General features: G+C 45.5%; 2 protein-coding genes across 2 annotated transcripts; both read left to right on the forward strand.

Moving 5' to 3' along the window:
• The first annotated feature begins 18,176 nt into the window (after window positions 1-18,176).
• Window positions 18,177-53,656, forward strand: LOC144680404 (b(0,+)-type amino acid transporter 1). The gene is made up of 6 exons (XM_078541373.1): window positions 18,177-18,875; window positions 34,747-34,880; window positions 36,623-36,752; window positions 44,670-44,794; window positions 46,347-46,434; window positions 52,997-53,656. Exons 1-6 carry the CDS (start codon window positions 18,177-18,179, stop codon window positions 53,228-53,230), a joined length of 1,410 nt encoding a protein of 469 aa, XP_078397499.1. The 3' UTR covers window positions 53,231-53,656.
• Window positions 53,657-59,426: 5,770 nt separating this feature from the next.
• LOC144680501 (rho-related GTP-binding protein RhoB-like) lies at window positions 59,427-60,182 on the forward strand. Its single transcript, XM_078541543.1, has one exon. The coding sequence runs from the start codon at window positions 59,428-59,430 to the stop codon at window positions 60,121-60,123; it is 696 nt and encodes a 231-aa protein (XP_078397669.1). The 5' UTR covers window position 59,427; the 3' UTR covers window positions 60,124-60,182.
• Window positions 60,183-144,179: the final 83,997 nt, after the last annotated feature.

The raw sequence follows: 144,179 nt of genomic DNA on the forward strand, positions 1-144,179 counted from the left end.
AACAAAACTGCCCCCAGACCTGTAGACGATGCACCTTCTACTACGATGGTCAGTAATTCTGGGTTATAAATGTGCCAAGATTTCAGAAGTGATTAAAAGTTGTTTAATCCTTTCGAAATCATTTTTCTGATTCACATTTCAGCGCCACTGTTGACCCTGTCTCAACAGTTGCCTCAAGGGCTTATTGACTCTGCTAAATTTGGTAGGAATTTGCCTACTTGGTTGACCATCCTGAGGAATCTTTGAAGCTCAGTGATGTTCCTGGGTTGCTGAAATTCTCTAATTACTTTTGCTTTTTGTGGATCAACTGTGATTCCAGCGGCTTGTACTACGTGACCTAGAAACTTAGGTTTGGCAAACTCACATCCTTCGTTCAATGTTAGGCCTACATCCTGAAAGACTCTCAGGACTGCTCTGACCCTGCAATCACACTCTTCTCTCATGGATCCATGCATAAGTATGTCATCCTTATGGCATATTACTCCTTCCATGCCTTCTAGAGTGCGAGACGTTGTTCTCTGGGCAGTTTCTGGAGTGGACGCTATTTTAAAGGACAATCAATTGAAACAATAACAATCGAATGGTGTTATGAATGTGGTCAACAATCTGGATTCTTTGACCAAAGGCAACTACCAAAATCATCTTTTCACATCCAATTTGGTAAATAAAGTACTCTTGTCTAGTTTGGCAAGGATCTCATCCACTGAGGCCATTGGGTGGATCTCACCTTCCACTGATTTATTTCGTTGAGTTAAATCCATGCAGATTCTTATAGAGCCGTTTGGCTTTGGGGCTGTAACCATTCCTGAACACAATTTTGTTGGTATAGTGACTGGTGAGATAATCCCTTGTTGCTGCATCTTTTCAATTTCACCCTTGACTTTGCCCAAGAGTGGGTGAGGGAAATTCCTCGGTGGTGAAGAGGCAAATTAGTTTAGCATCAGCATGTAGGATGATATGGTACTTGGTCTTTAACTTCCCTAGCCCTGTAAACAATTTTGGAAATTCATTTCGAAATGTACTGCTGTAGTTCTCATCAGCAACTTCATAGATTAATTTCAGTTTTAGGCATGCCTTTCTTCTTAACAGAAAGCATGAGTTGGCCTTTCACTTTTAAAGTTGTCCCACCAGGACCTTGTAATTTGGTAGATGAGGGTTGCAATATAATTTGTTTGAGCCATTTGACTTCATCTGATAAAACAGGAACCCCTGCTCCTTTGTCTGGTTTAAACTCTGTGGAGTGGATATCCACTTTGCATTTAATACTCCAATACTTGTTTTCATTATCATTTACCTCTCCCATGTAGGTTAGTTCCTTTGCTTGTGGTTCTTCCACTTTTGGTTTGTGGCTATATTTTAAAATTTTCTCCCTCTTTTTACAGGTTGTCAGTATTTTCAAGTGACAAACAGTTTTGAAGTGGCCCATTTTTCCACAGTTGTGGCACCCCACTCCCCTGCTGGACATTCTTCTCACTTGGGTTGGTTTTTTTTATGCATGGAGTGTGGGCATCGCTGGCTCAGCCAGCATTTATTGCCCATCCCCAACTGCCCTTGTTCAGAGGGCATTTATCAACCACATTGCTGTGGGCCTGGAGACAAATGTTGGCCAGACCAGGTAAGGACAGCAGATTTCCTTCTATGTTAACTATTTACTCTACGTGTAAACCTCATTGACATGGTGGTAATGCTGTTGCAGTGTGTAGCGTTTTGGACAACCTACCTTCTAAGGGATATGGATGCAGCAGATGTTCCATCTGCCGGCCCAAACAACTGCTAAGGCCCCTCATGCCCCCCATATCAAGGTATGGCAGTTCCATGCCTATTCACCCACTATACACTATATAGAACCAATGTACCCATAGTGATAGTAGGATGTGTAAAAAAAAGCTTTAAAAAAGCAGTTATTTATTGATGACTTTCCACTTTCAAAAATAAACTCCCTTTTATTATAGCCCAATAAAAGTATCAATCATCCAGACTCTTTAAATTATCAATAACTGAAACTGTAAGCACTTGAAACCTCTCTATATTATGTAAATAAGCATTGTGAAATTGACAGCATAGATCAGAGAGCCAGAGCTGTCAACCAAGCAATATTTTCCCTGGGGCTCAGGTGTTTCGACAGGCCAATGGAGTTCTGGACTTTCAGCCAAGCTTCATCATGCATTCATGGCAACCCACAGGGGTTACTTGGGAGCATACCTTGGAGTGAGGTATATGAGGGACCATTGGGGGCAGGTGGAGGGCATGAGATGACATGGATGGGGCATGGGAAGCGTGTGGGAGTATGAGGGGTGAGGCTGGAGGGCCTTTCTGCTTTCATTTTAACTGGGATGAGGTCCCACAGCACCAAGACAGGCCTTTCAAACAGCCTGCCTCCGCACCCAGCAGCCCCTGTGTGGCTGCCTATAAACTATCTCCTGGGTCAGCTGGCCCGGCTGCAGCCCACGCCTGCACCCACCCTCTGGGATTGAAAACCCTGTCCTTGTGGGTACTTTCTCCCAAGGCACGCAGCCCAAGCCAACTCCCCAACTCCTGCTACTTGCCTCGAGGATGAAAATCCAGCCCTGCCACTCCATTTTTCAATCTAATTTGAAAGGAATTAGTTTAACGTTTGGAATTTGACAAATTGTGCGTTAGTATCAAATTGAATCAATTTTCGGAGGGATCAAAAATGAAAAAAACTTTTATCCCATCGACGTTGGTGATCATTGAGGAACAAATGTGAGGGAAGATCTATAGAAATTGACTCTTGCCTATGTGCAAATCTTGGGATAACAACAAATATCCTCTGTCATCGTTATTATTTTATGATGTATGTCTTTAAACCCACCCCACCACCTCCCCACTCCATGACCCACTTCCATGCTGCACTTCCATGTTAAAATCATTCCGAATAATTGAAGAAATTTGTGTTCGTAGAAGCCAGAATGCTCATAACTCAAACATCACCGCAGTTTGTAACCAAGGTTAAATTCTTCCATTTTCATACCTGAATACTATGTGGACAGACATTTCATTTCCAGAACAAAGCACCTGTCATTACATCCCTGGCGCTGCAGCAAGTGTGAAGCTCTGATAACTGTTCACATCAGAAATGACCAGTCATATAGGTTTGATTGGCTGCGTTTGTAGCATTCTTGTCTCCGGGCCAAAAGATTGTAGGCTTGAACACCTAAATGAAACTTTAATTCATAAGGGGAAATTTTCAACAGCCGCCTGCCTATTTCTCACCCGAAAAGTAGGTGAAGCCTGGTATAGGCCTTGCGCACTCAATTGCCCGTCTGAAAAAACTTTCAATTTGTCTGTAACTGGCTGCTTAGAATTCCCATCCAGAACAGTCAGGAAACTGTTCGACTATCCGTTGTTTTTGGAAGGCTGTTTGCAACCTCCAAGGAGAAATGGGCGCTGACAGGGACCACTGGAGGTCCCTCCACAAAGGTAAGCATTTAAAAAGATTTTGAGTCCCACTAAAATCTCCCCACTCATCCGACTCTTGCCTCATCGGTCATCTGCTCCCTCTCCTCCTCCTCCTCCTAATGAGCCTTACCTGTCAACCGGCTATTTGGAATATCTAGCTGATTTTACCCTGGAGAGAAACTTCAGCAGGCCTCTATTTGGTGCTGAGAAAAGGCAATGAGGCCTGAACCTGTGGGTAGTTTGGGCATCCCAGTTGCTGTAGGTAAGTAACTTCGACATTTTAATAGTCTACCCATCCAGTTTCTGGAGAGCGGGTAAGGTTATAATGACTTCCCTGAAGTCCTAATGCTCCTTCAGTGTATGCATTTTGGCCGCTGCACCAGATCTAAATCTGTTACCTCTACCTCCCTTCTTTATTCTCTTGGATCCTCTGAGGCCCTATTCTCCTGTTTCCCTTGTTATCATCGAGACATGAGCACTCTTATTTCTCTGCTCTCATATATGATGTCACCCTAATTGGCGCCCCAAACCAAAGGCACTGACAGGTGACTTGGTGGACCCTCCGGAGATTGGCAAGAGAGGCACAGAAAGGATTTAAGCCTGGTAACGTGATAGGAGAGTATTGTTAGGCAAATCCACTTAATTGTAGCCAAATTATTACATCATTTGAAATGGAAGTATAAGACACACTCTGTTACAAATCATCAGCATAATGCAGCAAATTGAATAAGAGAACAGCAAAATGCTATACGTTCCTGTTATGGTGGCTTTCATTGCTAATCACAGTATGGATGTAGGTTAGGGCCTAACTGATTGTCATGCATTTCAACTAAAAGTCTATCCTATATCAATGTGAGAAACCTCATTCAACAGACCTTTTGGGCTTCGGTATAGAGCGCACAATATTTAGGTTTGACGATGGCATAAATGTCGGAGGTTTGACGAAATAGTATGGAGGACGGTAAAAGACAGGTGGTAGATACAGCTGAATGTGGATAAGTGTGAGAAGAAGCCAAAGAATGGGGGTATACACTCAGTGGAAATCCAATGAAGGGTACGGATGATAAGAGAGGCCTATAGGTCCAATACATGATTCACTGAAAGTGCAATCGCAGATGGATAAAGCCATAAAAAGCCAACTGAATTTGGGGTTTTATAATGACATGGATTACAAGAGTCAAGGTATAATGATGATTTTATACAAAACATTGACTAAACTACAGTTAAAGTTTTCAGCTTTGAACACCCATTTATAGAAAGGGAGAGAAGCCATTGCAAGTGATTCTCTAGTATAATGAGATAGAAAAGAATGGAACCAGGTGAGAGCGGGCTTACCCAGCTGGGCAGCAGTGCAGAGGCATTGAAGGTGATCGTGTGGTTAATCAGGCAAGAGGCTGCAGACAGGTTGAGAAGGATGAGAAGGGAAAGTTTACCTTTGTCACAGTCACATAGGATATCATTTGTGACTTTCTTAGGAGCTGTTTCGGTACTGTGACATGGGCTTAAAATGAGGGGACTGAAATGTTAATTATAGAGATGCGTTCCACGCATGGAAGCAGGCCTGAATTAAAAATACACTGTAATTTTTCCCTCTGTTACTGTAACATTAGGTTTTGTTTCAGGATTACTTTGCATCATCTAAAAGCATTCAGTAGTAGGTAGCTTGGAAAGCCTAGAAGTCCCTGGATCTGCTAGGTCTCAGGATTAAAAGGATTTACTCTGATACCATTATGCACGAACATATTTATGTTTTCCATTGTATTGCAATGTGTATTGTACCGTGTGCCATTGATGACATGAAGCACACTCTATGTTGTTGACATAATGGGCGGAATCGCCCCTGCCTGCCAGCGGCAGGGTTTGTGGTAGGCGGGGGTGGACAATACGTTGGGACCTGAAAAATTGGTTTCCTGATGGTGTGAAATGATGGCGGGAGCTTGAAGTCCCGAACGTCATGGCGGGATAATGGCGGGTCACCATTCCTGTCAGAAGCCATCGGGGAGCCGTTTTGCATCTCATGGTTGGGATTCAAATGGACACCCAACCGGAAACTCCACCCCCACCCCAGTCCAATCGACTGTCCCGCCAGTGGGACTTCATGTCCGGACCAACATAGTATGCACAAGTCGGGGCTCACCTGGATGCACACCAGGAACAGCAAGTGGACCCTGGAGTAGATGTTGCTGCAGGTGGAGCCTCGCGATGTTGGGGCTGGGACCTGCAGGTGGAGCCTTGCACAGTCAGTGGAGCCTCGACTAAGTAGAGCACCCAGCGGCAGGTGTACGGCTGCAGCAGGTAATGATGTATGACGAGGGCTTTTATGGGGGGGTCGGGGGGCAGGAAGAAGATGGGGAGGAGAGGCAGAAAGAGGTGGGGCAGATTTGGATGTCAAAATTGGGGGGCAAAGGTGGAAGTCTTGCGGGAGTCCTGGATTGGTGCAGTGAGGAAATGGATCGGGAACAAAGGAAGGGCAGTGAGAGAGAATGGGACCGTGATTGGGGGGGTGCAGATGGACAAGGGGATTGTGAGTGGGGGAGGGAGGGTTCAGACCTCTGGTATCAATTGAAGAATCCTGGGAGGGAAAAGTGAGGGAATTGGTGATTTTATGGAATAGTTACAGTTAAAGGGGGCAATGGTGTATGGTCGTGAGGATCCTGCAATAACAGGTGTAGGGGCAGTTAGAGTTGTTGGAGGGGAGACAAAAGGACACAAGGATCTTTATGGTGAGAAGGACAAAGGTTGGCATTGGAATAGTGACTGGGGAGGGCTCTTTGGGGAGGGAGGGAATGTAGACATTCACTGTAATGGGCCAAAACGTGATGGGGGTGAGGGGGTGGTGTTCAAGGGTGACTGTGGGAAGGTTGACAGTGACACTGGGGGGATTGTTAGTCATGGCATGGTGGGTAAAAGCCTCAAAGGACACATGCACCATGGCTGCTTCAGTCTTACCCAGTGCTTCAAGGTCTGGATATGGAAATACTGGATGGATATAGAGTCATCGGTTGGGTGGAGCTGCAGACCAGCTCAACTGGACAACTAAAGTGGAACCCCAACATGTAGTTCTGACAAGGCAAAGGCGATTGGATCAAAAAGGCTGTGAGGGGCAAGGGAGTAGTGTGCGTGGGAGGCTCCTCGCATACAGCTCGCAAGGGCTATGGCAAAGGTCAATGCCTCCCCCTGCACGCATGATTCTGGAGACATAGACCAGGCAGGGTCATCCCCTTGAATATAGGGGGTGTGCACAGGCATTAAAGCAGACTGATGCAATGAAGGGGCAGCAAAGCTCCTTAAAAGTGCACCTGTACATACATTAACAAGTGTGCATCAACGGCGAACAATGATAGTAGACCCATGCCACTATTGTGAGATCAGTACTTCTTAATTTTACGTTTCCTGCCACTGCGTCTAGGTGCTCCCCCGACAACCACAGCAGAGGTGGAGGCAGCCTGCTCACCACTATGCCCTGTTGTCTTTGATGACTTTGGTGGGCATCCTCTGGAGCCTCAAGGGCTGGAGGGCCCCGGCTTAGTTTGGGTCTCCTGCTCTGGGACAGGTGCTCCCTCAGCTCCCAGATGCTGGAGCTGTTGGGTCCCAGGCAATGGGGAATCGGAATGGCCAGGCACCCTCAAAGAATCCTGAGTGGAGGTCCCAGGAGTGTCCGTCTGATGCTCCTCCTCCCTTTGGATGCCCGAGGGCCCCTCGCCAACTCCCTGGGGGAAAGGGGCACCTGGAGGGAAGTCAAGGTGCCCTGTCCTCCTCTTGCGTAGCCACTGCAAAAGCTCGCTCATTGCTATAGCGATGGAGTGCAGGTCTGTGCGCATCTCCGGTAGAAACTGGGTGTTCTGCTGGATCAGGTTCTGCATGGCGTCTGCCACCCTTGTTACGGCACAGTGGATGGTAAATGCTGAGCTGCTCAAATCCCAGAGGGAAACTTGAAACAGCTGCCACAACTGTTTTGTAATTTGTACTTTTATTTCGAGATGCATGCCTTGAATTCAGCAGTAATAAGTCCTCCAAGTCTTAGAGGTTTCTTACAAAACTAAATTAAATATTTATTAATAGCAGAAAAGATTTTAAACACACACATAAGTCTACAAATTACTTCTATAATAACTCCTAATTTCCCTAATTAATCTGGCTCCCAGTAACACCTCTGTTAAGGCATCAGTAAAACAAGATGGATTTCAACAGACCCAGGCAAAGTACATAATACCCTGGACAGGGATATTTTGGAGGACCAAAAGCTAGACAGTTGGGATTTTGGAAGGCCAGTTATAATTGAATTGGGGGATAGTATTTTTCAGAGACAGATACAGAAGGAGGGTGTGGGTGGGGAGTGATACAAGGAAGTGATCAGAGATGAGTTTATCAGCGGTTGATGCAATGGCAGTAGCAAAACCAAGCGAGATGGCAAGGTAAGAGGGATGGTTATGGATATAATTTGAGGAGTTTACGTGGAGGGAGCGATTCGGGGAGGATAAGAGGACTCAGAGGAAAGTGAGTATGATGAGTTGAGATGGAATTGAAATCACCAAGGATGAGAAGTTATTTTGTGTAGAGGCTGAAGAAGGAAAGCAATGAAGGTATCTCAGTGAGAAAGTTCAGTATTGAATGAATACCTTTCATTAATCCACACACCTCAGTGTCCAGAATATACATTTGTGTTGGCTCAAATTAGTGCCAGTCTTAGTGGGTAACAAAGAGCCTATGATCTAAAGCAATGGCCTGAGTGTAATAGCCAGACATGCCATATCTTTGCAAATTGATCGTGAAAGGCCGTTGGCAGAACCGTCCCAGACTTGCTGTAAGTGCGATAGTGGGCAGTTAAAAGGATGTTTTAATAGCCGGCCGTGATGCGGGTATTCACGTTGTATCATCTCAATCCCGCCACATTATTTATGCATTCCCGGGAAACATGCCATTCCGATGGCCGGCAGGCTCTCATTCACCCGCCCGGCATCACTTCGCTGCTTAATCACGCCGGGCACTATATTTAAAGTCCAGCTGTGCGCACACATCTCAGTACTTCCAGGGCATGACTATTGCAGAGAAGATGCCCCGAAAGGCAGAAAGGCTGCAGCCCCCAGGTTTAGTGATGCATCACTGGAACTCCTTTTGGATGCCTTGGAGGCCCGCCACGATGCCTTCTACCCCCAGCTCTGGCCACAGGATGGGCAGCGGCATTACCAACCAGGCTTGGGAGGCGGTGGTCAGCGCAAATGCCCTGCAAAAGAGGACAGCCACCCAATGCCACCACAGGATGAATGGTCTCACCCGTTCCGCCAGGGTAAGTCACTGTTCTCATCACTCTCAACTCACACACTCACAAACCCATCACACATCCACAGGGATCTCACACCTCAAGGGACAACACCACTAACTCTCACATACACCCTCACATCTCCATAAGCTCATATGCTCTTGAGTTCACATCCTCATTCTTGTCTATGCCTCAGTTCACTACACAAACATTCCATGCAGTGCCATGTGTCCTGCTCACACTCTCTCCATCTGTTTTCATGCAGGAGAATCTTTCGCACATCAGCAGGGAGAGGTCCCAGACCGGGGGGGGGGGGTGGAGCGACCCACATTAGGCCCCTCACTCTCTTTGAGGAGTGTGCCATCGTGCTGGCTGGTGAGGATGTGGACCCTGCCTGTGGCGACGGTGAGGATCCTGCACCACATCATCCCTCCCTCACAGTATCTGTGAGTGCTCCCTCTACTGTTTTCGGCTCTGCTGCCACGCACTATTTACCACTACTTTAGTTCACAGGGAGCTCTGCCAAGGGACCAATACCCTCAGCCAGCCAGTCCCTCAGATCCATCCACGTCCTCATCTGCAGGCTAGAGGACTCCTCCTCCAGTGAAGAGGTGGAAATAAGCAGCCTGGAAGACCCGTCACTGCAGGGGGAACAGCCACCCACGAGTGATTCTGGAGGGAAAAGTGTTTGTGTGGCAGGGCCTTTCGGAGCCTGATGCAAGCACTTTCCCATGCACACGGATCCTTCACATATCATACTCATCTCAATGTCCTGAGCATTTACAATGCTGCCTGCTGGGTTTGCCTTCAGTTGTCCATCTGAGCTGACTTGCATCTCTGCACACCCACTGATCACACTCCCATGCAACACCTGATCTCGCCCACCACGACTCTCGTTTCACTTTCGATTTGGACAGCGTGGTCTGGATTCGCTTTTTCGTCAGCTCCCCCATCTTTTCCCCTCCCCCAGTCACCCATTTCCTCTCCCCATCACAGTTGACCAGCCCCGGCATCACCTTCCACCTCCCCTCCATGACCTACCGGCCACAATATTTTCCTTTGGGGATGTCCAGGCGAACGTGCACGTTCCCTTCCTTCCTGAAAATTCCACCCCCATTCACAGTCTCCTCACCGACCTCCTCCTTCCCACCCCCAGGGCCTGTGTCTGCCTCCGGGTCCACACCAACCACCCTCACTGTCCCTTCTATTGCCACCTTCAAACCCTCACCCTCCCACCCCCACCCTTCCACCTCACTCTGCCCTTGGTCATTCTCACCCCTCCTCCAGACCACTCCCACCTATGGTAATCTGAGGTGTAATACACCTTTAAGAGAATGTTAGCAGATTGACCATGTTACTGTAAGACCCCATAGCTGTGTAGCATGGGCTTTCATGTTAATGTTAGTCTAGTGTTGGGTCTGGTTGGAGAAGCACACATCATGTTAGTGCTCTGTTGTTTGTGTGAGTAAATAGCATGAGCTTCATTTCATATTGGTCTCTGCATCTGCAGTATATTGTAACCAACTCACCTGCCAACAGATAAGTGTGCAATCAGTTCGTGAGCAAAGAAATCCTGCAGTAGAACATAACACCACCCTCAGTTCACTCCCGAGGAGGCAGATATGGATCTATCCGACCCCATCTGTGCACATTCACCTGCACTTCCCCTCGCCCGCACCCCTTCCCGCCCGGAACCCCTTCCCCCTTGGCACCCCTTCTCGCCCGGAACCCCTTCCCACCTTGGCACCTCTTCCCCCCAGAACTCTTTCCCTCACCCCCTAAGTCCTCCCACCCCCCAGACTCTCCCCTCGCTTACTCCCTCCGCCTCCTGACTCCTTTATACAGCCTTAACCCTTCCTTCAGCCTCATTTCTTTCTCCAGCCTCACTTCTTCCTCCGGCTTTACTCCTACACCCTTCCTGACTCCTTCCTCCACTCTTACATCTTCCTCAACCCTTACTCCCTGCCCTTTCCACACCCCTTCCTCTTCCTGGACACCTTCCACCCCCACCCCCACCCCCCCTCAGCACACCTTCCCTTGCACCTTCCACCTCCTTTACAACTACCTCCCCAGTTGTTCTCCCTCCCTACCCCTCCCAACCTCCCCCGATCCTGACACCTTCATTCCCCCCCTCCCAATCTCATCCCCCCCAACACCTTTTCTTCTCCTAGCCGATCCTAGCCTTTCCTCTCCCATCCCCTCGGCCATCACCCATTGTGAGCATCAACAGTGACTTTCCAACTTCTGTGAGCTGCTTCACAGCAGAGCCATGTCCATGAGTATCCATCCAGCATGCCACGGACGTTCCCCCAGTGTGCCGTTGGTGTTGGGCTCCAGCATCTTCTGCTCCTTGGATGTCCGCGATGTGAGCAAGGCCCTGGCAGGTAAGTCCTGACTTCTGCACGTCTCACTTGTCAAGATGCGTTCTACACCGGCGTGCTTTCCTCCCCGACATGGACGGGCGATCCAGCAGGGCGAAACGATTCTGGCGGGCTGGCCGAATAACGCTATGCTGATGTATTACAATGGGGTTACCCGATGTCCGACGGCAGAGAATGTGGCCTGCCGACGGCGGGCTGAGCGGACAATCGCGAACTGGTTTCATGCCGTCGTGAAACCGATCGCACCATATTGTCTGCTCATACCACCCGAACGCGCATGACACCGGCGGGCAGGGAAAATCCGGGCCTCTATCTCTGAGCTTTGCACACGATCCTGCAATAGGACTTTCAAATGTCACAATTCTTTTTCTAACCATACACATGCTCCTGTGAAAGAGGCCAAGGATTTTCCTCAGTGTACCGGGACAGTGGCTCAGGCAGTTGTGGAGCAGGTAGCTCTTTGCTGGGCTGTGTATGAAAGTGACGTGAAATTAACCTGGTGATGAACCTGACTTGTGGGCTGCTTCATCCAAACAGTGCAGTATTCAATGGCTGTGGATATTTTTCATTTAATTTTTGTCTTGTTCTATCAAGAATTTTGCTGCTTTTCCCCCCCTTACATTTTCTTTCTCTCTCGCTCTGTTTGTTGCTGTGCAGTATGATGTAACCTTACCTTATGGTGGTAAAGATGGAATAGGAATACTATAATAGGAATGTATGGTGATCCTCATGCCCCCCGCCCCAGGTCTATGCAGCCTGTCCACCACCTCAGTCAAGTGTCACCATTACATGGTCACCAATACCCAGCACACAAACCATGCTAATGCCGTGCTGCCAAGCATGGAATCAACTGTAAATGAAGGAAACTTGCACTTAGGGTATAGCACTGGTGTCCAGCCCGGTCTCAGTCAAGGTACAAAGACAAACAAAAACTGGTCATTTAGATGATGCAACTTCCAGTGTCTTGTGGTTAGTGTTGCTTTACCATACCTAGTGATCATATCTGCATGAGTTTTAAACATCGCAAAATTTCAGACAGACTTTATTCACTTTCTCTGAATTGTTAATGGACCGGATTTTACATCCCCTGACTGTATTTGGAGGCGGGGAAGGCCTATAAAACACAGTTCATGGCCTTCCCACCACCTTTCCGCCCACCCCTGACCTGACTCCCATTTTACGTTGAGTGGTGTAGGCATCAGATGGCTGGCCTGCCCAATCAATGGCAACCTAAGGGCTTCATTCCGCCTCTGTTGTTATATGGCCCAGGGGAAGGCACAAACCAGGTGGGTAGTCTGGCTGCTTCCGCTGCACATGGACTGCTGGTCTGGCAAGAAGGAGGGGATCTCCTTTGGTGAGGACCCCTGTGCCCATCGAAGGCACCACCCCCGCTCCCTCCAAGGTCATACCATCCCTTTTAACCCTCCCCGTGGCCTTTCAAACCTGGCCCCCTCAACTCTCTTGACCCCCTCGCTGGGGTCTGCTGGCCTCCCCCTGCCGATACTCTGGACCTACCTATCAGTCCTGGCTCCATAATCTCCCCTTTGCCGGGACTGCCTGTAATCCTAACAGTGTGCACCGCTTGAACCTGGGACTACAGAGCTACTGGCCAGTCAGATTGGCCGGCAGATCTCTACAACAGGACTTTCCCCCTTGATGGGGGCAGAAGTTTGCACTTTCAACAATTAATATTGTTTCCAGCATAGAATAACTGCAGGGCAGCTAGATTTTGGGTGGGCCATGCCAACTTTTCAGCGGGTGTTACAGGGAGCGGGGAATTCGATGCCCCATAGAATCTGGTGATATTTCACCAGGGAAGGTCAGTGAAAGGTTTGCAAGGCCTGTGGTGTGCATATTTCCAAGATTATTTAGCAAGATGCAAACACCTAATACTTTTTTAGACTGAGAACCAGCCCTTACAGGAGAAGCTATTTATGCAAATAACGGTATTTTGCACTCAGCCGGCTTTCCAGCTCCGTTGACTTCTGTTTTTCCAGGTCAGTGTAACCTCCACTGGACCATTAAACCGAGCGGCGATTAATGTTTCCTTGTAGAGCATTTCAGTTTGCCTAGGCTTACATATTACTATGATATTTCTTCTGGAGAGCAATTAGTTGAGGTAATGACTTAATATTTGACAGGAGCTTACAAGAAGATACGGGGCAGAATTTTATGTCCTACGGGCGGACGTGCACCTGACCCAATTGGGCGTAAAATCGTGTGAGATGACGTCGGGCTAGCGTCCTAATGTCATCGCGCACGCGTGCAATATTTCGCTCAGTGGGTGCGCGTAAAAGTTGGAAGCGCGCTTACAATCACTATCTTAAAAATGAGGGGCTGACATAATCTGACTTACAGTTGCTATGGTACTGCTTTTGTTTTTCTAATTAATACCAGTGAATGAAGACCAACAAAATCATTTAAAACCCCATTTAATAACTGCGGAAAAAACCTGCAGCAAACCCACCGTTAGTAGTCTAATTTCTTTTGCAAATATTTTGAGACATGAGACTCCACTGTTTATTGAACTGTTGAGCCTAAGCAGCAGTTCTCAAATCACTGGCTTCTCCTCCACAATCACTTTTAAATTTGGATAGGGCAGCGATAGAGAATGATAGACAATTTGGACTATATCATTTGTCCATGTGGTCTGCAATTCCTCCCCCTCCTCGTACGAGATGGAATCGCCATTGGTGATTCTTTCACCACCTGCTGCATTTCAAATGGCGGGAATGGGGCGCCTGGATTTCCCTCTTGTCGTTCCCAGGATGAGCCTAATATGGAATGTGATGGTAGACCCTAGAAAGCAGGGGAAGCTGTTCTGAGATCTTCTCCATTGAATGAGTGATGTTTGTAATAGCCTCCTCTTCCTGCATTACTGACATTATTTCATAATCTTGGCTGAAGTGTCAAAAAGCAGCTCCTGTCCAGAACTTTGGCAAATTTCTGCACCTTTAACCTCATGGCTGCCTTTTCTGCTCTTGCAGCTGCTGGGACTTCATGCCCCAAGTAATGGCAGACTCCCCACGGCCATACCAGTAGTGTGAGGAGAATTGAGCACTAAATGTATTTATAGTAACATACTCGTTTACCTAAAGAGAAACAGTCACTTTAAAAACAATTAACTGGGTGAAGCTATTTGAGACATTTAAACATGATATGGTTTGCATAAATGCAAGTTTATTATAACTCTTCATTTTTCAGGCTATCCATTTGATTGGCTGCCAGGTAGAAGGTGGCATTACAGCGGCCCTGCCATTAAGATTGGTATCGTCTCTACTCCCCTGGCCTTCCAGGTTCTTTCCCTCCCAGCATCCCCATTGATATTGGAGATATAGGGTGGAGTTTTCTGACCTTAGTCTCTGCCGAAACAGTGGGACCATTAGCTGGCCAGAAACTCGTTGACAGCTGATGTGAGATTTGCTGAGCAAAAGAGCTGCCAGTCCCTGATGGGATTGCAACTCTCAGCACTTCATGCCCCCAGGGTCTTGATCTGTGGAAGGTCCACCATTGGCCTGTTAATAGCCTGATTGGCTCTTAATTCGGTGAGCCACCCACAAAGGTGGCAATGGAGATCTCTCGCTTGCTTTCCAGGTAGCAGCTGAGACCCCTGTCACTTCCATAAAACTACCCCCCATAAACTTTAAAGCAGTCAGGTCTGCTAATGGCACACGTGCAGGCTGTTGTTGGCTGTTCATCTGGTATCTATTGGTACCCGGGGTGATGTTGCTTCTCTGGAGAATGTTGTTGTGTGGTGAGTGCTGTTGCTGTGGTAATTGTTGCATCTGCTCCATTGCATTTGTTGGGGAATGGTTTACCTCTGGAACTAATGGTTGTTCAGTTCCTTGCTCAGTTGGCAAAGTCAAATTTCCCTCATGAGTAGTCTGCTGTGAAGTTGATTCACCAGTTGCACATATATGTCTGCAGTTACAGTGTCAGATCTGGTCATTCACTTTCACCGTGTATGATCAAGGTGACCACTTCTTTACACAGGTGACAAGTTGCCAAGCGGGCTGACATTTGGTGAGTGCTTTGAATGTTTGCACTCTGACCTGCTCTCCGACTCTCCAGTCTGACAACGATATAACAGCTTTATTTGGTTTTCTATTGTTTCACTTTGACCTTGTCACTCATTCCTGTTACTACTTCTGGCTTCAGTAGTTCTTTATCTGTTGCAAAAGTAGTTTGGGTGTGGCATGACATTAGTCCCCGAAGCAGACTAGTTTCCGTTCCTTCAGTCGTCTACTTCTCCATTCTAAGATTGCTCTGTACACACCTATGCTGGATCTAATCAATTTTTTCGATGATCCCATTGGCGATTTTCACCGCTGCCTCAGGCTTTCCATTTGACTGGGGATATTGTTGAGATGATGTGTAGTGCTGAATTTTCCAATCATTCGTGAAGTGCCTGATTCTTCACTTGTGAACTGAGGGCCATTTTTGCTCATGGCAATGTGGAGAATGCCAAAACGACTGAAGTGTATTTTCAGGCATTCCCCAATCTCACTGCTAGTCGTTGATGTCAGCTGGGTTAACTCCCAGTGGTCTGAATAGTAGTCGACAGTGATGGGATAGCCAGTTCCAAAGAGAGTGAAGAGGTATGCCCCAAGCTTCATCCATGGTCTGTCTGGGATGTCATGAGCTATGAGCAGCTCTTTAGTTGGCTCAGCTTGATGTTCCTTACAAGCACTGCACTGACTGATGTGGTCCTTCATTTCTTTGCTCATGCTTGACCAGTGGAGCACTTCTTTAGCCTTCCTCAGACTAGACCCAATTCCTTGAAGGCTTGCATGGATGCCCTTCAGCATTTCTTTCCATTCTCCTTAGGGATGATGGCTCTAGATCCTTTGTACAAGATGCCACCTTGGGCAATCCTTGTATGCCCAATACTCTCTTATAGCAACAGGTGTGTCCTTTATGGTTTCAGGCCATCCATTCATCACAACTTCCTGTAGCACTTGAAGAGTTACATCTCGTGCAATTTGCTTGATCTGAGCAAGACCCTTGTCTGTCAGATGTCTCTGCTAAGTTGATGATTTCCAGAGCATGTCATGCTGTTGTTTTTAGTTGAATCTGGAAGATTTCACACTCTGTATTAGCATCATCAACCTCATTCATTGGGAGTGCTGCTCTTGACAGCGTGTCGGCAATCTACACCTGCTTCCCTTGCTCATACTTGGCTTCCAATCTCTACAAACAAAGTAATATCCTTTGCAAAGGCTTTGGAACAGGTAGAAGCAGTTTGAGAAAGATAATTTGAAGTGGCTTCTGGTCACTGTTTCTCTCCGAAATAGATACTGGCTGAAATGCTCACAAGCAAAGGCAATAACCAGGCACTCTTTCTCAATTTGTGGGTGGAGTTGTTCCATTTGCATTAATGCTTGATGCAAACACAACTGGTTGTCCTTGCTGCATGAGGGTTGAAATGATGACTGCAGAAGGACAGCATCAAGTTAATGGGTATAGACCGATTTGTCTGAATCACATTTGCCTGACATCCCTCCTGCAACCACCTTTATCAGTTTGCTTTTCTCCTTTCCAGCAAGACTCGTGTGCAAAGTGGTTCAGCTTCTTGCAATTAGGGCACAGCTTTTCCCATGCTGGATATGATTTATTTCCTTTCTTGTGGTGCCCTCCACAGCATTTACATCCAGTACTCCGGCCTTGACCTTTCTGCTGGCCCTTCTGTAAACCCCTTCCTTTCACTCATTGTCTTGTGCTTGGAAGGCTTGGACCCTCACTCAGTTCAATGCAAAACCCCAATCAATTCTCTGATCAAAACGCTTCAGTTGATGATTAGCCACCACAGAGTTTCTGGTAATAAAAGTAGCAAAAGTAACCATGAACCTGTCAGGCTGTAAAAACACAGCTGGTTTATGAATACCCTAGAATTAAAATGCTAGCAGCTGCTGTACATTTTACCACAGCTGACGGTGGTGGAAATTCTTCATAAAATGGAGCTGCAGTGTACTGTGCGAGACTCAGAGACATTGCTGCAATACCAGCAGGTCTGGCTGTAAACACAGAGGTCCAGGAGAACAGAAAGGCAGGCGCATGGCCAAAATTTCTTAAGATGTATATGTATTCTCCGCCAGATTCTTTTATGACAGTCCCAAGTTCTACATATGCGACAGCAGCTATTGTGCATACCAGCCCACTGGCTGTCCATATCAAGAGGCTGGCTCCAGGACTCCCAATGTATCGTAACACCCATTCGGGGGATTTGTTGATGCCAGAGCCAATCGTTGTCCCTACCATCAAACAAACAGCACTAATTAATCCTACTTCACGTTTTAAATGTAGTTCTCCTGTAGTTGTTTCCACATCCAAAGTTGAGTTAACAACGACGCAACTTGTTCCTTTCCTCCTTTTTTCACCTACAGCGATACACAATATCCATGTTGAAATCTTTCAGTACATCTTTCAGTGTACATTTCTTGATCAGCATTTTGAAAACGTTAACTTATCTGTTAATTACCACTCCTAAATCTCCAGATAAGTAGCTGGCATGCAAAGCAACATGCAAAGATAAAGCTTATCTTTGTGTAGCCTTTAATGACTGCATTTCCACCGCACTATGGTTGAATCTTAACTGTCCTTTGAAGTAGACTAGCAAGCAGAAGAACCACCATCACCTTCTCAGGCCAGTAAGGGATTGGTAATAAATGCTAGTCTTGCCAGTAGCATCCACATCTCTAGAATGAAAAAAGAACACAACTTGGTTTAGAATACAGATGACTCTGTAAGGGCTGCGCACAGCCACAAGTAGAGCAAGGTCTCTTTTATATTGATGTGTCAGATAACTGAACAACCCCAGCCTCTACAGCACAAAGCGCATTTTGTGTGTTTTCTACTATTTCACTGCAATAGTTATAATACCATAAACTTTAGGACTAATGCCTTATCTTTGCATTTTGCTTTGCATGCCAGCTACTTATCTGAAGATTTAAGAGTGATAATTAACAGACAAGTTAATGTTTGCAAAACGCTGATCAGGAAATGCAGACTTAGATCTTTGCATGTACTGAAAGATTTCAACACGGATATTGTGTAGCGCTGTAGGTGAAAAAAGGAGGAAAGGAACAAGCTGCATCGTTGTTAACTCAACTTTGGATATGGCAACAACTACAGGAGAACTACATTTAAAACGTGAAGTAGGATTAATTAGTGCTGTTTGTTTGATTGTGGGGACAATGATTGGCTCTGGCATCTTCATGTCTCCGGAATTGGTGTTACGATACATTGGGAGTCCTGGAGCCAGCCTCTTGATATGGACAGCCAGTGGGCTGGTATGCACAATAGCTGCTGTCGCATATGTAGAACTTGGGACTGTCATAAAAGAATCTGGCGGAGAATACATATACATCTTAAGAAATTTTGGTCCTGCGCCTGCCTTTCTGTTCTCCTGGACCTCTGTGTTTATAGCTAGACCCGCTGGTATTGCAGCAATGTCTCTGAGTCTCGCACAGTACGTTGCAGCTCCATTTTATGAAGACTGTCCACCACCGTCAGCTGTGGTAAAATGTACAGCAGCTGCTAGCATTTTAATTCTAAGTATCATAAATGGTCTTAATGTGAAACTAGCAATTCGTATTCAAAATATCTTCGCTTTTGCCAAAATACTGTCGCTACTTATCATTGTGACTGGTGGGATAGTGTTGATCTTCAAGGGATACACACGTAGTTTTCAGAATGCCTTTCAAGGCACAATAGGAACAATTGGCTCAGTGGGAATGGCATTCCAACAGGGGATGTGGTCCTATGATGGATGGAATAACTTAAACTGTGTGACTGAAGAAATCAGGCGTCCTGAGGTAAGTGCAAACCAAATAGTTTTTTGCTGATGCTAGATGCTTAGAAGAAACCTACTTCATTACAGTACCAGTTACTATTAGCATCATAGGGCAGAATTTTCTGTTTGACGTGAAGGGTTGGGGGGGTGGGAGGGGGTGGATGGACACCCCTCATGTCAGCGCGTCCCAACGTCACTGCACACCCGCCCAGCGAAATATTGTGTCACCGCGCGCCATCGCGATATTTCGCTGGACAGGTGTGCGATGAAGTTCGACGCGCGCCCGCCATTAATTAACGGGCTAGTTAAGGCCCTTAATTCGTCAATTGACAGCGATTTTTAGGTGCCCGTGCAACCTTCGGGTCGGCGCACGGGCACAACGGGCAGGTGGGTAAGAGACTTTTCTATGAACCTCATCCACTGGCGGGATAAGATGTCGACAGGTCCCTTAAGGTAGCAGGACAGGTACATAAGGTGTTTAAGAAGGCAAATGCCACATTTGCCTTTATTAGCTGAGGCATAGAATATAGGAGCAGGGAGGTAATGTTCCAAGTGCAGAAAACACTGCCTAGGCCACAGCTATAATTCCGCATGCAGTTCTGAAATGCGCTTCATGGGAGGGATGTGATTGGAATGGAGAGAGCGCAGAGGTCGTTGACCAAGATGCTGGCTGGCCTGGAGAGTTTGACTTATGAGGAGAGATAGCATAGACTGGGGTTATTTCCCCTGGAGCAGAGGAGATTGAGGGGAGACATGATTGAGGTGTATAAACTTATGAGGGGCATAGATAGGGTCGACAGAAAGGAACTTTTCCCCTTGGCGGAGGGATGAGTAACCAGGTGGCATTGATTTAAGGTAAGGGGCATGAGGTTTACAGGGGATGTGATGAGCAACTTTTGCACATAGAGTGTGTTGGGAATGTGGAATGCACTGCCTGAAAGGGTGGTGGACGCAGAAACCCTCCTAACATGTAATAAGTATTTGGATGTGCAGCTGCGATGCCACAGCATACAAGACCATGGGCCTAGTGATGGGAAATGGGATTAGGAGACTTAGGAACGTATTTGACCCGCGCATCCTGGAAGGGCCGAAGGGCCTTTTTCAATGATCCACACCTCTGACTCTATCACTCTGTGACCGAGCAATGTTACAACAATAACAAATTAAACAATCATCAGTGCTATGGATGTTGGGAGGACAGAGCGGATCTCACTGTTGGCCTCAAATACCTGGCCGTTCCACCCCAGCCTCAACGACACCAGTTGACCAGGGTGCATGGCGCCTCTCAAGCTCCAGGGCCTCCTGTTCGAAGTGGCTTAACATCAGGAGGTGAGCCTGCCTGTCTCTAGTCCTCGAACGCTCAGACCCATTATGAGCATTCTTCTCCTGAGAAAGAGAGAACACCATTCATTGCGGCTATTTGCACATGGACTCTGCACGCACACACCACACTTCAGCCACAGTGGCCCATATCAGGCCTCCAGTGCCTCCTCACCCCGCTACTGCTGATCACTCACACAAAGATAGTACGCCTGCTCCCAACCCTCCCAACGGCCACATTGGACACATGCTGCGTCCATCACTTTAGGAACCACACGGTGTTTGCTCCCAGAGCAAGGAGGTGCAACTATGTGCAGCGTCGAGGGCAGCAGATGGTTCTTGGCCACGACACCTTGAGGCTCCCCTTCCACAATCTCATCACCGTGAATAGGACTTGTGTTGGAGTTCTGAGTATGCGCCTAGCTGCATCTCCTTCAGGTCGCCCCCGGACTAGTCATGTGCGACTAAGAGTAACACATGGTGCAGGGGAGAACTCACCTCCTCATGAACCACTCAGGCTGACCTAAGCATGGGCACTATCTGCTTGCCCACCCAGTATAGGAAAAATGGCCAATATGATTCAGTGCAGTCACGACAGTAAGACTTTGGGGGTGGGGGGGTCTCAAAGGCTAAGGCCACCTGCTGGGTTAAATACCCAATGCCAACATGGTACTCACCCTTCTAGAGCGCAACAAATTGTTGAAGCGCTTACGGCACTGGATCCAGTTGCACCGCACCACGCCGCGGGAGCTCACCACCTCGGTCACCTCCTCCCAGGCACTTTTGGTCATGTGGGGGGGGGCCTCCTCCTCCCATCCTGGGGGACCAACACCTCCTGTCGTGCTGCCACCTCCTGGAGGAGGGCTGCAAGGCAGTCATCAGAAAAGCGAGGGGTGCACTGGCCCCCCCGCTGCCCTACCCTGCAGCCTGGCCTGCTCCTGTGGCAGACCCTGCAGCCTGGCCCTGCTCCTGTGGCAGACCCTGCAGCCTGCCCTGCTCCTGGGGCAGACCCTGAGGCCTGGCCCTGCTCCTGGGGCAGACCCTGCAGCCTGCCCTGCTCCTGGGGCAGACCCTGAGGCCTGGCCCTGCTCCTGGGGCAGACCCTGCAGCCTGCCCTGCTCCTGGGGCAGACCCTGCAGCCTGCCCTGCTCCTGGGGCAGACCCTGAGGCCTGGCCTGCTCCTGGGGCAGACCCTGAGGCCTGGCCCTGCTCCTGGGGCAGATCCTGAGGCCTGGCCTGCTCCTGGGACAGACCCTGAGGCCTGGCCTGCTCCTCTGCCCTTCCCTCCAGCCTGGCCTGCTCAGCCGACCCCCTGCGGTGTGACCTGGAACTGGCCATTGTGAGCAGCCTACAGGAGGTTGCCAGGCCTTCCTTTAAACAGACTGCCGGGTCGCCATTGTACCCGGCGGCCTGTGCACGCCCGCCGCTGCCCGCACATTCCCGCTATTCATGGGAGTTGGCAAATACTCTGGGCGGGCCTTAAATGGCTCACCCACATAAAATGGTGGCACGGACCCGATTGCGGGCACCAATCGGGTCAGCACCCGCCCGCGCCTGCTCCAGCTCTGCCCGCCCAACAGGCAGAAAATTCTGCCCATAAAGTCCAATCTCCCGTTTATGCTGAGCACCTGGTGTGGTACAGCCCGGGTATAAATCCATGCAAACAATTGAATGTTGCTACTCTTTGTAACCCTGCCTTCCAATCGGGTAGCTGCAGTAGTCATTGTGTGGCTTTTATTTAGTTAAGCCAATTTAGACAGTTTCTTTCTACTAAAAAGGCAGATAAATTTGAACTTTTTCAAACATATTGAGAGGATTCAGAGAATATGGGCAGGACTTAATGCTGCCAAGGGAGGGGGGAAAGAGGCAGGAGGTTGAATAGTGCACAAAGCACAGTGTCAAGTCCTCCGTGTTGGGATGGGAGCGCTGAATTATCCGGGCGGGGGGGGAGGGGGAGGAAGCAGGACAACAATGCCAACGGCATGTGGCGGGAAGGTAATTTTAATGGTTTAATATGCAATGAATACATATAAAATCAAAACTTTGTGGTTCAGTGCTACATTTATGATTAAGTTGGAGGTGCATGGGAATCATGGGCCTTCACTTTCACGGCCAGTTAAAGCTGGCAGGGAGCAGGTGAGGTCATCGTCAAGGTGAAAGCTAGACCAGTTAGAGCTGCCTGTCACTAATCTGGAAATTTTTTGGAAGAGGGGAAAGGAGGCTTTTATGTTTTTGGTTATCAGGTTCGCTTTGTCTGATGAACGCTAGCTGTGCCTTTGATATTAACTCATTAGTTGGCGCTTGGAACAATGTAGGCAGAGAGACGATTAACTGAACAAACACTGGTGGTTTATTGGAACTAAGAACAGAGCACTAACGCCATGTGTGCTTCTTCAATCACCTCCGGCTCTAGACTTACAGTTACCCAAGAAGCCCAGGCTTCTTGTGCAGTGATTGGTCAATACAGTCAGATGGTCAACTAACCACATTCTCATAAAGGTACATAGCACTCCACTTTACCACAAAGGCTGAGAGATATTGCAGGTAAGGTCGACTGTGACTGAGGGGAGGTTGAGGATCAATGAGGTAAGACCAGGGTGACCTCCCTGAAGACAAGGGTGAGCACTATTCTGACACAGGCACAAGGTTTTTGTTGAAGCCTAGGTCACCATTAGAGGACCTTGCCAAGGTTCTGCCCTCTGTTGAACCTCTGCAGGCAAAATGGGTCTTCTAGTGCTCCTGGAGTCTCAGATGGAGGGGGAATGATGCAGAAGAAGTATCAAACTGGGTATATTTGAAGAGCGGCCAGAAGGCCAACAAGGATCACCACCTGTAACAGGACAAGAGGCTGAGGGTGGTCAGGAAGGAGACAACCAAGACCATGTCCAATGCAGAACAATGGTGCGTTCCAGAGTCTACTGCTCCCGTCTCAACCACCTGCTGATGTCATAGAGGCGATGCCAACGATGTTTGAGGATGTCAAAGGAGGTAGTCACTGACCTGCACACTCTCCTAGAGGATGACTTGCGTCCCCTTCGACTGTGAAGGAACCAAATGCAATGGCTTTTAAAGTTACTACAGAATTAAACTTCTTCACCAGCAGTTCCTTCCAGGGCTCCACAGGAGACATGCAGCACCTCACAGGGAGCCCCACATTGCTCCATGAAAGAGCTGATGAATGCCCTCTTTAAACAGGCCAGGGAGTTTGCGCACTTCGGAATGGATCGAGAGAGCCAGCTTGAAAGATCTGTGGGCTTCAGGGCCAGCCTCCCGCAAGTACAGGGGATTATCAACCCCTCACATCAGAGCTCCCTGGGACCAACCTGCAATCTTTATCAACAGGGAAGGGTTTTACCCCATTCATATGCAATTCGTCTGCGAGCACAGATGATGGATCCTCCTGCTTTGTGCCCGGCTCCCAGGGAGCTCTTGTGACGCTTTCATTCTTCAACAGTTTCAAGTACCACAACAAATTGTGGCCCCCCATTTGCCAGCAAGGATGGATTCTGGGTGACAGGGGTTATCTGCTTAAGAATGATGATGCCATTGAAAAAACCCTTGAACTCCAGGCAAGGAGTGCTGCAATGAATCCCATGGGTTCCACAAGAGATAAAATAGAGCAGAACACTGGATTGCTGAAAACGAGGTTCTGCTATCTGGACCGCTCCAGTGGAGCCCCATGGGGTCAAAGGGTCTCAAGGATTATAGTCGTCTTCTGTGTGCTGCACAGCCTCATGCCACAGAGGGGGGGTAAGGCCTTGCCAACCGTGGACACAGAGGAGCCACACTCCTCATCCGATGAGGAGGATGGGTCAGAGCAGGTAGGCCTGCATGTTGGGTTTTTTTTTAAATTATTCATTCACAGGATGTGGGCCTCGCTGGCTGAGCCAGCATTTATTGGTTCCAGCAGCAGAAGCCAGGGCAATGGAGAGATGCAGAATGGAGACCCGTGAGTCCCTCGCACTCAACAGGTTCCAGCAAGCGTGATGCCTTTGAGAAGCCATCAGTTCTAGGAGTTATGCCAATAGCGCCTCTGCATCTCCACCCAATTTCAACTCACCACCTTTGCCACCCAAATCACAGCGATGCCAATACTCCCCCTTTTCCCCACACAGGCTTGCAACTTATTATGCAAATAATCGCGCTGTTAATCAGCAAGACCAGCCACTACACTAATATAGGTTGCAATATAATGTTTGAACACCTGTGGCACCATCATGCATCTACATGCTCTTTATTACGTTTTTGAACACAATGAGGTGGCGTGACCCTGACACCCGCAGTTGAGGTGGGGGCAAGCTGCTGAGTGTGATACCCCATTGTCTGAGATGACCTTGGTGTCCATCCTCTGGGTGCCCGAGGCCTGGAGGAGCCTGGCATGCTGAGGCGTTCCTGCACTGATGCGGATGCATCCTCTTTAGCCGTGGCTACTGGAGGCACTGGGGTCACTCGAAAAGGGGACTGAGAAGTGGCTACTCAACCTTGGGCTGCCCTGAGAGGAGCCTCCAGAAGAGGCAGCCTTGAGCCACTCCTCCATCTTGGACGTGTGGCAGCACCTCCCTGATTACCAGAGGAGGAGGGACACATGGGGAGAGGTCCAACATCTCGTATCCCTCTTGAGTGGCCACTGATGTATACAGTCCAAGACCAGAGGGATGGCATGTAATTCCGAGCACATATCCGGGGGCCACTGAGTGGCCTGCTGAAACTAGCTTGCCAACTTCTCCATGGAGGAAGCTCTGTGTTCATGCGCCTGAGACATGGGAGAACTCATGGCCTGGATGGACTCCTCCATGTAAGTACATGGCTGCATATACCCCCTGGCAGCTCCACCAGATGTTCCCCAGCCTGTTGCTGCATCTCCAGAAGGTTTTATGTGCCCATGACCAGAGCTTGGGGCTCATCATGGGCCTGACCTCCAACTTGCAGCCCCCTTGACTGTCACAGCCTCCATCAGCTATTCTGATGTGTCTGTGATCTGCTCACCAGATTGTGACACTAATCATGGCCGCATACCCACCGACATGACTGTAACTGTGCTGGCGGAGGGTGCAGGGGAAAGATGTGACAGTGCAGCCACTGAGGCTTCAACGTCCTCCTCCTCGGAGGTTGACTGCAGGGTCCCGGGATATGGAATAGGTATTCCCGTTGGAGTGTGAGAACCTGCATTAGTGAACACAAAAAAAATGAGGTTCACGTTATTCACAATCCCTCTTCCCATCCGTCTCGAACGCAGGTCTCCTTTCTGCCCAGTGCTTAGCGCCGGACTATAGGCTTTCTCACTTTCTGCACAACAGCTTCACCATCTGTGAATGCCTGGCCACCCTGCTCTCCAGCCAATTCCCTGCCTCCTCCTCTTTAGCTGTGAGCATCTTTACGTTGGGCACTCCTCCGTCCATCTTTGCATGTTCTCTGGCAGTGTGTGCCATTTTCTCCTGCAGACTGAAATGGAGAATGAGTTTGAGTTCAATTAGCACCTAACCCCCCCCTTATCAGCATGCATTTCTCTACCAGATAATGGGGCCTCCTGGGTAACCTATCCACTCTCCCAATTTCACAGCGCTTGAACTACGATGGAAATATGACCTTGCAAATTTTGGCTCACATCCATCCAAGTCTCATGATGCATCTGCTGCTGTGCCGTACACTGTATTCGCCTGCTCCTTCCCCTTGCTGAGACACATTTTTTTGCTGCCCTCATGATAGTCACATTGATCTAATGCCACCATGCTACTTATCCTGGCAGTGGATGGGAGGCTGTTGACCCTCTTCCTGTGTTTGATCCATGTATACCCCATTAGACCCCACAGCTGCTAACCTCCACTGCAATCTCCTTCCAGGCTTACTTGGTCAGGTAGGATGGTCTCCTGCTGCAGTTTTTGGAGAAGAGAACCTCCTGCCATTCCTGGATGGCTTGGAGAAGAAGCTGCAGGGAGACATCGCTGAACTGTGGGGCCACACATTGTCTGCTTTGAGTCATGTGCCGTCCTTGTCTGAAGGCCACGATGATGACCCTGGGGTCCTACAGACTCTGCAAAACAGGTACTGTTATCTTGTCAGCAATGGAGGCAACACGGATGCTGCTTAAAAACAGTGCCTGGACCTCAGAACCTGCCAGGTTTGGCGACTTATCTTTTACTCATTCACGGGATGTGGGCTTCACTGGCTGGGCCAGCATTTATTGCCCATCCCTAGTTGCCCTTGAGAAGGTGGTGGTGAGTTGCCTTCTTGAACTTCTGCAGTCCATGTGGTGTAGGTACACCCACAGTGCTGTTGGGAAGGGAGTTCCAGGATTGTCCCAGTGACAGTGAAGGAACAGTGATATATTTCCAAGTCAGGATGGTGAGTGACTTGAAGGGGAACTTCCAGGCGGTGGTGTTCCCATCTATCTGCTGCCTTTGTCCGGCTAGCTGGTTGTGGACGTGGGTTTGGAAGGTACTGTCTAAGGAACCTTGGTGAATTCCTATAGTGCATCTTGTAGATGGTACACACTGTTGCTTCTGTGTGTTGGTGGTGGAGGGAGTGAATGTTTGTGGATGTGGTGCCAATAAAGTGGGCTGCTTTGTCCTGGATGGTGTCAAGCTTTTTGAGTGTTGTGGGAGCTGCACTCATCCAGGCAAGTGGGGAGTATTCCATCACACTCCTGACTTGTGCCTTGTAGATGGTGGACAGGCTTTGGGGAGTCACTCGTCGCAGGATTCCTAGCTTCTGACCTACTCTTGTAGCCACAGTATTTATATGGCTAGTCCAGTTCAGTTTCTGGTCAATGGTAACGCCCAGGATATTGATAGTGGGGTAATTCAGTGATGGTAATGCCATTGAACATCAAGGGGTGATGCTTGGATTCTCTCTTGTTAGTGATAGTCATTGCTTGACACTTGTGTGGCATGAATGTTGCTTGTCACTTGTCAGCCCAAGCCTGGTTATTGTCCAAGTCTTGCTGCATTTGGACATGGACTGCTTCAGTATCTGAGGAGTCGTGAATGGTGCTGAACATTGTGCAATCATCAGCGAACATCCCCACTTCTGATTGAAGGAAGGTCATTGAAGAAGCAGTGAAGATGGTTGGGCCTAGGACACCACTACCCTGAGGAACTCTTGCAATGATGTCCTGCAGCTGAGGTAACCTACCCCCAACAACCACAACCACCTTCCTTTGTGCTAGGTATATCTCCAACCAGTGGAAAGTTTTCCCCCTGATTCCCATTGATTCCAGTTTTGCTAGGGCTCCTTGATGCCACACTCGATCAAATGCTGCCTTGATGTCAAGGGCAGTCACTCTCACCTCATCTCAGGAGTTCAGCTCATTTGTCCATGTTTGAACCAAGGCTGTAATGAGGTCAGGAGCTGAGTGACCCTGGCAGAACCCAAACTGGGCATCAGTGAGCAGGTTATTGCTAAGCAAGTGCTGCTTGATAGTACTGTTGATGACCCCTTCCATTTCTTTACTGATGATCGAGAGTAGACTGATGGGGCAGTAATTGGCTGGGTTGGATTTGTCCTGCTTTGAGTACACAGGACATACCTGGGCAATTTTCCACATAGCCGGGTAGATGCCAGTGTTGTAGTTGTACTGGAGCAGCTTGGCCAGGGACACGGCAAGTTCAGGCGCACGAGTCTTCAGTACAATTGCCAGAATATTATCAGGGCCCATAGCATTTGCAGTATCTGGCAGTGGCACAGGACATAACCAGGGATGGTGATGATGGTGTCTGGGACATTATCTGTAGGATATGATTGGGTGAGGATGGCTATGTCAGGTTGTTGCTTGACTAGTCTGTGAGAAAGCCCTCCCAATTTTTGCACAAGCCCCCAGATATTAGGGAGGAGGGCTTTGCAGGATCAACAGGGCTGAGTTTGCCATTGTCATTTCCGACACCTAGGGTCGATGCCAGGTGGTCTGTGCGATTTCATTCCTTTTTTGAGGCTTTGTAGCAGTTTGATACAACTGAGTGACTTGCTAGGCCATTTCAGAGGCAACCATAGTGCTGTGGGTCTGAAGTCACATCTAGGCCAGACCAGGTAAGGACAGCAGATTTTCTTCCCTAAAAGCCACTAGTGAACCAGATGGGTTTTTACAACAACTGACAATGGTTTCACGGTCATCATTATACTTTTAATTCCAGATTTTTATTGACTTTAAATTCCACCATCTGCTGTGGTAGGATTCAAACCCAGGTCCCCAGAGCATTACTTTGAGTCTCTGGATTATTAGTCCTGCGACAATACCACTACACCATCACCTCCCCTAAATGTCAGGGCACAGGAGCGCATTGAGAAAAGAACCATAAGTATTTTATCAATGTTTTATCCACCTGCTCATTCGACAGGCAGGCTTAAATTTGGGGCAGGTGTAAATGGAAGTTATTGTCAAACAATGGAAGAAAGATGTTGTCAATGCTGCCTCCTTTCTCACATGCAGAATTAGGTTGTAAAAGAATTCTAACCCATAGACATGTCGGTCCTGTCCCTACTTCTCTATTCTCCTGAACACCTGAGTTTTTTGTTAGCTGCTAACACTGGGGCGTATTGCAACACCATTATATGAAGCACCTAGCATCTTCATGATGAGAAAAATGTATAGCTGTAGCCAGACCTTAGTTAAGTTATCATAAACTATCTGTCATGGTTGGGGATTCTGTAGCTATTTTTTTCACATAAAAGACTTGGTGATCAATGATTTTAATATGTATTTTGGGCAGAGCTTGTTTAAAAATGAGTAGTTTCTCTAGATTGACCAAACAATAGCCCATTCATTCATAAGACATTCAGCACCTCGGTGTTGACAAATTTCTTGAGTTTTTTTTAAGAGAAACCTAAGGGAATTTTAAACCCTAAGAGCAAGTGGGTTGAGGTCAGGTAGGGAGATAAAATCGAAGCACAAACCAGCTCCAATGCGCCCTCTTCTGGGTTTAATGGAGCTGTGTTGATCAGGATAGGTGGACTGGCAATTAACACAGATGTTAACATCGTAGCAATGAGGTAATTTTCAATTGACTTAATCAGTTTTTTTGAATTTAACAGGCAGGATTTTTCGCGGAGCGGGTGGGCACCTGCCTGGCCCCTCTCAAGTGTAAAATGACACGCGATGACATCGGGCAAACGTCAAGACGTTATTACGCACTCGTGCGATATTTCGGTCAGCGGGCCTGCGCGGGACTCAGCAGCGCATCCGCCAACAATTAAAAGGCCTATTAAGTCCATTAACAATGTAATTAAATTAAATTTTTCGCTCTCTGTCCAACCTAACGGTTGACGGGCAGGCGAAAAGGCCAAGCGGCCTTTGCACTTTTTAAGGAAACCTCGTCCACAGGCGGGATGAGCTTTCCAACAGCAATTAAAATAAAAATATGAATTTTAACATTTCATTAAGAACATGTCCCTGTTCATGTGACTGAGGGGGCATATTTTTAACAGTTTAAAATGGTTTATTTTTAATTTTTAAAATCTTCATCTCCCTGAGGCACAGAGCTTCTCCAGCGCGCACCAGTGTACATGTGTGAAGTTGCGTGCTTGCCATCCTCCTCCCCCTCCACAGGCAGCGCTGAGCGCTGCAGCACACGTTTCACGCTGGGCGGGCCTTAATTGGCCTGCCAGTGTGGCATTGCGGTCCGGCCCCAATCGCAGGTGGCGGGCAGCTTCCCCCCTCCTCCCCCACCCCCGCCGAGCCTGCCCGACGAGGGAGAAGTCCTGGCCAATGTCTTCAGCACGGGCTTCCGGGGCTTGGGAAACTTGCTAGTGAAAAGGAAGCAAGATTGAGCTGCAGTTCATGGAAGTACTTAAAGTTCAGGTAACCTAATCTCAATAATGGCCCAATAATGTTTACAGCTGCTTTGTCAGTTCCCTCTGACGAACATTTTGCAGAGAGTTCTTGTCAGCATAGAGGTTTCTGAGGAGTGTGGAGACTTTCAAGCAGGCACCAGCGGGATGTGAACTACCACGGATATTTTCAGTGCTACAGTGGACAATCCCCATGTGTGGCAGCGACAACACGCTGTGGTGGGATCAGCAGGTGCACAGGAGGAAGATGAACAGGAGGCAGTTGCAAAACAGCAGAGAGAAGAAAACAGAAGGGGTGAGTTTGCAGGAGGCTCCACCCATAGGAGAGGGTTTACGGACAGAGCCTCAGTTTCCTTGGCCTATCTGAAGAGCTGTGCTTCCGCAGACTGAGATTGATGCGGCAGCTGGTCACCTATGTCTGTAGCCTCCTTCAGGAAGAGCTGCTCCCTGCTGAATCTATTGGCCATGCATTACCCATCGCTGCCAAAATCACCAGCACCACCATTCTCAATTTCTTTTCCTCTTGCTCTTTCCAGTGTGGAAATGGAGAAGTATCATTGGGTCCCTCAGCTGGCTGTCTATAAATGCATAAAACAGGTGATGGATGAATTGTTTGCTGGAGTTGAGAGTTACAGAATACCACTGTTGATGAAGTCCAAGATCCCAGATGCTTTGCTAACCACACTCTCAATATGTCCTGCCACCTTTGAAGATCAATACTCATGCACCCCAGGTCCCTCTGTGCCCACACACTCTTTAGAACTGTGTCATTAAGCAAATATGGCCTCTCCCTATCCCTTCTGCCAATTCTTCGCCTCACACCTCACTGCATAACTTCCATCTGCCACTGGTCTCCCCATTCTGCTAGCCAATCTGTGCCCTGTTGCAGTCAATTTGTGTCACTCTTACTGAAGCCAGACCTCTAAGTTTGTTATCCAGCAAATTTTAAAATTTTGCTCTGTATTCCACTATCAAAGCCATTTATATATATAAGGAAGTATTTTCTAGCCAGTGTCTGGGCCCTATGTGGTGTTGGGAGCATAGTAGGTGCCTGGAGGTGGCCTTTCAGTGGCTGACCCTGGATCTTTGAGGCCCCCTCCCCACAGTTGCATACCTGTCTCATGACAGCTGCAGCTATAGGTCGCTCTGTGGGGGAACTCCCCTTCCACAATGGTGGTTCAGCAGCTGTGGCCATTTTTAATTTTACAAATGTTAAAAGTGTTGAGGGGGTGTCTCAAGATGGCACCCTCTCTCTCCTTTACCTGCAATGGTAGACTGCAGCATTTTCGGTACCTAAGGGCCTCCCTCCTATTGGTCCTCTAGCTTTGAGAGCCCGCCTGCCATCCTTAGTTGGACAGCTAGTGCATCCTGTGGCCATTAATAGACCAATCCAGCAAAAATCAATGTTGGGCTACTGCGCCCGACATAGTGTGGGGTCGGGGCCCACATTTAATCCTGACATTGGGGTCCTGACCCAAAACAGAAAATCCTGCCCATAATCTCCATGCCACACCCAATTCACTGTAAACCCCTACCCCCATCCAGCCAAGCCCAGTAGCTTGAATCCTGCCTTGGGGCCCTGAAGTCAATCAGGCAGGCAGTAGGTGGCTGCAAGTGGACTCTACTCTTTGTTCCTGACAGCGCGATAGTGGGACCTGGGAGTAAAACAATAAAACTCCCTTGTAATCTGGACCAGAGTTGCATGGTTAATAAATGCATATTCTTTTAATGTATTTAAAGGTGGATCAAGTTAACATTATCTGAAATCTTGTTTGGTTCAGTTCAGAAACATGCAGTATACTTCATATGATGAAGCTCATTTGGCAAAGTCAGTTCGACTTATGTTTATGTCCTGTTCACTTCCCTTACCTTTATTTCACTGGTCCCAAGTTGGAACTGTTGCAAAGTGCACCTTCTCCAATGTAAATAGCAAGGAGGTTCCTGGGAAGGAGGAAGCAGGTGAGTTCTTGGAGAACTTCACAACTCACACCACCTACTGCTTCTTCCTGGGACCACCATGGAGAAAGTGCTGGTAGTATCTGTTGTAATATGCTTGAAAAGATATCATCGTGATATCACTGGAAGGGAAATATGTCATGTGATCCAGTATTAATTTCATTTTTGCTTTGAGCAGAGTGCTCACACACAGCTCTGATGTCTTCAGGCTTTGTACCTGTGTATAACTGTGCTCATGTGCCTAGTCTTAATAAATGAACCCACGATGTGTTCACCAAATTCCTTATGAGTGATTGGTGCCTTGTATCTTGTACAGTAAATAAGCCCAAGATTTTAAATCATTATAATATGACAGTACCCAGCAAACTGGTAACACACCTGAGTACAGCTCTGCTTATTGCATCGGATGTTTACCTTAAGAGTGCCTCTAAATTTTTGTTGTTGCTGAATTCTCCCAGACAGAGGCCTCCTATCCTTCCATTCCAGCCTGCATTTACCTTCTTCTGCAGGACTCTGTATTTGCCAAGTTCTACAAGGGGGGGAATCTTCTGTTGCTTTAACCACCCGACTACCTCTTCCGATGCTGCAACAATGATCAAACTGTAACACATTGGGATTCTGTGAAAGGCCGATAGCTGGCTCATTCCATGAGAGGAGATGGGGTAGGGCTGGAGGATGCTAGATATTGTAGGAGGATGTAAATATGATAGGGATAAAGACTTGGGCGGAGATGTAGAGTAAAGGGTTAGCATCATAAGCATACATGATGTTGGTGCAATTGTGATGGCAGATCACATGGCTGAGAAGTAAGAAAGATCTGGAAGGAGGAGGACCTCCAAAAGGAGAAGACCAAATGTGTAAACACTTGCTGTAAATAAAGGATAATGGTTTTGAAAAACTACAGACTTGAACAGCATTCTTTGGGAGAATAGGCAATCACCAAAATCCTCGGTAACAACTACACAGTGTAACAGATATAAAGAGAGGCAAGTTTAATTTTGGGGGATTTGGAATTGGAAGTCAATGTAGATCATGAGCTCAGGAGTAATGGGTGACATGAAGAGATACATATATGCCAAAGTTCAAAGTAGCTGGGAGGATCAGGGGCTGGCTGAGAAGACATTGGAATAGTTAAGTCTGGGGATGACATAGGCATGGATAAGGGTTTAAGCAGTTGATAGGCTGAGGTAGGTGTTGCAGGGTTAGAAATAGGTGATGTTCGTGATGGAGAGGACATGGCTTCAGAAACTTAGTTGAATATGATGGTGAGGTTGCCAGCAGGGTATCTCAACCTGAGATAGTAGAAGGGTTGGGGGTTGTGGGAGCTGGGGGGCGGTGATGAATTCGCTGTTGAGGCAGGGGCCAAGGATAATAGTCTTCCCAATGTTGAACTGGAAGAAATTAGGGCTCATTTAGGACTGGATGTCAGACAAGAGATATCAGACAGAGACGTGGTGGACTGCAGGTAGAGCTGTATAACATCTGTATATTGTGGAAGCCTATCTTATTCCTATAGATGATATTGTCAGAGGGCAACACATAGATGTGAAATAGGAGGTGCCAAAGATAAGTGGTTGGGGGATTTCAGAGGTAAGGTTTGGGGACCAGAAGAGATGTCATTCTGGAAATGCTCTGACTATTATTAGATAAATAAAAGGGAAGCTAAGAGAATGTGGTCCGATCAAGCTGGGGAGATGTTTAAGGCAGATAATGTTGTCAGCTGTGTTAAATGCTGCAAAGAGGTTGAGCAGGATGAGAAACATAATGAACTATAGTAACAGAGAACGGCATTCGTGACTTTAATCAGGGTCATCCTGCAGGAGTGACAGGAACTTAAGGAGATTCAAACTTGTAATTGCAACATAAATGGGCAACAATTTAGGAAGCGCCAAGACATAAATATAAAAAAGAATTGAAAGTGGGGCATATGCAAGGGCAAAGGTGTTGAGTGTATTTCATTTGAGGAGCATAATGATCGTTGTTTTGGAAGGGGAGGACAATGTCTGAGGAATGGGAACTATTTCCAATGTCAGGAAGGAAAACTAGGTGATCAGCAGTGTTGTGGGAATAGAGTCAAGGGAAGAGAAAATGGGACTCTTGGAAGAAATGAGCTTACTTGGGCAATGGCAAAGAAAGTAAAGAGAAACATGGTTCAATGCTAGGACAGTGCGTTAAGGAAAGAATGAGGAAGGCTTGGTTCAATGGAGAAGTAGCAGAGGCTGCTAAATGGGTGGCCTCTATTTTGAGAAAAAGAAGTCTACGAGCTCCTGTCACTTGACATTCAAGGTATTTGTGATGGGGCAGTGGAGGCAGGTTTAAGGAGGAGATTGGTGTTGGGAAAAAGAAGTCAGGGGTTATCTTTGCATTCTTCAAAGGTGAGAAAAAGCTGAATGATGGAAATATGGAAAGCAAAGTGGCCTGCCATAATTTACAGCAACTTCTATTCATTTTTCCAGGTGTGAACCTGAACAATGAGTATTGAAATATAGAAGGAATTATTGTTCAAGATGTGTCCTTGCCTAGAACTAAGTTTGCAAGATAACAGGGCCACCAGCGTGATGGAGCATCAAGATGTCCTGCAGTGATTTTCCATCGATAGAAATTAATGGATGAGAAATTGTGGTTATTGACGCTAATTATAGTGTCACTACAGGCTGAACTAACTGAGCACAGGCAAGGATGGAAACTGAAAACCACCTCCCGGACCCTTAACTATACGCTTCAACATTACATCAGGTGGTGCATGGGAGCTTTTGAGTTTACTTTGCATTTTTATTTTTGAAAATGTTGATCAATCTAAACCTATAATAGAGAATGCACTGAATTTCTTGTTTCAGGTGAACCTGCCTCGAGCTTTATTGATTTCAATTCCACTGGTGACATTGCTGTATGTGGTAGTAAATGTCAGCTACCTGGCAGCCATGAATCCATCTGAGATGATGTCATCTGGTACTGTGGCTGTAGCATGGGGGTAAGTTACTTACACCAACACAAATTGTGATTTTATTTGTATATTTATGCAAAGAATGTCTTTGGCAAATGAATTCTCCACAGTGGCGATCTTTATTCAGCAAATCCTATAGATCCAAAGACACTTGCAGCCCAGAAGGATGCCATCATATTTGTGCTGGCTGTTTGTTGAAATAATCCGAAACTAATGCTACTATCTTGGTAACAACTCACCCCAACACCCCCAAACCCCCCGCCCCCCACCCCGCCCACCCCCCCCCCCCCATAGAATTGTGTCTCCTTCAGCTTCAAATGTTTATTCATTTTCCCCTTAAAAGATATGATCTCTGCTTCAATTACTGCTTATTGCAAAACACTCGATGCTCTTGCAACCCTCTGTGTAAAGAAATTTCTCCTAACCTCTCTTGTCAACCCCTTGAGTGATCATAATAAGTCGATGACCTCTTGTTGCTGACTCCCAACATGAGTAGATAGTTTTTCACTATTCACTTGTGCAAACCCCATTCGGTCGGTTTACTGTACTGGTGAGCTTGAAAAGGAACAGGCTTGGAGACATTCCTATGTTGCAGTTTCCAGTTTTAAGACAGATGTTCAGATGTTGATGCCTTTGCTGCTGTTGCTGTTTCTTCTGTGTTGTTTTCAGGCTAATTAATTTCACCCTGGTGCTTGGAGTAAGTAAGATTGGTTATCTGAAGACAGTTTCAATCAGATGACCACAATCTCAGTGCTTCTATTGTCCAGCCAGAGTGACTTGAAGTGCTGCACAAGGGGGGATGAATGGTAGTCATTCACACCTGCTTATGATTTATTTCTCTGCAGCTCTCTTTGTTAAGTTTCAGGTCTACAGACACTGAGTCTAGGAGTCTATAGATGTTGTCTTTTGGTTATGTCCACAAAAAATGGAAGGTGTGAATTCCGCAAATGGTTTTGTCTTGGTATGTCTATTCAAAGGAGACACTCCATCCATAGTCATTCAGTTTGGAACTTTTTGGAGACTTGAGATACTTCTGAACCTTTGTACAAATTGCAAAAGTCACCTGACCCTCAGCAGCCACCTTGGCAGACTTTTAATGTTCATTTTTAAAGGAAAAGACAATTCCAGAAAATTCTACAGCCCATTTTTAAAGTTATGAATATGACATGCCCATTCTGGACGATATTCAAGGAGAATGTAAAATGTGCTGAAAATGAGCTATTGTCATTCTACACTACTGCCCAAGACAAATTTCACTTCCTGTGACTCTTGTTACCTATAAGCTGCATTATCAACACACATTCCTGCAAAAGGCTATTATAATTGCATTGCATTGAAGCCCTATCTATGTGATAGGACCTCAGTTTATCTAGATAAATGAGACCTCAACCTGAATTAGGAACAAAAACAGAAATACCTGGAAAAACTCAGCAGGTCTGGCAGCATCGGCAGAGAAGAGCAAAGTTGACGTTTCGAGTCCTCATGACCCTTCAACTGAATTAGGAAGTATCTGGGCTCCTAAATGAAAGGTTCGCTAAAATTGTGGCAGAAAGGGAGTGGGGCTGCAAACTGGATGACTTTAATTTTAACTCCATTATCATCCCATTACCTGCTGAATGGAGGGAATTAAAATAGCCCTCCCAATTTTTTAGTAATGTTATAACAGAGCAATATTTTAGTAATAGTACAATTAACATCAGTCCAAATGAGAATGGTGAAGAATGGCTATTGTTTTTCATAACTTTTTTCTAAATCTTTTCTATTTTCAGAAACAAAGTGCTGGGCAGTTGGGCATGGATTATTCCGTTGTCGGTTGTACTTTCCACATTTGGGTCTGTAAATGGTAGTTTCTTCACTGGAGGTCGCAGTTGCTACGTAGCAGCCAGAGAAGGTTCATTGGTAAGGACATGGAACTGTTACTGTGCCTCATACATAAAACATCAGTTTGGCAATGATGAAAAGTGCGCATCTCACACTTTTAACAAAGAGAGATAGGAAAGTGGAATAAAGCGACTCTGCCTGGTGTCTTGAAGGGAAAAGCTTCTGAGAGTGAGGGGTAGTGGGCTGCATGAGATAGCCCAGCTTGCTTGTTAATACCTGCCAGAGTGATGGGAAACTGGAGGACAGTGTTCAAACTTAATGCAAAGCTCAGTGTAAACATTTTGTTTATACAGGAAGCAATGTCAACTAAGAACATATAAAAGCATGAGACAAGATGTAACCATTAATTCTATCAAGGTTATCTCTTCCACAGAACAAGTTAAATCTTTTCTATCGGGAACTCCATTGTAAGTATTAAATCACCTAACAAAAGTTCTGCAACATTTCTTTAATAAACACCCATAAAGGATAAATGAAGCAAGATTGCTTCTTTAACCTTGAATCTGGAATTATTATTCCTTAATGAGTTGGGACTAAGAACCTGCACATTAAACTGTGCACCAGGTTTATTAGCAATGTTTCCTGTAAGTTGCCGGGAAGATATTGTGCAAGCTGCTCACAAGTTGTCTCCAAGATAGCACGAGCCCATGTCCGCACAAAAGATAAAGGTACTACTAATTCAAAAGAACAAGCAGCAGACTCCAAAAAAAAAATTAGGATAGACATTGCTTATTAGGCCCTACTTTAATGTAAATTAAGTGACTATGCCAGCTGCCTGGTATAAATGTTTGGAATGGGTACAAAAAAGGATGCAATTATTCAAAGGTTTAAAGAGGTTGGGCATTCTCAACCTTTGGCATTCCTGGAATCTCTGTGTCCAAAGCTCTTTCTCCCACTCCAGCCAATTACTCTTCACTGGCCGCCACAGCCTGACATTATACTTCCGACGCTGCTAAAGCATCGTGAGTCATGCAGAATGTCATCAAAAATAACTTTTGGTGGGAGACAAGTCATTAGAAAGAGAAATTGAGTGCAGTATATAGAACGTGGATTGAAGCATTGCAGCCCCTTTTCTCTGACATATGCTGCTTCTGAGCACCGCTCCCCGCTGTGGGCATGGGAACACAGAATTATCCCAAAACTTTGCTATCTTGATTGTCTGCCTAGTTAGCTGCTGTTTGCCAGGGAAGTGGTAAGGATACCACAAATCGACTCAACACTCTCATGCTATGGATGATTCCTGCTTCTTCTTGTGATCTGATGAGATCTAAAGGAAAATGCGTGTGTGTGGACATCATGTGACAACAGCACCAGGCTCAGCCATTATGTTCCAGCAGGCCGAACAGCATCTGTGGAGAGAAAGACAGGGTTAACGTTTCATGTCCGTATGACTCTTCTTCAGAGCTCTGAAGATGCGGTCAGACCTGCTGCACTTATCCAGCATTTTTCGTTTTTGTTTCAGGTTTCCAGCATTCGCAGCGTTTTGCCTTTATCTCAGCCGCTATGCTGTTCACATTCAAATTGCGAACATCTTCAAGTTCTGTTGAAAGGTCATTGACCTAAGAAGTTTCACTTGCCGCAGATTCTGCCTGACCTGCTGAATATTTCTAGCGTTTTCTGTTTTCATTTCAGTCGAGAAACTCAATGTCTAGGCTCATTCGTGACTCCTGACCGTTTGAGCAAGATATTAAAGAATTCCTGGCACAGACAGAAACACGGTGACTCGAGCGGAATCGTCCCAGATTTGCACAAAGAGCGATAGCGGGCCTGTCAAACCGAAATTTTACCCGCCGGCCGCAATGGCGACTTTTCACGCCATTTTGTCTCAAACCCACTGCATTAATTATGCATTCCCAGAGCACACGCCGTTTCCATGGCGGGCGGACTCTCATTCGCCCACCATGCCATCACCTCGCCGCTTCATCATGCCGGGCTCCATAGTTAAAGCCCAGCCACACGTGCACCTCTCAGTGCTTCCAGCCCACGACTACCGCACGGAAGACAGGATGGCCCCAAAAGGCAAAGACTGCAGCACCCCCAGGTTCAATGGCGTGTCGCTCGAGTGCCTTTTGGATGCAGTGGAGACTCACTGTGATGTCTTCTGCCCCCTGCTCTGACCGCAGGACGGGCAGCAGCCTCACTAATCTGGCTTGGGAGGTGGTGGTCAGCGCCAACACCCTGCAAAAGAGGACAGCCCCCAGTGCTGCAAGGGGATGAGTGATCTCCTCCGTTCTGCCAGGGTAAGTCACACTTCTCATCACTCTCAACTCACACACTCACAAACCCATCACACATCCACAGGGATCTCACTCACTGCCAGTTCAAGGGACATCACCATTCACTCTCACACACACACCTTCATTGTCCTCATCCCATTCATGGGACCACTCACCACCCACACAGGCCAGGCACACTTATCATCTGGTCTGGCAGGTGTCCTGCTTACACTCTCTCCATCTCTATTCATGCAGGATAAGCTGGCATACAAGAGGGAGAGGTTGCTTACCAATGGAGGAATGCCTGAAATCAAGGCCCTCATGGACTTTGAAAACAGAGCCATCCAGCTGGCCGGTGAGGATCTGGCCTGGTGCTGTGCTGACGGAGGTCGGCGCTGCTCTATCAAGTGAGGTTCCAGCAGTGCAACATACATCAGATAACCATGCTGTGAGTGATGTTTCCTGTTTCACAGGCCACTGCCATGCACTAATTATCTCCCCTTGCTTTTGCAGGCATGTCTGCCAAACATCCATCAGAGTCCATGACCCAGGGCCTCCAATCGAGCTCCGAAGAAACCTCTGAAGAGGAATCTGAAGGCACCCTCCCTGAAGTCCCATCACAGCCCACCCACACCCTCCACCAGCGCAGAGACACACACCTCGGTGAGACCTAGCTTTAGAGTAGACTCGGGCTGAGGTGATAGCGCCGACATGCCAACACACCGAGGTCAACACTGGTAGGATGGTAGCCGCCATGGAGACCTTGGTCCAGCACATTGTTCCTGCACTGTTGTATGGGCTGAACTCCTTCGTCGATGCCATAGTTGACCTCCAACAGTGTGCACGCAAGAGGGGTGCTGGGCAGCTCGGTCTCACTCCAGCTACCCTTCCTTCTCAAGGAGTCAGCCTGGGGCCCTTGGGCACCCATTGGGAGGAGGACCAGCAGGTGCACACCCCAGGGCCATTCACCCAGATGACTCTGTAGGTGTTCGGCCCATCCAAATCCCCTCTTCCTGTTACCTCAGCGGTTCCAGCTCCACAGCTGGGTGAAGGTGCCACTGCCACACAGCAGGACCCCAAAAGCAGGCCAGGGTCCTCCAAGTCTCGGGCCTCCAGAGGATGCCCGCCATGGTCATCATGGCAGGCTGCCTCCGCCTCCACTGTGGGTATCCAGGGAGCACCAAGACATAACGACAGGGTTAGGAAGCTTAAGAAGACATAGTTGCACAGTCTGGGCACAGGTGTTAATCACTTGTACATAATGTTCACTATTGTGAATAAATTCCCAAGAATGTCTCCCTGCCTATGGCTCCTTGTTCAGATGAGCAGTGTTCGTGTCACTCAGATATGAAACCTTTCTGCACAAAAAAGCAGGTGTCTCAGTCCAGGGCCTCTTACCTGTGCTCTGTGCAGCCTTCAGACTAAAGTGATGGTCCCGCCTCACACTCCCTGGACACATTACTGATGTCTGCACCTCGATGGTGCTGGTCATTGCTGCCAGAATGTAGTGGGCAGGCGTCACAGAGTTCCATCATTCTCTCTGTGTGCTCTCAGCACCTTTAAGGTGGGGCTGGCCCCCATCTCTTCAGCATCTGTGGCCAGTGATGCTGTGCTCCTGAAGGGGTCAGGTGCTGAAGGCGGACAAAGGATCAGGTGCTTTTAAAGTTTCATGGTGCATCTCTATGATATGACCCTGATCACAGGGCACAAGCGAGCTGCCCTCACCCAGACAGGTGTCAGACGTTCTCAGAGGCTACGTGAAGATCTAAGGAGTGTCCTCACTGCATGTTGTCATCATCCTCCTGCGATTGAACGACTATTAGGGCCTCCACTGCATCTCCATTACAGGAGCACTATCACAGAGGGTATGTGCACTGCCATAAGCCAAACTGGACTCAAATGTTCATAGATGCAATATGAGGATTTATAGTGTCTCCTCACTGCATGTTGTCATTATCCTCCAAAACTCTAGCAGCTATAAGAGCCTCCCGAGCACCCCTGCATCGTCTGGCTAATGCGAGGGTCTAATCGCCATCATCTCCGCCTTTGAGGACCTCCTCACCCTCACCCCTTTCGACGTCCTCCTCATCAGAGGAGACCTCCTGCTCCTGCATCTCCTCCTCAGCCAAATCCTCTCGCTGCTGCAGCACCAGGTTGTAAAGGGCACAGAAGGCGACGATGATGCATGACACCCTCCGCAAACTGTATTGCAGGGCTCCACCAGACCGGTCCAGGCACCTGAACCTCATCTTCAGCATCCTGATGGTTTGCTCTACCAGGTTGCAAGTTGCAGCATGAACCTCATTACACCTTCACTCTGCTGTAGTCTGAGGCCACCTCACAGGTGTCATCAGCCACGTCCTCTGGGGGTAGCCCATGTCTCCGAGGAGACAACCCTGCAGTTTCTGTGGATCCTGGAAGACGTCAGGGATCTGTGACCGACTGAGAATGTAGGAGTCGTGGACGCTCCCTGGAAACCATGCGCAGACCTGCAGGATGTGTTTGTGGTGGTCGCACACCTGCTGCACATTCAGCGAATGGAAGCTCTTGCAGTTGACATAGTTGACCCCTTGTTACGACGGAGATCTGAGTGCCACGTGAGTCCAGTCAATGACACCCTGCACCTGGGAAACTAGAGACCTGGCTAAATCCAATTGCTCTTGCATCCTGGCTCTCCTGGTCCCAGGCAAAATGCACAAAGTTGTGTCCCCTCGTGAAGGTGGCCTCTGTGACCTCATGGATGCATTTGTTGGTGGAGGTTTGTGATATCCCACAAGGTCACCTGTGGAGCCCTGAAAGGAGCCGCTGGAGTAGGAATTGAGCATCGCTGTCACTTTCACGGCCACTGGCAGTGGATGCCCTCCATGTCCAAGTAGTGCCAAATCCTGCAGTAGCTGCCAGATGTGACTGACCAGTTCCTTAGACATGTGCAATCTTCGGCAACACTGGTTCTTGGTCATCTGCAGGAAGGAAAGGCGATGTCCATAGACCCCCGAGTCTATCTAGATTCTGACCAGCGATGGCTTGCTGTGGCTCTTTGGTGGTGTGCGTGGGAGCCCGAGATGCCTCTTCTTCCAGGGGTTGCTGGTCCTCCCCCTGCACAGCCAAGCGCTGCAGTCACTCTCTTCACGCCATGAGGCATACAGCTAGTTCACCAGGCTCCATGATCTTCCGGCAGGATGAAAGAGAGAGACCCGTGGGTTAGCATGGGTGTACTAAGAACCTCTCTCGGTTAAGTCTGAAGGCCCCTTAACGCAGCCCGGAGAGTGCTGGCCACCACTTGGATGGCCAGAGTTAATTGCGCTGCATGGCTACCCAAAACCCCACCCTCCTCCGCCCCACTCCATCTGACCGATTGGCGGCAGCTTTGCCCACTGGACTGCATGCTGTGCTCTCAGCTCAGGCATTCTCCTAGCCCACACTGCAAGGCTGCACTGTTAGCTTGAACCATGGGGGGAGACTGGTCCAAACCGGGGTGCTGACATTGCAAGGGGCTGTGAGCGTCTCCACCAGTGACTGCTCCATGACCAGCTTCAGCAAGGAGATTGTACAATGTGCCCAGTCGTCCAACCGTTCTGCAGTCCACTAAAATACTCAGTATTTTGCGGTCTGTGCCTAAGGGATGAAAGGCTTTGGTGCACTTGGTGGCACTTTGATGCCTCTGCGTTGCTCGAATGGACAGATAAGCTAGAAGCCCGACTCCAATCATATCAATGTGGCTGTGCCTGAACTGTCTCAGCAGCAGTGGAAGGGTCACTTTTTACAAGGTGTCCCTAATGCGTGGCTGCTTCCCTCACCCACACCCCCCACCCCACATGTGCTTGTATGCTACCTTCAACCACAGAGCAGCCTTTGCCCTCCACCCCCAACACGCATCAACTTTGAGGCCCAATAGGCGTCCCTTGCAAACGCTCTGCAATGGCACTGTGTGCTCACCTCTGAGTTCCCCTCAAAGTGCAGCCTGCCAAGTGCACTCCTTTTATTTGCTATTGTAAAACACATCAGTGTGCAATCACATCAACGTGGACGGATGATCCAGCGGGTGTAACGGGGTGATGGTGTGTGTCAGCTTCACCTCTGACTTCTGAGCGGTCCGAATCGCTCCCACTACCTGAGTTCTAGACCTTGGACTTATTTGAGGGTTGTGACAAAGTGCAGCAGACAACTGGTTTTGGCACAAGAAAAAACTGGGTTTATTGAAGTCACAAATGAACTTATAACATTAGGATTACACTGAGATTATACAGACTTACAAAGTACACTTAGTTAAGAATGGGGAACACACGGCATAATGAAGGAAAATCACGCTACTAATCCCCTTACCCTTGTCCCACCCCCAAAACCTAACTAAATTAAACTAGGAGAGGTCAGGGATCATGCTCACCAGCCAGGGTTCCTTGACAGTTCGAAATCCAGCCAGGTAAGCCGGTTGCAGTTTTGGGATACGCTCTTTGTGTCCTCTGGGGCCTGCTGTCCCCATGTGGTCCTGGTTTGTGGAATCTGTGAAGGTTCTTCAGTTGGGTGGAGGGCGCGGTTGTGGGTGGTCAATCTTCGTGGAGGGCTGCGGTTGCAGCCTTGTTGTCTTCGTGCCCCTCGCCGTGATGTTGCCTGTGGGCCTGCAAACCTCCAGATCTCTTTCCTCCGCTTGGCTCAGCTACAACCGCTCCCTGCTTAAACTGTGCTTCAACCACTCCCAAAACTGCTCCCCCTCCTGTGTCAGCTTCCCCTTTGTAACTGGTGGCCCAGTTATACTGTTTTTTTTCCCAAATTTCTTATCTCAATCCAAATCAAGGTTAGTTCTTTATCTGATTTTAGTGGGCTTCCCCAAGTGATTGTTGTCTTGTTGTTTTTAATGGGCTTGCAAGATGTTTATCAGTGTCTTCCTGCCCCCATAACTAGTCTTGAACTGAAAGCCATTGTTTATGTGGAGTATTGATGGGTTCGCATAATTGCATTGATTGCGGCCTTCCTGTCTTAGTAGTTAGTAGTGATTATTTATGCAAGATTTTGGTGGGCCTTTAGTTTCGTGTAAGATGAAGTCTTTCTCTGGGTTGATTGTTTTAAAGGGAAGAATGCGTATTCTGTCTCCTCTCGTTGTCTGGTTACAGGCAACAATCTACACTGCGCTCAACAAGCCTGAGCATGTCCAGTCCCAGGCTTTCATGGGCTGCAGGGTTCTACACTTAACTCAGCAGTTGGGTCCTCTGCCATAAAAGTCCAATATGATATGAAAAATGTGGGAATTTTGAGAACCCATCACGGCGGGGGGTGGGGGGGTGGTGGGACGGTGGAATGAGTCCAGCAGGCTAGCCTTTTAATAATATGTTGATATATACAACGAGGGTCCCAACACTCGATGGTGGGAAATGCGACCCGCCATCGAAAGGCTGAGTGGACAAAACCGCAAACTGGTTTCACGACATCGTGAAACCAATTCTTGGCCTTCTCTCCATATTGTCCGCTCACGCCACTGAACATGCCCGACGCCAGTGGACACGGATGATTCCGCCCACTGGTTTCAGGAGAGGAGGGTAGAATCTTTGAAAAGAAAACACACATTGATAAATTTCAAAGGTGTGGCAAGATTAATATGCATTTGATTACCTAACATATGAACCAATAGATATTAAGATGCTCTTTTTTTTTAAACAACATGGAACTCGTAAATCAAAATTCAAAAGCAGAATATTGATTATTGTTTTATATTTTTTTCTCCCAGCCAGAAATTCTGTCCATGGCTCATGTGCATCGTCTGACGCCATTGCCTGCCCTTGCGTTTACAGCTTTCATTGCTGTGATAATGTTAATCCTGGGGGATTTTGCATCCATTGTAAATTATTTCAGGTTTGTGAAGAAGATTTTTAAAAAATCTATCTACTAATATATTCAATTTCTGAAATTCCCACAGGACTGTTCCAGTCCCCCCACCATAACTCTGGTGGAACCGCCGCCCCCCCACCCCAACCAAAAAAAAGGTTCGAGACTTGGTGCAATCTAACTCTTCCAATCTTCTGCTGGAGTTAAGCTATAAGACCAGATGAACCCTGAGAACTGCAGCACACAAAGGCATCATTATGCTGATGTCGCTCTTTTTTTAACAGGTCAAAAAAATTAAATGCTGTGTCCTTCTTAACTGGAGCCTGAAACTGGCAGCCATACTCCAATTCATGAACAACAAAGCTTTTGCTTAACAGTTATAATTTGTGGCCTTCAGGGGCATGGTGCCATATAATAATAATAATAGTTATAATACATTGTGCCTTACACGTCTCAAACTTTTTATTTCAGTTTTATCTTTACAAAACAGTCAATGACCTAATTTACCATGAGCAAGTGCACGGGTAATCTGTTTAAACATTTGTTCACGTTTAAAGCGATTGGACTTCTGTCCTTAAAGGAAGTGACCAGGTAAGCACAGCTCTGGCTTAGTAGCAATTAATACACCCATGTGTGTTGTCAGTATAAAATAGCGTGTTCGTTTGTTTTACCATGAGCAGCACCAAAGAAGATCACCCAAGATCATTTTAAAGAGCACAGCCTTAGCAAAAAACTCTTTTTCATTGTTTTCCAATGTTTCAATTTTGGATCTTTCTCACAACATTCATGCAAGTAGACTTGCTCCTTATTCCTATATCAATTAGGCATTGGAAGACAGAAGACATTAGGCTTAAGTGCAGAAGCATTTAAAGGGACAGGCAACTACTGCAGCTCTGTTTTCAGTAAGTTTTTATTTGTCCTCCAGAAGTCCCGGTCTGTGTGCAAAGGGGGTTCAGAGAAGGCGATGCACAGATCCTGATTAAGGATCTGATTCAGGAGTCCTTCACGTAATTATACCTTAGACTCCTTACATGAATCGCCCTCCTTGCATCTTCACTGTTCCCTCAACAAAAGAATTATCAACTAAACATTTGAAAACACTGCCTGAGCTGCCGAGCAAACAATTTACCTCAACTGATGATACAATATGAAATACCATTACAAGAATAATCCCTGGATACAGTGCAATTCCAAAAAATGGGATTTAGGAGTCTAGTGAATGCCACACCAGTAGGTTGAATTCCTAGAATTTGTTCCTGGAGAGCAAATCTCAGTGTCAGGAGTGCTGAAGATGAAAATTTATCCCAAGATGTTCCGTTGAATTTAAAGGACATTTACAATGCCTTAGGCTGGTCTAAAAGACCCATAAAGATTACCCAATATTTAGTTGGGACCCTGAACGGCAAGTCAATTTTCCAAATGTGTGTACCCAGAGGGCGAGGCACCATGATATAAGTGTACATTTAGAAAATAAGTGGCAGTACATTAATTTATTAAATGGTTTCTTTTTGAAGTTGTGCAGACTCTGCTAGAACCCCTGTCTACTCATTAACAATGTATTTTTTTTGTCTCTCAAAAGTTTTATAGCTTGGATTTTTTATAGTCTAACGTTTGCTGCGTTGCTGAAACTGAAAATTAAGAAGCCACATCTTCACCGGTCCTTCAAAGTAAGATTTATTTTAATACTGTTACTTTCTTGCTAGTACATTTGTAAATGTTCACCATTGCTAACAGCAGCTTCAATTATTTGTTACATCAGATACAATTTCCCATAACGCAAACATACCCGGTGCCTTATGGCTATTGGTTCACTATGAGAGAATGGACAAACGCGTTTCAGCAGATATACAACGCACTTACATAAACTTAAGCTGCAGGAAACTTGAAATTCTTAGGTGTAGGAAAAGAAAAGCCAGCATCTTTGGGTGGGATTTAATTTAGTTTTAGTTTCAGTTTTGAATTCTGCCTTGGAGGTCCTAAGTTTACTGTGCAGTCTATTCCACTTAATTCAATGTTGAAGAATGCCTCCTTCTGCTGTTTTATCAACATTTTTTCAGTCAAACTTCTGGATTGCACGAGTTGTTTTAAGCAAAAAAAAAATGACACTGTATTAATCAGAGTAGATCCCAGAGCTGCAATTGTACATCCCTGAAGCTGATATCTTTCCTTAAATACTGGGTGTCACAGACCCAACTGGGAACTTGCACTACAACAGATCCAGTCTTTCTCTTCCAATGCAAGAATCAATTCCAAATACCGCTCGCCAGACCTATCAGTTCACCAGTGCCATCAGGCATAAGAAGTGCATAGCATTACAGACTGTCTCTGCACCCTTTCCTATAGACAGACAATGAAAACCAATGTGCAACTGGCCACCATAGATCAGAAGTCCTCTTCCACTACCGTATTCTAAATTGCACCGAGTCCCATTTACTCATCACACCTATGTTTGATGACCTACATTGGCTCCAGGTTTAGCAATGCCTTAAGATTCTCATACTCGTTCAAATCCCTCCAGGGCCTCACCTCTCCCTTTCTCAGTAAACTCCTTCAGCCTACAACCCTTGGTGATTTCTGCACTCCTCCAATTCAATTGCTCCACCATTGGCAACCATGCATTCAACTGCTTAGGTCCTAAGTTCTGGAATTCCACCCCCCTCCCCCAAAGCTTTCTTTCTTCCTTTAAGACGCTTCTTAAAACCTGCCCCTTTGATCAAGCTTTTGTTCACCTCCTAATATCTCCTCAAGAGGTTCGGAGTCAAAATTTGTTTAATAATGCTCCTTTCAGCAAGCTTTGGATCTTTTACTATATTAAAGGTGCTATATTAATGCAAGTTGTTATTATTGTAAAATGTGTCAGATATATTTTTAATATATAAACTTGTTTGGTCTGGATTAACAAAATAAAGTTCAAGTTTTCATCTGCGCTGCAATCCATCTCACTCTTCTCAGTATCCAACAACAATAATAACTTGAATTTATTAGAGTCTTTAGCATCGAAAAATATTCCAAGGCACTTCACAGAGTTGTAATCAGACAGAAAAAAAAATGAAGGCTGAGCAAGTAAGGAGATATTACAAGGGGTCACTAAAAGCTTGGCTAAAGAAGTGGGCTTTAAGGGGGGGGGCACTTGGGAAAAAGAAAGGGAAGCAGAGAGATTTAGTGATTGAATTGGATGGTACGTGGCTGAAGACATGACCAGTGGTGGTAGGGATGCACAAGAAACCAGAGTTGGAGAAATGCAGAGTTCTCTGATTGTTGGAGAAGATTACAGAAAATGGGAGGGCTAAGACCACGAAGAGGTTCAAACAGAAACATTAGAAGTGCTGAGGGACCGGGAGCCAGTGCAGTCGTCGGCCAAAATATTTTGCTCGGTGTGCGGGCGTGCGCTCAGCACGCTCGAGCGTAAAATGACCCGCGATGAAGTTGGGCGAGCATTCTGGCGTCATCGCGCAATCACACGATATCTCAGTCGGCGGGTGCGTGCCCCGCCAGCAGTGCCCTGCCTTCAATTAAACAGCCTATTAAGGCCCTTAGTCAACTAATTGATTGGAAATTTTCGCTGCTCATTCAATTGTTCGGTTGGTGGGCTGGCAAAAAGGCCAAGCGGCCTTTGCACTTTTGGTGAAACCTCATCCACGGGCGGGATGAGGTTCCAACCAGTGATTAAAAAAAACTTTTTACACTCATATTTAACATGTCCCTGCTCAGGTGACAGAGTCACACGAGGGGGCATGTTTTCATTATTTTAAAAATCTTTATTTCTATTGATAAAAATCTTCAGCTCCCTGAGATGAAGCTTTTACTGCGTGCACCCACGTGCGCATGCACAAGCTTCAACGCTCGCACTCCTCTCGCCACACCCTGGCATCGCTGCAGCACGCATTCCACTCGGGCTGGCTGCTAATTGGCCAGCCAGCCAGCGTGAAATCGCGGTCAGGGCCCAATCATGGGCGTAGGCAGGTTTCTTGCCTGTTCCCGGGCCCGACGAGGGCAAAATTCTGCCCACAGAACCATAGGGGAGAATTTTCCCCCCATTGGCGGGGGGGTTGTGCGGGGGCGGACATCCCCGATCGGCTGGGTGTCGCCATTTTACGCGGGCGGGCCAATTAAGGCTGTGCGCTCCCTGTGCGGTTTGGGGGGAGGGGGGGAGGCGGGTTGCTTGAGTCAGGAGTGCACTCTTTTGCACATGCCCGTGAAAGAGCGCAGAGATCTCCCTGAGGCACAGAGCTGCCCCACGGAGATTAGTTTTAAGTTTAAACAGTTTAATAGAGCGTTGAAAAATATTTTATGACATGTCCCTTCATGTGAAACTGTCACGTGAGCTGGGACACGTGCATTCATTTTAATAAAAAATTTTCTGAAAATTTGATGTCATTCATGAAACCTCATCCCGCCCGTGGATGAGATTCCATGAAAAATGCGAAGGCCGCCTGGGCTCTTCGCCTGCCCCCCCGCCAACCTTAAGGTTGGACGGGCAGCTCAGCTGATTGCCTTAATTGCTTTTTGACAGGCCTTAATAGGCCTTTGACAGTTTGGCGGGCGCGCAGCTGATTTGTCTGCGTGCCCGCCGAACTGAAAATCTAAATGACGCGTGGTGACGTCAGGACGCACGCCCGGTGTAACCCCGTGTCATTTTACGCTTCGGCGAGCGGGCCCACCTTCCACTCGCCGAGCCGAAGATTCTGCCCATAGAACAATTACAGCACTGAAAGAGAACATTCGGTGCATCTTGTCCATGCTGGTTCTTTGCAATAGCACCTCAGCTAGTCCCACACCCTGCCCTTTCCCCACAGCCCTGCAAACTTTTTCTCTTTTCTATACCTGTTCTTGGCATTTTAATGATCTTTATACCTGGGCCCCAAGTCGCTGGACTGCCACTGTTCTTAGCTTTTCACCACTTGAAAATTATCCTGTTCTCTCCTTTTTAGGTCCAAAGTTGGTGACCACATATTTGCCCATTCGCTTAATTTATCAATATCTTTTTGTAATTTTATTCTTCCACCTGCATTGCTGACAATATCGCTTATCTTTGTGTCATCGGCAAATTTGGATATGTGCCTTTCTATTCCATCACCCAAGTCATTATAGGGGACGGTTGTGGCCCCAATACAAGTCATTGAGGGGCACCACTAATCACATCTTGCCAATTGGAGTACCTGCTCTTTATCCCTACTCTCTGTCAACCAATTTCCTATCTACGTTGGTAAATTGCCTTCAATTCCATGGGCTTCAACTTTAGCTAACAGGCTTTTTTGAGGGACTTTGTCCAATGCCTTCTGGAAGTCCATATAAATAATATCCATAGACATTTCCTGATCACTACGTTAGTCACCTCCTAAAAACAACCAATGCTGGTTCTCTCTGATCATCTGAACAATTTAAAGATGTTCAGTTACCCTATCCTTAAGTATAAGCTCCAGTAATTTCCTGACAATTTTTCAATCTAAAGGAACAATTCCCAAATTGAGAGAACTTTGGAAGGTTATGGTTAGCCCCATCTAAAATGTTCTGACCTACTTCCTTTAAAACCCTGGGACTGAAACCATATGGTTCTGAGGATTTGTCACTCTTTAGTGCCATTATTTTCTATGTTACTTTTATGTTGCTTACACTAATTTTGGTGACTCCCTGTCCCTAATTCGACATCTGTTTCCTTGGGACTTCTGCCATACTGATCTTCTCCTCTACAGTAAATACTAACACAAAGTTATTATTCAATATGTCTGCCATTTCCATATTTTCATTGACAATATCAGCATTACCAGTTTTAAAGCAATTTCTTTTTCCTAATATAATCATAAAAATTTGCATTGATTTCAATATCCATTGCAAGTTTCTTTTCAGACTCCCTTTTTGTTGATCTTACTAATTTCTTTTGTCATCCTTTGCTGTTCTTTGTATCTTCCCCATTTGTGGATATGTGTGGTTTTTTTTCCCCCTGCATTTTTGTATGCCTTTTCTTTTAGTTTTATGTTGTCTCTTGCCTCTTTAGTTGTCCATTGCTGTATTTTAATTAACAAGTAGGGCTCTTGTCCCTTAGGGTTATAAATGGTTTCTGTATCACATTAAATTCTTTTTTTGAACACCTCCCACTGATCATCTGTTGTGATACCCATAAACAAACTTGCTCAGTTTATTGTGGATAGTTTCTGGTTCTCGCATTGAAGTGAGACTTATCTAAATTTAGAATCTTTGTTTTGCACTTCTCCCTTCAAGAGCTTGATCACATTATGATCGTTATCAGGTAAATGTTCAGCATGCTGTGCTGCGTGAACGGGAGTTGGTGTGGGATTGGGTATGGGATGCAGAGTTTTGGATTGGCTGAAAATTATTGAAATTGGAGAATGGGAGGTCAGACAGGAGAGCACTGGAATTGTTGAGTTTGGAAGTGACAGAGACATGAATGAGAATTTTAGGAGTAGATGTGGAGACAGGTGAAGATATAGAAATGGAAGTCGGCAGTGGTCTTTGTGATGAAGAGGATGTGGGGTTATAAATTCAGCTCAGGGTCAAATAGGATGCGGAGGTTACAATCAGTCTGGTTCAACCTGAGACAGTGGCCAGCGAGGGGGATGGAATTGGTGGTAAGGACACAGTGTGTGTGTGTGTGTGTGGTGTGATCCAAAGACGATCTTCCCAATGTTGAACTGGAGGGTGTCAGATAAGCAGTGGTAGGGCTGAAAGAGAAGTGAAGCAGAAGAGCTGGGCGTCACCAGCATACATATGGAATCTCAAGTCTTTGGTTGATGTTGCCAAGTGGCAGGATGTAGCTCAGGGATGGGAGTAAGCCAAGTACAAATCCTTGTGGTTCAAGGGGTAGCATTATGGGATCTGGAAGAGAAGCCATTGTTGGGGACTGGCCGACGATGTATTCTGCTGCAGATGGGAAGAGAAGAATGAGGAAGGATAGTGCAAGACAGTCAGAGAGGATGTAAGTTGTGACTTTGATTAGGGAAGTTTCAGTTTGCTGGCAGGAGTGGAAACCTGATTGAAGGATTCAAACATGGAGTTGCAAGCACAAATTTGGGAAACACAATACTTTCAAAGACCCTGGACAGGAAAGAGAGCTAGGAGATGGGGTGGAAAGGAAAGACAGCATCACAAACACTCTTCAAAAATATAATTCTCTCAGCTAAAGAAGATGCATTGAATGGATGTGGTGAGTGCTGGAATGAGTGGGGTAGGGGGAGGGTAGCTGCAGAATGGTTGGTTGGAGAATGCTGTGTATGGTATTTGCATATTGTTAACCGAACACAAGGTGGCCGTGATAAGAATAAGTGCATTGTAGCAATTACAAGCTATTTTGCATTAATTTTGTTTGTCTTTGATGAAATATTTTAGAGGGTCTAAAATTAAAAGCAACAATTATTTCTTTGGGCTAAACAGTGACAACTTCCACCTTGTAACGCTTTAAATGTTGCAATCGTCTGAAGGCAGAGGGGGGGAAAAAAAATTGAGCACGGGTAGATCTGGGGATGATTGAAAATATGCTTGAGGAGGGGCTTTTGAGAAAGTGAGCAAGATTTAAGATGGCAGTTCCAGAAGGTGGGGCCCGAATGGATGGTGGCCCACACAGAGTCGTTCAAATGGTGATTCTTGGCTTGGTCATTGCCTGCTATGGTTTCACTGTCTGGATCTTCAGAGTGACTCCTCTGCAGAAGTGCACTTTGCGACTGTACGCCTTTACCTCCACTGATATAATCTTCACCCTCCAGCTGTAATATTGGGGTCACGGTCTCCCGCAACCAACTTAGACTCTTAGTTGGGTTTCCTTCCTTTCTCAGGCTAGTTTTTGTGGTGACCTTTACATGTGTCCCCTTGCGCTGCCATTTGCGAGAGAGGCAGAGGGCGCTGTGCAGTCAGTAGGTGCGGAGTTGCAATTCGTGGAAGCAAATTAAAAGTTAAAGAGGCAGCAAGCAGCTTCCTTGGCAAGTGTGAGGGGTGCAGCCGTGGAACTGAAGCCGCACAGGCAGAGGCAGAGATTTTTAAACTGATAATATGCAATTTTCAAACCAAGTCAGGCTGGAATGCTGAGGTCTATTAGGACCTCCTACAAACTATGAAAGAAGTACACAATTATATTATCTAAGAAAATATATATTTTAGCAGTTACTGTCTGCATAAAAAGATGCCAAAATTTGCTAAAGGTACCAAAATGGTAGAAGAAGAAGAAAGGAAATCGATGTCTTATGGTGCATTTATTGAAAATATTCGCTCTCCTTATAGGTGCCGATGTTTATCCCGGTGTTCCTGCTAATTATTTCAGTCTCCTTGGTCGTGATGCCGGTCATTGGCGATCCTCAGATTGAACACTTGTTTGTCTTTTTGTTCATGCTGAGCGGTCTCCTGATTTATTTACCGTTCATTCACTTCAAACTGTGGACAATCTCAATGGACCGGGTCACCGTGTTTCTGCAGTTGCTGCTAGAGATTGCACCAGCACAGGCGAACCTAGATTAACTGATCATCAATCTAAATACTGCAAATCACATACAAAAACAGCGAACAATGGAAACAACTCAGTTGTTTAGGCATCATTTGTGGAGACAAGCACCATCAATTTTCATTTTTCTTAAAGATTTTTCAGCAAAAGATTTGCATTATTCGTGGTGAATTCATTAATGTAGTTACAAATGACAAATTTATGATGTAGCTACAAATATCACGTAGATAAAATGTTATTTGAACAACGTGCTATAGTGCAAAATGAAAGCCGGTCACAAAAATTAAATTGTACAATGCAGCTCATGAAAACAGCCTGGGGTGCGATTCTCGATCTATTGTTTCTTCTATCGCTGCAGTATTGTGCCCCCTACAAATGGTCAATTTGAGATTGAGAATGTGTAGGTTTGGGAGTAAACTGCTTTGTAGCATTCTACGCTATATATATATATATAAAAAAAAGCCATTTAATTTTAAATGAATACAAATTCTCCTTTTCTAAGCAATACCTTTAACACATTTGCTGAGCAAGCCTATTTATGTTGGTGAAATATTTGTTGCATTAATGAAATAAAAGCGTGTAAATCACCCAAAGCAGAGAAAATTATGATGTTGGTGCCAACCCTACCTTTACTATGCAAATGAAGTGAGTGCGAATTGCCAGGAGAAACCAAAAATACAAACTGTAGTTTTTTAGACAGATGCTTCATCTTCAGAGCTGCGAGTTGCCAGATGTAGCAGCATTCCCTTGGGTTTTGCCTTTGTTAATTAGTATTATTTCATTAGCTATACCTATTATTGATTACTGTTTGAAATTACTTGTTGGCTCGAGATCTAATGTGGGTGTTTCAGAACTGATTTTTCCCAGGCTTATTAACATGCAGGACCACACTTGTGGGATTTCTGACGTCAACTTCATTGTGTAGCCTTTGTAAACTCTCAGCCCAATTGACCCTGTGCTGGGAGCTCTTTTGTCAGTGGGAGGAGACAGGAAATAATTGTCCAGCTACAGCTCTCAAAGGCTGCATTCACTATTTAAAAGGGCTGCTTCATTGTTGTTGGATAAAAAAAACTCAAAATCAGGTGATGCCTTAATATGCAGATACTGCCTTGGGAGATATTCTGAAATGTAACAAATGGCAATTGCCGTTTTGGGATCCCAGGGCATTTGCTCCACGGGATGGGTACATAACTTGCTGTTAAAACCTCCTTTTGTTCATGTTCCCAATCAACTTTCTTCTAAACTCCAATGAGTACAGACCCAACCTAGTCAACCTCTCCTCATAAAGAAAATCCCTTCATACCTGGGACCAACCTAGTGAACCTTCTCTAGACTCTATCTAATGCCAGTATATCTTTCCTTAGATAAGAGGACCAAAACAACAACAGTATTCTAGGTGTGGTCCAGTGTCTTGTACAGTTTTAGCAAAAGTTCCCAATCAACTGACCTCCCTTTAAACTCGAACCACGTCAGCCAAGGTTGTGCCTGACTCTTGATCAGCCATTATATATGGGTTAATTGAGCAGATGCACATTAACCCCTGAAAAAAAAATCAGGCAGTCACACCTGTGCTAATTTCTATATTGCCGTCGATTTTCATATAACTTGAGTTATTTTTACAAGAGCACTTTTGAATGTCCAGAATATCATTCGCTCAGTTTCCCATCCCTTGGTTTTTCCATTGCGCTCTGCCACCACTGGCGATAAGAGTTAAAATGAAAATTGGTTAATACTACTTTGTATCTGCGGATGGCGCTCTTGTCCAGCTTGAAGTTTTTTCCAGTAGCGGACTGAAGTAGGCTTTTATTTGCTGAAATAAAAACAGGAAGAAAGGTTTCACTTGTCAGAAAATTAGTCTTCGTGTTAAGAATTAAAGCTATGGTAAGCAGATCTGTCATATGATGAGATCTCCTGTCAAAGTAAGACAGATTGACTACCACTTTTGTACAGAGAACTTCATGACTAACTATTGGCCAGTTACACGACATAGATTGGACACAAAGTGTTATGCAAGACCAAAATCACAAGCTTGGGGAGGTTTTTTTTAAATATTCATTCATGGGACGGAATGTATTGCCCATCCCTAACTGCCCTTGAGTCTCAACTTTTGCTTTGCACTAGCTATACTACACAATGACACAAGGGGAGATATAAGTTCCTGGACAACAAATACATGGATGTCACCATATCAAGTAACTCAAACATATGTTACACATACTGCTGTACTACAACATTACATGGTGACAGAGACTGCGCTTTTCCCTTGCTTATTGTTACATGCAAATAACATACAAATATATATTTTAAAACTTGCTGCTCTTGTCTGTAGAAGTTTGCTTTCCATTGTCACTTTTTGTATGTCTTTTTGGCAGCTTATTTCCATTATGAATTCCTGGATCCCTATTGATAATGGGCTTTACACATGTAAACTCTTGACTGTCTTTACATAATCAGGCCACTGGGTTCTGAATAAAATGTATTTTGAAAGTTTTTTTTAATTGTCAGTATTTTCTAAGCGACTAAAATTCCAATGCCCAAAATAATGATCTATTTTTTTTTCAAAAATGCAAACAAAATTAAATATTTCACAATGGCATAATTACATTTGTGTTTTGAATTGTCTATTAACGCTTTCATTAACGTTTTCTGGGACTTTCTTCTGTTCTTTTGGGAAATCTGCTCTCTGCAGTTCCTCCTCCTGTCCACTTTCCTCACCCTGTGGTATCCACAGACTAACCGAACTCAAACTGCTTTTTCTGTTTCTCTTTTGTGGGTCTCATGTTGCTAGGCAACAGCAGTTTTTTTCCTACTTTGTTTTAACTTCCCTAAACCACTAACCCCCTCTTGAAACACAGCTATCCATTTCAAGGGTTGTAAAACCTCATTAAAATGCAGGTGCACAAATAAACCCACAGGCTTGCAGGCAACATTCTAAAGTGAAACAAAAACCCAGATTTCCCCTTAACACACACAGACAAAATACAAATTAAACTAACACCATTGTGCCTTGTGTTTCTAGATAAAGTAAGGTTTGTTGAACCTTTTACGTCAAGAGAAAAAAAACTCTCTTATCAGCTTGCCCTTGAACTGGAAACTGTTTTGACTACCCTATGTATCTGAATAAACTGCTGTAAAGCAACATCAGGCCTCAGTTACAGGTAACTGAATCAGAAATAAATGTACAGTGTTTTAAAACCACAAAAAGTACTTGGAAAACTATGGGTTGATTTTAAGAGATGAGTTTAGAGAAATATTTAAATTTTAAGCCCGTGCAATTTTAATTATTTAAAACAACTCAAGACAAATGTGACCAACAACAACTTTATCAAACAGATGGTGCAAATCAAACAATATCAACAGAGAGCCGATTGTGTTTCGAAGTTCTCTCACATTGAAATCATTTGACATAGGCAAGAGAGGAAAATTCCACTGTTTTACCAAAACAGATACACTCACATCATCATGTAGTACTTAACGACATGAACTTTTCTCTCTCGTCCCCACTTCCAAAATCCTAGCTCCACCTCCAATTTTTACTGATATCCAGATGAAAACGTCAAGAGTTTTACATGACTGAATCCACGGCTTGACCTCGGAAGGTGAAGTCTGTGAGAACCCAAGACTAATAAGGGAGGGTGGGGAATCATAATCCAAACTGAGTACTAATTTAATTGTGAAGACAAATTAATAAATTTATTCAATTGAAACCCAAACAATTTAGGCATGCATTGACTGAATCCACTCAGCACTCCGACTAAATTGTCAACACATTTATACAACCGCATAGAGAATGCTCCATTCAGGTAAAATCGCTGCCACTTGGGGCATGGAGCTGAATTAGGGTGGGAAGCTGAGTCCACGTTTTCAATATTCTCATTTTAAGGGCATTTGATAATAAACACCCCCTGCTGCTATTTCAAACTCCGCTTGACCACTGATTGCATAACAGCAACATTTCACACATGTGTAAGCAGCCATAAATTATTTAAGATAAAAGCAAAATACTGCAGATGCTGGAAATCTGAAACAAAAACAAAAATAGCTGGAAAAACTCAGCAGGTCTGACAGCATCTGCGGAGAGGAACACAGTTAACGTTTCGAGCCCGTTTGACTCATCAGAACTAAGAAATATAGAAATGAGGTGAAATATAAGCTGGTTGAGGGGGGGTGGGACAGGTAGAAATGGAAAGCAATGAAGGCGAACAGGGCAAAAGAGACAAGCAGACATCCTGTCGGAGAGAAGAGCAGTACTTCTTCAAGGTAGGCATTCCTGGAAGAGAAGTGGCAGTCAATTAAACACTAAGGTAAAAGCAAAATACTGTGGATGCTGGAAATCTGAAACAAAAACAAAAATTGCTGGAAAAACTCAGCAGGTCTGACAGCATCTGTGGAGAGGAATACAGTTAACGTTTCGAGTCCGTATGACTCTTCAACAGAACTAAGATTCCCTGTTCGCCTTCATTGCTTTCCAGCTCTACCTGTCCCACTCCCCTCAACCAGCTTATATTTCACCTCATTTCTATATTTCTTGGTTCAGATGAAGAGTCATAGAGACTCGAAACGTTAACTGTCTTCCTCTCCGCAGATGCTGTCAGACCTGCTGAGTTTTTCCAGCTATTTTTGTAGAAATTATTTAAGTTTTGGCCGGATCAGCTGTAGCTGGAGCAGCGATTGAAGAATAATTGCTGCCATCCTGTGCAGACCGGTGATGTCCCCACCCCGGCCCGACTCACCTATAATAAAAACATCCACATGGCTTCCCCAATACTTCTTCAAAACCCACAGCTCCCAAAACTCCCACAGCTACCTCGACTACAGCTCCTCACACCCCGCTCTCCGGAAGGACTCGATCCCATTCTCTCAGTTCCTTCGCCTCCGTCGCATCTGTTCTGATGATGCCACTCGCTGCTCCCAATGCGGTTTCCTCTGCATTGGAGAGACCAAACGCAGACTGGGTGACCGCTTTGCGGAACACCTTCGATCTGTCCGCAAGCATGACCCAGACCTCCCTGTCGCTTGCCATTTCAACATTCCGCCCTTCTCTCATGCCCACATGTCCGTCCTTGGCTTGCTGCATTGTTCCAGTGAAGCTCAACACAAACTGGAGGAACAGCACCTCATCTTCCGAATAGGCACTTCACAGCCTTCCGGACTGAATATTGAGTTCAACAACTTTAGATCATGAACTCTATCCTCCATCCCCACCCCCTTTCCGATCCCCCTTTTTTTTCAGAATAATTTATATAGATTTTTCTTTTCCCACCTATTTCCATTATTTTTAAATGTATTTCCATCCATTGTTTTAGCTCCACCTTTTAGCCTATTTCGATCCCCCCCCCCCCCACCCCCACTAGGGCTATCTGTACCTTGCTCGTCCTGCTTTCTACCCTTAATGTCACCTATTAGCACATTCCTTAGATAATATCACCACCTTCAACACTTCTTTGTCCTTTTGTCTATAACATCTTTTGGCAATCTCCACCTATCACTGGCCCTCTACCCAGCTCGACCTGTCCCACCCCCCCTTAAACCAGTTTATATTTCACCTCTTTTCTATTTTTCCTTAGTTTTGTTGAAGAGTCATAGGGACTCGAAACGTTCAACTGTGCCCCTCTCCGCAGATGCTGTCAGAGATGCTGAGTTTTTCCAGCTCATTTTTATTTTTGTTTGGGTTTTGTCCCCCCCCACCCCCTCCCATACTAGCAGCTTCGAGCACGCTTTACAGCTGCGAGCGACTTCATATGGTTTACACACAACAGGACGAGAGAGAAAACGAAATAGAAGGGCATTATAGGAATCCTTTTTTAAAATATATATATATATAAAAAAAAATTGAGCACACCCGAGTAGTCGGGTGCAAAAGTGCAGGTTTGGGGATAGAGCTGTAAAAGTTTCCCTATTAAGACAGGGGGAAGGAAAGGGTGTTTTGACTGAGATCTCCTCCTTGTCTGGGAGCTGACTAATCGATTGCACTTCCCACCCCGCCAGCAGCAGCAGCAGTAGCAGCAGCTCAGCTCCCAATCAGTGGAGCGCTCGCAGCCGATGAGCTCAGCCAGGAGCCTCCCATTGGGTTGCTATATTTAGGAGAAAGGGCTGCCTGTTTAAAAAGCGGTGGAGATAAGGTTGGGGGGGGTGTTGCTTGTGATCTGGATGCTGGTGCGAGTCAGTGCAGTCTAGTCCAGTCCAGTCCATCCCAAGCCGGTGAACGAGTTGAATGAAAGGCGGATGCGGACGGACCGGTCTTCACACGGATAGCAAGCCTCTTGTCTGCGAAGCCCGGCTGAGGAGGGGTTTGCTGGGGGAGCTGGCCGGCGGGGCCATGGCGGCGATCAGGAAGAAGCTGGTGGTGGTGGGGGACGGGGCCTGCGGCAAGACCTGCCTGCTGATCGTCTTCAGCAAGGACGAGTTCCCCGAGGTCTACGTGCCCACGGTCTTCGAGAACTACGTGGCCGACATCGAGGTGGACGGCAAGCAGGTGGAGCTGGCCCTGTGGGACACGGCCGGCCAGGAGGACTACGACCGGCTGCGGCCCCTCTCTTACCCGGACACCGACGTCATCCTGATGTGCTTCTCGGTGGACAGCCCGGACTCGCTGGAGAACATCCCGGAGAAGTGGGTGCCCGAGGTCAAGCACTTCTGCCCCAACGTGCCCATCATCCTGGTGGCCAACAAGAAGGACCTGCGCCACGACGAGAACGTCCGCAACGAGCTGGCCCGCATGAAGCAGGAGCCGGTGCGGACCGAGGACGGCCGGGCCATGGCCGTCCGCATCGGGGCCTACGACTACCTGGAGTGCTCGGCCAAGACCAAGGAAGGGGTGCGGGAGGTGTTCGAGACCGCCACCCGGGCGGCCCTGCAGAAGAGAGCCCGGCCGAGCAGGGGCTGCGCCAACTGTTGCTCCCTCTTGTGATGTGTCGGCTCATCATCTTCATCTTCTACTTATTTATTGCTACTCTCAAGAAACTGAACCTTCTTCCTTCCTCCCTCCCTTTTTTTTATTGTGTAGAAGAAGTGGACACATTTTTGGGGGGGGGGTGGGTGGGAGTGCTGGGAGAAAACATGAAACAAATGGGGATCACCTGAATTCACCTCCCTCCTTTTTTTTATTGTGTAAAAGAAGTGGACACATTTTTGGGGGGGTGTTGGGTGGTGTTGGGGGTAGAGAGAAAACATGAAACAAATGGGGATCACCTGAATTCACCCTCTTTTTTTTATTGTGTAGAAGAAGTGGACACATTTTTGGGGGGGTGGTGGGGAGAGAAAACATGAAACAAATGGGGATCACCTGAATTCACCTCCCTCCTTTTTTTTTTATTGTGTAAAAGAAGTGGACACATTTTTGGGGGGGTGGTGGGGAGAGAAAACATGAAACAAATGGGGAATAACCTGAATTCACCTCCCTCTTTTTTATTGTATAAAAGAAGTGGACACATGTTTGGGGGGTGGGTGGTGTTGGGGAGAGAAAACATGAAACAAATGGGGATCACCTGAAGAGGGGCAAGGGGTGTGGGATTTTTTGTTCTATTGGGGCCGATCGATCATCTAGAGATCTACCAGTTTAAAGGAAGATGATGAAGGTGATGATAAAGCTTCTTCACATTGACTGACTGCGGAAAGGACTGGACGAGTGAACCCCTTCCTCTCCCTGAGAAAGGGGGTTTGTGCATCGGTTATTGTATTGTAATGCGGCAAGACTGGGGGCTGGTCTAAAAGGGAGTGTTTTTTTATATATATATATATATTTAAAAAAAAAACATCTTTTTTTCTTCCCTTTAACTGCGAGAAGCGATTAGGACTTTTTTTGGGTTTTTTTTTGTCTTTTTCCCCCCTAAGTTTGCTTCTAGCTGCACCTGATAAGATGAGGGAGCTGAATTGGGATGGTGCTGTCTGTGTGAAAGGTGGGGGGGCGCCACTAAACCTGGCTTTACCCGGGAAGGTCGCACTGAAACTACTGCCAAGAGCACATTTGTGGGTTTTCGCCGCTCAGACACACACACACACACAAACACTCGTGGACACCAAATCCACTGTTTATTTTCCCCCCTTAATACCCACACGAGTGACTTATCACCAATCGTCCAAACGTGACTTTTTAAAGCAAATATTGCTCTGGCAACACAGACAGGAAAAAAAAAACTTTTTTTGGGGACACACTTTTTAGGGAGGTAAAATTGGAAAATTATTTTCAAAGAGTGCTGATTTTTTTTTTTGTTTGTGTGAAATGGGGGTGGGTGGGGGGTTGAATCTGTACCGCTCTCTGAAAGAGGCTTAAAAGTGCATTGATATTTTTGATACGTCTCCCCAAGTGGTACTGAGGTTGGGTCATTGTCTCTTGTTTTAAAAAAAAACCAACGAGGAAAAAAATGGCGAAGCTTGGAACTGAAGCCAAGACGTACGTTTTGTTTACAGGATTATATACTGAATTGTAAGCTGTGTAAAACTCGTTTTCACGAAAAAGGTATTAAATATAATCAAATCTGACCCAGTTTTGTATTTATTTAAAACTACATTTTTTTTTTTATTTCCTGGACTTGTAAAATTGGAAGTTTTATTTTTTTTCAAACTAACTTTACACTGGGTGACTGAGTCTGTGCTGTTCCTGGGGTTGTCTTTTTTTTTAAATGAAGCGGTTAATTCTTTTCCGCTGTAATAGAACTGATTTTATTTGGAGCATAAAATGCGCGGGTTTTCTTTGACTCCCGTACCCCACATTTGTAGCAATTGATGTTTTTTTGGCTAACCCAGTCGGCTCTTTTGTGAAGGAATGGGTGCGGTCAGTTTTCTGCAGAGCTAATGCACTCCTTTGGGTCCTAATGCCTACCGAGTTTATTATGAACCCATGTGTTGATATATAACTTTTTTAATCGTCTGTATTTCCATTAATTTTTAATCTTGCCCTTTTCCAATGTTTGTGTTCACTGGTGCATTTGAAGAAGCGGATGAACCAGTACTGCACATGTTTTAAATGCAGGAACTTTTGACATCTGTGCTGCAAGATATGGCTTAGATAACATGCAACAACAAACACATTTAAAAACAGTAACTTCGAGGACATTGATTCTGTTTAAACTTAACAACAGTGACGAGCAGTTGGGTTGCATGCTTCAAAATGATCAACCCCCTAATGGCCTATTCAGAGGGGCTTCATCTGGGTGATAACTCTTGACATTTTGGTCCGGCCATGTTCGGAAGAGATGGCGAGAATTGCTGAAAGTTCCTGATCTTTCAAGTGCGGATAAGAATTGGAGTGAGGACTGTATTTGAATCATTTTGAGATGTCGTTCATGATTGACCAGTCAGAAGGGGTGTTTGGTGCTGTTTTTAATCAGTCACATCCTTCCATACAAATGTAGAAGGTGGTTTTGGTTCCAAAAGTGGGGGTGATTTTTTTTTCCATGCAGCGTTCTTGTGCTGTGACTTGAGTAGAATGGTGCAAATCTTATTATTTTTCTCTCTCTCGGTAGTTCGGATGGCTGTTGTGACAGCTGATTGGAACCCTTGCAAACATTCTCCCACACTTGAGCAAAATAGCTACATCTATTCTATACTTGCATTCTATGACTGTCCCATTCATGGTTCCTTGAACAAAAGACTGACTGACAGGCGCATTTTGAATGTGGGAGTTATGTTACCATTCAATAAATTAGAATATTGCTCAGCCAGTTCTTTATATCCAGATAGACTATGCCACTATTCTTTGATTATTTCATTAATATCTGTGCCACATGAAAATTGAGACTTTCTAACTGTTTGAAACCTTGTTCTCAAAAGGAGGAAAATGGCATTTAGAAAATTGGGTTTGTTAGTTAAAATACCTCCTTTTTTTGATACAGTTTATCTAAAGATACCTACTTAAATGTTGTGCACACCTCTAATAATTTTCTTGGCCTTTTTTCTTAACTTTGATCTCTGTCTCCATATAAACAGCAGTCCTGTTTTAAGCTTATTCTTTGTAACAGAACATCATCTTGGTAGAATAAAGGCCATAAGACATAGGAGCAGAGATTAGGCCATTCAGCCCAACGAGTCTGCTCTGCCATTCAATCATGGCTGATAAGTTTCTCAATTTAAAAACTCATTCTGAAAAACTGAAAACATTAGGAATACACAACAGGTCTGTCAGCCTCCTCAAAGAAACATTTTAGAGAAAAATGTTTTAATTGAGGCTTACTTGGAAAATCAAAAATGAAAGCTGGATGCAATACATGAGTGCAATCCTTGCGTACAAGTTCAACATGTCCTTACAACCCTATACTTAAGTATATATACCTGTCTTGCTGTGTGTAAAATTGACTGCTGTTTGTCTACGTAAGTCACTTGCTTCAAAGCAATTATCTGTGAGGTACCTTGAGATGCATAAGGCAAGGTACTATTTTTCTAAATGCATGGTTTGTTTCTTAATCCCTGCTTGAAGTCTTTACAACACTTATTTGAAGATATTTTCTCATTAATGGGGGTGAATTGCTGTCAGATTGCCCCATTTATCTTTAACTTAGGTGGAAGAAATCCTAGAAAAATTTGTATGAAGTTATTATGGATTAAATTAATTCATTTAAAAATCTCTCCATCTGGCTGTGTGATTGGAATGATATGCTGAATGAAAGTTGGAGATTTCTTCCTACTAAGAGACAAAATTAAATTGAATCACCTCAAGCTCTTGTGCATCCAGCAGATGGGTTAAAAGAGCAGATTGTCTACTTGCCTACATGACCTCCATTACAATTGGTATGTACCTTTTTAAGGGGAACTTGAAAGAATAAAAATGGAACAATTAAACTTTTTAAATTTGGGCTGAGTCTCCTTTTTCTATAATTTTCTCCTTCCTTGTTGGCACTCCCTAAACTGTCCACTATTCCCAGCTCTTGGTAGCAGTAACTTGATTTCTGGTGGTGCTGATATCACCTTGCAACAGATGTGCTGGGATGCCCATGAGTTTGCAGTCTCCGCTGTGGAAGATGGCTTAGATTGTGGAATATAATGGGTCTCAATCTCCTAAACTCCATGCTATGGTACATTGGAGCTATGGTGCTGCTCTGTTGAGCATTTTGTATTTCCTGGATAAGATTTTATTCCAATTGACAAACCTCATTTACATAATCTCTTAATACCAAATTACAATGATGAGTTGCTCAATTAGACTGCACTTCCTTGTTACTTCAGTCATGCTTCATTAGTCTCCAGCAGATCTGTGTGGTAAAACTCGATGGCTTTTTTTTTGTTTCCTTCACCCCAGTTTTTTTTTAATTTCCTCCTAGAACAATGGCTGTTGCTCATATTATTTATACAGGCATCCTGTGTTCTCTGGAACTTTTTTCTGAGAAGCCATTCCTCATAGAGTTGCTTCTGTGCATGAGGAGGGAGCGTCACCGAGAACCATACACTGGGAAATCGTGGCCACGGAGCCGATACTTAGCATCCGTTTAAAATGGCTGCATTGTTGTCATTCCCCAGTTGCACTTCCTAAGTGTTGCCCCCACCTCCCTTGCAAGTTTTGGACTTTGGAATCATTGGCATCTGTGTATTTATTTATTTTTGACTGCAAATTCAAGCTGAGGCCACCAGTGAAATTGCAGTTCCCTTTCTGTCATTTCTTGAAGCATGTGGATAGTGATCAGAAGTAGGGAGCCTTTGCTGATTTTTTTTAAAATCCACCCTTGCTTTTGGGTCTTAAAGCCCAAATGGAGTATCCCACCCACTGCTCCAGCCAAGTCAGCACATCTCAAGGATTAAATATAGGATTTTCATCCACAACAGACAATGATTTTTCTTGCTGAGCTATTAGAGCAACGTTGGGGTCTAAATGCAACATGATTGCATTCATTGTATGAGAAAACTAACAATGAGATTTGGTTGTGGGAAAACTCTCACTCAATTCGTGTGTGCGCCTAGGCCACTGTTGAATTTGGCATAGCTTTTTTATTTAGGTGGTTGTCCGAAGTGTGATCTTTTCCATCAATTGCTGATAAGTAGTTAGAGCGTATGTCCTTAGCAGCTGTGCTCCACCTGCCTCTTTATTAATAGTGTGGGTGCTGCTAATCTACACCTATCTCCTCTCAACTGCTTCCTCTGCTCCACAGACTCACCTGTGTGCCTCCGCTGGTATCTAAAACAGTCAAAATTCATAGGACCCAGACTGGAGCTGCATTGGGGCACGTGCAGGTTGCAGCGGTGGTGATAACATGACCCAAGAACTAATTCAGAATGGCCCCTGGACCTGTCCCATTTTGATGTACCACATTCCCTGTTATGGAAGCTAATGGATTTAGGGCTCACTGTGTCAATGTTTTTATACAGCTCCGTTGCCCTCAACAATAGTTTAAAATCATTATTGAGTAATGAAAATCAGCACCTTGTTCTATAAATTTTACGGAACAATTAGTAGCTCCACACAAACCATGAATCAAATCTAGAACCTTCTAATCACTTCTGGTCTTTTAAGTACGGAGGTGGATTTTCATCTTGCCACCTGGCTGTGAAATTGGCGTTGTATGTCAGCCACCTCTTCTAGAAAGCTGAACCACAATGGCAGATTATTGCCAGGCAGCAAGCTTAAAATTCATCCCACTGTTTTCACCAAATGGACAGGTGGTGGTAATGTCACTGGAATAGTGATCCAGAGGCCCAGGCTAATGTTCTGGGGACAGAGGTTCAAATCCCAGCACAGCAGCTGGGGGAATTTAAATCCAATTAATAAAGAAATCTGGGGATATAAAGCTTGCCTCTGTAATAGTGACCATGAAACTATCACTGATTATCGTGAAAACTCATCTGGTTCACTAATGTCCTTTAGGGAATGAAACCTCCATCCTTATCTGGTCTGACCTACATGTGAGTCCAGACCGATAGCGATGTGGTTGACTCTTAACTACCCTCTGAATTGGCCTAGCAAGCCACTAAGTCCAAAGGCAACTAAGGACGGGCAACAAATGCTAGCCTTCCCAGTGATGCCCACATCCCATGCAGGAAAAAATCTTCAGGAGAGATGCTAATACTGCAGATCATGCATTGGACTTATCAGCCATCTAAGAACCCATTGAACCAGAGTGGAAGCAAGTTCACCTTGATCTCGAGGGGCTGCCTAAGAAGTGTCGCACCATTTGAACATTGTGTGCACATGCTTCTGTCTCATACCCTTGAATTAGATTCAGAAACTTAGTGCAAGGTGGTGAATTTTGTAGATGATCCCAAAGCAGGTGATCGTATAAAGGATTCCGGCACATCTCTTCTAAAGTTCAATGTTTAAATCCCTTCAATTCTGTGCTTTTCAAAACACAGAGATTGTCTTGGACAGTCTCCTTCAGTTGTGCTTTATCACTCCTATCCCTCTTCAAACTCTCAATATAGTCCATCATGTCAAATTTCTTTCAGCTACCCAGCTAGAGAAACTACACTAGTACAATTTTGCTTCTACTTGTCCAACACAGTCAAGACATCATCAGACCTACATCATCACCTCTGGATTCATCAAGGATTTATCCTTTCTTATATCTCTATGTGTCCCTTAATGACATCAGCTGAAATTGCAGAGTCAGCTGCTATATCTACTCTGATGTCACCTAGCCTTATCCACTACCAGCTCCCTGGTTCCAGAGCCTCCTCTGTGCAGTCAGTCTACCAGTCTGACATAAAGTTATGGATGAGCAAGATGTTCTTCCAACTTATGATAAGGAAACTTAAGTTCCATCATAAGTTCCCTTCCCTTCCCACAGGTTCCATCCGCCTATCTAGTGACTTGCTTAAGCCGAATCAAACCATGTAAAACCTTAGTGTCTGTCCAACGTAGAACTGAGCTTTGAAACTCACATCCTATACATTATCAAGATGGCTTACATTTACCTCTACAATATTACCCCTACCCATACTAGCTGCCATATTCTGCTTTTCTCACATTTCATCGTAATTTCTCTAATGTCCTCAAAGGCTTCCAATCGTCCATTCCCTCATAAACTTCAATTTTTTTACAATTCAGCTACTGATGTCCTATCACATCTGTCAGTCACTTCAGTCCTCACTGACTAACATTGGTTTTAAATCCTCATTTTTCATTTTTCAAAATGCCCTATGGCTTGCTCCACCTTTTCTCTACAATGCCTGACAGCCTTGTATCCCTTCTGAAACCCTTTAGCCCTCCAATTCTGTTCTTTTTGTCAATCAGATTGTTCCACTGCTGGTGGCAGAGCTTTTAAGTATTTCCACAATTCTCTAAAGTATTTCACTGCTCCCACTTCTCTGTATGCTGCAGGTCAGAGGCTAGGAATCCTGCGGCGAATAACTCACCTCCTGACTCCCCAAAGCCTGTCCACCATCTAAAAGGCACAAGTCAGGAGTGTGATGGAATACTCTCCACATGTCTGGGTGAGTGCAGCTCCAACAGCACTTGAGAAGCTCGACACCATCCAGGACAAAGCAGCCCGCTTGATTGGCACTTCAACTACAAACATTCACTCCCTGCACCACCAATGCACAGTGGCAGCAGTGTGTACTAACTAAAAGATGCACTGCAGGAACTCACAAAGGCTCCTTCGACAGCACCTAAACCCACAACCACTATCATCTAGAAGGACAAAGGCAGCAGACACATGGGAAAACCACCATGTGGAAGTTCCTCTCCAAGCCACTCACCATCCTGACTTGGAAATATATCTTCGTTCCTTGTCGGTCCCTGGATCAAAATCCTGGAATACCCCCCTAACAGCATTGTGGGTGTTCCTACACCACATGGACTACAGTGGTTGAAGAAAGCAGCTCACCACCACTTTCTCAAGGGCAATTAGGGATGGACAATAAATACTGGCCGAGCCAGCGACACTCATACCCCACGAGTGAATTTAAAAAAAACTCTCAATGGCTTCCTTATTTTGATGAAGTTTTCAGTCACCTCACCTAACTCTCATAGTAAACAGTATGGAAATGTTAGGATGGGAAAATTACTTTAATTTTCAATTAATTTAAATTGCAAGTGGAGGACAAGGAGACAACTTAATAAAAAGTGAATTTAGAAATGTGCAGGAAGTTCTCTTACAAAGAGCAACCAATACTTTGAAATTGACTTCCAGATGGAGTTGGTGCAGGAGAAACCCTGGAATTATTTAAAAAATGATTGGATACAGCAGTGGGAAGCTGTTGGGGGGTTTTCCTGGGCAGCTGAAGTAAAATAGGAAAAATGATCTTCCTTAGTCATATTTACTATGTCATTTTGTAATAGAGAATTACTCTTTCTATGCCTAGTCACCCGTCAATTACAAGACAGTGATCCAACTAAAATTTGGTTGGACAACATCAGGAACCATTAGATAAAAGCTCAGGTGGTTGATGTTAACCTAGCTATTAAATTGTTGGCTTAAGATCACTGATAGCTGTTATTTTGAGTGATGTGCACATGGTAGTGAATTTATCTTTTACCATTTTTCCTTACCACTATAATCCTGCACTTGAGGGTGTCACGTAATATAAAATAGATCAGTTTTATGACATACTAGAGCATGAAAAGTGTTATATTTAAGAAATCTAGGACCTGAGTGTTGCTGGATTATTTTTATGGGAGGTTATGTGGAAATATACTGTCTTGCATACATTATGGGACTGATATCCTAGTGTTAGTGATTGTTGGTAAGTGGTATTTATTTCTGAACCTTACAAGAGTTTTCAAGATCAGTGAGAAGTCATGCATTTGCATGTTCTAACAGATGCCCACTGCGTTAGGGGTCTGACTTTAAAACCTGCCTTTCCCAGAAGCTGCAAATTGTAGTGGAAGTCTGCTTTTCAAGAAGGGGTGGGAGCTACCTGTGCCCCTTCCCAAAAGGAGCAAGTTATGTGCCTTTGGCACCCTTTATTAAAAGGCCTAAATGTGGTCCAAAAATTTGCACCATCTTTGGGAGTTCAGTATACTATCCTAGCCAAGGCCCAGTAACATTTGCACCAATACCAGGCAATGACCATCTCCTGCATGAGAGAATCTAATTATCTCCACTTGACATTCAATGGCGTTACCATCAACATCCTGGTGGTTGCCATTGACCAAAAACTTAACAGGATTAACCATATAAATACTATGACTACAAGAGCGGGTCAGACGCCAGAAATTCTGCGGCGAGTAACTCCCCTCTTGACTCTCCAAGGCCTGTCCACAATCTACAAGACTCAAGTCAGGATTGTGATGGAATACTCTCTACTTGCATGAGTGAGTGTGGCTCCAACAACTCCCAAGAATCCCAATGCAATCCAGGACAAAGTAGCCTGCTTGATTGACATCGCATCTACCACCTTAAACATTTACTCCCTCCACAGTGGCAGCAGTGTGTATGATATACAAGATGCACTCCAGTAGCCCACCAAAGGTTCTTCGATAACACCTTCCAAACCCATGACCTCTACTACCTGGAAGGACAAGGGCAGCAGATTCATGGGAACGCCACGACCTGCAAGTTACCCACCAAGCTGCAAACCATCCTGACTTGGAACGACATCACCTTTCTTTCGCTGCCTCCAGGAAAAAAATCCTGGAATTCCCTTCCCAACAACACTTGGGTGTGCCTGCACCAGATGGACTACAGTGGTTTAAGAAGGCAGCTCACCACCACCTTCTTAAGGGTAATTAGGGATGTGCAACAAATGCTGGCCTTGCCAGTGATGCTCTGACCCCATGAAAGAATAAACAAAATGTAGGGCCCACAGCTGCCACTCGACAGCCAGGTACCATCGTCAATACTGTGTTGAGCTCCTAAGAAGTTCTGGGAATGGGGAGGGGTGTGGGTTTGGGAGTTAATGCCCCCCGCCCCATTCTCCCACTTAGTGGCATTGTTTGTGGTAAATGGAGGCTCCACCTCCAACAGGCCAATTCAGAAAGCCTCAGGTATTCTTGTCCATTCCCAATTTACAGCCCAGTCACTGCACTCTTCCCGGAGTTATGGCAGAAGTGCACCGTAAGGGTTGCTGATTTTTGGGCTCCTCCCCCAACTTTGCCTTTGGTCTACAAGGCTTTCCTTAAGCACTGCAGTTTGCGTGACTCATAAAATTCACTGCTTCTCATACAGCTGCAAATAAAACTGTTTAGATTGAACATCATGTTGACAGTACGTCACCCCTCCCCTGAACATTATGTGCTACTTTGATGCGTAACTGAGCTCTGGAATCATTGCAGCCTTTCGTGATGTATGTGCTGTTGCTTTTTACCTCTGTAAACAATTCTCCTTGTGGTTTATACATTGCATTATTGTAGTTACTGGATTTGCTCTGTATGAAAAAACAGGATATATTGAAATTGCCTTGTCTCTGAGAATTCTGGCAAAGCTTACTGAACGCTGTCAATGTTTTTTCAAACAAAAACCGAAATTGCTGGAAAAACTCAGCAGGTCTGACAGCATCTGTGGAGAGAAAGACAGCTTTAACGTTTCGAGTCCAGATGACTCTCCTTCAGAACTAAGAGAAGTAGAAATGTGGTGAAATATATACTGTTTAAGGGGAGATGGGACAGGTGGAGCTGGATAGAGGACCAGTGATAGGTGGAGGCAAAGGAAAAATTGCAAAAGATGTCGTAAGCAAAAGGTCGAAGAGGTGTTGGTGGTGATACTGGCTAAAGGAGTTGCTAATGGTGACATTAAGAGTAGACAGCAGGATGAGCAAGTGACAGATGGCCCTAGTGGGGGTGGGGTTGGGGGAGGGGACGATGTGGGAGAAAAGATCAAAATAGGCTAAAAAGTGGGGATAAAACAATGAATGGAAATAAATTTAAAAAAAAAATAATAGAAATAGATGGGGGAAAAAATGTATATATAAAAATTAAAAAATAAATATTTGAAAAAAGGGGATCTAAAAGGGCCGAGGATGGAGGAGAGAGTTCATGATCTAAAGTTGTTGAACTCAATGTTAAGTCCGGAAGGCTGTAAAGTGCCTAGTCGGAAGATGAGGTGCTGTTCCCCCAGTTTGCGTTGAGCTTCATTGGAACATTGCAGCAGGCCAAGGACAGACGTGTGGGCATGAGAGCAGGGTGGTGTGTTGAAATGGCAAGCAACAGGAAGGTTTGGGTCATGCTTGCAGACAGACTGAAGGTGTTCCGCAAAGCAGTCACCCAGTTTGCATTTGGTCTCTCCAACGTAGAGGAGACTGCATTTGGAAAGCGAATGCAGTAGACTAAATTGAGGGAAGTGCATGTGAAATGCTGCTTCATTTGAAAGGAGTGTTTGGGCCCTTGGATGGTGAGGAGGGGGAAAGTAAAGGGGCAGGTGTTGCATCTTCTGCGATTGCATGGGAAAGTGCTGTGGGAGGGGGTTGAGGTATAGGGGGTGATGGAGGAGTGGACCAGGGTGTCCCGGAGGGAACGGTCCTACGGATGCTGATGGGGGGTGGGGTGAAGGGAAGATGTGTTTGGTGGTGGCATCATGCTGGAATTGGCGGAAATGGCGGAGGATGATCCTTTGAATGCGGAGGCTGGTGGGGTGAAAAATGAGGACAAGGGGGACGTTATCATGGTTCTGGGAGGAAGAGGAAGGTGCGAGGGCAGAGGCACGGGAGATGGGTCAGACACATTTGAGGGCCCTGTCAACCACTGTGAGTGGGAAACCTCGATTAAGGAAGAAGGAAGACATTTCAGAAGCATTGTTTTGGAAAGTGGCATCATCAGAACAGATGCGACGGAGGTGAAGGAACTGAGAGAATGGGATGGAGTCCTTACAGGAAGCGGGGTGTGAGGAGCTGTAGTCGAGGTAGCTGTGGGAGTCAGTAGGCTTGTAATGAATATTGGTGGACTGTCTATCACCAGAAATTGAGACAGAGAGGTCAAGGAAGGGAAGTATCAGTGATGGACCATGTGAAAGTGATGGAGGGGTGGAAATTGGAAGCAAAATTGATAAGTTTTTCCAGGTCCAGACGAGAACATGAAGCAGCACCGAAACAGTCATTGATGTACCGAGAAAGAGTTGTGGGAGGGGGCCGGAGCAGGACTGGAACAAGGAATGTTCCACATACCCCATAAAGAGACAGGCATAACTGGGGCCCATGCGGGTACCCATAGCCACACCTTTTATTTGGAGGAAGTGAGGCGAGTTTAAGGAGAAATTGTTCAATGAGAGAACAAGTTCAGCCAGATAGAAGAGGGTAGTGGCGGATGGGGATTGTTCGGGCCTCTATTCAAGGAAGAAGCTAAGGGCCCTCAGACCATCCCGGTGGGGGATGGAGGTGTAGAGGGATTGGACATACATGGCGAAGAGGAGGCGGTTGGGGCCAGGGAACTGGAGATTGTTGATATGATGTACAGCATCAGAGGAATCGTGGATGTAGGTGGGAAGAGACTGGACAAGGGGAGAGAGAATGGAATCAAGATAGGAAGAAATGAGTTCCATGGGGCAGTTACAGGCTGACACGATCGATCTGCTGGGGCAGTCCTGTTTGTGGATTTTGAGAAGGAGGTAGAAGCGGGCTGCCTGAGGTTGGGATACTATGAGGTTGGAAGCTGAGGAGGGAAGATCTCCAGAGGAGATGAGGTCAGTGACAAAATGGCTTGATGTTCGGTGGTGGGGTCATGGTCCAAGGGGAGGTAGGAGGAAGTGTCTGCGAGTTGGCGCTCAGCCTCTGCAAGGTAGAGGTCAGTGCGCCAGACAACAACAACACCACCCTTGTCAGCGGATTTGATAACAAAGTCAGGGTTGGACCTGAGAGAACGGAGTGCAGCAAGTTCAGAAGGATACAGGTTAGAGTGGGTGAGAGGAGCAGAGAAATTGAGATGGTCGATGTCATGCCAACAGTTCTCAATGAAAAGATCAAGAGCAGGTAAAAGGCCAGAGGGAGGGATCCAGGTGGAGGGAGAATACTGGAGGCAGGTGAAAGGATCCGTGGAACGTGGGGAAGACTCCTGCCCAAAGAAGTGAGCATGGAGACGGAGGCAGTGGAAGAAGAGTTTAGCATCGTGCCAAGCCCGAAATTCATTGAGGTGAGGACGTAAGGGTATGAAACTAAATCCTTTGCTGAGCACTGAACGTTCAGCATCGGAGAGGGGAATGTCAGGGAGTATGGTGAATACACGGCCGGGGCTGGGATTGGAAGATGGGATGGGGTCAGAGGGACAGGAAGGGGTGGAGGGTCCTAGATGGGCGTTGGTATCAATGAGTTGTTGGAGCTTCCGTTCCTTAGCACCTGAAAGAAAGCGACAAAGTTTCTTGTTAAGGCGTTGGATGAGACGAAGAATAAAATGAAACTGGGGGCAAAGGCAGCTTAGAGATAAGGTGAGTTGGTGCTGTTGGAGGGAGAGGTTGAGTGTGTTCATATAGTGGCGCATGGCACTGAGTGTGGATCTCAGGATCAATGCTTTTGTCTGTCAATGTTTTTTCTTTCTGAGGGTGCTGGCTCATGTTGGGGTAATGTGTGTGTGTGTGTGTGTGTGTGTGACCAGTCAGTAGGGGTAATATGCTGATTTTGCATTCTACTGGAAATTTGGCCAATAAGCAACATATAATTTTCTGACCATTCTGTGCATTGGAACTTCCAATATCAGCTGTCCGGAGCAAGAAATCTGAAAGCATGTTGATATCCTCTTTGGCAACTTGGGAAGAGTAAAACTAAATTCAATCCTGTCATCATCTACTATCCATTATGAGTTGTCAGCTAGTAACCTGGAGCAGGAATTCCAGATGATTTTTCCTCTCTATCCAAGGGACTTAAGAGAGGACAACGTGGCTCCTCTGTTGTTGCCTTAGCTGAGATCATCTAATTCAGATAGGGCCTGATATCTAGCCAGGGATTTTCCAGGTCTGTGTAGATCTGTACCAATTTGGCGATGAATTTACTCACTGAGCCACCAGGGAGTTCATTGGGATTTCTTAATACAATCCAAACCCCAGAGCATCCAGGATGGGACTTAATAGTAACTATAAATCCACAATGATTACAAATACTCCTAAATCTTAGCAGGAAACAGTTTGTCGTGGCAACCTAAGTAAAGGAAGTGAGCTCAGTGATGAACCAGATCAGAGGTAGAGGAAACAGCTAAGATTTATCTGTGGCAATTAATTTGAAAATGCGCTGTGAAATATAATTACACTTATTATTTAATTACTAGGAATATAATTTCCCTTTAATCATAGTCACTCCCCTTCAATAGTCAAAAGGGAAATATATCCCTTTGTCAGGCGGACAAGCATAATCACTATTTGGGGATGTGAAGGGAGGAAAAGAGAGTCAAATAGACAGACCCTTTTTTGTGGGGCAAAAAGAGACTGGTATAGATAAGCTTCCTGAAGATGATTGGGAGAGGACAGAGGGGAATGACAGCACGTTAGCACCTGTGAGGGATGGAGAGAGAGGGTACAGTTGAGGAGATAAACCCCTGCTTGATGGCCAGTTCTATTGAAGGACCATTACCCTGAAACATTGACTATGATTCTATAGGGGCAACAGAAGCCCCACCGTTAGGGGCGAAAGAGAAGGGGGTGCGGGGAATGATGAAATTTTGGTGGGCAGTGGGATCTTGGGGTCATGTTTTGGAGGCAGCAACCAATTAGCCAACCAGAGGACCAACAGCAGCCTCAGCAACACCACTACTAGCAGTGGCCATTGCTGGGACTATACCAGGAGGAGGAGGGTGCACCAATTCTTGAAGTCAGCAAGTGGGGTCCGGGGAAGCTGTGGCGAGGCAGGCAGCAGGCCCCAGCGACAGGGCTGTGAGGTTGCTGAGGACAGGTGGCACTGTTATCATGGGGCTGAAGTGGATTATAACTCTAGCCCCAGTGGGGACTACCCAAGCACTCCCTTAACCATCACCCTCACTTGAATTCAAAGCAGCTACCTCACAGACACTTATTTTGGGCCTGAGAAGGTGAACTACGCCTCTCCCAAGGAAGATGACTATCAAGAGATATTACCTTCTTCCAGATAGCCTGTTAAATAATTTGTTGGCCAAAGTTATAACTACCCGGATATTATAAGGGACCAGGGGCCTCTCCTCAAAACATTGTATCTCCCCACTTTCAGAAAATACAGGAGAGGTGGGTTCTTAAACTGCATACAGAAGGCAGCAGGAGACATTATACTTTACTAACTTAATTACAAATTTATGGGAGAACTATTTAACATGTCATACACTTTATAGTGCATAAGTACATCGCAACATTAATGACTATAAAAAGATAAAGCCATAGTCTTAGTTCTAATAGAGAATCTAATGAAAAAGACTTTATAATACAATGCTACAGTTAAAATGAGTTATGGGCTAGGATTTTACCTTGGTCGGGCAGGCTCGGTGGGAGTGGATGGGGACAGCCGGGAAGCCGAACACCGCCCGCGATAGGCTCTGCGCTGCCATTTTACGTGGACGGGCCAATTAAGGCCCATCCAGCATAATATGCGACAGTGGCATCAGCGAGAAGGGGGCGGGAGCTCAATGTCCGCCGGGTCCAATGGCGACCCGGCAGCCGATTCAGAAGCAGCCGCAGCAGCCATGCGAAGGCTGCCATTGACTCAGGACCCTCGGTATGGAGAAGCTCAGTGCTGAACACAGCAGGCGGGAGGGCAGGTCGGCGGCGCGATCGACCCCGCGTTTTTCCAATGAGCGTCTCGCTGCCCTCCTGGAGGAGACAGCAGCACGCTGAGATATACTTGTCCCCAAGGACTGGAGGAGGAGGCCCCTCTCCCCCGGCCCCTCCCCCACTCCCACCCTGGACCTCAGAGTTATTAGAGTGTGAGTGGCAAATGTCAATGAGGCAGCATCTGGTCAAGGGGGTGAGCCCTGGCTGCTTGGACTGAGTGTCTTGCAGCTCCAGGGTCATAAATCGGCTGAGCCCTGTGAGGTGTTCCTCAGGTGGGGTTGGCCAGGCTGCAATGGTAATGCAGGTAGAGGGTGGACTGATCAATGCTCCTCTCTTCTTTCAGGAGAAGACATCCCATAACAATGCAGAAAGGTTGCGGACTGGTGGAGGAGCGCCCCACCTTCTAATCTTGAGTAGATACGAGCAGGAGGAGCTGGAGAGGTGCCATGCGCCTAGGTCAACTGGCCACGGGGAGGTAAGAGTGCAGGGCACTGAGGTCAGAATGTCTGTAACAGCAACAATGCCACTGTTGTTTCTATATTGAGTGAGCCTCGAACATGGAATCCCCATTGATAATGGAAAGACGAGGGCACCTTGATCCGGGTGCCAGGCGTGAACAGTAACAGTGTAACATGTCCTTGTTCTTCCTTTCAGGCTCACCAGAAGCCCATCGGGGTCAGGAGCCTGAAGGCCCGCTGCTCATCCCAGAGGTCACAGACCATAGAAATGCAGCAACGTCATACCCTCTCAGTCAGGCAGGCACCAATGCAGATACCAGGTGGGTATTAAATCGTCGGTTAGTATCTCAGTGCGCAGCGGTGAGGGCACTTCACACTCGCTCGAGGTGCAGGCGGAGGCAGAGAGTGCCCAGGGCGCCGGCAGTTGGAGATCTGCTGGGTACCAGGAACATGCTCAGTCAGTGGCTGATGATGGGCCTCTGGAGTCGTCCCTGAGGCAGTAGATGCTGGAAGTCCAGCAGGGTGTGCGGGAGGAACGGGCAGAGATACATGAGGGAATGCGTGTCATGGTCTCCGCTGTGGAGGAGTCCACGCGGAGCGTGAGCAATGCAATGACCCTCATGGCCGAGCTCATTGCCTCCTCCATGGAGAGAGTGGCGACGCTCATGGAGAGGCTCCCCGAGGAGCTGAATCAGGGCTTCCTGGGGATGCGCTCGGACCTGCAAACCCTCACACCAGCAATGACCTCAGCTGGTCAGTGTCAGTATGGGAGATGGATTGGGCACCCAGTATCCCAGCTAGGTGACATTCCATCAATGGTGAGCAGGGAGGTCCAAAGAGACCTCACATTGGCGCACGAGCTGCCTGTCATCTCTGCAGGCTCCTCTTGGGGCGCTCCGGATGATGGCAGCAGCTTCTCTGCCCCTCTGTCAGTGACCATGGCATCCGATGAGGCTGGGATGACTGGGGTGATGCCAGCCGTGCCACTGGCCGCTCCCTCCCAGGCAGGGCCAGCACAGGCTCCACGGACCAGAGGACGCCCGCCAAGGTCATCAAGGCCAACAGGACAGCAGAGTGAGCAGGCTGCCCCCAATGCCAGTGCCAGCGAGGGGGGAACACCTAGACGTAGAACCCGGAAGCGAAAACTTAAAGCACCTTAAACACAACATGGACTTATCACTGGTGATATTTTTCCCCCACTTTTACATTAATTATTAGTAGGTGTGATGGAGAACATCTTTCCATTTAATTTGTATTATGTATATCAGGCACCACAACAGTAAATGCATTTGTATTCAACAAGCCTCTGGGTGCTTCATTAGTTCTGCAGGTGTGGGGTAACCCATGATGTTGTGAGTGACGTGTTTGTCATTGAACTTTATTGAAATGACACATAGTGCTCGTTGTTCACCAAGCAAATATTCCTGTCAGGTATCGAGTATGAAGCCTGCAGCCCTGGCCTGTGGTGGTGGTTCATCTTTGGTGGTCTAGCTGAAGGAGCGTTGGATCAAAGCCTCCCGGGTGTTCCTGCCTCCCTGGAGGTTGCCCACGTCAGTGTCTATCCCCTCAGCGTTCTCCTGTCCGTGCTCGTCCTCGGACTCACTACTGGACTCATCGTCTGTTGCCAGAGCAGCTGCGTCAACATCTTTTTCCTCCACAGCGTTCCCCCCTTTCCAGCGCCAGATTGTGGAGAGTGCAGCATGCAACCACTATCAGCAACACACAATCTAGGGGATATTGCAGTGTGCCCCCTGAACGGTCCAGGCATCGGAAGTGGATCTTGAGAAGACCGATGGTTCTCTGTACCATCGCCCTTGTGGTGCCATGGCCCCTATTGTACCACTGCTCAGCCTCTGTTCTTGGATGGCGGAGAGGCGTCATGAACCACCTTCTGAGGGGATAGCCCTTGTCACCCAGCAGCCATCCATCCAGCCAGGCTGGAGCACTGAAGAATCTTGGCGCCTGGGAGTGTCTCAGGATGTAGGCGTCATGGGAGCTGCCAGGGTCCCTTGCACAGACTTGCAGAATCTGCATCCTGTGATCACACACTATCTTCATGTTCATGGAGTGGAATTCCTTCCTGTTGACGAAGGCATTTGACTCACTCGCTGGCGCCTTGATGGCTACATGTGTGCAGTCGATGGCACCCTGGATGTGGGGGAACACAGCAATTGCAGCAAAGCTTCTGACTCGCTCTGCCTGGCTGGCCTCGTCCATGCAGTAGTGAATGAAAGTCAATGCACTCCTGAACAGAGCATCTGTCACCAGCTTGACACAACTGTAGACAGCTGACTGGGAGACCACATAAAGATCACCCACCGACCCCTAGAAAGAGCCAGAGGCATAGAAGTTGAGTGCCACTGTGACCTTCAGAGCCACTGGCATGGCGTGTCTGCCCACACAGTTGGAGCAGATCTCAGGGCCGATCACCTGACAGATGGAGGTCACTGTCTCCCTTGAGAGGTGGAGTCTCCTTCGGCACTGCACCTCAGACATATTGAGGTAGCTGCATTGCCGCCTGCGCCTTCTGCAGCCCCTTCCGCCTTGGACTTCCTGTTGGCCCTGCGCCCCTTGTGCCTGTGCCTATCCTCCCACAGGTCGCTCCCCTGGAGGCTGAATGGGGACACCTGGCCTCCTCCCCCTTCTGGCCCTCTCTTCCTCCTCAGAGGAGGTGCCTCCAGCAGAGACCACAATCCCCATTCCCAGGGAAAGGGAAGGCCAACTGATACCTGGAAGGCCCCAAGTGTTATGACTCCTCCAGAGTCCTGAACTGAAGCCTGTTATTTCTGTCAAAGCAGCCGTGAAGCGAAATGAAGTTGTCCCGTTCACACAAGCAAGTAGCAGCGACTTACAAGCTAAAGTGCTGACAACTCGCATTAACAAGCCCACTCACCCCTCTTATCTCGCCCATGGATGAGGTTTTTGAAAATGTCTCCTACCCGCCTGCCCTGAAAATCGCACGGGCTGCGTAAAATCAAAGACAATTGGTGCCTCAAGGGCCTTAACTGGCCCGTTAATTAATGGCAGGCGTGCCTCTGTCTTCATAGCGCGCCTGCCTATCGAAATATTGCGACGGTGCGCGGTGATGTCAGGATGCACGCCCAACGTCATAGCGCATCACTTTATGTTCTGGCGTGTCAGGTGCGCGCCCGCACGCCGAATGTAAAATTCTGCCAATGGATATCCATCAAATAATCAAAGTAATGTGTTACCTTAAACCCCAAGTCGATCAGTTGATGGACAGTTGGGCACAAAAGCTGTCGGCTTTAGGATATCCAGCCCCTCGACAATCAGAAAAATATTGGAGGGTTCTCAATACCCTTCTACAATAGCTCTGATTTTCTGAAGGGAATGTTTAACATTTATACCCTTCTAAACCAGGTCACATCACCTTTAGCAGCTGCCTCCTTGATTCAACCCCTTCTTCTTGATTAGCCCTTAAAATTCACTATTATTTAATTGTTAAAATGGTTTTATTATATCAACGCTGTGAGCCAATACCTGGTCAACATGTACTTATAATATGTTCCAATATCCTTCCTGCTTTCTTCCAATTGCTTCTATTTCTTCATAAAGAAATTTTAAATTTTTAATAGAAAAATAAAGATTCTTAAACGTTTTTGTTTTGTCCTCTGGCTTGGGTAGAGCTGCATTCCTATAATTTTTTTGTATCGGTGTCTGATCATGTCCAATTCTGATTCGCTAAGCTTAAGTTTTAGGGATGTCTTCTTAATAGATAATGGGAATAGTACCAGGCTGTGCCATCGTTAATCTTCCCTAAATTCCCTTTGCTGATGAACAAGGCAATTAAGCTTTTCTCTATTTCCCAAAAAGGAAAGAGGCCCAAATACCTAGTGGATGGTGCTAGTGCTGCCTATGTATATGGTTGAAGGCCTTTGGGTAAAAATGGCTATCCATGAATCTGTGTCCTTTTCTCGAATCTAAAGTATAATATCCTAAATATATATGAATTCTACCTATTTATTTGTGCATTTCCTTCACAGGGCGACGACCATTGTTGTTACGGGGGCCGCATCATGGGTCAAAGAATTGCTGTGTCCCCAAATATTGGGCATCCCAGCTGCAGGTAAAATGCAAGCAGAGGCAGGAAGTGGCTCTCAATTAGACACCTAAGTGGCTCAGTTAGGCTTTGGTTGGGCAGGCCATATCTGACCTTTTCTGCCATTGGCTAAATGGCATGACAATGGGAAGATGACCTGATGCCTTTCCATGCCATTTTGCCTGCCTTTCCGTCTCCCAGCCCACCTACAAAGGGCTGATTAAAATTCAGCCATTATCTCTGTTTCTCTCTCTCCACAGATACTGCCAGATGTGTTGAGTACATGGGAAATACATGGGATGTACAGCACAGAAACAGGCCATTTGATCCACTCAAACCAGGCCGGTGTTTATGCTTCACTTGAGCCAGAGTACTTTTTATTTCAGAAATCCAGTATTGGCAGTACTTTGCTCTTGATCTCTATATCCAGCAATTTAGAGTCGCACACAATGAACAAAGAGGTGAATTCTTTTTGATTTTTCTTCATTGGCATGACGGGGATACACTGCTACAGCTCAAATTTCCAGATCTAAACTTGGCGGTTTGGCATGTGGGAAACTTAAGAGAGTGAAATCTCCATTCTACCATTGCATGTTTCAACAGCTTCTTGTCTCTTTGTATCACCCATTGCGTAACTGGGCACCTGACATAGACAAAGTGATTTAGATCATCCATCTTACTCACTCTTTGGGTATACCAGTACATTTAATAACATTCAACAATGAATAAAATGTAATCTCTGAGGAAATCAAATTCACTGCAGATCAATAAAATCAGAAAGAATTTGATTCATTTAGATTACAGGATTTCAGTATCCTTGTGCATTTAGAAAGAAGTGAAATGTAAATAATTAAAAATATTAATTTCTTTCCAACAATTATTTGTCTAAGAAATACACTAACCTCTTTTGAACAAGACAATTCTTTAAAAAGTTTAACTTTAGATCAATTCATTAATAATCGCCCCAAATATTTGGCAAGTGGCCAAAGCTCTTTAGGATCTTCATTATAATTATCAGGAATGGCATTCTGTAAAGAAAAAAATTGATGACAATGCCTCTGAACTTCATTTGCAACGTATTCCTATTTATTTCTTAATTCAGTCCAAGCCAGCAGTCAAACCAGTGTTTTTTTTTTCCCCACCTAGCAACTCACCGTTGCTGAGGAATTCATGCAGTTCTGGGTGACCTTTTTAATGAGATTGCCACTTCAGTGCTAATTGTTGTTAAATTGGCACAGTCCTCTTTTATTTATCTGCACCAATCAGGCAGTCGGTTTAGATTTACAAACTGCAAAGCATTTTATTGACAACAAAGAAGAGACCTTTGTTTCAGTGCTGAGGGAACAGCTTACTAATAAAAACCCAGTCTTCATGCAAAGTCTAGAAATTACGATGAACTGTTGGAAACAGTTTAGATCCTTCAGGATGGTGTCAGATTTAAGCTTAAAGGGCATTAAATTCTGTGGGGTTTTCCTGCCCGTCAGCTGTAACTTTGACTTGAGATCCATGAGAAAGCCAGAACACAATGTTAATACCATTTTCCTGAGGTTTCTGTGAGTCTGCCATCTAAATTAGGACTAATTACCTGCACAGAAAATCACCATCGTTGAAGCATATTAACTGCAGCATTTTTCTACAGTCACCCATTTTGCTTCCTAAGGCTCAACAAGTGGTTCTTACAGAGAAGGGTCTCACAGCAGCAATTAACTTGAGTGTAATTTATTCAAATTATGGAAAGCATTATCTAAGTCAGAGCAACAACTAACATGCACCAAGAGAAACAAAATATAAAACCCTGTGAACACTGAAGCAGCCAATTCTATGATTGGAATGTTAAGTCACAAACTTCATGATCATTTGGATGATTGTGTGATGCATTTATTGCAATTGCCCTGTTGTAAGTGATCTGATTGGAGTTTGGTACATTTTTTGTAGATAGTTCGGCAAAAATGAGACCATCACTGAATTTGCTCAATTTAAATTTGTCACTAGATTTAGGTTCACTTTAACTTAACAATAACAACAACAGCTTGGAATTTTTTTTTAACGTCCTTAATATAATAAAACATTCCAAGGCACTTCACAGGAGCTTTATAAAACAAAATTTAACAGCATGCCACATCTTTAGGTGAAGCAGTTTACTTAAAGAAGCTGCTGATTGTAAAGTTTTCCACCCAATATCAGTTCAATCGAATAAAAATGGAAAGGTGGCTGAGTATGTTGACATTGAGGTGCAGCTCCTGGACAGGAGAGAACCACTCCCCTCAAACATGAGCTGGTGGGTTTGAACAGAGTGTAATTTAATGTGACTGAATTCAGCCTGATCTGTCACTGAGACACTGCTCAGCGAATGCTTATAAACATTCTGTAAAGCAGTTGACAGGGAGCAACTATTGAGTTTCCACATTAAATATATGTAAGTATGTATAAAAATATGTGATAAAAAGATGTTAGAAATACTAGACCACAAGCCTGGGTCAAAGAAGCAGGTTTCAAGGAGTGTCTTTAAGGAGGAAAGAGAGGTAGACAGGCAGAGAGATTTAAAGAGGGAACTGAAGGTATGCTAATAAAGGTGGACCGATTAACGTTGGGATGCTCAAGAGGCCAGAAGAGAACAGGTATCTTGGAGGGTTGGAGGGCTGAAGAAGGTTGCAAAGATAGGGAGGGACGAGGCCTTGGATAGCTTTGGAAACAAGGATGAGAATTTTACAACTGAAATGTTGTTTAATTGGAAGCCCATGTAGGTCAGTGGGGACAGCAAAATGGGTGGACGGAGCTTGGTGCGAGTTATGACCTGGGCGATAATGTTTTGCATGACTCCAAGTTTACAGAGGGTAGATTTATTCATTCATGGGATGTGGACGTCACTGGCTAGGCCAGCATTTATTGCCCATCCCTAATTGCCCTTGAGAAGATTGTGGTGAGCTGCCTTCTTGAAACGCTGCGGTCCATGTGGTGTAGGCACATCCACAGTGCTGTTAGGGGAGGGAGTCCCAGGATTTTGACCCACGACAGTGAAGGAACGGCGATATATTTCCAAGTCAGGATGGTGAATGACTTGGAGGGGAAATTCTTGGTGGTGGTGTTCCCATGTGTTTGCTGCCCTTGTCCTTCTAGGTGGGAGCAGTTGTGGGTTTGGAAGGTGCTGTCTAAGGAGCCTTGGTGAGTTTCTGCAGTGCATCCTGTAGATGGTACACACTGCTGCCATTGTGCGCCGGTCGTGGAGGGAGTGAATGTTTGTGGTTGGGGTGCCAATCAAGCGCGCTGCTTTGTCCTGGATGGTGTTAAGCTTCTTGAGTTTTGTTGGAGCTGCACCCATCCAGGAAAGTGCAGATTACTCCATCACACTCCTGACCTGTCTATTTTAGTTGGTGGGCAGGCTTTGGGGAGTCAGGAGGTAAGTTACCCACCACAGGATTCCTAGTCTCTGACCAGCTCTTGTAGCCACAGTATTTATATGGCTAGTCCAGCTCAGTTTCTGGTCAATGGTAATCCCCAGGATGTTGATAGTGGAGGATTGAGCGATTGTAATGCCATTGAATTTCAAAGGGCAAGGGATACAAGTAACATTCCAGAAGCAGCTATGAATCAGGAAATGGAAGGGAGAGAGGAACTCAGGAAAATTACAATCACAAGAGAAGTGGTACTGAGTAAATTGCTGGAGCTGTGGGCTGACGGGTGCCCTGGTCCTGATGGACTTCATCGTAGGGCCTTAGAAGAAATGACTTGTGAGGTAGTTGATGCATCGGTTTTAATTTTCCGAAACTCCCTAATTTTGGGGAAGATCTCATTAGATTGGAAGATAGCAAATATAACTCCATTATTCAAAAAGGGAGGGAGACAGAAAGCAGGAAACTACAGGCCAGTTAGCTTAACATCTGTCATAGGAAAAATGTGAGAAGCTATTATTAACGAAGCTATAATAGGGCAAGTTCAAGGTAATCAGGCAGAGTCACATGGTTTTGTGAAAGGGAAATCATGTTTAACCAACTTACTAGAGTTCTTTGAAGAAGTAATATGTGCTGTGGATAAAGGGGAATCAGGGGATGTACTGTACTTAGATTTCCAGACAGCATTTGATAAAGTGCCACATCAGAGGTTATTGTGGAAAATAAAAGCTCATGGTATAGGGGGTAACATATTGACATGGATAGAAGATTGGCTGGCTAACAGGAAGCAGAGAGTAGGCACAAATGGGTCTTTTTCAGGTTGGCAGGATGTGACAAGTGGTGTGCCACAGGGATCAGTGCTGGGACCTCAACTGTTTACAATTTATATAAATGACTTGAATGAGGAGATGGATGGGATGGTTGCCAATTTTGCTGATGACACTAAGGTAGGTAGGAAAGTAAATTGTGAAGAGGACATAAGGAGGCTACAAAAAGATATAGGTAGGTAAAGTGAGTGGCAAAGATCTCGCAAATGGAATAAATGTGAGAAAATGTGAAATTGTTCATTTTAGCCGGAAGAATAAAAGAGAAGCATATTATCTAAATGGTGAGAGATTGCAGACCTCTGAGATGCAGAGGGATTTGGGTGTCTTAGTGCAAGATTCGCAGAAGGCTAGTATGCTGGTACGGCAAGTAATTAGAAAAGCTAATAGACTGTTATCATTTACCGCAAAGGGAATTGAATATAAAAGTGGGGAACTTATGCTTCAGTTATATAGGGCACTAGTGAGACCACATCTGGAGTAATGTGTACAGTAGCAGTCACCTTACTTAAGGAAGGATGTAAATGCGTTGGAAGCAGTTCAGAGAAGGTGTACCAGACTAATACTTGGAATGAGTAGGTTGCCTTACGAAGAAAGGTTGGACAGGCTAGGCTTGCATCCGCTGGAATTTAGAAAAGTAAAAGGCAACTTGAGTGAAACATTTAGAATCCTGATGGACTTGACAGGGTGGATGTGGAAAAGATGTTTCCTCTTGTGGGAGAATCTAGAAATAGGGATCACTGTTTAAAAATAAGGGGTCGCCCATTTCAAACGGAGGGTTGTGAATCTTTGGAACTCTCTTCCTGAAAAGGCAGTTGAAGCAGAGTCTTTGAATATTTTTAAGACAGAGGTGGATAGATTCTTGGTAAGCAAGGGGGTGATTGGTATTAGAGGTAGGCAGGATGCAGATTTGTGGTTACTATCAGATCAGACATGACCTTATTAAATGGTGGAGCAGGCTCAAGGGGCATTTATTGCCCACCCTTATTGCCCTTGTTCAGAGGGCATTTAAGAGTCAACCACATTGTCTGAAGTGATATGTAGGCCAAACCAAGTAAGGATGATAGATTTCCTTCCTTAAAGGGCATCAGTGAACAAGATAAGTTTTTACAACAATTGACATGGTGAATTCATCATCATTGAATTCAAATTCCACCATCTGCCATGGTGGGATTTGAACTCAGGTCCCCAGAGCATTACCCTCAGTCTCCGGATTGCTAGTCTACTGACAATACCACTATGGCACCACATTCCAATCTCATTTCTGTCAGGAAGTGCATTGACCAAAGAATTGACATTGCAATGCGTTATGCCATCACGTTAGCCCCAGATAAACTGTGCTGCTTTATTGAGTTCTGCCGTAAAAGCAATATTCACTTCCATGATGTAACATTCTTGCCTTTTCCTAGTTTTTAGTGTCAGAAAGAGTTGGATGCAGTTATTCTTCAAATTACCACTCCTGCTTGGTAGGCGATGGCAGTGGTGATCAGCGCCAATGCTGCACAGAAGAGGTTGGCCATCCAACGCAGAAAGAGGATGAATGACCTCATCCATGCCACCAGGGTAAGACAACCAGCTCAGCACTCTAAACTCACACACTCAAGCCCATCACACATTCACCGGCAACGCACTCACTGCCAGTTCAAGGGACATCACCAGTCACTCTTTCACACACACCCTCACATCTCCATCTGGCCTAATCTCCTCTGGAGACTGCCTCCTCAGGCATTAGCATCTTGAGGCCACTTGCGTAGATCGACATGTGCCCCCACACACACCCTGCTTTCCAAGTACAGCCCTTGTCCTGCAGCCTCCTCCCTTTCCTGAGGCCACTTTTCCCCCTTTGCCAAGCAAGACCTTGCCCTGCAGCCATTGAAGAGCCACCCACATATGGCTGATCTGGTAGGTATGCCTGCAAAAGTGATGTGGTGCTCTCTGTGAGTCTGGTGCTGAGACTGTGAGTGCTGACTGAAGCAAGGTAGGCAAACAAAGCTTGAAGTCCCAAGAGAAGTGCAGCCCATCAACTGCTCATCACTTATGTGCTGCTGTGAAACACATTGGCGTGTTTTCCCACCAACGTGGGCGGACGATCGAGCAAGGATGGATGAGTCCAGCAGACAGGCCTAATAATGATATGCTGATGTATTGCAATGAGGTTCCCAACGTCAGATGGTGGGGAATGCGACCTGCCATCAGCGGGCTGAGCGGACGATTGTGAACTGGTTTTACGCCGTCGTGAAACCAATTGCACCATATTGTCCACTCATGCCACTGAAGACACCTGGTGCTGGTGGGCATGGAAAATCCCGGCCCATGTCCCAGACACCAACCTCACCATCCCTGGGTATGTCCTGTCCCACCACTAGGACAGACCCAGCAGAGGTGGCGGCATAGTGGTATACAGTCAGGAGGGAGTTGCCCTGGGAGTCCTCAGCATTGACTCTGGCCCCCATGTTGCCTCTTGGCATCAGATCAAACATGGGCAAGGAAATCTTCTGCTGATGGCCACATACTGCACCCCCTCAGTTGATGAATCAGTGCTCCTCCATGTTGAACACCACTTGAAGGAAGCACTGAGGGTGGCAAGTATGCAGAATGTACTCTGGGTGGGGCACTTCAATGTCCATCACCAAGAGTGGCTCAGGAGCACCACTGCAAACCGAGCTGGCCGAGTCCTAAAGGACAGAGCTGCTAGACTGGGTCTGCAGCAGGTGATGAAGAAACCAACAAGAGGGAAAAACACACTTGGCCTCATCCTCACCAACCTGCCTGCCGCAGATGCATCTATCCAAGACAGTATCGGTAGGAGTGACCACCGCACAGTCCTTGTGGAGACAAAGTCCTGTTTTCACATTGAGGATACCCTCCATCACGTTGTGTGGCACTACCACCATGCTAAATAGGATAGATTTCGAACAGATCTAGCAACTCTAGACTGGGCAACCAGGAGTCGCTGTGGACCATCAGCAGCAGCAGAATTGTACTCAGCCACAATCTTTAACCTCATGGCTTGGCATATCCACCAAGCCAGGGGATAAACCTTGGTTCAATGAAGAATGCAGGAGGGCATGCCTGGAGCAGCACCAGGTATACCTGAAAATGAGGTGTCCACCTGGTGAAGCTACAACACAGGACTACTTGCGTGCCAAACAGCATAAGCAGCAGATGATAGACAGAGATAAGCGATTCCACAATGAATCAGATCTAAGCTCTGCAGTCCTGCCACATCCAGCCGTGAATGGTGGTGGATGCTTAGACAACTCACTGGAGGAGGAGGCTCCACAAATATCCCCATTCTCAATGATGGGGGATCCCAGCACATCAGTGCAAAAGATAAGGCTGAAGCATTTGCTACAACCTTCAGCCAGAAGTGCCGAGTGGATGATCCATCTTGGCCTCCTCCAGAGTTCTTTAGCATCACAGATGCCAGACTTCAGCCAATTCGATTCACTCCATGTGATTTCAGAAACGGCTGAAGGCACTGGATACTGCAAAGGCTATGAGCCTTGACAATATTCCAGCTTTGAAGAATTGTGCTCCAGAACTTACTGTGCCCCTAACCAAGCTGTTCCAATAAAGCTACAACACTGGCTATGTGAAAAATTGCTCTGGTATGTCCTGTACACAAAAAACAGGACAAATCCAACCCAGCCAATTACCACCCCATCAGTCTACTCTCGATCATCACTAAAATGATGGAAGGGGTCATTAACAGTGGCATCAAATGGCACTTATTTAGCAATAACCTGCTCACTGACGCTCAGTTTGGGTTCCACCAGGCCCCCTCAATTTCTGACCTGATTGCAGCCTTGGTTCAATCATGGACAAAAGAGCTGAACCCCAGTGGTGAGGTGAGAGTGACTGCCCTTCACATCAAGGCAGCATTTGACAGTGTGTGGCATCAAGGAGTCCTAGCAAAACTGTAGTCAATGGGAATCAGGGGGAAAACTCTCCGCTGGTTGGAGTCATACTTAGCACAAAGGAAGTCTTCAACATCGACTCCAGCCCCCATGAAGTCTCATGGCATCAGGATAAACATAGGCAAAGAAACCTTCTGCTGATGACCACATACTGCACCCCCTGAGTTGGTGAATCAGTACTCAGTACATTCCGATTATTGGAGGCCAATCATCTCAGTTCCAGGACATCACTGCAGGAGTTCCTCAGGGTAGTGTCCTCAGTCCAACCATTTTCAGCTGCTTCATCAATGACCTTCCCTCCATCATGAGGCATAAGTGAAGATGACCTGTGATGATTGCGCAATGTTCAATATCATTTGTGACTCCTCAGGTACTGAAGCAGTCCATGTCCAAATGCAGAAAGACCTGTACAATATCCAGGCTTGGGCTGGTAAGTGGCAAGTAACATTCGCGCCACACAAGTGTCAGGCAATGTCCAACAAGAGAGAATCTAACCATCACCCCTTGACATTCAATGGCATTACCATCACTGAATACCCCACTATCAACATCCTGGGGGTTACCATTGACCAGAAACTGAACTGGACTAGCCATATAAACACCATGGTTACGAAAGCAGGTCAGAAGCTAGTAATCCTGCGGCGAGTAACTCCCCCCACTAACAGCACTGTGGGTGTATCTACATCGCATGGACTGCAGCGGTTCAAGAAGACAGCTCACCACCACCTTCTCAAGGGCAATTAGGGATGGGCAATAAATGCTGGCCCAGCCAGCGACACCCACATCCCATAAAATGAATTTTAAAAAATGACAATCTAATTTGGTGCCTGTGGCTGCATCAATAATGGGTTAAATAATTATTTTTATGCACATTTGGTCAACTTATACTGTAGGTTGACCAAATGCGCACAAACAACTTTATTTGATGCTGAAATGTCTCAATGTGGGATCACGACTATCCCACAGTGTGAAATTTGTTTACCACTATACTACAAAACCAAATGTCCTTCAAGTCTGAGGGAGAAAGTTTTGGCAGCATGTTCTGCTGCTAACAATCTCCAAGGTGACCAAGATGAGGTCTAAAGTATTGGGGAAACCATCCACATAGTCACTAACTTCTCTCCATCACAAGCTTTTTTGTTTCTCCATTTCACATTATCACAGCCATTGTGTTTTGTTCCTTTATCTCATGTCCATTGTTTCCTTCTGTGCCCCCTGGACGCCATTATCCATAATTTTGCTCTTTCTTATTGTTCATGGGATGTGGACGTCACTGGCTGGGCCAGCATTTATTGCCCATCCCTTATTGCCCTTGTTCAGAGGGCATTTAAGAGTTAACACATTGCTGTGGATCTGGAGTCACATGTAGGCCAGATAAGACCAGGTAAGGACAGCAGATTTTCTTCTTTAAAGGACATAGTGAACCAGATGGGTTTCTACGACAACCGGCAATGGTTTCATGGTCATCATCAGACTTTTAATTCCAGATTTTTATTGAATAACCCTGAAATAACTGTCCAGTGTACCACTATGCCACCAGCTCCCCTTATTTCTTATGTCCTGTCTTCTTATCTCCTATCCCCTCTTTCTTATCTCCTCATGTTGAAATACTTATCTTTTAGTCTTTATCTCTAACTTATTCTTCCTAGGAACTCAGATTGTGGAACTCCTTAATTTCCTTGGTCTTTCCTTCCTCCCACCACTGTCAGGCTTTTAAATTTGGAATCACTTGACTGGCACTTTTGTCTTTATTTTCACACTTTTGAACCTTGAAAATGACCTGCATTTCACCTTGCTATCTCAATTCTAAAACAAACTCTGTAGGCGCCCCTCACCATTCAGCCAATTCAATCAATGAATAGCTAGTTGAGCAATACAAATAAGAAGAGTCTCAGGTTCAATATTTGATTAGTTGATCTTAACTTAGGATAACAGGCGAGGTGCTACAATTAGCCTCGGTGTCCCTTGGTTATGGAGGAGAAAATCAGCCAAGGTTTCTTTCTCCTCCTGAAAGTGGAGGTTGGGTGAGGATGGAATTGGGTATGACTGTGACCCCTGAGACCAAGTAACCTGCTGACAAGCATAGTCAATGATCAGACATAAAACATGCATGGAGGAATAAGGTATCTGAGGCAATAGTACTAGGGGCCTGCACCCCAGGGAAGAACCAAGAGAGGAAGGAAGAAAGTTGATGAGGGAAAAGTGCTTCTGAAAGGGAAGAATTTAAATCTTAAAAGCTAATTATATAAGATTACGTATACTTTTTCAGAAATAAGCTAATGTCCTTATTTGGGGATATTGAATGTGAATTCGTAACGTTTTTATATTTAAAAAAAACTGCGTGGATGTTATTTTTAAACTTCTGGTGTCTGGAACATTCTCTTGAATTATACTTTGGGAACAACAAAGCAGTTTCACAAATATACAGATGTAACGAAGAAAGGGGAAAGAGCAACACTATAAACAGCAAAAAGAGCAGTGGAAGTTTATCATTTACTGTTTGATGTTGCTAAGGAAAACCAATATCCTTTCCAGAAAGGATATCTGGAACAGCAATCGGAAAAAAACAATGGTGCGCACGTCAATCATTAAACATGCTCCTGTTTGCTCTTTTGCTGTTTGCATAAGTTTCCTAACATACCCTTTGGCTCTATGAACCGTTTTTATTACTAATTTTCATTGCAAGATGAGAAAGATTTTAGTATCACTGTAATCTCTTTTCATTAGAGGAGAGAATGGTTCTTGAGAGACTGTATTGAAGGTAATCGGTAGCAGACTCACCTCTGTGTCAGATTTAAGATGAACAGCAGGTCTTGAGGAAATTATCTAAACTAACATTCCAAGCGTGGTGCTAAGGAAGTACTGCATTGTCAAAGATGCAATCCTTCAGATAAGATGTTGAGCAGAAACCCCCTGAATGATGTGATAAGGTGCTGTCTAAATCCATGTTTCTTACATTCTTTCATGAAGTGTCAGAGCTCATTGTGCAGGCACCACTGAAGTTGAAAAAAATAAAGACAAATCAGTAGTGATTTGAGTGGCACGAAATTTAAATTTTAAAAGCCCGAAGCTTGTACTACAAAGGAAAGACTGAAGAATATGAGAAGCTCTACAGTTTTTAGGCTCTGCGAAAAAGAATAAACTACATAGGATGTCAGGCGCAGAAACAGGCCAATTCAGCCCCAACCAGTCCATGTCGGTAGCGGAGTCAGGCCTCCTCCCATCTTTTTCATCTAAATATATCATCATAACCCTCTATTCCCATTTCCCTCATATGCTCAGCAGGTCTGGCAGCATCGGTGGAGAAGAAAAGAGTTGACGTTTCAAGTCCTCATGACCCTTCATGAGGACTCGAAACGTCAACTCTTTTCTTCTCCGCCGATGCTGTCAGACCTGCTGAGTTTTTCCAGGTAATTCTGTTTTTGTTTTGGATTTCCAGCATCCGCAGTAGTTTTTTGTTTTTATCCCTCATATGCTTGTCTAACTTCCACTTAAATACATCTAGGGGAGAATTTTCTCCCCGCCAGAGGGGGTTGGGCTATGTGCCGCCCATTTAACGTGGGTGGACCAGTTAAGGCCCGCCCAGCTGACCGCTCCCTGTGCGGGCGGGGTGGGGGAGGAGGCTGAGTCAGGGCCTGTGGTCTGTCGCGCATGCACGGGAAAGAGCGCAGAAATCTCCCTGAGGCACAGAGCTGTCTCAGGGAGATTAGTTTGAATTAGAAAATTTCAAACAAAGAAAAGAAAAAATGTTAAGACACATCCCCTCGTGTGACAGTGTCATATGAGCTGGGACATGGCTATGACTTATATTAAAGATTTTTATTAAACTTTAAATGCGAAGGCCGCCTGGGCTCAGGCAGCTCCATTAATTAGTTTAATCCCATATTTAGATGCCCTTAATAGGCTTTTGACAGTTCGGTGGGCATGCAGCCGACTCCAGTGCGCGCCTGCCGAACTGAGGATCGGAATGACACGGGGTGACGTCAGGACGCACACCTGACATCACCGCGTGTCATTTTATACATCAGCGAGCGAGGCCTGCTCCCGCATGCCAACCCGAAGATTCTGGCCCTAATGTATTCACTTGAACAGGTCCCTGTGGTAGCGAGTTCCACATTTCATCATTCTTTGTGTAAAGAAGTTTCTTCTGAATTCCCAATTGGATTTCTAGGTGACTCTTATTTATGGTCCCTGGTCATGCTCTTCTCCACAAGTCTTTTAATGATAAAATAGTAAATTTTTATTTCAGCAATGGTGATGATAAAAAGAAGAGGAAGCTCATGTTTGGAACTTAGAAGGAACTGAGACGAAAGTTTAGATTAGCTCTGACATTATACCTTTCCACATCTCTATTTTATTGGTGCTAATAACATAGATAGAGAAATGGAGGTTAGAAGCGATCATCCATCAAATTAAGTTTTTCATGATTGAGAGAGCAGAGTTAGAAGAGCCCACTTGGATGTGGAAGCAATAGGTTTGAGAGGGAGATGGATGAGCCATGTAATTTGCTTTGTGGCAGGAGTCTATACGGGGTTTTGAGGATTGTCTATTCTCCCAAAGTATGCTGCTTGAGTCTGTAGTTTCTTAAAACCATTATTTTTTATTTACAGCAAGTATTTGCACATTTGGATCTCTCCTCCTGGAGCTTCTCCTCAGTCCAGATCTCTCTTACTTCTCAGTCATGTGACAGCCAGTCACTGACTCATTCCTCAGGCAAATGCCTTGACAATCTGGGTCAAGCTGCCTGGTTTAAATTTCAAACAATGTTTGGCAGTTATCTGTCTGTCACCATCACTGGTGCATTCTCCATGGCACTGCCTCTACCATTCAGAGCCCACTTGCCAACCAATCAGCACTCTCTTCTCATACAGTATAAATTGTTGTTTTCCCCTTATATTGGTATTCTTGCGAAGTGTCCTGATGAGTGCAAGACAAAAAGCTTTGACATGTCTTTTTTTTCAGCAATATTCGAACTTCAGTTATGGACAAGTTACTAGAATCTGTTAAGATTTGCCTCATGAACCTAATAATTTTTTTGATGAGGTAACAAACATGGTAAATAAGAGAGTGTCAATGGATGTTATTTAATTAACTTTATATGGAATTAGACAATAAGACTTCATGTAAGATATTGTTAACATAAATGAGATTGCCTTGGAGGCAACTTATTGGCTTGGATAGGGAATTGGTTAGGATGTAGGAGCCAGAGTAGGAATAATGGGTATATACTCAAATTGACAGGATGTGACTATTGATAGCCCCCAGGCATCTATACTAGGGCCACAGCTTTTCACAAAATTTCTAAATGAGCTGGACAGAGGAATAGACAGTCATATATCTAGGTTTGCTGATGACACTAAGGTGCCCCAATAAGCAGTGTAGATGGGAACAAAAAGGTCCAAAGGGATTTTGTTAGATTAGGTGAATGGGCAAAACTGTAGCGGATGGACAAATGTGAGGTCATCCACTTTGGACCTGAGGAGGATAGATAAGAGTGTTTTCTAAATGTCGAGAAGCTAGAAACTGTGGGTGAGCAGGAAGATTGAGGGTCCAAGTACAGAAGTCACTAAAACTCATGGACACGTACAAAGCAAGAATGAAAAGGTTAATGGAATTTTTGCCTCTATCTCAAGAGGGTTGACATACAAAGGGGTACAAAGTTGCACAGAGCTCTCATAGAATGTAGTGCTGCTTTCAATTCTGGGCACTGCACCCCAGGAAGGATATATTAGCTTTGTAGGGATGGAGCCCAGATTCACCAGAATAATATTGGAGCTAAATGGATTAAATTATGAAAACAGGTTGCATAGATTAGGCTTGTATTCCCTTCAATATAGAAAATTAAGGGACGATCTAATTGAGGTGTTTATGTTGATGAAAGGATTTGATAGGGTAGATAGAGAGAAATTATTTCCTCTAGGGGGAAGTGGTCCAGAACAAGGGCATATAACTTTAGAGCTAGGCAATTCAGGGATGATGTCAGAATGCATTTTTCACACAAAGGATAGTGGAAATCATGTTACCCAAATAACAGGTGAGGTACAGTCAATAGAAAATTAAAAAAACTGAAATTGACAGATTTTTGTTAGGCAAGGGTATTGAGGGATATGGAAGCAGGAAGGAGAGGTGGGGGAGGGTTTTTCAGTCGGCTTGCAGGGGCAAGCCTGACACGCCGACGCGTAAAATGACGTAAAATGGGCGTGCGTCCCAACGTCATCGGGCAGTCCCGCGATATTTCATTCAGTCGGTGCCCTGGAGTCAGCTGCGCGCCTGCCAATATGTGAACGGCCTATTAAGGCCATTAAGGAAGTAGTTGATGTAACTGTTAACGCTGCTTATCTAACCTTAAGGTTGGCGTGCAGGCGAAAAGGCCAAGCGGCCTTTACTTTTTTAGGAAACCTCATCCACGAGTGGGATGAGGTTTCCTAAAGCATTTATTAAATAAATTTTAAAATTTCTGAGTTCGAAAAACATGTCCTATCGCATGTGACACAGTCACATGAGGGGACATGGTTAATTAAATTTTTTTCTCCATTTATTTAATTATTTCAATATTGATTCAATCCCCCTGAGGCAGCTCCGTGCCTCAGGGAGATTGAAGTGCTCTTTCACACATATGCGCGAAAGAGCGCTGGCCCCGACTCTCCCTCCTCCCCCCCCCGCCTGCACAGGTAGCGCTGAGCGCTACAGCTCGCGTCTTATGATGGCGTAAAACGGCGGCACGGAGCTGATCATGGGCGGTGATCGGCTCCAAGCCTGCCCCCACCAAGCCCGCCCGCCACCTGAAAAATTCAGGCCATGGAGATAAGATATAGGTCAGCCGTGAGCTAATTGAAAAGCAAAACAAGGTCAAAGGCCTGAATGGCCAAATCCTGATCCTATATTCCTAGCCCTGGACTGCCTTTATGTCATTGTGACAACAGTGAACCAGAGATAATGAAAATCTATAGTTTTCTCTTTGAAGCTGCACATTTTTGGTTGGTCCTACAGAAGAGCTGCCTGGAAAATGAGGAGAAGAGGACTAATACTGAATCATAATACATTTTCCTACATCCCTCCCTACTGACAACGCTGGCAGCCACCTGTCTGTTACCTTGCCACAGGGTTTGGGACTCTGGTCAATTTTCCTCATTTCTTACTCCTCTCGTTTGCTACGGCCATTCTCCGGGTGAGGTACCCCAAACTGTTATGCTCCCGGGTGAGGAGGAATGAACTGGCTCCCTTTTTTTAATCAACCCCCTCGGTTGGTTGCAACACGGTTCATTTAAAAAGGATCCTTTCCCTTGTGGATACCTTTTTCCAGTCCAAGTATATTTATGTTTTTGAAGGAGCCAATTTAACCAGGCATTCTTGAGTTAAAGAAAGAGTGAGTTTATTAGTTACTAAAACACAAGAAAAAGTAATAAAAACACAACACACATACACACAGATTAGAAATGAGAAGTGAGTCCAAAAATATAAGTTAAGAAGATATACGGATCAGTCTGGTTTGTCCGTGAGGAGTAGGTGGCGAAACCTTGTGGTTGTTAAGTTGGGTGATTCCGGTAGAGCTGACTTTGGGCAGTTGAGCAGTGGGTTTGGAGATTCTTGGCTCTGCAGATTAGCTGAAAGGAGTTACCCTGTTTCCTTTTCAACTGTGGCTTTGCTGACTTGTGACTTGCTTCCAGTAATCAGAGAGATTTTTTTACCTGCAGGCTGCAGGGATGCCTAGTTGATGTTCTTCAGCTGTGACCTTCACGGCGCACACGAGCACACCAGAACTAGAGCACCAGAGCTATCACTCAGAGACCAGGGTTGCAAGTTGGCGTTTAACCCCTTTTCCTGTGTATTCCTAGAAGGGAAAAACCAACATGACTTTTGCCCAGAATCTGTTTTCTTTCAACTCAGATCATATCCACAGTCTGGGATATAATTCAACAGGAGATGGCTTCTGCTGAGATGGTAATCAGATTTTTTTTTGCATTGCATTTCTTCTTTTGAAGTGCCTCTGTCTGAAGGAGGCCTTGACATCATTTTAGATGCGACATTCCATTCTCTCTGGACTAGTCGGTCACACGTAATCTACATAGGAATTTTCCAGCAAGTGGTTACTTTACAGTCTCAGCCAGCTTTTGCTTGTAGGTCATTCTTTTAAAACACATGTCTTACTTAAAAGTTCAATATGCCCGTAAGTAATTCAGGGCTATGATCTATGGTCATGACACATTGCCATAGAAGACCAGAAGAAAAGAGGCTGGGGTGGGGTACTGTGTTGAGAAGATTGGCTGACAGGTATAAGCATTGGTATATGCACTTCTCTATCTCCTAGACAACTCAACGGAGTCAATACTTGAAGCTTCAGCCAACTTTTAATCTTTTGCAGGAACATTTAGGGGTCACTTTAACAATGGCTGCATTCCTTTGGCATGGTGTAGTAATTGTTCTGCTACACTGCATTAACACCAACCCCATTATCTCATAAATCATGAGACAATCGCTTAAAAAAACCAAAAAATTTTGTATAAACATAATGAGTTATTATTTTTTCAAACTTAAACCAATATAGGCTGATAGTTGGTTTATATATACAAGTGGCTTATTTAATCACTAGCAGATCAGAATCTTTTATATAAAAAAACTATACTCCTGCATCTGAAAATACTTTATAAAAATCTTTTTAAAATTCTACTTGTTATCCCAGCACATATAAAAGGATTTGCCCTCCCACTGCCGTCAGTATTGGCTGCAAAAGCTGCCTCCTTATAGAATGTCCTTGTGTGTCAGCTTAATGCATTTAAAAAAATTGCAGTCACTATTATCACCCCATATTTGAGTTATTCAAAATATGATGTGGCAGTTAAGTTAATACAAGCATTTGAATAACAGCCATTAGATAAAGACCCTAGCCTTTCCCACATAATTGCAATACCTTGTGTATTACTACATATGTGCTGCCCATCCAGAAAATGTAAAGATTTTAATTATTAGTTTCAATGATCAGTTTTAATCACTATTTTCCTTTCCAGTATCTTGAAATAATTTAATGTAGCAAATGGGCATGTTGAATAATGGATACAACCGCAAAATACCGCGGATGCTGGAGTTTGAAATAAAAACAGAAAATGCTGTTGCAGTCCCCATGATATACCACCCCTGGAGTGAGACTGCAGGGGAATCTATTGTTCAAGTGAACGATTAAGTTGGATTTCTCTTGGCAAGCCATCGTATGTCCTGAGGAATGCATTATTTAGGGATGTATTTAAGACAGCATTTCAAACCATAACAAAAAATGTATTCTAAATAATCCCTCAGCAAAATAATTTCTGTAAAATTGTGGTTGTGATCCGTTCAAAAAGCTTTATTTTCTATTCGTTGAAAATTGTCATACAGTAGGAAAATCACATTCTTGACGTTAAAGCTTCTTTTGACTGTTTTAAATGTGACATTGGGGGTGAACTTCTACAGAGCATCTCCTGCTTGTCAGCCATAACTGAGGCAGAAAAGTTACAGAAACCTTTCAAGACACTGGAAAGGAAAATAGTGATTAAAACTGATCATTGAAACTAACAATTAAAATCTTTACGTTTTCTGGATGGGCAGCACATATGTAGTAATACACAAGGTATTGCAATTACGTGGGAAAGGCTAGGGTCTTTACCTGATGGCTGTTATTCAAATGCTTGTATTGACTTAACTGCCACAATCATATTTTGAATAACTCGAATATGGGGTGATAATAGCGACTGCAATTTTTAAAAATGCATTAAGCTGAGACACAAGGACATTCTATAAGGAGGCAGCATCTGCAGCCTTTTCACTAAAATTATGGCTGACAAACCAGAGAACCCCAAATGGAAATTCATCCCCGTTCTATTCTCTGATAGGTTTTACTCAATCATGGACAGTCATTCCCTGAGGGAAACATATGGAGCAGAATGCATCCCATCTGCTTTATTAAGTTGTGGTATTTTTGCGGCTATAAAATCTTTTCAGTGTTCCAGTGAAGCCACAGCCACATGCTGTGGTGTTCACCATAGCTGTGTGGTTTTCCCATTGTTGATGGTATCGCTGGAAAGTGGAGAGTGCTATACTGACCACAGGTAATCTGCCATCAGATTAATTGTTTCTTCTTCTCACCCATTATACATATCAAGGCGGATCAGTGCAGCTACATGTTTTCATCATTCACAAAATACTGTATGCACAGCCACAACAGAGCGCAGGCTCTTACAAATTTCCAGTCCGCCTGCTCGAGTATCTGGACTTCTTGTAATGCAATCCATCTGAAATGCAATTAAACAAACTCTTTTGTTTCTTTTTAGATCATATCTTTTACTGAAATTTGTAGTCATTTCAATCTTGTTGCACAGATTTTCAATCACAATAATGACATCGTCTACATATATAAATTGATTCTTCAGAACAGATGTAAAATCAAATTCATACCCTGAGGAAACACTACTTGAACATCATCATATTTCTGCTATACCAGCTATGCAAATCCCTCCTGCAATTACTGTGAAAGAAAATATATTTTAGGAAGATAAATAACCAACTCAGGTATCTCAGTATCTTTACAGTACAGAAGGAGGCCATTAGGCCCATTGAGTCTGCACTGGCTCTCTGACAGAACATTCCACCTAGTCCCACTCCCCTGCCTTATCCCCGTAACCTTGCACATCACATTCTCTCTTTTCAGGTAGCAACCCAATTCAAACAGAATGCAGATTGACTAATTTTTCTGATCTCATAAACTGGCTAATTTTTCGATATGAGGACCACTGATATGGCTGTGGTCAGGTCAAGAACAAGGTGATACGGATGATTATAAATGCTGATAGGTTAGAGGAATGAGAGGAGGAACCATAATTTCTCTCCCTAGCCATGCAAATACCTGCAGAGAATGCTGAGGTAAGTAAGCAACTGCTGGGAGATCTCTATTTTGCACACATGCGCATGAGTCTACTAAGATGCCAGTTAAGCATTGGCCTCTACCTGAAAGGAAGCACTAATGTGTACAAAGTGCACAGCCTTGCTAGTGTCTTCTACAGATTAATAATTCAGATATATTTTCCATTATGTAATGAGACGTAAGAAGTACTACAAAAAAACAAACCATGGAATTTCTTCTTGAGCATATTGGTTCAGCATCTTGATGTCAGGATGAAAAAAATAGTAACAACATTTTATCTTCTATGCATTTGCTATGATTTGGATGGTGCATGCCACATGCTTCTAATAAGCAGCCACTGTTGAGATCAGGACCAAAATGAAGTATGTATATATTTACTAATTGCCATATGCCACTGTATTGTTAAAAAAAAAAGCCCACTTATGATGGGAGGTAATGGTAAGGTGATTGTCCAAGTTAGAGTTGTTGATGGGCAACCTCACCCAAATTGTAACTTAGCACAACCACAATGCTGCAGCCAGTATGGCCAACAGGTGAAGTTCCCCATCAGCAGCGCGAACCTGGGAAATCATCCCTCATGCATTGGTATTCTAACACAATGCACCATAGAGCAGCAGATCATTACACCTCGGTGGGCTTCTGAGTTAGCAACTAACATTTAGAAATGTTGATTAGAGATTAGGCACAAAAAATAAAGCTCTTCTATGGAGCCATGCCATGGGATCTTTTACATCCGTTTGAGAAAGCTGACGGGGCTTTGGTTTAACATATCATCTGAAAGACAGCACTGCTGACCATACAGCACTCCCCTAATCCTGCACTAGGGCATCAGCTTTCATATTTGTGGTCAAGTCTCTGGAGCGGTTCTTGAACCCACTACCTTTTAACTTCCAGGCATTTCTGCATGTACTGTACTGCTAATCATGATGTGCACCCACTGGATGGAGGCATACATTTTGTACTGTCTTTGGGATAAGCCTGATGTTACAAAGGCTTACATCAAAGGGGCCTTCAGATGTGTGTAAGCTGCACTGTAATATGCTGCTAGAAGTAGAAGTATCATGCAGGTGATGTCAACACCATAGTGCCAAAATTTAATTGCTATTACGAATCACCTTAATGTTAATAGACACCAATGTTGCAGCATTTTTGGAAGAAAATGATAAACCTGCACTTTTGGTTGGGTAACGTTGTGTGGCATGCAAGGGCCTAAAGTTAGAGCAAGCAAATGAAAATAAAATCAGATAACAATTTTCATGTTTTCTTTATATCTTCAAAAGAAAATCAATCTGTTCCAGTTAGTTTCATAGTTAAACACAGACATGACAGATAAATGTGCAACGCATAGTTTATTAGTTTTTAGTTGTAGGTAGGCCAGCAGCAAAGAAACATTGGCCTGAATTTTTCCTGCGTCGGGCGGGCTCGGCAGGGGCGGTCAGGAAACAAACCGCCGCTCGCGATTGGCTCCGCACTGCGATTTCACGCGGGAGGGCCAACTAAGGCCTGCCCTGCCTGGATCACGAGCGGTAGTGCTGAGCGCTACCTGTGTGGGCGGGGGGGAGGAGAGAGAGCAGGCCTGCCGCGCTGTTCACGCATGCGCGCGAAAGAGCGCTTCATTGAAAAAATTAATAAATGCAATAAAAATTCAATGAAACAAGTCCCCTCGTGTAACTGTGTCACATGGGATAGAACATGTTTTTAATTTCAATTTAATTTGTAATAGCTTTAGGAAACCTCATCCTGCTCGTGGATGAGGTTTCCTAAAAAATGTAAATGCCGCTTGGCCTTTTCGCTTGCCCTCCAACCGTTAAACTTCAACTTAATGACCTTGTCAATGGCCTTAAGAGGTCTTTCAATTGTTGGCCGGTGCGTGCCCGCCGAATGAAATATCGCAACGGTGCGCGGTGACGTCGGGACACACGCCCGATGTCATCACGCGTTATTTTACATTCCGGCATGTCGAGTGTCTGCCCGCACGCCAAAGGTAAAATCCTGGCCATAATGTGGGTGATGTAGAGTTGCATCACGTGTTTTGGTGGGACTGCATCAAACATTATTTGCATTGAGACAACTGCGGCATTCTCTTCTAATTAGAGCTTGACTAATTAGTTCTAAACACCTTCTGACTCTCATGCATGAGGAAATTCAATGGTCGATCTTGATTGCTTGACATTTTCTTCCTATTCAAGTGCTAAGTTTTCAATCTCTGTTGCAGTGCTGTGGTACATTTATTGCATTCAAAGGAACTGACATTATTAATTCATCCATTCGTTCTTCTTAAAACCATCATGCACAATTTAAAACACAGATTGAGAGACACTTCACATCCAACACAGAAATATTTCTCATGTGATTTACATTTTCGCTGTAAGGACACCATTTACTCCTTGTTCAGTGTAGTACAGGGGATCCTTTCATATTTATATTTGGGGCTTTGTTCCAGGCAACTGGATTTGATCCCTGCAGCAGGGTCATAGAAATTGATAGAAATGAAAACTCGTCTGATAGTCTCCCACACCAATGACAATTTCCGCTTTGAAAAGACAAGTAATTGTTTTACAAGGCCTTTTGAAAGGAATCGTTTTAATGGAAAAGGATTTTCTGAGCTGAAATGAAAGTACGCCCACAGCTTCAAACAAAGTCAGTATTCTGTTGCATTCTGAAGGATTAGGACCAATTCTTAAAGTTGTCACACTACAAATATGTTCACTGGTTGCCTGTTTTTAACAAGATCGTTGTTCAACTTAAAGTATAATAAACTAGATAGTTCCATCAGATGTTTTTGAGCTATTATTTCATATTGGAAATACTGATTACCATGCTAGAAATAGCAAAACAAAGCACTCCATTAATTAAATGTTGCTTCTCTAAATTTATCTATTGACCACCTGGGCCATACAGGCTAGGAAGATTGCAGGTTTGATTCTCACTTTGTGCCGAATTGATCTCAGTTGTGTTGCTCCTATGGTCACACACATATGGCCTTAGTGCCCTTGAGCTTAAAGCAAAGGGAACAAATAGACAATAGGTGCTGAAGGTGAAGCCTGAGGCACTAGTTCTGCCAGACACAGACTTTCTGTTGAAACATTTCAATCAATGAACAGTATAAAGAAAATTAAGTTATTTAATACAGCACAATAGATTCAGAAATTTTAGAAGAATACTATTCAAATAAATGCTAAGAATCAGGAACCACCCCCCACCACCCCACCATCAGAAGCATTGTTCCCCCATTATCATCCCAATATTGTAGTTTTTTACCAATTAAGAACCCTTCACCTTCAAATAGCACATTTTAGCATAGCCCTACCACATGTGACAACTGTAAGAATTAGTCTTAATCATTTATACTTGTAGTTCTGTAAGAAAGAATAAACAACTTTGCATTGTGTAACATCTAACTATGTCCATCAAAACATCTCAAAGTGCTTCACAACTAATTAATTAATTCTGTCACTGAAAGTAGAGATTGCATTCACCTCTAACATTAATTTCAATGTGTCACTTCATACACAGCAGCCTGACTATTACATTTCATACCTGATGGATTCATTGAAGAGGGAGTGACCTTTTCTTTGGTTTCTAACCATGACTTCAGTTCTCATCGATTGAAGACTGCTATCTCATCCCGCCCAAAATTCAACCAGCAAAAAGGTCGACTGGGGAAATTTGGCTCATTACGAAGATAACTAAAAATATTGTTAACACTCAGCTATGTAGCAATCCTTATCAAAATTGAATTTTCGTTTGTGATGTAAGAAATAATTCAAAACTAATGTATAATTTCCAAAGCTGTTCAAATTTGCAAGTCACACATAGGAGGGTGGATAGTTTGGCAAAGTTGGGCTTGTTCTTCTTAGAGAAGAGAAGGCTGAGTGGAGTTTTGGTAGAAGTGTTGAAAATCATGAGGGCTGTGGACAGAGGAGACAGAGTGAAAATTCCCACCGATGGAAGGGTCAAGAACCAGAGGGAAACAATTTAAGATGTTTGGGAAAAAACTGAGACAGGATGAGGAAAAACTGTTTTATGCAGCAAATGAGTGATTAGTATCTGGAATGCACTGCCTGAAAGTGTGGTAGAAACAGGTTCATTCATGGCTTTCTAAAAGGAATTGGATAATTGAAGAGAAAAAAATTGCAGGGCTGCAGGGCAAAAGCAATGGAGTGGGGCTAGCTGAACTGCCCTTGCAGAGAGCCAGCACAGACATGATCGGCTGAATGACCTCCTTCTGTGCTGTAACCATTCTATCATTCAATGACTGTAGGGACAGAATTTTGCCCTTGGCGCGTGACACGGTGGGGGGGTGCGGTCAGCACCGCACCACGATTTCACGCTGACAGACCAATTAAGGCACGCCCAGTGTGAAACGTGAGCGGCAGCGCTGAGCGCTACCTGTGTGGACGGCGGGTGGGGGGAGGGGGGGTGGTGGGGGGGAGGTGAGGAGGGTGAACTTTGCGAATGCGAGCGAGTAAGCACTTCATAATCTCCCTGAGGCCCAGAGCTGCCTCAAGGAGATGAAGCGCTGTTTACAAAAAAAAAATAAAGAAAATAAAAATGTCATAAAACACATCCCCTCGTGTGACTCTGTCACATGAGCAGGGGCATGTTTTTAATTCAAGTGATGAATTTTTATTTGCTTACTATTCGCTTTAAGAAACCTCATCCCGTCCATGGATGAGGTTTCCTAAAAAGTGCAAAGGCTGTTTGGCCTTTTCACCTGCTCCGCCCACCGTTAGGTTAGACGGGCAGCGTAAATTTGAATTTAATTACCTTTTTAATGGCCTTAACAGAACTTTTAGTTGCCGGCAGACGCGCTGCCGACTCTGTTAAATGAGCTATCGCGGGACTGCGCGATGACGTTGGCATGCTCGCCCGCTGAGTTTAAGATTCTGCCCTATGAGTTAATCCCGTTTGCAGAGGTAATTTAGTGAGCTGCCTTACAGAAGCACAAGTTGGTATCTTGGGAATGTGTGCATGCACTTTATATGAGGACTAAATTTGAATGTAGTGGTGATGCCCTCTATGAGAAATAGCCTGCTAACGATCACTGGGAGATTTGCACTTGAAGCATTTGAATTACATCAAAACCAAAAGTGTATCTATTGCATGGGTCACAGGTGACAGCCAAAATACATTAATATATTCTCCAGAATACATCAAATTGTTGTTATTTGCTAATAACTTGTATAGTTTTTAACAATTGTCGAAAGGTCGAATGAACTTTCTCATTCATATTCATCTTGTGATCTTGTGAACGGAATACACAATAGGATGTAAGGGTGGAGAAGGTTATCAGAATAGAGTGGAGTGAGGCTGCAGAGGAATTTAAAAATGAGGAAGAGTTAATGGGCCATTTTCTTGTCAAAAGGAGAGACAAATGTCATCAGGGAATCGTTTGCTCCCGTAAGTATAGTCATGACACCTATATTATTCAATATTTTGAAATGTTGTGCCCAATAGATACAGATCAATTACATCCTGTTTAACTATATCTGTGATTTGTGCATTTTAGATTTAGACTTTTGCATCATCCAAAGAGACTCCAAAGTCTGCAACAGCCAAAGCACCGAGTGCCTCTACGAGGATCAATCTAAAATTAGCAGCAGGGTAAAACATCCAAGTTATATAACTATTGCAAGTGTAATAATTAAGACAGGATCCATGGTGAACCAAAATAAATGTTTTCCGTTTCAAACTACTAACAATATAAGTTACTCAGGTAAGTAACACAGACAAAGTTATTTCACAACATGTACTTACTTCTTGTACAGTTTGTTCCACAGATTGTGCCAAAAACGATCAGACCTCTTCTATTGCATCAGCGGTTTCTATTATTTACAGGCTGACTCAAGCCACACATGTATACAATGTCCTTATAAATGGCATTAAATGAGCAATAAACACATCCATTACCAAATTTTAAAGCACCATCTGTCATGAAAAGTGCTTGGGGAAACTATTTTCTATGTTTATCTGGTAATATATGTCAATTGCAGCTCTGTTTTGTAGCAAAAGTGTAGTCATTGTAAGTTAAACCTTTCATACTGTTATGGGGATCATGTCATACAAATCAGCCCTAAGCGCGGATAATCTTAGGAGCGGAGTTTTCTAGCCTTGGTCTCAGTACAAGCATGTAGCTTCATCAGGAGCTCTGTAAATAAAGTTTACTGTTTCTTACAAGAAGCCTTCCAAGTTCATTACAATTGGCGATGAGAATAAATAGCTCCAATGATGCAACTTGCCTCTTGAACATGAATATTCCAATTTTTAAGGGAAGAAAGAAAAGCATGCTCACCAGCAATGCCACTCTTCGGCAGAATTGACCCTTACCACTCATCCATTGAGGACTAGAGTCAGTACATAGAGCACCTAGTTTCTACTTTGTGGTGAACAAAATAACAGCGGAGGAGAAACCGAAGGCAATTCTCCTAAGTGTCTGCGGGAGCCAAATGTATAACCTAATCCGTAGTCTGAGGGCTCCGAACATGCCAAATTCCAGATCCTTCACCAAGCTAGTAGATCTCATGAAGGCACATTCTCAGCTTAAACCATCGGCGATCATGCAAAGCTTCAAGTTCAACTCTAGAGTAAGGGCTCCCGATGAGTGGATCACAGCGTACCTCGCCAAGTTGAGACAGTTAATGGAGCACTGTGACTTCGGTGATACTCTAAATGACATGTTGCCAGATTGTTTGGTTTGCGGCGTACGCGATGATGCCATTCAGCGCTGTTTACGTGCAGAAGTTAATATAGACCTGAAGAGCACCATGGAGATAGCACTGGCAATGGAGATTGCTGAGAGGGACTCATCGGCTTTGCAGAGGGTGCGATATGGCATCGTTCTGCAGTTAGGGCGGGAACCTGGTGCTGGGCGTGGCGCAAAGACCAGGGAGGCTTCTGCGAAGTGGGACCCACTCCCTACTGCTCGAAAAACAAAAAGAAATACTAGAAGCAGCTCACCAGTAATTCAGAAATTAAAATGTTACTGATGTGGGGGTAATCATGCACTGGAAACCTGCAGGTTTAAAGAGGCAGAATGCCACTGCAAAAAAGGGCTATTACAAAACAGTGCAGGGTGAAATCGGAAATGCAGGGGCAGGGACGGGGGAGGGAGGGGTTGGGTGGGGTGGGTGGGGCGGGAGGGGGCGGGGTGGTGGGGGGACGGGCAGAGGGGGGGGTTGGGCAGGGCGGGGTGGGCGTGGCGGGGGCGCAGGGGCGGAGCTGGGCGGCCGTGGGAGCAGGGCTGGGCGGGGGGGACCTCACATCAGCGCAGCAGCTGCCTGTCATCTCTGCGGGCACTTCTCAGGACGATCCAGATGAGGCAGCAGCTCCTCCGCCCCTCTGCCAGTGACCGTTGCATCCGTTGAGGCTGTGACGACTGGGGAGATGCCAACCATGAAACTGGCCGTTCCCTCCCAGGCTCCACGGGCCAGAGGACGCCCACCAAAGTCATCAAGGCCAACAGGACAGACTGCTGGCGCCTTGATGGCCACATGTGTGCAGTCGATTGCACCCTGGACGTGGGGGAAGCCAGCAATGGCCGCAAAGCCTCTGGGTCGCTGTGTCTGACTTGTCTGGTCCCAACGGAAGTGGATGAAGGTCAATGCCCGTCTGAACAGAGCGTCTGTAACCTGCTTGACACAAGTGTGGACAGCTGATTCGGAAGCACCACACAGATCACCCACCGAGCTCTGGAAGGAGCCAGAGGCATAGAAGTTGAGGGCAGCTGTGACCTTTAGAGCCACTGGCATGGGGTGTCCACCCACACAAGTTAGCGGAGATCTCAGGGCCAATCATCTGACAGATAGAGTTGACTGTCTCCCTTGGGAGACGGAGCCTCCTTCGGCACTGCACCTCAGACATATTGAGGTAGCTGCTTCGCCACCTGTGTACCCTGGCAGCAGGATAGTGGCGTCTTCTGCGGCCCCTTCTGCCTTGGACTACCTCTTGGCCCTGCGCCCCTTGTGTCTGCGCCTCTCCTCCCAAAGGTGGCTCCCCTGGAGCTGCCTCCAGTGGACAGATCATATCCCACTCCCAGGCTAAGGGAAAGCTTGGAAAAGATTCCTAACTGCAGGATGCTGACCTGACCAGAAAAAGCGGCTGGGATGTGTTTCGAAGCACTGCAGATCACACAATAAACTTTTAAAAAGTTTTTCCAATAAATACTTCATAGAGCAGATTCACGACCCCACTGAGCCCTCTTATCCCGCCCGTGGATGAGGTTCATAGAAATGTCTCCTACCCGCCTGCCTGTTGCGCCCGTTCACTGACCCAACAATCACACGGGCGCCGAAAAATCGGCGTCGATTGAAGACTAAAGGGCCTTAAGCGGCCCGTTAATTAATGGCGGGCGTGCGTCGGACTTCATCGCGCACTCGCCCAGCGACATATCGCAATGGCGCGCGGTGACGTCGGGACGCTCGCCTGATGTCACCGCCATTTTACGTTCGGACGTGCGGGGCCCGCCCCTCCGCATGGCAAACGGAAAATTCTGCCCCATGGAAAGAAGATAAGCGAATACAGTGCCACTCTGAACAAACTGAAGAAACAGTTGACAGAAAAAAAACTCAACAATGTTCAATGTTCCAAGAGGAAGCCAAAAGATACATGAAGGAGACAGAAGAACTGAAGAACCAGTTGATTGAGACAAAAGAGGCATTAGAAGGAAAAGTCATGGGGCTGAATTTCCCCCTCGTCGGGGAGGTGGGGGTTTGGGCAGGGGCAGGGGTGGGGGTGGGGGGGAGTGGGCGCGGACCCGATCGCCCCCCCCGCCCAATCAGGTCCGCGCTGCCATTTTACGTGGGCAGACCGATTAAGGCCCACTCAGCGTGACGAGCACCCGGAAGCGCTGTGCGCTCCCTGTGCGGGCGGGCGTATTCCCTGAGTCGGGAGTGCGCTGTTTCGCGCATGCACAGAGGTGCCTCAGGGAGATAAGTTTTAAGTTTTAAAAATTTTAATAAAGATAAAAAAAGATTTAAGACATGTCCCCTCATGTGACAGTGTCACAGGAGCTGGGACGTGTCAATGAACTTTAACGAAAAAATCTATTTAATTTATAAACCCTTCATGATATCTCATTCCGCCCATGGATGTGGTTCCATGAAAAATGCGAAGGCCGCCTGGACTCTTTGCCTGCCCCCCCCGCCAACCTCAAGGTTGGACAGGCAGCTTTCCCAATAGGCTTAATTAGTTAATTAATGGCCTTAATGGGCCTTTGACAGTTCGGCGGGAGTTGGCTGCGCGCCCACGGAACTGAAAATCTAAATGAAGCGCAGTGATGTCAGGAGGCACGCCCGACGTCCCCCTGCATTATTTTACGCCTCAGCGAGAGGGCCCCGCCCCCTGCTCGCCGAGCCGAAGATTCAGCCCATGGAACTTTCCAAGATGAGAATGGGTAGCTTGACCCCGAACTGAACCAAGTTAAGATTTCACCAGAGAGAAATTTGGCCAACTGTGAAATCAAAATGAAGGATGAGAGAAAACCCTGTGGCAAACACAAGAAGAAAAAACCGAAATAAAATCTGAAAGTCCAATAGGATATGTCTCCAGAACCCTCTCTATAGCTGAGAAGGTTACTCACAGATTGAAAAAGAAGGCTTATCTGTCATAATTGGAGTAAAGAAGTTCCATTAATATTTGCATGGTTGATACTTCATCATAGTGTCAGATCACAAGCCACTGTTGGGTTTGTTTAGTGAAGATCAATCCCTCTGCTGGAATTCAAAAACTGGCTTTAATTTTGTTTGCAATTGAACATATTGTTATGCGCCGTCCGGGTGTGCATATTGGAAATGCAGACACCCTCAGTCATCTTCCTTTGTCAGATAGCGTTACACATGCTCCAGTAGCTCAAGAAGTTGTGCTTGTGTTGAATTTCCTGGACTCCTCACCAGTCTGTGTGAAACAGATGAAGAATTGGACAAACTGGGGTCCAATTTTATCAAGTGTCCAAGAACAGGTGTTGCAAGGATGGTCAAATGCACAATGCACAAGTCTCTGAAGAATTAAAACAATTCTATGCCCATAAATCTGAACTGAGTCGTCAAGATGGTATCTTGTTATGGGGAGCAAGAGTCTTCATCCCTTTGCAAGGAAGGGAACCACTATTGACAGAGCTTCATAGTGCGCATCCTCAAAAATGAAGATGCTCGTACGAAGTTATATCTGGTGGCCAGGTATAGACAGTAATATAGAAAAAATGGTTAAACGTGTCTCCAGTGTCAGCAATAGCAGGAGTTGTCTGTTTCAGTTCCACTGCACGCGTGGGAGTGGCCAGGTCAACCCTGGGTTAGACTACGTATAGACTATGTAAGTCCATTTTTAGGTACCATGTTTCTAGTGATCATCAACGCACATTCAAAGTGGATGGATGTGTATGAAGTGAGATCACCTACATCGTCTGCAACTATTGAAAAGCTGTGCCAATATTTTAATGTACATGGCCTACCAGAAGTTTTGTGTCAGATAATGGTATTGCTTTCACTAGTACAGAATTCCAGAAATTCATGAACCTAAATGGGATTACACATGTCAGAACAGCACAGTATCATCCCTCATCCAATGGGTTAGCAGAAAGGGCAGTACAAACCTTTAAAACAGGCATGAAGAAACTATCCAAAGGAACGTTAGAAACATGAATTTCAAGATTTCCTTTCAACTGTTGCACGACTCCTCATACAACTATGGTTCAACACTATTGGAATTGCCAATGAAGCGCTGCCTTTGTACAAGATGGAGTTTACTATTCCCTAACTTAGAGGGGAAGGTGGAGAAGAACCAGAGTAGTCAGATATTCACAGTTAAGACTGAAAATTTACTGTGGGAGAGTCAGTTTTTGTGCGAAATTTTGCAACTGGACCGAGATGGGTTCCTGGTACAATTGTCTCTGAAACAGGACTTTTGTCATATCAAGTCGAAGTGGAAAACCGGATTGTTAGGAAATCATCATGGATCATCTCTGAAGTAAAGAGACTCCAACAACCAGTTACCCCACCTGAAATTGAAGTTGAACCTTTGATCCCTGAGGTGCAAGGTCGACAAAGAATAGGCATACCTGATGTCTCTGTTGAAGTAAATAATTCTGAACTGCCATTGTCTAAGGATGTCTCTGATGTTGTAGTTCCTGGTCAAGTCGATACAATGGAAGAATCTCAAGTTGCAGAGTTACATTGCTCTATCCAAATCGTAAAACCACCCCAATGACTAAATTTATAATTGCATGCGCTGTATATAACTGTATATGATATGGGTTAAGATATTTTTGTAAATAAGAGTGGTAAAGCAACATTAAAGGGGGAGGAATGTAGTAATTGTAAGTTAAACCTTTCATACTGTTATGAGGATCATGTGACTGTACAGACAAATCAGCCTAAGTGCGGATAATCTTGGGGGCAGAGTTTTCTAGCTTTGGTCTTGATGCAAGCATGTAGCTTAATCAGGGGGTCTGTAAATAAAGTTTGCTGTTTCTTACAAGAAACCTGCCTGGTATTCCAAGTTTATTACAAAAAGCATCTCCATTCTTGATAACTAAAGTAGGATGTACCAATATTTTATCAATGGTCCAAACCGGGATTCAGTATTTTAATTTGAACCCGCTATCAAATTATTAGCAAATTATTATTGCAGTAAATATGTTTAAAGATTGTTTTTACTGCTCCTTAGAAAGCTAAAGGTTTGGAGCACAAAACCTGAAAAAAATCGAATCTAATGTTATTGAAACAGTCTCATACAGAACACCTTTTCTTGTAACAAGACACCTTGCTTCACTGGACCAATGGTAGAGTCTGAACAGGAAGTAAAGGAATGATGAAGGGACATAACCAAAAGTGGTGTCAAAGAGATAGGTTTTAAGACATTTTTTGATGGAGAATAGGGCTAGCAAGTTGAGGACATTTATGGGAAATCTTTCCAGTTCTGCTGCTTCAGCATTGGTGCCAATGAGCTGTGAGCTCAGTGCTGCTGTAACACTGGACTGACCTCACGGGATTTCCTGAGGTCAGCCTCATTGTTTTACTTTGCAAGCTCCTGGCTTGGATTTGTCCTGCTGGCGGGAACATGCTGCTGGGGTGTTGGGGGAAGCTACAGAAAAATTGTGTGCAGCTGCAGCTGTTCAAAAACAGGAGCTAGTTTAAAGGGGTTACTTCACTGTTGCTAGGCAGAAAACTCAAAATGCTTGTGCCAGTGGTGCAGAGTACCTCCATTTTCCATATGCAAAGAAAAGGTGAGGAACAGACTGACTGTGCAGAAGCAGAAATAGCTGCAGGGCCATCCTGAAACCCTGCATGGACAGAGGGCCAGTTCAATCCCAAGAATAACATCCATAGCTGGTTTGCAATGGGGCAATTCAGGTTTACTGCATTTTAGAGTGTATCAGTTCTTTAGAAATGGCTTATGCTGATCAACTGCCCCTTTCGTGTCATTTTCTTTGTCTGAGTTTGCTCCAATAATGCCAGATGTCAGGAACTGTGGGAAACCTTTCCCTGTGTTTCTCCAGTGCATGTGTGATGCTTTATACCCTTGTTTCATGCTGTTTTAGTGGCTATCTGCATGTGTTGCAGGTCTGGTAAAGGAAAATTTTGGAGAAGTTAGCTTCATTAAAGAAGGGCAAACTTCTCGGACCTGACCAGATGCATCTAAGGATCCTGAAGCAAATGTTGAAAGATGTTTTGCAAATGTTCTAGAAATTGGTGCTGTAATTTCTAGGAGGACTGGAGAATGTCCAACGTAATACCCATTTTCTAAAAGAGGGACAAAGCTAACCCAGGTGATTACAGGGCCTTTTAGTTAACATTTTGTGGTCAGGAAAATTTGGAATCGCTAATTAAAGATGAAACAACTATGTATTTTAATGAAGAGAAAACATGTTCTGATTTTGAAAAAAATATATAGATTGAGTTGAACAAACCCTAAAATACAACTGCTGTTTGCTGCAGTTATAAGTTCATCTTACGTGTGGGAGTTTCCAGTCCTATTTTATGAGAACAGAAGTAACAACATGAAGAAAACTATTTTCAGTGTTGATGTCATCCCGTTTATTTACAAGTTCTTGTTCTGAGGGGAACAATGTGAGCTATCTCTTACAGGTGCATCCTGCAAATGGATTTATTGTGCAAACCTCAAACAATAACACAGGAAGTACATGCACCTAAAATCAGAAGCGTTTAGTTGAGTCAGTCTTCCATAAAACAACTCCCGCACTGGATTGTCATCCAGCTGAGAACAGCTTGGTTTTATTTCATGATCTAGTAGCTTCTTCTGGGAATTGTCAAGCACTTAACATCACAGATAAAGTTGTTGTACTGGGGATTAAATTCAGCTTTGACTAGGATGCAAAACAGGCAGTAATGGATTTACTTTGGGCAGAGTATATAAGAACATAAGAAATAGGAGCAGGAGTAGGCCATTCGGCCCCTCAAGCCTGCCCTGCCATTCAATAAGATCGTGGCTGATCTGCCCCAGGCCTCAACTCCTCTTTCGTGCCAGCTCCTCATAGCCCTCAACTCCCCGATATTTCAAAAATCTATCTACCTCCTCTTTAAATACTTTCAGTGATCTAGCCTCCACAACTCTCTGAGGTAGAGAGTTCCAGACATTCACTACCCTATGAGAGAAGAAATTCTATTGCATCTCAGTTTTAAATGAGTGCCCCCTTATTCTGTAACTATATCCCCTAGTTCGAGATTCCCCCACTCAATTACTCTGGGGTATGGTTCCAAACAGAAACCCTCCACACCCCAATGCCTTATCCAGGTAGTCATCCTGCATTATTTTAAATCCCCTTTTATTCCTTCCTCTCCTGAAGACATTGAGTTGCGATGGGATAGAGATCCATAGGTGACAGCAGCTGACAAGCACCTTACTTGAGTGCTCATTATTCTTATCCGATAGTGAGGTTTAACAGGTTATCTGACGAAGAATGACATCCCAGCCGAACCTGAACTTGTCCTGATCTGATATTCACACACGCAATCTCCAACACAAGTGGCTGGATAGCAATCAGAAATGCAAATTGTGGGTGAATTTTGAATTCCCAGAGGCAGTGGCATAGTGGTATTGTCACTGGACCAGTAATCCAGAGACCCAGGGCAACACTCTGGGGACCTGGATGCAAATCCCACCATGGCAGATGGTGAAATTTGAATTCAATAGAAAATCTGGAATTAAGAGTCTCATGAAGACCATGAAACCATTGTCAATTGTCGTAAAAACCCATCTGGTTCATTAGTGTCCTTTAGGGATGGAAGTCCTTACCTGGTCTGGCCTGCATGTGACTCCAGGCCCACAGCAATGTGGTCGACTCTTAAATGCTATCACAAATGGCCAAGCAAGCCATTCAGTTCTCAAGGGCAATTAGGGATGGGCAATAAATGCTGGCCTAGCCAGCGATGCCCCCACCCCATGAATGAATGTGAAAAAAGTGAACTCAACTAACAGAGAAAAGATTTGGGCTCAAATAGACAATTTCCTAGCTTAGTTCCACCATGGGCCACTGACCTCAAAGAAAGCTACCCACAAGAATCTAGTAATACCTGCAAGAGAGGATTTTGCCTTCTCCAACATTTATTTTGGGCTGGATTTTATGGCCCTCCGCTCGGCGTGTTTTCAGCGGGGATGAGGGGGGGAAAACTATGTCGGGTGGCTAGCCCACCAACTTCCTGCCCATCCCCAAGCTGACCCCCATAATATGCTAGGTGAGCGGGTGTCAAAATCGGCAGCCTGCCCAATATATTTAAATGAATAATTTAAGGTCAGTTAGGCTCGTTAATAGGCCTATTGATCAGGATCCTATTCTGTTCACGCCATAATACGGTTGACATGGGCAGGTGGGCAGAAGTGGGCAGGTTGTTTTTTGGGTCCTAGATGAAAAGAACAGAAGGAAGAGCGGGCACCTCATTAGGGGTGTGCCCTATGTGCATCGGGGCAGCCCCCCAAGATGTCACCCCCTTTTCTTTCCTCGCCGCCTGCTCCTTCCCCCCTCGCTCAGCTCTCAGATCCCTCCCCGCCCTAAAAGCCTGGAACTTGCCTTTCTGCGGCGGCCATTGCTCTCCTTAGTGCTCCTTCCTGCAGTCCCAGCCAGGCCTACAACTGAGCATTGGAGCTGCTGGGTCTGCTAGAGCTGCTGTCCAATCAGATTGGCTGGCAAATCTCAAGGGCGGACTTCCTCCCACTGAGGAGCGGAAGTCCCACTCACAGCCAACTTAATTCACTGGCTGTCGGCCGATTTTTCTTCCGGGGAGATAAGAAATCTGGCCTTCCTGTAAAATGCAGCCGTTAATTGTGGAGTCAGTAATAGGAGATCTCTGGTGTCCAGTAATACTGATATGATCAAGGAAGCTAACCAGTCCATCGCATTGAAGTATTCTCAGCAAACCAGAAAGCAAAATGCTCTGACTATCCTTCACTTTATAATCATTTTACAGAGAGCAAAATAAAGTTTGGGATATAAAACGTTTTATGCAAATCTGGTACACCCTCCTCATCTACACAATTGTGGCGTGTGACCGAATGCATCCTGCACTGTTATCTTCCTTCTCATGCTGCCGACTGCCTCAGTTGAGGGCATGCAGCATTGTGCAGATGTCATGTGGTTCAGCCAGTATGCTCTTCTTAAAGGTAGGCTGTCTCTCTTAAAGGAAGCTGCGCTGAATAATATGGTGGAACTTAAGTGATACAAAGGTGAATACCAAGGCACAGGGAGGCTTTCTGGGTGATAGATGCAACTTTGGAGGCACTAATGCTGAAGCTAGGCAGGAGGAGGCACACAATGGTTCTGCAGGTGACCAGAAGGACCTCAAGGAGCATCTTGAGAAGGGAGTGAGAGCAGGTGGCAGGATGGTCTATGCCCAGCGTCTTGACTGCCGTGCTACAAAAATACTAATGACCTCAGTAAAGTGATCACCTTCAGTGAATACATTTTCACATCTCCACTTCTCCAGCAACCTATCACACTGCTCAGTGCACTATGTCCCCATCACTCACCTAGCACCAGTCCCTGGCACTCAGGATTCATGCCAATCTTTCAGATACTCCACCTCACCCTCACACACCTACCAATGCTGCCAACCTCACACCCATTTCTCACTATCTGCACATGCCTTCGGCTATTCAGCTGTGACAGGCACATCACCCAAACCCAAGGCAACACAAACACTGACACCCTGCCCTGTCTCTTGTATGACCAGGTAGCACTCAATAGAAGGGAGGAGACCCAAGCTGGCGGGGGACAAGGAAGCCTGCATCGCCTGAGCCCTATGGAGGAAATGGCTCTCAGCATCATGGGGCCAACAGTTGATGGAATTTTCCGTTTTTGCCAGCAGCGGGAATCGTGGTGATAACTCTGGTTAATCGTGGTTATTTGGCTGCCTAAGAATAAGATCAGAGAATGTCCTGGGGCTGAGGCGGTGCTGTTGAGGGGATATTAAACAGACTGTCCGAGGGCTTTGTGGGCCATGTTAGAGGGCTCTGAATGGCACACATACCTCGGTCCCAGTCTTGGGCAGGGGAAGGTCTCTGTGGGCATTGATGGTTGTGCACGTATGGTGTGCAGGGCGTGGTCAGGCACCAAAGGAATTTGGTCCTGGGGGAGTGAGTTATGGTATTGTGAGGCGGAGGGTACAGTAATGTTCAGGGGAGGCATCTGGATCCTGTAAGTTGGCAGCTGAAGTCATGGGCGGTGTATTGGATAGTCTCATGGCGGTGTGGGGGGGATAATCCCAAAAAGTAAGGGTGCATGTGGCCTCGAAAAGGGGAGGGATAAGGCCAACAAAGGACATGGGGACATCAACATTAAAGGGCTTGGGGAGAGAACAGGAATATCCACATGAACAATGATGGTGGCAAGGGTAAGGGGGGGTGCTGGATAGTGACAGGAGAAAGCGGAATTAGGAGGCTGTGAGAATAGAGGAGGATGGGAGGAACTTGGGTGATCGGGGGAGGTTGGAAGCTGGTTTCCCAGACAAGGGCTAGTAGCACCATTTTTGATCTTGCCTAAGAATGACGCAGTTTGAAAAACAGGCTAGAAAAAGATTGATCTGGGAGGGGTCTCTGGCCGTGTGGGAGGAGTGCAGCACAGCAAATCTTGGCTGACTGAAGTGGTACCCAAGAACTATCTTGTTCAAACCACGGAGAGCATGGCTCAGCTGAGTGCTGGATTAGAGAATCTCATGCACAACTAATGAGCTTGGCTTCTTTACAAATGGTGTGCATTCAGGTGAGAATGCTTTATATTTAGGTGCTGCAGTGCATGTGGTCTTAATTTGCATCTGATCCTTACAGAGGCATGTCAGAATGGATGTAGGGTCAAACAATAAAGGGCCACGTCTGCTGTGCAGAGGCAGCATGAGCCCCTACAAACTTCCATGTTCTCAGTGCACTGGTCATGGCATGCAAGGCACCATGCTTGCAGTCATGTCATAGGCGTAAGGATTGGGTATTGAAAGCTATCGTCAAGGCCACTGGAGGACAACCAACATAAGACTGTGGATCCAAGGACTGGGGTCTTTTGACCATAATTAAGACCCACATTGTGAATGTGCAGTCATGTCTGAGGGAAGAACTCAGCCTCCTGTCATTCTCCAGGATGATATCATCCTGCAATGGGTGGCCTTGGTATGCGATGTGCAGACTGAGAGAAAGTCAAGGGCTACAGACTGCATTCCTGCCTTGTATATGGAGGGAGGCCATTCAACAGGAGCTGCCATTGACTGTGGCCAAATCCATGAAGATGTTGCACATGACCAAGGGTCTACAAAAGATGCAACTCATACATGGAGATGATGATGACTGTGCCATAGGCACCTTTGCTTGTTTCAGGATGTAGTAGCTCATATTTGCCACATTCTCCACGACGAACTAACGCCACACAGGCTCAGAGAGCATCCAATGGCAGTTGCTGTGAAGGTTACCACCGCACTGAACTTTTTTAGCCTGTGGATCCTTCCAGGGCTTCCCTGTGGATCTTTGGGGTAACTCATTTGCTTTTGACGCAGCAAATGGTTAGGATCTGGAATGCACTGCCTACAAGTGTGGTAGGGGCTGAATCAATCGGGACTTTCGAAAGGGAATTGGATAAGCACCTGAAGAGAAAGAAATTGCGGGGCCATGGAGATAGGGCTGGACATGGGACTAGCTGAGTTGCTCTTACAGAGCTGCACAGACCTGATGTGCCAAATGGCCTCTTTTTGTGCTGTAACCATTCTAGGATTCTAGGATTTTAAACCATATAAACCATTTTAAAACAATTCATCAGTTTAGCAACAGAAAGTAGCACCATCTGTCCACAGTATCTCTGCAACATATGAATGAGAACCCCTCAATTTTTACTTGTCTTCTACTATGCAGCAATGGATAATTGGGTACACCTGCAGTTGACATTATGACAAGTCCAATGTACCACTTATGTTTGGTGTAATAATATGTCATATCTCAACTGTATTCAAGCAGTTTTAAAGTTATATTCACCTTTGTGATTCCTGTATCCAGCCAACCATATTGACAAAGGATTCTACGTATTTGATTTTACTGAATACATACACTTGTACCTGTGTTTTCTATAGTTAATAAACATCTTTGTGTGTTCCATTATGGGGAGGGCATCACAATCAAGTTTTGACCCCTACCTCATATTTGTCAAATTTCCAAAAATATTCTAATTCTTAATTTATTTTTTTAACCATTCTTTTAATACCGCTACCCTGGGGTTCTGGTACCATCTTCTAACCAGGACCGTCACTCTTAACTCAATAAAATTATCATCTACAAATGATCTGAAATTTAACACCCAAAGAGAATCTTTTGAAATATATATTAATCATTACCACATCATCATTCTTAACTTAGATAGAGGATTGGTTAACAGGTAAGAAGCAGAGATTGGGCTTAAATGGGACTTTTTCAAATTGGCAAGCGATGAACAGTGGAGTACCACAAGTGTCAGCGCTGGGGCCTCAGCTATTTACAATCTACATTAATGACTTCGATGAAGAGGCAGAGAGTAATGTATCTAAGTTTGCTGATGATACCACGCTAGGTGGAAGGTAAGTTGTGGGGAGGACGCAGAGAGACTGCAAAATGATATAGGCAGGTTAAGTGAGCGGGCAACAAGATAGCAGATGGATTATAACAAAGGGAAGTGTGAATTTATTTACTTTGGTTGAAAGAATAGAAGTGTTGAATTTTTTTTAAAAGTGAGGAAGTAGTAAGTGTTGATGTTCAAAGAGACTTGGATGTACTCGTACAAGGAACACAAAAAGTTAACATACAGGTACAGCAATTAGGAAGGCAAATGGCATATTGGTCTTTATTGCAAGTATTTGGAGTACAGGAATAATGAAGTCTTGCTAGAGTTGTACAGGTGAGACCATATCTGGAGTACTGTGTGCAGTTTTGGTCTCCAGAAAGGAGGCAGTGCAGCGAAGGTTCACTAGATTGGTCCTAGGGATGAGAGAGTTGTCCTATGATGAGAGGCTGAGCAAATTGTGTCTATTTTCTCTGGAGTGTAGACGAATGAGAGGTGATCTCATTGAAACATATAAGATTCTGAAGGGCTTGATAGGGTGGACGCTGAGTGATTGTTTCTGCTGGTGGGGAATCTAAAATACGGCGGCGCATTCTCGCGATAAGGGGCCGATTATTTAGCGCTGAGATGAGGAGAAATTACTTCACTCAAAGGGTTGTGAATCTTTGGAATTCTCTGCCTCAGAAGGTTGTGGCTGCTGCATTGTGTTTAAGATTGGGATAGTCAGATTTTTGGTCTCAGTGAGTCAAGGGGTATGGAGAACAGGCAAGAAAGCGGAGTTGAAGCCCAAGATCAGCCATGATTGTGTTGAATGGCGGAGCAGGCTCGATGGGTCATACGGCCTACTCCTGCTCCTATGTCTTATGTTCTTGTGTTCTTATGTTAAAATGTGCACTGGACAGGATTGGTTTAGCGCTATCCGCGGGAAGGAATTCTTTTTTTTTCTTAATTTGCTGTTTCTTTTCTTTAAATAGAAGTAACTACATTTCAAAAACTTGAAGAAGATACAGAAGAAAATAATAACTGGAAAAATCAGATTTAGGGATGAAGAACAAGAATATGGGAACAAGAGCATGTCATTCACTCAGCAAGCCTCCTCTAGTAATTTGTTAGCCACGTAACAACACTGGAAGGGCCCCCTTTTAAACCTGAGAGGGTACATTGGTTTTGAATGAGTTAAAATCTTGCCCATCTGTTAATAATTTTTGTAAAATATTTTATGTTAGCAATGACTTAATTGTGTTGGAATGTGTCTTTGACTGCATCATAAAGTGAGAACCGTTATTTAATTAAACTCCTTTAAATATTAAATAGTATTGTATCCTGTTTGCTGCAAGCATGTTTCTAAGAATAATTGGGTCACCTTACTAGGAGATTTAGCTGAAGCTTTAGCAATGTAAATGTCTGTTCAGTTCGACTGATATTCTGCAGAGTCCTGAATCTGTCTCGAGGATCACAGGTATGTACAAATGTATTATGAGATCTTTCAGTAGACTGAGGTTCTTACTGAGAGCTGTCAAGAACTTTAATGCTATAAACAATTCTCACATCATTATTAAAAGCTGAAATTGAGCAGAATAGAGTAACATTTATATGTCTGGAAAGATCATGTTTAATTCTGCAAAAGCATTGATCTTAAACTACATGAGATACTTTGAGAATATTGGCATGTAAGAATGTTTATTTTCATGAAGCATACACTTCCATTCTCTCTTAAAGATGTTGCTTCATTGCTTAGGTACCGATTCATGGGCATCAGGCAGCCTTGGCAGAGTGTCACCAAGCTAGTTAATCATGGAAGGCTTCACATCACTGCCGCTCTTCTCTCCCAATGTCCACATACATATAGTTCCAGTGGAGGGTCACTGAATAGTGATTGGGAGTGGAAACCATGATTAACTTTTCACATACCTAATCCAGGATTGAGGCCGGTAGCTTCACCCGGGGGACCTATAGGATCTGTATGGTCCAGTTATCCACCAATTAAACTCTCCGGCTGGATCCATTGGGTTAGTAGTATTTAAAGCTACCGTCTGATAACTTAGAATCCCAAATTTTAGCTCAAAGCCAATATCCGGAGTCTAATGTCAAAATTCCCTTCACCTTGCCTTGCACAAAAAGAATAAAAATAAATATTTGCCAAATGTTGTTGTTTAAATGTGATGCAAAAAATGGAACCAGAAATCTGCAGAAATCTCGTCTGCTCCTGCAGTAGAGTTGAACTGTGACTGACCCTGCAACCATCATCATTGTACTGCTTGTGAGCGAGTGAGCCTGTAATTAATGGCAGCAGCAGGAGATCAATCCTGACAATGATTCTCCAGAGGCTGCAGACCCACCACAAAGCCATCCACCAAGATAAACATAATCCCCCAGAAAACACTTCATCCTTTTTTTCAGACTTCAAAAGTTACCATTTTGGATTTCAAATGCACTGCAAATTAATATCCTGATTTCATTTACATGACATTTTTCTCAACCATTTGATTTCTCTTGCAGGCTTAAAGTACTCACTGACCTAATTTTTCACAGACATGGACAAATTAGCAAATCAGTTCTTCCCAAAGGAAATGACCATTATATGTAAGAGCTCATCGTTATCCATTTTCCGCAGAATTACTGGTATTTTGCTACATTCATATTGGATGTGCACCTTAATTGTGGCTTAAAGCTGTTTGCCATACAGAAATGTTCAGGATTATCCTTTACCTGCACTGCAATCCCCTATTAAGAAATAATTTGCAAACATTTTTAGTTGATGTCTTTCATTTCATGATGCTTCTGCAACCCTAGATATGGACTTTTATGCCTGACATTCACCACCCCAGATAACAATATGGTTAATTTACAAAGTGGATCTACATTTGATAATTTTTTAATGCAAATTGACCGGCTGATTAACACACAAGCAGGCGATTCACAAAAACCTTACGGGGCTGTATTCGTAAGTCGAGACTTACTGAGACCAAGAACTCAGCATGTTTCTGATTCATACCAAGTTCCATTTGTGGAGGGCAAGTATTTACATTTTTCACTCCTTGATCCTTCCCTGCAGAGCTCTGTGCAAATGCAAAATATTCACAAGTGCCAGTTTCAGAGGCATTTGTTACCAATAGTCCTTTTAAAAAAAATGCAGGCACGGTGACCAGAAATGTAGTGTATTGATACTAACATGAAATAAACATATAACCAATTTAATGCACCAACTTAGCTAACATTTACCAATTTGACCCTTGATTATATCTTATTGCCCCATACATATTCCATTGAAAGCTGTCGTCAGCTACACCAACTAAACAAAACAGATTTCCTTAATCGTTGAGTTGATAAGCTATATGACCAAGTATACAGAGCAAGCTGTCAGTCAAAGTTAACTGTTCTCAGACTGGACAGTGGTAAGCCTGCCACATTCACTCTCAGTTCTCCTGGACTAGAGAAGGGTAAGGGTCTGCTCCTCATCACTAAGCAAAAAACCTTGTTGGACATACATGTCAGGAGAGAACAAGCTTTGGCTTGGCTTTGACATCCCTCTATAGCAAATAGCCAACCAGCTCTCACTATTAAGGTTCAAACAGCAATAAGTTTTGGTGTCCATGGAAGGGGTCAGCATCTCCAGGAGAGGAGGAGGAAGAAGAGTATTAGAGTGATAAACCACAGAAACACAAATCTCCATGAGAACACCTAGGTGTGATGAGGAGGATGTCCAGGGATCCAAATGAAGAGATAGCATAGTTTGACAAAACTGCTCAGATTACTCCGAAACATTTTGCAATTTTCCGCGCACTGAAAGCTCACCGAAGGCACAGAGCTGCCTCCGGGAGCTGAACATTTATAACGTTCCAAATAAAGACTTAAAAAATAAGGCAAACATGTCCCCTCATGCGACTCTATCCTATGAGCAGGGACACGTTATAAATGAGACTTAAATGTTTCTTTATTATTTTTAATTCCTGTTGGAAAACTTATCCTGCCTGTGGATGAGGTTACATAAAAAACCCAAAGGCCGCCTGGCCAATTTGCCTGCCTACCAACCGTAAGGTTGGACGGGCAGTGAAAAATTGCACTTAATTATTGCTTTAATGGCCTTAATAGGCCTGATAATTGCCAACTCCTGCATGCACCCACTGACTGAAATATCACACGAGTGCGTGATGATGTCAGGACGCTCGCCCAACGTCATCGTGTGTCATTTTACGCTTGAGCGCCTTGGCGCACGCCCGCATGCCAAGTGAAAAATTCTGGCTGATATGTTTCAATCAAATCACCTCTTACTCTTCTAAACTCCAGCGGATACAAGCCTAGCCTATCCAGCCTTTCTTCATAAGACAACCTGCCCAGTCCAGGCACTAGTCTGGTAAACCTTCTCTGAACTCCTTCCAACGCATTTACTTCCATCCTTAAATAAGGTGACCAATACTGTACACAGTACTCCAGATGTGGTCCCACTAGTGCTCTGTACAACTGAAGCATAGCCTCCCTACTTTTGTATTCAATTCCCCTCATAAGAAATGAAAACGTTCTATTAGCTTTCCTAATTACTTGTTGTACCTGCATGCTAGCCTTTTGCTATTCATGCACTAAAGCACCCAAATCCCTCTGCATCTCAGAGCAATAGCAACATAGGAATAGGAATAGGCCATTCAGCACCTCAAGCCTATACAACCATTCAGTTAAATCATGGCTGATCTGTACCATAACTCCACCTGATTTCCTTGGTTACATAATTCATAATTCTTGCCCAACAAAAATCTATCAATCTCAGTTTTGAAATGTTCAATGGGCTATCCACAACAGCTTTTTAAAATAGCTGATAAGATGTATAGAAAATAAATATTAATAGTGCCTTTTTCATAAATATAGTCATCACATGAATCTGTAAATACTAGAACAGCATGGGTAGCATTACAAATAGAAGCATGATTAGTGTGGTCCAAGGCTGCTACAATTGGCATCAATGCCCAGGGTAAGGGATCGTTAGTCAGGTGAGTATTCTCTCTCAATTCCAACACCCATCTTCGCAACCTGAAATCTGAGGGCTGCCCAATGTGTCGCCACATACAGAACCCTTCCTAAGCTATCCTTTAGATAGCATACAGTGTCAGTATTTGAGCTGGTAGTTGTGAACGTGAGATCGAGTGACACTGTTTCTTCTTCATCACTGCCTTCTTCCTCTTCTATCCCTTTCTCTTCTACCACTGCCTGGCCAGGCTGCAGTTCTTTGGTATCTGAAAAGAGTAAAACATAAGGGCAGGATTGTGATGAGGTAGGGGGACGGGATGTGGAGTGGGTGGAAAGCAAGGGGCTTACTCCGTCTGATGCTTGTAAATCAGAAGAGATTGTGGGATGAGGGGAAATGGTATGTGACAAGGAGGATTAGATATGGGAATACTGTCATCTCAATGGTCCATCACTGGAAACGGCCTCAGTCATGACCACTCCATTAATGGAGAGCACTATCTCCTCAATGGGGATAAGGACAGACAGCCATGCTTCTTCCTTGCTGGATGGGACCTGTTGCCTCCAGGGCTGCAAGAAAGAGGAAGGCGTATCAATGAGTACGGTGCAATCTGCAGGTCGTACGGCTATCTTGACTGAATAGCTGGCAGTGTGTGCAAGCTGTGAAATGTGTGTAAGGCTTGCAGCAGTGACAAGTGTGTGAGGGTGAGGTGAAGCTGGGAATGTTATCTAAGAGTTATAATTGATAGATAAAAGCAAAATACTGCAAATGTTGGAAATCTGAAACAAAAGCAGAAAATGCTGGAAAAACTCAGCAGGAATCCTGTGTACAATTTTGATGTCCATGTTTAATGCATCAGAGGCAGTATAGTGAAGGTTCACTGGATTGGTCCCTGGGATGAGACGAGTGTCTTTTGATGAGACGCTGAGTAAATTGGGTCTATATTCTCTGGAGTTTAGAAGAATGAAAGGTGGGAACATACGAACATATCAACAAGGAGCAGGAGTGGGCCAATCAGCCCCTTGAGCCTGCTCCACCATTTAATAAGGTCATGATTGATCTGATATTAACCTGAAATCTCAATCCTGTTAGGAAATAGAGACAGTTTAAGTAAGTTATATTGGTTTTTGTGGGTGTTAGGAATGAGCTTTAGCTTGAAAGTTTAAGTTTGGTTTGTATTTCTCTGTGTGTATGTTAAGAAAGGTCAAATTGAGTTTTAGTTTCAGTTTAAAAAGGTGCCTGCATTTCTAATAAGGGTTTTTGGGACTGTTGCAGCTAGGTTAATCAAAGAAGAGTAGAAAAATTGGGCTGTTGCCTAGCAACAGGGGTCCAGAGAGGTAGGTCCCTCCCATAGACACAGACAGAAAAACTAAAGAAACTGTAGTTTTAAGTTCAGTTTGAAGCCAAGACCCCACAGAGATTGGACACTGGGAGAAGGAGCTGCAAATTTCCCAAAAGAACCAAAAGGTCCCAAGGTCAAAGGAGTGAGACAGAAACAGGGGAAAGTCTCAAGCAGACCTTCAAGTCAAAGGAAGGACAGGAACTTGGAACAGGTTCTGTTAACTGAAGTCAGGAGTGAGGGGCAGAGAGAAAGGCTCCCAGCTTCAGATTTAAAGAGACAAAAGCCACAGATAGCAGATTTAAAGCAAGAACAGCTTGCAAGAGGCAAGAAGGTCCAAAGAGACAATTGAAGGTCTGTAACTCTTTGCTATGGGCATGTGAAACACTGTTGATGGCTGAGTTGGTAAGAGAGAGTGCGTAGAAGATGGCTTGAATGCATGTGGTGACCCGCGGAAGAGGAATATCAGAAGGCTGGAAAATAAACTTGGAGGTGAACCCTGCGGAAGATGTCTAAGAGAAAGCGTCGGTTTGGGAAAAGATTCCAAGGCGAGGTCTTGGAGAGTGGAGATTGGAAACCCTCATGTGAAAGACGGAGTGCAGTGAGACCGGTGACAAGCGTCTGGGGGTAGTAGAGGAGAGATCCATAGCATCTGGTTGAGGTGACATCTGTCACTCGGTTTCAGAGTGTGGTGTGTCTGACCACAGGTCACCATAGGTGTACACAGGCTGTGCACTTACTGTGAACATTAAAGTATAAGATAGCTTTGGTAGCTTGTGTTATCCTTACAAATCTGTATGTATCAGTAAAGGTATAGGCGTGGGTGGAGTATTGTAATATAGTTAGTTTTTCTTGTTTAATAAGTGTTTTATTCTTTGGTTAAAAGTTCATCAGCTGATTCCTGTGACTCTGAACAGTAGCTACTCTCCACGTATTTAAACAAATAAATAAAAGTTAGGATCGATCAGGCTGGATTCCACCCTGGGATCAGGCTTGTCCAGGGGTAATCTCAGCTGGGATCGTAATAATCCCGCCTACCCACGATAACCTATCACCCCCTTGCTTACTAAGAATCTATCCACCTCTGCCTCAAAAATATTCAAAGACTCTGCTTCCACCACCTTTTCAGGAAGAGAGTTCCAAAGACTCATGACCCTCTGAGTGAACAAATTTTGCTTCATCTCTGTTTTAAATGGCCAACTCCTTAATTTTAAACAGTGACCCCTAGTTCTAGATTCTTCCACAAGAGGAAACATCCTCTCCACATCCACCCTGTCAAGACCTCTTATATGTTATCTTATATATCTTATATGTTTCAATCAAGTCGCCTCTCACTCTTCTAAACTCAGCGGATACAAGCCTAGTCTGTCCAAACTTTCTTCATAAGACAGCCCACTCATACCAGGTATTAGTCTGGTAAACCTTCTCTGAACTCCTTCCAACGTATTTACATCCTCCCCTAAATAAGGTGACCAACACTGTACACAGTGCTCCAAATGTGGTCTCACTAGTGCTCACTAGCACAACCGAAGCATAACTTCCCTACTTTTGTATTCAATTCCCCTCGCAAGAAATGATAACATTCTATTAGCTTTCCTAATTACTTGCTGTACCTGCAAACTAGGCTTTTGTGATTCATGCACTCGGACACCCCGATCCCTCTGCTCCTCAGAGTTCTGCAATCTCTCACCATTTAGATAATGTGCGTCTCTTTTATTCTTCCTGCCAAAATGGACAATTTCACATTTCCCACATTATACTCCATCTGCCAGATCTTTGCCCACTCACTTAACCTATCTATATCTTTTTGTAGCCTCCTTATGTCTTCTTCACAACTTACCTTCCTACCTATCTTTGTGTCATCAGCAAATTTGGCAACCATCCCTTCAATCCCTTCATCCAAGTCATTTGTATAAACAGTATATCCACTAATACCCCTTTATCCACAGCACATGTTACTTCCTCAAATAACTCCAATAAGTTGGTTAAATATGATTTCCTTTCCACAAAATATGTCGACACTGCCTTATTATCTTGAGCTTATCCAAGTGCTCTGCTATAACTTCTTTAATAATAGCTTATAACATTTTCCCTATGACAGGTGTTAAGCTAACTGGCCTGTAGTTTCCCGCTTTCTGTCTCCCTCCCTTTTTGAATAATGGAGTTGCATTGCTATCTTCCAATCTAATGGAACCTTTCCTGAATCTAGTGAGTTTTGGAAAATTAAAACCAATGCATCAACCATCTCACTAGACTATGGTCTTTTAAGACCCTAGGATGAAATCCATCAGGACCCAGGCTCTTGTCAGCCCGCAGCACCAACAATTTACTCAGTACCACTTCTCTGGTGACTGTAATTTTCCCGACTTCCTTCCCCACTCCCATTTCCTGGTTTATAGCTGCTTCTGGGATATTATTTGAATCCTCTACAGTGAAAACTGTTGCAAAATACCTGTTCAATTCATCTGCCATCTCCTTGTTTTCCATTATCAATTCTCCAGGCTCACTTTTTATAGGACCAATGCTCATTTTGTTAACTCTTTTCTTTTTAAAATATTTATAAAAACTCTTACTATCTGTTTTTATATTTCTGGCTAGCTTTCCCTCATACTTTAATTTTTCCCTCCTGATTAGTCTTTTAGTTGTTGTTTGTTGTTCCTTATATTCTGTCCAATCTTCTGGCCTTCCACCTCTTTGCACAATTGTATGCTTTTTAAAAAAGTTTGATACCATCTTTAACTTTTCTAGTTAACCACGGATGGTGTGCCCATCCCTTGGACTTTTCCTTAGCCGTCAGAATGTATCTATTATGTGCATTCTGAAATATCCCCTTAAATATTAGCTGCTGCATCTCTATTGACCTATCCCTTAACCTAATTTGCCAATTCACTTTAGCCAGCTCAGTTTTCATGCCCTCATTGCTGCCCTTATTTAAGTTTAAAAACTTAGTCTCAGACCCACTCCTCTCTCCCTCAAACTGAGAGTAAAATTCAATCATATTACGGTCGCGAAAGTGGAATTGAAGCCCAAGATCAGCCATGATTAAATTGAATGGTGAAGCAGGCTCAATGGGCCATTTGGGCTACTCCTGCTCCTATTTCTAATGCTATGTTCTTGCAGGTCAGATACTCCTTCCCAGCTACTTTCAGCATAAGCTCAGCAAGAATGCACTTCTGTTCAACAGGTGCAGATTAGTTTTAAGTGACGCTCACCTGGCACTGAACTTTCCCCAATGCTAAGGCGTGAAGCTAATCACCCGTTTGCTGGATTTTACGTTTGTCGGTGGAGTGAAGGATGCAGTGCAGAAACTGAGTCCAGGGGGGTCCACTTGCTCCCGCCCTCGCCATCTCAGCTCACTGAATCAAGCATCGGATGGCCAATTAGTAGCCGCCCGACAGGAAGGCAGCCAATTGCGTCCAATTGGGAGTCTAGGCTGAGACGTCATGCAGCAGAGTGGTTATGGAGTTAACAGGGAGTCAGTGACGGCTGCAAATTTAAAGGTCCTCTGCTCTCTCAATCTTTATTTCTTATGGCAGGCACCAAAAAACTAAAAAAAATGAATACAAACGCTGCTGCCTTGACCAGCAGAAGCTGCTGAGACATTCAGCCATGGTTCCGGAGGCGGGTCTTTTCTTCCACCCTTGTGCCGCCTTAAAACACTCCCAAACTTTTTCATCAAACCAGATGCCTGCAAAATGTAGCCGACAATGAAAAATTGCGGACAATTGGATTGGGTGGGGGGAGGGGGGTGGCGAACTCCCCGATTGGTGTCTGTAAAATTCAGCCCTGTGATTGGTGCTCGGCTGCAGGCTACAATCATTTAAATGAGTAGGCAGCATGAAATTTGCAGGCTGCCTGTGTCAAAAGCAATGGGTGCTTTTTCTTTTGCTTTAGTTGTGTCAGCATCGCAGACTAATATCCTTATTCTACCAACATTTATATAGGTAGCGCTCGTTAAACCAGGCATGACCTGGCGAGATGGTAATGAAAACTTTTAAATAGAAATAATCTAAAGATGGGTTTTGAAGATTTCATAGGAACATTGGAACAGGAGTAGACCATTCAACCCCTTGAGCATGCTCTGCTATTCAATTAGATGATGGCTGATCGACAACCTCAATGCCATTTTCTCACGCTATCCCCATATCCCTTGATGTCATTAATCTCCAAAAATCTATCAATTTCTGTCTTGAACATGCTCAATGATTGAGCCATCAGGGGTAGAGAATTTCAAAGATTCACTACCCTCTGAGTGAAGAAATTCCTCTTCATCTCAGTCTTAATTGGCCTATCTTTCAAGTGATGGGGCTGTGACTATTTCCTTTGGCAGCTTGTTCCATTGTGGGATTGTCCTTGGGAAGAAAGATTGTTGATACACTGTCTTGGAAAGAAATGGTCTTTGTAGTTTGTGTGGATGGCTACCTCGTGTTTTGCCATTGCCAGAGGGCACCAGGTATTTGCTTCTGTCAATTCCCACCAGCCCGTTCCATATTTTATAGAATATGGTCAGTCTATTTTTCTTCCTCCTTTGCTGTAGTGATTCTCACTTCAACTCTGACACTGGTGTATTTCTCATACTGATTTGTGCAGAGTCGCGCAACATGTTTTTGGATCGCTTCAACCTTATTTATATTTCTTGCCACTTAAAGGTCCCACACAACTTGCCGATTCCAGGATTGGAAGAATAAGCATTTGGTAAGCTTTAATTCTGATAATCATGCATCACGACCCCTGCACCCATTTTTGAGGGCTATGCAATTCTACCCTCTTTGTGTTGCAGCATGCTGGCCATTCATCGCCAGATTTAGCTTAATCATCCCAATGACGACATTAAGTATTTATATAGTACAGATAAAATACTGAGTGTTTCAAGATAATTCAGAGATAGGCATAAGGGAGATGGATTTGGAGCCATGAAGGGAGAGATTGCGAGGGTGACTGAAAGATTCGTTGAAGACTTGCGTTTTGAGAACATTTTTAAAGTTAGAAAAAGGGTTGGAGAGCTTTTCAGTGAGCGGAAGAGATGAGAATCGAGTGGCTGGTAGCGTGTCCCCAGTACCAAATTCTCTTAAGATTTCAGGATCATCACAGAGAATAAGAACAACTCCAAATTCCAGTTCTCAATCACAATCTATCTCTTGTGAATTTTCCTTGCCTGTTCCATTCTCCCCTCTGATCTCACATGTTAGAAGCTCGTTGATTTTTTTTTTCCATCTCCAACATCACATGCAAATTGGCATAGGGACGTGAGAATAAGGGAAGTAAACACGTGGCTAAAGGAGTGGTGCAGGAAAGAGGTGTTCCATTTCGTGGGGCACTGGCATCAGTATTGGAACAGGAGGGATCTGTACCTGAACCGATCTGGGACCAATGTTCTAGTGGAAAGGGTAAATAGGGTGGTCAACAGGACGTTAAACTAGAAAGTGGGGGTGGGGAGGGAAGGGTAAAACTCCAAGAAGTATGACTGATGGGAAACAAAGCAGCAGGTTAGCGTGTTGGGGGGGTGGATTCAACTTCATGGAAAATTATGAAAAAACTGAAAAGAAAGGAGAGCCCAGGAGAGGCTATTAAATTCTCCAGAACACAAAATAGGACAGAGTGTTTGGAAAGGGCTAGGAATCTAACTTCAAGCACATCAGATAAAGGGATGACAATGAGAAAGGGGACGGGAAATACAGGACTGAAGGTGTTGTATCTGAATGCATGCAGTATATGAAATAAGGTAAATGAGCTTGTGGCGCAGATTGAAATTGGCAGGTATGATGAGGTGGGCATCACGGAGACATGGCTGCAAGGGGATCAGGACTGGGAGCTAAATATCCAAGGATATACATCCTATCGAAAAGATAGGCAGGTTGGCAGAGGGGGTAGGATTGCTTTGTTAGTAAGAAATTAAATTAAATTGATAGCAAGAAATGACGTAGAGTCAGATGATGTAGAATCTGTGTGGGTAGAGTTGAGGAACCGCAAAGGTAAAAAAACCATAATGGGAGTTATGTACAGGCCCCCGAACAGTAGTCAGGATGTGGGCCACAAGATACACCAGGAGATAGAAAAGGTGTGTAAGAAAGGCAAGGTTACAGTGATCATGGGGGATTTCAATATGCAGGTAGACTGGGAAAATCAGGTTGGTAGTGGATCCAAGAAAAGGAATTTGTGGAATGTCTACGAGATGGCTTTTTGGAGCAGCTTGTGGTGGAGCCCACTAGGGAACAGGCAATTCTAGATTTTGTGATGTGTAATGAGGCAGATTTGATAAGGGAGCTTAAGGTGAAGGAACCCTTAGGAGGAAGTGACCATAATTTGATAGAATTTACCCTGCAATTTGAGAGGAAAAAGCTGGAATCAGATGTAATGGTATTACAGTTGAATAAAGACAACTACAGGGGCATGAGGGAGGAGCTGGCCAGAATTGACTGGGAGATGAGCCTAGCAGGAAAGACAGTGGAACAGCAATGGCAGGAGTTTCTGGGAGTAATTTGGGAGACACTGCAAAAATTCATCCCTAGGAAGAAGAAGCATACTAAAGGGAGGACAAGGCAACCATGGCTGACAAGGGAAGTCAGGGACAGCATAAAAGCTAAAGAGAAAGCATACAATGCGGCAAAGAGCAGTGGGAAACCAGGGGATTGGGAAGCCTACAAAGACCAACAGAGGACAACTAAAAAAGAAATAAGGAGGGAGAAGATTAAATATGAGGGTAAACTAGCCAGTAGTATAAAAGAAGATTGCAAGAGTTTTTTAGATATATAAAGGGTAAGAGAGAGGCAAAAGTGGACATTGGGCCGCTGGAAAATGACGCTGGAGAAGTAGTAATGGGGAACAAAGAAATGGCGGAGGAACTGAATAGGTACTTTGCGTCAGTCTTCACGGTGGAAGACACGAGTAACATCCCCAAAGTTCAAGAGAGTCGGGGGGCAGAGGTGAGTATGGTGGCCATTACCAAGGAGAAGGTGCTAGGAAAACTGAAAGGTCCAGATGGATTATACCCCAGAGTTCTGAAGGAGATAGCTGAAGAGATAGTGGAGGCGTTAGTGGTGATCATTCAGGAATCACTGGAGTCAGGGAGGGTCTCAGAGGACTGGAAAATCGCTAATGTAACCCCCCTGTTTAAGAAGGGAGTGAGGCAAAAGACAGGAAATTACAGGCTGATTAGCCTGACCTCGGTCGTTGGTAAGATTTTAGAGTCCATTATTAAGGATGAGATTTCAGAATACTTGGAAGTGCATGGTAAAATAGGGCAAAGTCAGCATGGTTTCATCAAGGGGAGGTCATGCCTGACAAATCTGTTAGAATTCTTTGAGGAGGTAACGAGTAGGTTAGACAAAGGAGAGCCAATGGATGTTATCTACTTGGACTTCCAGAAGGCCTTTGACAAGGTGCCGCACAGGACGCTGCTCAGTAAGATAAGAGCCCATGGTGTTAGAGACAAGGTACTAGCATGGATAGCAGATTGGCTGTCTGGCAGGAGGCAGAGAGTGGGGATAAGGGGGACCTTCTCAGGATGGCGGCCGGTGACTAGTGCAGTTCCGCAGGGGTCAGTGTTGGGACCACAACTTTTCACTTTATACATTAATGATCTAGATGAAGGAACTGAGGGCATCCTGGCTAAGTTTGCAGATGATACAAAGATAGGTGGAGGGACAGGTCGTATTGAGGAGGTGGGGAGGCTGCAGAAGGATTTGGACAGGTTAGGAGAATGGGCAAAGAAGTGGCAGATGGAATACAACGTGGGCAAGTGTGAGGTCATGCACTTTAGTAGGAAGAATAGAGGCATAGACTATTTTCTAAATGGGGAGAGAATTCAGAAATCTGGAGTGCAAAGGAACTTGGGAGTCCTAGTCCAGGATTCTCTTAAGGTTAACTTACAGGTTGAGTCGGTAGTTAGGAAGGCAAATGCAATGTTGGCATTTATTTTGAGAGGACTAGAATAAAAAAGCAGGGATGTGCTGCTGAGGCTTTATAAGGCTCTGGTCAGACCACATTTAGAATATTGTGAACAATTTTGGGCCCCGTATCTCAGAACGGATGTTCAGGCCCTGGAGAGGGTCCAGAGGAGGTTCACGAGAACAATCCCAGGAATGAAAGGCTTAACATATGAGGAATGTTTGAGGACTCTGGGTCTATACTCGATGGAGTTTAGAAGGATGAGGGGGGATCTGATTGAAACTTACAGAATACTGAAAGGCCTGGATAGAGTGGACGTGAGGAAGATGTTTCCATTAGTAGGAGAGACTAGGACTCAAGGGCACAGCCTCAGAGTAAAGGGAAGACCTTTTAGAACAGGGATGAGGAGAAACTTATTTAGCCAGAGAGTGATGAATCTTTGGAATTCATTGCCACAGGAGGCTGTGGAGGCCAGGTCATTGAGTGTATTTAAAACCGAAACAGATAGGTTCTTGATTGGTAAGGGGATCAAAGGTTACAGGGAGAAGGCGGGAGAATGGGGTTGAGAAACTTATCAGCCATGATTGAATGGCGGAGCAGACTCGATGGGCCGAATGGCCTAATTTCTTCTCCTATGTCTTATGGTCTTATGGTCTAACATTGAGAAGATCCACACAGTTGCCTCACATTCCACCTGTACCATCATCTCCACACAATCCCCCCTAGTCAATGAAGGGCTTCTCTTATCCCAAACAATTCCGTCGCTTCTTTCCAATTTCTCTCCTAGACCTCATCAGGCCCATCTCTTTCATTCGAACCACCACATGTTTCCTTGATCTCTTTCTAACTCAGCTACTTAACACTGAACTAACTTTTCCCATCCCATTGTTCACAGACATCATAAATTGCTCTTTTCATCAGAAACTACTTACCGTCAACCTCAAAGAAAGTTGACCACAAAGATCTAGCAATCTCTGTCCATAGATTTCACCTTTCCTGATGTCAATTTCATTCTGGAATCCAGCAACAGTGATATCAACAAGCAGGCTAAACAGCTAATCACACTGAAGAATTTTTATAGACAGCAAACCACAAAATAAACAGCACTGATTATCCTTCACTTTTTATTCATTATACAGGGAGTGAAATAAGGATTGGAACATGCTTATGGATTAAGGTAAAAGCTGAAATATCATAAACAAGCATTAAAAAATAATTTTTGTTGTTTTAAAAATCTATGGATTTTCATGATAATGGAGTAATTTGCTATTCCAAAAACACAAAATTAGGTTTTCAGGGCCAGAGAGGTTGATCAAAAGAAATTATGACTTAATATTCCATTAAAAACACAGCTATATCTCATTCAAAAAAGTGTACATTTTTCAAGAGTTTTTACAGCAAGACTAAAGTGAAAGTTCACATCAATTCAGTCATTTCTAAGATTTCCACCTGCGAGGACTTCAACAGCATCACCCTCTGGAGCAGAGTGGGAAGTCACTGACAGCAGGTTCAGGATTTCCACTTTTAACTGCACATATGCGGGCACCAGAAGTTGCTGTCAGTTTCATAAACTAATACCTCTGAACACTGACAGTTTCATTGCTAGTACAGCAAAATATAGGCTGTTGCATGAATGTAAGTTGTTGTTCTGTTGTTAAACTGACAGGAACTCTAGAAGAGAATGTAAATGTAGGGCAGAATCGTCCGCTCCCATTTGCGACAGGTGGGCGGGTGGAGGGGGGGGAGAATTCGGTGGGAGGGGCAGAAATCGGTTTCACGCTGGCGTGAAATCGCAACGAGATCGTCTGATGGAGTCCGCCATGGTGGATCGTGAATCCCACTGGAGGTCAGCATGGACCCCTTTTGCATCCCGCTAATGCGATGCAAAGTAAGGTCTGACCGGAATCAGCCCCCAACCACCCCCCCCACCCCACCTCATGCCCGATTTACTTTGACGCTGGTGGGAAAACACGCTGGCCCAGAACACGTCTGGACAAGCATGATGTGCAGAAGGTCGGGGCTTACCTTTAGGGCCTTGCTCAGATTGCAGACATCCGAGGAGAAGCAGATGCTGGAGCCCTACAGCTACTGGACCCTGGAGGAACACGTGGATCGCATGCTGCATGGGTCCTCATGCATAAGGCTCCGCCGCAAAGCAGTCTTGGAAAGTGAGAGGTCTCCATTCATCAGTTTCGGCTTTGCTGAGGCTTCGGAACCTCATGGATTTCGCCATGGGCTGTTCCGGATGATCTGCGAACGGTGGAGGTGGGGGAGAGTGGAGGGGGTTGGGAGAGGAAGCTCTAGGTGTGAATGAGAGAGGAAGGTGTCGGGGGGGGTGAGGTTGGTGGGGGGGGGTCTGAAGGTGTCGGCGGGGGTGAGGTTGGTGGGGGAGTCTGAAGGTGTTGAGGGGGGGTGAGGTTGGTGGGGGGTCTGAAGGTGTCGGGGCGGGGTGAGGTTGGGGTGCTCTGAAGGTGTCGGGGGGGTGAGGTTGGTGGGGGGGCTCTGAAGGTGTCAGGGGGGGTGAGGTTGGTGGGGTGCTCTGAAGGTGTCGGGGGGGTGAGGTTGGTGCGGGGGCTCTGAAGGTGTCGGTGGGGGTGAGGTTGGGGGTTGCTGGGGCAGAGGTGTTGGAGGAGGAAGTGAGGTTGGGGGGTTGGGGGCGAAGTTGTCGTGGGATTGAGCTTGGGAGGGGGAAGCAGGGAGTTAGGGGGGAGGAGGGAGTACAGTGGGGAGGAGGGTGTAATGGGATAGAATGGTGAAAGTGGAGAGGTAGGTGTAAGGTGGGGAGGAAGGTGTAAGTGAGAGAGTTCAGAGGGGGGAAGAGTGAGTCTGGAGGGGGGAAGGTGTTGGTGGAGGGGGGGGAGAGTGAGTCTGGAGGGGGGAAGGTGTCTCAGGAGAGGAGGGAGTACAGGGGAGGAAGGAGTAAGGGTAGAGTGAGGGTGGAAAATATGTAAGGGTGGAAGAAGATGCTGGGGTAGGGGTGGAATGTCCAAGCGAATGTGCAAGGGAGGGGACTGTGGAGTCAATGACTGCCTCCTGGGGGGTGAACTCAGGGTGGGCATTGTAGGACAGAGTGATAGAGGGGGCAGATGGAGCCGGTGGGATGGGAGGGTGACAGTGCATCGGCACTGGTAGAAAGGGTGGCAGGGGTGGTTGGTGGGGACACAGAGGCAAACACGGATCTTGTGGGGGGAGAAGGGGGAGATCAGGGAGGTCAATGTGGATGGGGGTGGGATTTTCAGGAAGGAAGGAAATGTACATGTTCACCTGGACGTTCATGAAGAAGAAGTGTTTGGGTTGTAGGGTATCAGTGGGGAGGTTGGAGGTGATACCAGGAGGGGTCAACTGTGATTGGGGAAAGGACATGGGTAACTGTGGGAGGGAAAAGGATGGGGAAGCTTATCTCAAACTTGACAACTACCTTTTCGCAGAACTCGCAGAACTGAGTGGAGCCTCGTGTTAGATGGCCACAGGTGCTGCGTGGGAGTTCAACCAGTGGGCGGGTGGAGATGCAGATAGCTCACATGGACAACTGAAAGAGAACTCCAGCAGGCAGCATTGAAAATGCTCGGGACAGTGAGATGATTGTGATCGGATGAAGGCTCCGTGTGCATGGGAGAGCCCTGAAAAGCCCTGACACATGCACACACACACACACACACACTTGTTTCTCCAAATTCACTCATGGTCCAGCTGTGTGCAGCTGAACTGCTAGGAAGTAAGGATGCAGGGGGAGGAGTCGTGAAGCCTGTAAATGAAGCTGAAACACAACATTACACATTATTCAGTGTAAGTGAATGTATTTTCAGATTATAAAGTGACAAAATGTGTTTACCCGTGAAACCACTTGATCAGAATTTCTTAACTTTTCTGGGCCTACCACTTCTAGGTGCTGCCCTGACATCTGCAAGAGGTTTGGAGACAGCCTGTGCAATGGTTGGCCCTGTTGCCTCTGATGACTTCAGCGTGTATCCCCTGGAGAACTGAGGCCTTGAGGGTCCTGGCTTGCTCTGGCTGTCCTCCTGTGGGCCAGCTGCTCCCTCTGCAGTGACAGAGAACGAGGTTGAGGGGGTCACAGGCAAAGGGGACTCGGATGGAAAGCACAGCCTCTGAGATTCCTGAGTAAATGACTCAGGGGTGTCCATCTGCCGCTCCTCCTCCCTTTCGGTGCCCGAGGGCCCTGGCCTGACTCTTTGAAGGGAAGGAGCACCAGGAGGGACATCAAGGTGCCCCGTTTCCACTTCGCATTGCCACTACAGGAACTTACCGATGGATACCACGATGGAGTTCATGCGTACATCTCCATGTTCTGCTGGATCAGGGTCTCCATGGCGTCCACCATCCTTCCCACGGAGACCTCCATACGCGCACATGTGGACACCACTTCAGCAGCGAGCAGGTGGGTGCACTCCTCCGACTCGCACGCCAATCTGTTGACAGCTTCCAACAGCTCTGCGTGATGTTCCCACGCCTTCTGCTGACTCTCCATGATGAATTGGAAGGTTGATCCAGAGGCTCTTCATCTGACTCGGGCCTCACAGATGCCTCTTCCCTAGCAGTCCTCCGAGTGCTGGAGAGCTCAGCTGAACTTGCCTCCTCCCGCTGCAGACACATGTCTGTGTGATGACCACCAGATTGTGAACCCGAGCCTGTTCTAGATCTAGGTTTCACCGAGGTGTGTGTCTCTGTGCTGGTGCAGAGTGTGGGTAAGCGCTGTGACTGGTCTTCCAGGCTACTTATTTCCAGGTCTTCACTGGAGGAGGTGTTCTCTTTGCTGGAGGTGAGGACGTGGATGGAGCTGAGGGACTGGCTGGCTGAGGGTGTCAGTCGCTTGGCAGAGCTCCCTGTGAACCAAAGTAGAGGTAATTAGTGCATGGCAGCAAAGTCAAAAGCAGGAGAGAGAGCACTTACATTTGCATTGACAGAGGGATGATGTGGTGCAGGATCCTCACGAGGTTGTTCACTACCGACCTCACCATCGCCGTAGGAATGGTCCACATCCTCACCAGTCAGCACGATGGCATGCTCCTCCAAGTAAGTGAGGAACTGATGTCGCCTACTCCACCTCTGGCCTGGGACCTCTCCCCCCTGTTGTGAGCCAGCTTCTCCTGTGTAAAAACAGATGGAAAGAGTGTGAGCAGGATGCATGCTACGGCAGATGATAAGAATGTGTAGAATGTTTGTGTGGTGAATGGAGCCATGAACGGGATGAGGACACAAGCTCCAGAGGATATGAGCCTGATGGAGATGTGAGGGTGTGTGTGAGAGTTGGTGGTGTTGTCCCTTGAGGTGTGAGATCCCTGTTGATGTGTAATGGTTTTGGGAGTGTGTGAGTTGAGAGCGATGAACTGGTTGACTCACCCTGGCGGAATGGATGAGATCATTCCTCCTCTTCCTGCGCTGGATGGCTGACCCCCCTCTGTGCTCCGTTGGTGCTGATCGCCGCAGCCACTGCCACCAGGCCAGATTGGAAACTTTGGTGGGCCTCCTGCGGCTAGAGCTGGGGTAGAGGAGTTTGCGACGGCCTTCCACTGCATCCAACAGGCGCCCCTGAGAGGAGTCACTAAATTTGAGAGACTGCAATCACATTTGCTTTTGGGGTCATCTGTTGCCTGGAGCAGTCCTGGTCTGTAGTCTGAAGTAGGCTGCGCTTTAAATATGGCGCCCGGAGTGAGGAAGCGCTGATGTCACGGTGTGGCGGGCAAATCTGAGCCCGCCCGCCAGCGAACCGGCGTGTTTCCCGTGAATGCATTATTAATGAGGCGGGACGTGCCGGGAAGTGGACGGTACGAACGGTGGACGGGAAGCGAAAACCCGCCATTGAGGCTGGCAGGCAAAATGTTGCCTTCTCCACACCCGGTACCGCATTTAGTGCAATTCTGGGGCAATTCTGCCCATAATAATTCTGTCATGCTAGGAATGGTGCCCATCAGGGTCTAACTTTAGTGGAATGTTCCAACATCCTGCTATCCTGAGCAATATTCGGGGCATTTACAAAACTACTGGAAAACCCCGAATTGCATGGAATATTTCCAATAGCATTGTTCTCTTTTCACCACCAGTTTCAGGAGGCAAAATTTTCCGGTCGGCGCCCAGGGGCGGGCCCGACATGCCGACGTGTAAAATGATGCACGATGATGTCGGGCGTGCGTCCCGACGTCATCACAGGCCGTCGCGATATTTCGTTCGGTGAGCGCGCACCAGAGTCAGCTGCGTGCCCACTGAAATGTCAGTGGCCTATTAAGACCACTAAGAAAGTAACTGAGCCACTTGTGAACGCTGCCCATCCAATCTTAAGGTTGGCGGGCAGGCGAAAAGCCCAAGCGGCCTTTGCGTTTTTCAGGAAACCTCATCCAAGGGCGGGATGAGGTTTCCTGAAGCTTTTATTAAATAAATAAATAAATAAATTTACACAATTAAATTTACACAAATATAAAAACATGTCCCTACTCATGTGACACAGTTTCATGAGGGGGCGTGTTTAAATAAATTTCTAAATCATTTCTTTCATTATTTTAATATCCATTCAATCTCCCTGAGGCACAGAGTTGCCTCAGGGAGATTGCTGCATGCGGCGCGAAAGAGCACTGGCCCTGGCTCTCCCTCCTCACCCCCCGCCCACACAAGTAGCACTGAGCGCTACCAGTCGCATTTTACACTGGGCGGGCCTTAATTGGCCTGCCCAGTGTAAAATGGTGGCGCTGAGCCGTTTGCGGGCGGCAATCGGCGCAGCGCCATCCCCCGCCTGGTCCCGCTCAGCCCACCCGCCAGTATTCACAGCACACACAGATGCGATAGTGGTGATGGTCATATATTTTTTGCGAATTGCTCTTATTTGCTTTTATACCTTCTTATTTGTTGGTATCATATTGTGATTCAAGGCCTGTGTGCGAGTTTGATTCAAGCATTCCAAAAATGCCTTTGCTTTGCTTATCGTGACAGTCTTTATTTGAAACAGATGAAAACCTGCATTTCAAAAACTTTCTGTAATTGTATCCAGTTTAACCATTTTGGTAAACTACTTAATCAGGTAAGGATTTGAATACAAGGAACAATGTCCTGCCAATAGCAACCGATGTAATTCAATACGCCAATAATACTAATTAAATTTGTTGAATGAATGCCCATTAAGTACTGCTTTGTGTTCATAATGCTAACCGAAATCAGAAAGAATGTATTCCTTTTGTGGAGCTATTTCTAGAAATCTTGGATAATTTTTCAGTTGAGTGCTCAAGAGTTGCTCAACAGACATTTCATTTTATGTGAAGTTCATAACATTTCAGTTCTTTTACCTTATCAAGTTAAGGAATGCTGATGCTGGGGAATGGGATATGTTTTCAACTCGCATACCCACGATAGTATCAAGCAATTATTGGGTCAGGCATGGAACGAGCAAGTAAGATGCCAAGCCCCTTCAACTTTGACCCGACGAAATGTCTTATCACAGAAGGTGATTTCAGCAACGTGGTTTTTAAAAGAATTTCCATGACAATGTCATCTCTGTGTGAGGATGTCATGTGAGGATGGCCGTGTGTCTGTACTGCTTGGGAGGGCCTAGGCTGATGCCAGGGCATGTCAGAAAATTGCAGGCATTAGGAACTCTGCACTTATGTCGGTGAATAATTAATGCAAAATTGCTCAGTGAAATGTCACTAATTGCTAGGTTTGTGACATCTGCATGTTAAGATATGATGACGCCATTGCCTATATCAGTTTAGCTGGGTAAAGGAAGTACAGTTCTGTGCCTGGTCTGGTCTGACCTGGGGTTGTTAACCAGGCTAAATTCTGGGATCTTTTACATTGTAGGTCAGGCCTTTAAGTCACACACCAGTCTCCCTGTCAACTACCTTCAACTTGTTTCCAAAGGGAATTGCATGGGCACAGTGATAATGATAAATTGTCAACTGTGCATTTTCATTGCATCATGATATCAACAATCAGTGACATCTGACATGCAAAATATATACAGGTTGCATACATAAAGGTGTCCCCTTGTAACAGCATCAGGGAGGCATTCCAAGAAGCAGCGAGGATCGTAGCCTATGCATTGGTCATCAAGGGGCTTCCCAAAACCAGAACAATATCCCTGCCCTACCCCATTCTCAATTGCACATACCATTTTTTAAGTAAGCGTAAATCACTGTGTGCTGGTGAGTGGCTCCCCATGTTGCCGGAGGAGGTCTTAATTTGGTGAGGATACATAGCCCTTTATGGGCTGACATTACTGTCAGTTCTATGTAGATCCTATCACTTATATGGAGGAAAGGGAGAACTGCATGTTTGCGATCAGATGGTCTGATTATGGCTATATATATATCAGCTGTAAAGAACATTAATCTGCCTTTCTCTTTTAATGTTAACTGATGCTCTGTATTCCAACATATCCTGTGTTTATTTCAGTTTGAATTAAATGTTAAATTTACTAAATTTTCACAGTCAATATTGTAGCGTGTGTCAACTTTTCACTTTCAGTTATTTCTGACACTTTATATGTGAAGCAGCAGTTGTGATATTCTTATAACAGTGGAGGCTATTTTATCATAAAATACATGAATTAATGCAATGGTTAGACCGAAACCTTCAAGAAAATATCGGGCTGAATTTTTCGGTCAGTTGACAGGCGTGATCGGCGGGCCGGGGATCAGCTGGGGGGAGCAGACCGCCAACCGCGATCGGCCGCGATTTCACACTGGCTGGCCAATTAACGGCCGGCCAGCGTGAAGTGTGCACTGAGGAGTTCAGCGCTGCCGGGGTGGGGTCGGCAGGAAGGCAGGCGCTGAAGTCAACGCGTGCGCGGGCCAGTACGGAGAGAAAGCTCCCTGAAGGCAGAGAGCTGCCTCACGGAGCTGAGAACCTAAAAAAACAAAGATAAAGGTCTCAGAAGCTGAAAGAAAGCGAACATGCGTCATAATAAATAACCTGACAATATAGCTACTGAAAATGCAGTCCACAGGAATGTATTCATGTTTTATTTCATCGTGGAACCCTCATCCCGCCCGTGGATGAGGTTTGATGAAAAATGTAAAGGCCGCCTGGCCGATTCGTCTGTCTGCCAACAGTAAGGTTGGATGGGCAACGAAAAATTGCAAACAATTGCGGCATGAACGGGCAATCTGAATGTGCTTGAGTAGATTGAGGTTGTATTTGTACAATTTCAACAGTTGCGCTTCACAACACAAATCTAGTTGCTTCACTTCGGGCGGAATTTTCCGTGCCTGCTGGCAGCGGGCGTGATAGGTGGCGCGCACGTACAATATGGCGCGATCGGTTTCACAATGGCGGGAAGGCAGGTTGCGATCGTCCGCTTAGCCCGCCGACCGCCTTTCCTGCCAAGGGTCATCGGGGAGCTCATTGTAATGCATCAACATATCATTAGAAGGCCATCTCACCAGGCTCTTGGACCCCCCGTTGGATCGCCCGTCCATGTTGGCGGGAAAGCACGCCGACGTCTTCACAACAGCGCGCGGGCGACGTGCACCCGGCGGGAGAGCTGAGGTGAGGGAGCAGCAGCATTCTCCACAGCTCGCCAGGGTCGCCTGTTGCTTTGCAGCCTTCGGGGACGCCAGGGGGCCTGGGTGAAATGCCGCCGTGCCACAGAGGCGACTGTTGTCGGGGGCGGGGGGGGGAGGGGGTGGGGGGGCGTGGAAGGGGTGGGGGTGGGGGTGGTCCGGGGAAACTGCTGCCCAGCCTCAGAGTCGACTGTTGCTGTTGTTGGGGTGTTGGGGGGGGAGGTGACTGCTGCCCTGGTGTTGGATTCCACGCACAAGAAATCGGGATGAGGGGCAGGGTAGGTGAGGGAAGTGGCCACGCAGTAGGGACATCTGCATAAACTGACCATTCCCCTGCAACTGAGACAGTTCAGGCACAACTACAGTGATGTGATTGGGGCTGGGCTCCTAGCCTGCTCACCCACACAAGCAACATGGAGGTACCAAAGTGCCACCAAGAGCTCCAGACCTTACCCCCAGCATCACCTGCCCCCCACCCAGGCACAGACTGCAAGTCCATGACCACATTATTGGACCACGGAGCAGTTGGACTGCACACGTTGTACAATCTCCTCACCAACGCTAGCCATGTAGCAGCTGGAGGAGCTCACAGCCCCTTGCAATCTCAGCAACCCGGTTAGGAGCTGTCTTCCCCCATGTCGCAGGCTGACAGGGCAGCCATGCAGTGCACTTATCCGAAGGGTGATCAGCACTCTCCAGGAAGTGTTAAGGGGCCGACGCTTAGGGCCAGAAAGGTGCGAGGTTCACCCATGCTAACCACATCTCTCGCTCTTTCATGTCGCAGGAGGACCACATCAGGGGCATGGAGCCTGGTGACCTAGCTGTATGTCTGATGGCCTAGAGAGAACGGAGGAGAGAGTGTCTGAGGTGCCTGGTCGCTCAAAGTCAGGAGCAGCAACCTCAGGGAGAAGGGACTGCTGGGGTTCCCGCACACCCTCACCAGGAGCGACAGCAAGCCGTGGCTGATTGGCGCTTAGCAACACCCAGGGTCTACAGACGCCGCCCGTCATTCCTGTAGATGACCGAGAACCAGTGTTGCCGATGACTGCACATGTCTAGAGACTTTGTCGCTCACATCTGTCACTTACTGCAGGACTTGGTGCCAAGGAGACATGGAGGGCATCCAGTGCCAGTGGCTGTGAAAGTGACCATGGCGCTCAATTTTTACGCCAGTGGCTCCTTTCAGGGCTCCACAGGTGACCTCTGTGGGATATCACAAGCCTCCATTCACAAATGCACCCATGAGGTCACGGATGCCATCTTCTAAATGGCACACAACTTTGTGCATTTCACCTGGGACCGGGACAGCCAGGATGCAAGGGCCATTGGATTCACTTGGATCTCGGGATTCCCACAGTTGCAGGGTGCGATTGACTGCACTCAAGTGGTGCTCAGGTCTCCACTGCTACACACAGCAGACTTCATCAACTGCAAGATATTCCACTCACTGAACATGCAGCTGTTGTGCGACCACCCTGCAGGTGTGCGCATGGTTTCCAGGGAGTGTGCATGATGCCTACATCCTCAGTCGGTCACAGATCCCTGCAGTCTTCCAGGGTCCACAGAAGCTGCAGGGTTGGCTCCTCAGGGACAAGGGCTACCCGCAGAGGCTGTGGCTGGTGACATCGGTGCGGCGGCCTCAGACTGCAGCAGAGCGGCGGTATAATGAAGCTCATGCAGCAGCTCGCAACTTAGTGGTGCAGACCATCGGGATGCTGAAGATGAGGTTCCAGTGCCTGGACCGGTCTGGTGGAGCCCTGCAATACAGTCCATAGAGGGTGTCACGCATCGTCGTCGTCTTCTGTGCCCTTTACAACCTGGCGTTCCAACGGGGAGATGAGCTGGATGAGGAGGAGATGGAGGAGCTGCACATCTTCTCCGATGAGGAGGATGCCAACAGGGTTGAGGGTGAGAGATCCTCGGAGGCGACGATCATAGGGATGAGGCCCTCGCCCTGGCTAGACGAGGCAGGCATGCTCGGGAGGCCCTCATAGCTGCTAGATTTGTGAAGGATGATGACAACACACTGTGTGAGGTGACCCTATAGATCCTCACATTGCATTTGGGAACGTTTGACTCCAGTCTGGCTTATGGCAGCGTGAATGCCGTCTGTGAGAATGCTCCTGTCATGGTGGAGGCTTTAATAGTTGCTCGATTGCAGGAGAATGATGACGACATGCAGTGAGGACACTCCATAGACCTTCAC

The sequence above is a fragment of the Cetorhinus maximus genome, chromosome 5 (genome assembly GCF_964194155.1).
Source record: "Cetorhinus maximus chromosome 5, sCetMax3.hap1.1, whole genome shotgun sequence".
Lineage (NCBI taxonomy): Eukaryota > Metazoa > Chordata > Chondrichthyes > Lamniformes > Cetorhinidae > Cetorhinus > Cetorhinus maximus.

What these genes read in the sequence shown, in the direction of transcription:
- LOC144680404 (XM_078541373.1), top strand. Translation starts at nt 18,177, where the DNA reads ATGGCAACAACTACAGGAGAACTACATTTAAAACGTGAAGTAGGATTA. An exon ending in AAGAAATCAGGCGTCCTGAG is followed by an intron (nt 18,876 to 34,746) that starts GTAAGTGCAAAC and finishes TTCTTGTTTCAG; the next exon opens with GTGAACCTGCCTCGAGCTTT. An exon ending in ATCTTCACCGGTCCTTCAAA is followed by an intron (nt 46,435 to 52,996) that starts GTAAGATTTATT and finishes CTCTCCTTATAG; the next exon opens with GTGCCGATGTTTATCCCGGT.
- LOC144680501 (XM_078541543.1), top strand. Translation starts at nt 59,428, where the DNA reads ATGAAAGGCGGATGCGGACGGACCGGTCTTCACACGGATAGCAAGCCT.